The following is a 121,896-nucleotide window of genomic DNA, read 5'->3' as shown; positions in this document are numbered from 1 at the left end:
GAACGGCGTGGAAAGGTTCTCCCACTCACTAAACCCCCATATCTTCCGAAAGCTTGGTTACTGGACTATGGAAATATTGACTCCGCTTTAAATGTACAGATATATATTAAAGGCGGCCGTGATACTACTCCCAGGAGTTTTATAATCAATGATTGATGATGTTGCGGGCAGTCTGCAGTTGGGTTTCATTATTTCATTAGTCCATGACTGTTAACTAACTGTCACCAGTGTCACCACACCATGTCTATGTCTAGTGTCTAGGTCTAGTCCTAAGTCCTATTCTGTCATCTCATCTGTCATCAAATTGATTGTGTCATTGGTTTTAATGTAAAGGGACCGATTTATTTATAAATGGAAGTATTTAATTACATTACTTGTTTATTGCTGATAAAAGCAGATTAGAATTTACGTGTTAAGCCTAGTTCCCGTAAAAGTGTTTTCTTACTGATGACGAATTTATAATTCAACAAACTGAAGTTTCAGCTACAAATTTGTAGGGTTCATTTAGCAGATGTCAGGAATTTAGGTTTTTTTTATTGTTAATATTATATAATTCATTTTAAGGAGAAACTATTAGCCTATGACTCAATAACTCTACAACCGATGTCTTGATCTTATAACTATATACTACAGTTTCCCCCCCAAAAACAATCATCATTGGTGTATCGTTATCAACTAGGCCTAGGCTTAGTACAGCCTCAACAAAAGGCTAATAGTCCCAACAAAAGGTTCAATAGGATAGTAACTAAGCTCAAACGCCTTGACTTACCTTCTTGAAACTCTGATAGTCAGACTGAATTTAAAGTTAAGTCATGGAAAGTCCTGAAAACGAATCGACTCACCCATCGAAAGACAGTGTGGCGGATGATAATGGTAAGTACAATTTTAGGCACCTATATTTTTGAATTTTCAAATAATTACTATCGGTAGGCCTTTAATATTTTAATCTTTACAGCAGGCCTTTGGTCAATGAGCCTAGTGATAACCACCTGTAAACCCAAAGGAACCCAAGGGTACACTTCAATATCTGTTGGCACAAAACTGAACAAAAATATCGATTGATATATCGATTATTCAATATATCGTTTGGTTAGTTAGGTAAGGTTAACCTAACCTAGCTAACCAAACGATACATCGAATTAAACAATCGAATAATCAATATTACTCATTTGGTTGTTTATGCCAACAGATATGGAAGTGTGCCCGAACCCAATAAGTAAGATGCGCATTGAAAATAACAATTTGTGGGCTTAGCCCTAACTCTTTTTAAGTTTCATCAGTTATTATGATTCTCGCAACTTACCTGATCAAACTTAGGCCTGAGATTGAGCCATGCATCTAGTTTGAGTTTAACTTAAGTAATTTCATGAATGTAAGTGCCTAATCATAGGATTTTAAGGCTAAGAACATAGTTTTGTTTGTAACATCAGATAAAAGAAAATGGTAGTAGGTAATTTATTCTATTTGATCGATAATGATGAATGTTGAATTTCCCCTACAAATTAGGCCTAACTTAAGATAAGGTTAACTTACGGTACAGGTTTCTTAACTGGGCTACGCAAATATCGGTTGAAACTATCGAATTGAAAATATTGATTAACTTAATAATCAATATTTTAAAATATATCTATTTTAAAATTAAACTATCACAACCGACACAACTCAACCTAACCAACCAAACTTGCTGATGGTGAAAAAATCGCATGAAGGTTTACTAATCAAATCGATAGTTTCAATAGATATTAGCGTAGCCCAGTTAAGAAACTGTACCCTAAGATAGGCCTAGCCTATTGACGTTGCAATTCTATGAATCTAGGAGTTAACCATCTAACCTGATGTTAAAAATCTTTTATTTTTAGTAAGTTATCTTAACATCTTTGAATCCTTGTTCTGACGTGTAGCTACTTTTAAACTATGATGGAACTTGAGCATTCTAGGTTTACTTGGTTAATGAACAAGCAGATAGTGATGTCCTTCCCCTGACTTAATGGCTTAATACTAAGTATAGCATTTAAAGTATCTGTTTGTTACTTAATTCAGTTAAATAGGCCTTCCTAGAAGGTTAGATTATGAAATAACTTAATCATTCAAGGGATTAAAGAGATTTATTATACCATTAAGTAATAAATACCTACAATAGGTAACGTCAAAACTATGCTAAAAAATAAAACAAACCAATTTATATAGGCTAAATCATACGGACGCCTATTATAAAAAGTTACTTAGTTAAGTTACATTAAATAATACGCAGAGGATACGTCCGGTAACCGAACCTGGATTAGGCATCCGGCAGTGGCGGCCCGGAACACCATTACCACAACGATATGAAGTACAGCCATCGGTGTTCATGGTGTAGTAGATAGAGTACTTGGCTGATGAACAAGAGGTTTCTAGATTGAATCCCATCGGTGACACTAACATTTCAAGGATTTTGCTTAGATTGCTATTTCTTTTTAACTGTACATCTTTTGTTAGAATTTGAGGCATTTATAATTTTATTTTATGATCAGAATTTAACCTTGATTCAATTTTTTTTTTTGTTATCAGTAAGTTTGGTTAGTTAGGTTAGGTTATGACAGTAACTGCCGGACGCCCAATCCCTGTCCAGTTACCGGACGCGTATCCACTGCCTAAATAATACATAGGCTAATTGATACCCTACCGTACCCTCAAAAGTTGACTAAGTATTGACTACTAGTCAATTGACTGGTAAATCTATCTGGTAACCAACTGTTAAAGGGAACATTCATTATTATTCGTTATTATTGTTCGCCGGTCAGGGCAGAACATGATTCATTATAACCAAGACGTACTTGGACTAAAAGATGATTTTCGAATAGCCCAGGAAAGATATACACTGACTGGAAGAGATGAGGACAAGCTTGATGCTACGCAAAAGAAAAAAGTGTACGACCTAGCGCTGAAAACTATCAGGTGTGAGACCAATGCTCTGGCGATTTCCCAATCCAGCAACCGAATTAAGGGGATTTGGAACATTGTCAATTCCGAGAGAAAGGCTTGTGAGGAGAGGAGGGATGTGGTCTGGAAAATAATGAGCGAGGGTGAAACCATAGATAACCCTAAAACCATAGCAGATTGTTTCAACAGATACTTCACCACTGTTGCGGAGGACAAATTAAACGCAAACAGTGATGATGGCCTCTCAAGAACCATCCCTGTGCTTCAGCCCCTTGACCTAGAACATAACATGACCTTTCTTTATCCAGCCACTAATGAAGAAGTGTTAGCAACAGTAACTTCTCTTAAGTCGTCATCCTCGACTGGAGTTGATGACATATCCTCCAGACTCTTAAAGTCCTGTATTGAAGAACTCTGTCTGCCTCTCACATTCATAATTAACAAATCCTTATTTCAGTCCACTGTTCCACCCGAGCTGAAAATAGCAAAAGCCTATATCCCCTTCACAAAAAAGGCTGCAAGGAAGATTTAAGCAATTATAGACCAATATCGCTTGTCTCGACAATCTCTAAGGTTTTAGAAAAAATTGTCCTGGCACGACTTATGCATCATCTTAAGTCCAACGAAATCCTGCCCAAAGGACAACATGGCTTTATACCTGGAAGATCTACCGTAACGGCAATCACCGAGATCGTCGAGTAGGCCTACATCATTGACAATCTGGAAACCGGAAGGACTGTTAGTGGAGCTTTTCTAGACCTGAGTAAGGCGTTTGATTGCCTCGACCACCAGCTTATCCTCAAGAAACTTGAAGCCTATGGGATTAGAGACTCGGCTAAGGACTGGTTTCAGTCCTACCTGAAAGGAAGGCGCCAGGTCGTTGAAATCAGTTCCACGAAAAATGGCAAAACCGTCTCTTTCAGATCAGAGCTGATGAATGTTGCCAGAGGAGTCCCTCAAGGTTCAGTACTGGGTCCCATAATTTTCGCATTGTTCGCTGCAGATCTTCCGAACTACATGGAGGCACACAGTCATACTGTCATGTTTGCAGACGACTCAGTACTGTTAACCAGCAACTCATCTGCCGAAACTTTGGAGATTGAAAATTTCATTTCAATCAATAGAGCCAGGGATTACTGTTTCAACAATGATCTTGTTTTTAACGAGAGCAAAACACAACAACTTTTCTTTGGAAGGCTAAAGAATGAAGTGTCATCTCCTCCAGAAATTGAAACAGTTCTGTTCACCAAATACCTTGGCGTAATCCTAGACGACAACTTGCAATGGGATATGCATGTGGATTTCCTCTGTCACAAACTCAGTTCTTCCCTGTTTGCTCTAAGGCGGATCAACCATGTCGCTACACCTGAAGCTACTCGTTCGGCCTACCACGCTTTGGTCGAGTCCCATACAAGATATGGAATTGTTCTATGGGGGAATTCATCTAAAGAGAATATGAGTCGGGTTCTCACCTGGAGGAAAAAAGCCATTAGAGTTCTCGGAGATCTTCAGTGGAGAGAAAGCTGCAGGAACACCTTCAAGGCACTCAAGATTCCAACTGTTGCCACTATATATATATATGTGAAGTAGTTGTGTATGCAAGCAGTCAAAACCTCCTCAGGAACGCTGATGTACATCCACACTACACAAGAAATGCTGGAAACTACAACTTACCTGCACATGACACTTCAAGATACTCCAGGAAGCCATCATACGCCGGGGCCAAGCTTTTTAATCTCCTTCCTTCGACCATTAAGAATGGAAACTCCATGTCCCTTAAGAAGATGATGCTACACTGGATGATCGAGAACCCTGTCTATACCATCGACGAGTTCATTGCACTCTGTGGAAGAGACTTTGACTTTTGTTAAAAATAAATGTTTATTGTTTTATTGTAATTTTGACACCATTGCTGAGCTTAACGCTCATGTAATAAAGTATCTCTCTCTCTCTCTCTCTCTCTCTCTCTTATCGATAATTTTTTTTCGATAGTCCTAAGTTATCTATCCGATATAGGCCCTACCTATATCGGATATTCAATATTAACGAATTGAAACACATCAGCTGACAACTACGATAAATAAGTAGCCTACATATTGTTCAATATAGGCCTATCAACAAACAATAAAAAAAATAATTTTGAAATGAAACTGATCTAAATTTAACTAACATAACGCAACTAAACTTGCTGTAAGCTTGGGACCATTTAAAAATTCCGCTTGATATTTCCCACATGCCTTTTCTGTTAAGTACGGTAGTTATCAAATGGAATTTTGAAATGGTAGGCTACAACAAGTTTGGTTAGTTATGTTAGGTTAGTGTAGAACAGTTTCATTTCTTAATCCATAGGGCCTAATCTATATAATTAATACGCTACATGAAACTTTGTCGGTTGAACTCCTCTGCCATTTCTTAACCGATTTTATCCATTGACATCTCATTGGAAAAAGCGTGTCGCGTAGATTTGCAAACTGGCCTTACATTTTTGACAAGGTCCCTTGGGTTCTGCCCCAGTGGCTTTGAAAGTTCCTATGTTATCCTTATGAAGAACATAATTGTTTACGTTTTGATCAGCTGTATAATTTAATTGCTGTTATTTTTCGATTCAATGAAACACATTGAGTAAATTTATTTACTATTTGAGTTTGTGTAAACATAACCCCCAAAACGAAAACGGACCGTGTTAGTATGGTTGTATCTTGAATTTTTGTATTTATCGTTGCTTTGTGTCGCTATGACGGATCGTGTTAGCATGATTGTAACTTAAATTTGTGTATTTATCGTTGTTTTGTGTAGCTATAATTTGTTTATTTGTTGTTTTTTTCTTTTAAATGCCTCCGACGCGACGACAACGAAACATAGACAGGAGGCGTACACGTCAGCACCTGACCTTGGACAATCTCAACTATTAGGTTACGAATGCGAACTAACACTACCCCTAAAAGACTTTTCGTTCTCAATTGACCCTCTATCAATGACATGTGTTGCCTGTACAGCGAGGCATTTTGAGAATGAGAAAACCAGCCGGAATGCTTTAGGTTTATCAATAACGAAGATAACCAGGTAATCAGGGTCTGAGTTACACAATGGTAATATTTTTGAGTTGACTCTTTTTAAACTCATTGTAAATATGACTGTTATTGGTTTTGAAATAACCCCTGTAATACTTTGCAATTGCTCGAATTCGAGCAACATGTACACTAGTATATATTATTTTGCCTAAACAAGATCAGTTGTCAATGTGTAATTTAAATGCGTTTGATTTGAAGATATTAAAACAGAAGGAATATGGACCGTAAAGGAGAACAAAATATTGATATATAAAAAAAAAATCATTTATAAAAATGAATGTTCCCTTTAACAGGAAAGTACCTCTATCTTTTATAAATTATGATGATAATCCTAGAGATAGGCCTTAAGTTAATTCAAAATTATAAGTTGTAGCTTATGTATGTAGGCTATTTATATCACCGTGTATAAATAACTTAGCTATTGTATATTAGCCTATTATATGAATATGAATGTTTTAAAATAAATAAGATCTAAGTTAGGTGTATAGGCCTTTAACTAAGTGCAGAATCCATTTGTTGCTTTGTTAAATCTTACACTTCACTTGACACTGAATTGGCGTTTTTTTCTTGCACTTGACGAAGATAGTCAATGGTTATTTCTTCATTGACACTGTATTTTGCCACTTGGTAGAAGTTTCCAACAGAGAGTAAGTTAAGTAGGCTATTGAGGAAAGGCAATAACAAAAATAAAATTTGGGTGTCGTCATTCTAAGTAATTAGGCCTATTTATGAAGATTATTTGTGGGCTTCACTCACATTTATTTTTGTCTGCGATTTCCAGTGCTTATCAAAACACACTCAAACACACATTTACACAAAACACCTATCGCACATGGCATCAACGTGTTTTGTATATGTGTGCTTTGAGGAGTCCTGGACATCGCAGACAAATGTGAAAAGAAGCCCACAAATAATCTTCATAAATGAATAACACCTCGCCTAAAAGCATGTAATTCAGAAACAGCATAGGTAAGCCTAATTATTTGCAATTTCTGAGATCCCTATGAGGTAGCCTAACATTGCTCCCTCCCCTCACTCTCAAAATCTTTAGTTAACCATTTTCTCATCTCTGAAAGTCACGTGCTACTTATATTTCGTTTCTGTTGATTTTAATATCAACAGTAAACACTGTCACCATAAAATGGTTAATTTTTCTGTGAAGTCCCTAAAAGTTTATCTATATTTTCTCTGAGGCAAATTTTACTAAACGTTTTAAGATGTAGGCCAAGTTGAAAATTTCAATTATAGGCTAAAAGTTATAAAGGCATGATTTCTTCAGCTAGCCATGAGAGATAGTTTCAGTTCAGGAGATAGTTGGAGCCAGAGGAAATCAATCATTAATTTTGTGATTCATTGACTGTAAAATACTGTAGGCCTACAACAAACAATTTTTTTTAACAACAATTTCAAATGGATTCTGCACCCGATGCATGCTGGGTGTGCTGTGGCGGGTTGCACGCATTACGCAGTATGCAGTCATTACGCAGCAGCCGCACTGTTTGCTCTTTGCTTCATGCAGATGTTTTCCTCAAACTACAACGGCTGACGGAGCAGGCATCTCAGCATGAGAGTGAGAAACAACAGATGAGAGAGGAGTTTGGATTACAGCGAGCTAAGATGAAGGAGCTTTACCTACAGAAGGAAGGTAGGTAGTGCGCTTTGTCAGGTTTGGTTTCTTGGTTACGTTTTGTTTGCGCTTGGGCAAGCTTAACTAAACGGGTTGGTGTCGGTGTGTCAATTAGACTTGGAATAAGTAGTGTGGCTATATTTTAAATTGATTTTCACTTAGCATTATTTTGCCATAGTCATATAATCTTTATTCAAGAGTACAACATGTTGCACCAGAATGGCGTCAATACAATAAAATTATATTGTTAAAACTAACCATATATAAAAAGGCTAAATAAAAAAACCAAAACTTATAACTTACAAATTTACAACATAGTCAACCAACAAATTCATCTAGGGAATAAACAGGCTTGGATAACATAACAGTTTTTAGTTGTTTTTAAAACTTATTTTTGTCTGTTATTTGTAAAATATCAGATAGAAGGTTATAAAACGTAATCCTACCTGTTTCTGAATGACATGCTTTTAGGTGAGGTGTTATTCATTTATGAAGATTTTAAAGATTTTTTTCAAAGATTTTAAGTTTTGATTAGACAAACTGATTTTACGTCTGTGCCTTGTCCCATAGCTGTGGCATGAACCCAAGGATTCAAATTTTGGTAAATTATTCTTTACAAACAAGATCAAATCAAAGATGTATTGGGCAATAACAGTAAGAATACCAAGTTTTGAAAATTGTTCTTTTTAACTGAAGGTTGCCCCATATAAGATTGTACCAAAGGAGATGTGGGAGAAAATAAAAACAAAGTAAATTATTTTTAATGTTTCCAAACGACATAGTTTAGACATTTTTCTCAGAGCAAAAATCCCTGATGAAATTTTACGCCAAGATGTTCAATTAGAAGGTTCCAATTTAAATTTTTGACCAATACCAGTCCTAGGAATTTAAAATGTTGAAGTTCTAGACATTTTCCTTCCATAAAAATTGTATGTTGAGCTTTACTCTGATATGTTAAGAAAGATATGCACTTTACTTTAAATATTAACTAAAAGGTTTAATTTGTTTAAAAAAGTATTTAAACATATGGACATTGATTATTTGCTATTGACTCTACTTTTTGATGGGTATTAGCATACAAGTAAGCTAATGTCATCAGCATATAGACAGACTTCAGCATTATCTAATTTATCTGGTAAACCCTTTGTTATAACATATGAACAACAGTGGTCCCAGGATTGATCCTTGTGGCACTCCATATTTTAACATTTCCAAAGATGAAGTAAAATTTAGCTTTTTGTTGTTTGTCACATTTCTACATATTGTTGTCTGTTATTTATATATGATTTAAACCAATCTAAAGCTCTCCCCTTCATACCCAGACAAAACAAGATATTTACCAGCTTGGAGTGTGACACACTATCAAAAGCCTTGCTGAGGTCCATAAAGACCTGAGTAACATTATTTCTCTTATCCACCGAATCTATTACTGATTCAATGAACTAAACACTAGCACTAATCAAAGGCTTGCCGGATTAAAACCCATGTTGTTCTTTATCCATCAAGTTGTTGCTTTCCAGAAGTTCTGTTAATTTTATACACATAGCTTATTCATAGATCTTAGAAACAAGCCATTAAACAACATAGTTAGTCCTCACATGAAATACTCTAAGTTATCTAAAATCGGCACATTAGGTTATTATTTATGAAAAATACATGTGTGTCAGTTACTTAGTTACGACAAGGGGAAATATTTAAAATTGCATAAGAGACTGTATTATAGTTGTTAGTTTTAAATTCTATTAACTTATAATAGAATAGTACCAATAACAATTAATTATACAATCCACAACACAAGCTAGTTATTCTGTTAGATAGGCCCTTTACAAATTATAATAGTCCTACATATGTTTAAAGTGTTAATACTAAAAAAAAATATCGTTTGTCATTGTGACATCAAAGAATGAGTGGTCTAATAAAATTTCAGCATTAGAATTTTTCTATTGAGCTTGTTTTGTAGCGGTAGCTTCTACTTAGTTAGAATATTTCATACTGTCACCATAATGGAGAACCTACTATTTATTGGACTTTTATTATCTGGGAGAAAAAGTAATAGTAGCTAATGACCGTGGAAAACTTAAATTGAGCTATTAGAATCAGTGAAGTAAACCTAGATCTTATGAGACATTGAATATATCAACTTTTTCAATTGCTTTGGCTGGATTTCTTCCATTTTAATTACTTTCTACAAACATAAATAACAGTTTGTAAAGCAATAGGTTCTAATGCTGCTGTTCTGTACACAATCATTGGCACTGACCAATACGTCTACTTGAGAGCATGTCACATAGTCCACTTTAATCTTACTTAAACACTGTCCATACTGTCTTAATCGGTCAATATTATAATAAAATATCCTTAGCATTTATGGTCTGGCAAAACTGCCATTAACAAACTCTTTAACCAAGTAAAAATAGCATTGTTTATTATTGTATTTGCTTTTCAAAGAAATCCATTCAAATGATGAATTGAACTAAAAAATAATTTTTGATTAAAACTTGAATTTGGAATGATTGATTGAAAAATTTATTGAAAATGTATTTGGATTCAAAAATAGACTTTAACTAGGCGTTATGCATCAAAATACTTTTTTATTTAACATTTTATATACAAGTTTTAATTTATAATGACAGATTGCTTGGCACTGTGTCTTATTTGTCCTAGCCAGGGATAAACATATAAACTAGTGTAGTTTCCGACTAGCTAATAAAAGAAAAAATACATACCTACAAGTTAGGGACTAGCAATTAAAACAGACATCAGGAAAACAAATTTATCACATCTCGTACATATTAATAAAATGAAACTCAATTAATGAATAATAGATACGGTAGATGAATATCCTAAATTAATAAATACTTAATTAATAAATAGTAGAACCTCTATTAGCCTTCACCCTCAGGACCTGGAGCTGACGGTTAAACGAATAGACGAATAAAAGAAATCTATATATTAAAAAATATCAGTTTTTCTTTTCCGAGTCCGTCCGCCTCTTCTACCCGACCGAGTTTCATGATTTTGGTCTTAAATTAAAGGTATGCACGCGTAGATTTGCCATCAAGCATCGGCATTTATTTATCTGACGTATTACTCGAGTTATGCACAAACGTAATTTGCTCCCTGTACATTTCTTTTGGGAGATAAATTTGGTTTTTCTTTCCCGAGTCCGTTCGGCTCTTCTACCCGACCGATTTTCATAATTTTGGTCTTAAATTAAAGGTATGCACGCGTAGATTTGCCATCAAGCATCAGCATTCATTTATCTACAGTATTACTTGACCAAAAAACATAAATTAGATTTTTTTAAAATTGTTACTTCAATTGAAAAATATATTTCCTCGGTTATAATTATGTAATCCTATATGTTTTGGTCTAAGAACCTTCAGTGAAATACCAGCTTTCATTTGAGACCTTGATTATTAAGATCGGACATACCTGAAGCGAGCTGCTGAATTTTCAATACAATAAAAAATGTAATTATTTTGGAATTTACCGACAACCAGTGATCAATAACCCCATTTTTATTTTAGTTTGTTTATATCCGATTTTCATGATTGAGGTCTCGAATTGAAGGTATGCAAATACAGATTTGCCATCAAGCATCGGCATAAATGTATCTATAATCCCACTCGGTGTATACGTAAACGAAATTTGCTCCCCATGTATTTCTTATAGAACGTAAATTTGGTTTCTCTTTGCCGAGTTCGTTTGGCTCTTCTACCCGACCGATTTTCATGATTGAGATCTCAAATTGAAGGTATGCACACAAAGATTTGCCATCAAGCATATGGGCATATATTTATCTTTAACCCCACTCGGCTTATACATATTTTCTCCCGATGTATTTCTTATGGGAGTTAAATTTGGTTTCTCTTTTCCGAGTGCGTTTGGCTCTTCTATACGACCGATTTTCATGATTCAGGTCTTAAATTGAAGGCATACACGCAATGATTTCACATCAAGCATCGGCCATCGAAGTAAATGCATTGGCATATATTTACCTACTGTATAATTTGACCGAAAAAAAAAAAATTTGATTAATTTTCAAATTCTTACTTCAATTTAAGATGTGTTTCACCACTTATTTTGGTCTAAGGAACATCAGTGAAATACCTGCATTCATTTAAGCTACTGTATTAGTTATTCAAATCGGACGAGTTTCAAGCAAACGCAAGGAGAAAAACTAACATAAACATTTTTTCGTAAGGGTTTTCTATGACTAAAAATCAATGGCTTCAGTATTGTTCATTTATGTTTTAGACTCAAAATAATCAGTACTGTATTTATAGGCTTTAAATTGAGTTATTGATCGTTTGAATCAGTATCAAGATACTGTATTACTCATCAAAACTCATAAATTTGATTAGTTCTTGGATATTATATTTTTAGTTTAACGCTGCGGAGCAGCATGGGTCCTCTAGTCCTATTATAAACATGTACAGTTAACTTTAAAGGTTTTGGAAGGAAGAAATTAAACCCTGTACAAGTGAATAATACATATTTATATTTAAATTACTTAAATAGAAGAGCAATACAGAAATGTTATTTTGTATGATGTACTTGTTTAATGTTCGTTCAGTGAAATAAAATCGCATTTAAAAATAATCTAAGCACTGTAGTGGGGAAATAGATAACAGAGAGTGAGGGTTAAAAGGATGATGGTTAATTGAGGTTCTACTGTACTTTTATCCATGGTTGAAACCTCGGCTCTCGATAAGGAGTTGGTTTTCAATCAGTTGTTGTAAGCAGCATAAGATACATTTGAGCTAAACAAAAACCATGTGATAACTTCTACTTGTTTAATTGTTATACATAAGCAAAAAGAAACGTACAGTACATCAAGTTCCATTTGCAGTCTGCCTATATGCATCATCACACATCAATTAAACAATAGGCTTTCACCACCGAGCTGTTATCACTATTGATAACACAGTAGCTGTCAGTGGGGGAAGCCTGCTTGCATACAATGCTAACTGATAAATGCTGCGTTACTATCAGCTATCACCCATATCAGTCTCCCACCGCTAAATGTTTAAATTTGAATTTCCAATGCCACTACGTGTGTGTTGATGTTATTACTTCTTTTAGTTTAGGCCGGCTGTCTAGGCTGAGTAGGTGTTGTACTAGTTTTTTATGTATTTAACAAAATAAATATGTGTTTAGGTATAAATTTTGATAGGTAAGTGTATAAGTATACAAATTTTTTTAGTCCTTGCATACGACTCAGTTATTTTGGCTGAAAATTTCAAAGATATTACGGCATCTTTTTTGTAATATTTTGCTCATGTAGGCCTACATTCTCATATATCCTGTTTGGAATACTGTAGCATATAATAAAAAAAAAACAAAATTAATATGGATTACGTTTTAAAACAGCAAACTAAAGCTATTAGGATAATGCTCAGATTAAAAAAGGATAATTCAGCCAAAGAGCACTTTTGGCAACTCTTACAGTTTAGCTCAATAATTAATTAAGTTATATTAATTGCCAAAAATAAAAACAAGAATTATTTAATGAAACATCTATTACACTAAGCCATTCCTATAACCTTAGAGAAAAATTAGGGGTTGTTGAGCCTCACAGGCTTAAGTTTTATGAAAAAAACCTTCCAATGCAGATCTAAGATTTTAGTAAATTCATCCCAATCAACATAAAAAATCAAATTTCTATTAAATTAAGAAACTAGGCCTACCCAAAAATTATATTTTCAATTTGAATTTAGCTACTTATTCGATGGAAGTGTTCTCTACCTCCTTGCATAGGTACCGTAGCAGTTTAGTTAATAAGCTGACCGGTACTACTACAACTGTTGGGAGCGAGCTGGCGTAGTGGTTAGAGCGTGGGACATCAGTCCCTGAGGTCCCGGGTTCGATCCCCGTCAAGTCACCAATGGATTTTATCTAAGTGATAATGCCGCAACCCCTAGGTCTAGCCTGAAGTAATGTGAAAAACAATCCCATGCTCGTAGTGCCTAGCGTCCTAGGACAAAAAAAAAAAAAAAAAATACTACTACTGTTACTAGTATTAATTGACACTATTCAATGTATCACCGTTGTACATATATATATATATATGAATAAAGATTATGAATATGAATATTATGAAAATTCTTTTCCCTACAGTTACCTGACAAAGCAGGCTTTTTTGTACTTACTTAATATATCACGGAAAGTAGCTAATTACTGCATTTACTTACTTTTGCTGCACTCATTTTACTGTTGCAGCACTCATTTTTCCCCACACTCCCTTATTCCAACCAAACAACACAAAACTTTGTGCTTTTATTATTCAAGTAATACGCTAATTTACACTTGAAAATAAGTTGGCAACACTTAGAGATACTACGACTACGATCAGCTGGTGCAGTGTTTCGCATTTCGTTCATTGCTTGGATTTAACCGAACCTAAAACAAGTTGTTTAGTGTTTGAAAGACTAATTATTTCTATGCTTTATAGTAACTGTAGGAAAAATATAATCTGTAACACGATCGCAAAGTGCTTTTGCTGCACTCGAGAAACTTTCCACACTCGCCTGTGACATTTTTCTCTTTTGCAGCAAAGTGTCACTGCGCACACTAGTTACACAAATAACTATTGTTTGATCTAGATTAATTGTTTACATGGAATACACACAGTAATTACTTTGTTATTAGAACGTAGACTAAGGGTGTTGGGATATAACATTATATTAGGTTTTTTGTGATTTCGGTCTGTGGTAAATATAAATTGTTCATAAATAACTTGTTTAAATAATGTAGCGACTAGTAGTTTAAAAAGAAGGTACTAATTACCACTTAAATTTATGAGTTTCATTTTATAACCTGGTTGTTTTATATACTTGGTATATATATACTTGGTTGTTTTAAACAACAATTTTATCTATTTACTTTGATTCAAAATAACTTTAACCAAACAGATTTGCAAATTTAAAAATACATTGGAGTTAATGCAATATGTTTAATAAACCCAAAACAGCAAAATTGTCTTAATTTTAGTCACTTGGCTGTTTGGTTGTCTAGACGAGATCAAGCGAGGGACGTCAGAGCAAACTCGCTTGGCTAGTGAACTCAAGAGGCTACAGAGTGAGTTAGAGGAGGCTCGAGTTCAAGTTACTCTCGCCCGACTTGATCTAGATGAAGAGAAACGCAAGTTCCAGGATGAGATTGCCTCTCTGCAGCAGTTAGTCACAGGTAAAAAGGCTATTTGTATTTGTTAGGTAGGAGAGTGGTTATAGGTCGCTTTGTAATCAAAAGACCGCTAAGTCAATCCATAGAAAGGTCAGTAGTATTTAGATATTTTGAAACTAGGCTCAGATCTCCTTGATTATTGGGCTGTTATTAAATGTTCCAGGCAAAAAAGCTGGTCTTGCAAAGCTACATTGTGCCTACACTTTAGCTACACTTTAAATCACTGTTCTATAATACCCACAAACATGCAGAGTCTCGGGAATCGAGAAAATTGAATCAAATAGTTAATATTAAGGTTACCAGACTCCCCAAATCCTTTTGTTACAACTGGCCAGTAGACTAGTGATTGCAATAGGGAAATATTGCAGTAGATTTGCGAAGTACAATACTTCTTATTATGCTCAGTGCAACAGGGTCAATCGACTTCTGAGTAGATTTTGTTTGATTATTTATTATAATGTACCTTTATGATGTTAATAGGAGTCTATCCATGTAACCTGTATAATTTCCTAGCCTTCAGCCGTGGACAATGTTATGTTTCCCCTAATCACATTTACACAACCAAATACTCTCAATGAATTTATATTTTAACTGTTAAGAAAACATTAAAAAATATGAAATAGAAAAAAATACAATAATTTTAGTTAAGGCTGCAGAAATAGACCTTTATATATAAACATAAAATTAATCCTATATCATAGATAATCATTTTTCTTAATTTACTAATTGGCTTTTCAAATCAGTTTAAAAAATAATTTTCAAAACAATCAGAATTTCTACCACAACCCAACTTTTGTTGTGATATGGCAAAATTTAATAAATAATTTCATTTCTGGATTTGAGAACATGTGATTTTAAACTGTCCAACTAGGACATCAAATACATAGACCAAATATGGCAGGATTGTGCAAACTATGAATGAACCAGAAATGTGAGAAACGGCAGATTGGCAAGGGACAGCGACTACGTGTCACCTCGACAACCAGTCACCCCGACCAACCGTCACCTTTTAAGACAGGTTTTGAGGTGACACGTTGTCGCGCATCGTTCCCGACTACCCGTCACCGTTTGAATGAGGTGACAGGTAGTCGGAGTGACAACTAGGCGCAAGCGTGCGAGGTGACAGGTTGTCATGTACGAAGGCGTCTAGTCGTCACCTCCAAAGAGAGGAGGTGACACCTTGTCTGGGTGACACCTAGACGCGAGCGTGAGAGGTGGCGGTTTAGCGTCGATGCAGCCGACAACTTGACACCGCCTCAAACCGTCACTCCGATAGTATCATCACTTTTAACTAAAATTACATATATGAACAAACCTGCAGAGTACCCGTCCTTCGTACGGGGCTGGCGTATACGAATACAATGCATATTGCAGTTATACTCATGCTTTGCGTTTATTATAACAAATCTAAAATAGACATAATGTTCTACCACTGTACCTAAATAATAGAAGAAAGTAAATTTTCAAACATTCGCACAATACCGCAAATTATTAATTAAAAGAAAAATGCATACGTAAATGTAAACAATACTACTTTGCAATTTTCATTGTGTATCACAGCTTTTTGTTGCTGCTTAATTCAAACTAGTGTACATGTTGCTCGAATTCGAGCAATTGCAAAGTATTAGAGGAGTTATTTCAAAATGAATAGCAGTCATATTTACAATGAGTTTAAAAGAGTCAACTCAAAGATTACCGGTGTGTAACTCATGGAGATACTCACGATGTATAAAACAGTAATCAACATTTCCTGTAAATATTGTATCATATTTCATAACCTGATATTACTTTTTAATGATTTCTACAAACATTTCCTGACTTGTCCATGTTTATCTTCGTTATTAATAACCCTAAAGCATTCCGGCCGGTTTTCTCCTTCTCTAAATGCCTCGCTGTACAGGCAACACAGCTAGGTCATTGATAGAGGGCGCACTTGTAACCTTTTTTTAGTAGTTAAAATTGTCCAGGGTCAGGTGCTGACTGTGATGAGTGGCAGTGGTGGCGCCTATTACGCGCTACTGTTCTGTAGCTGCGGTCGTTATCACGATTACGCCTCCTGTCTATGTTTTGTTGTCGTCGCGTCGGAGGCATTTAAAAGAAAAAAAACAACAAATAAACAAATTATAGCCACACAAAACAACGATAAATGCCCAAATTTAAGTTACAATCATGCTAACATGATCCGTCATAGCGACACAAAACAACGATAAATACACAAATTTAAGATACAACCATACTATCACGATCCGTCTTGGGGGTTATGTTTACACAAACTCTAATAGTAAATAAATGTACTCAATGCGTTTCATTGAATTGAAAAATAAATTACAGCGATTAAAGTATACAGCTGATCAAAACGTAAATAATTATGTTCTTCATAAGGATAACATAGGAACTTTCAAAGCCACTGGGGCAGAGACCAAGAGACTTTTGCAAAAATGTAAGGCCAGTTTGCAAATCTACACGACACGCTCTTTCCAATGAGACGTCAATGGATAACATTGGTTAAGAAATGGCGGAGGAGTTCAACCGACAAAGTTTCATGTAGCGTATTAATTATATAGATTAACTGTTGTCATAAAATAAAAAAAATAAATAATAATAGTGCTGCACTCTGTTGGTAAATCTTTGAATTTTTAATGGTATTGAATATAATAGAACCAACCAGTTTAGTTGAAACAGCTAACTAAATTCTGTAATTCCTTTTAAATATGAATACTATTCTTTTCTTTAATCATACTAAATATTATAAATGTGAAAGTTAGTGTGTTTGTTTGTTCGTTTGAAGCTCAATCACGCACTAACTTGTCGGACTAACTGCTAACTAACTACTTGTCGGATCAGGCTGAAATTTGGCAGGATGATAGCTCACATCCTCGATTAACGTATAGAAATATTCTTACCTCAAAAATCCTTTCGGGTTCCGCTCCAACTAACCTGAAATATGTTTTTCATATAAAATATGTTTTATATGTTTTTCAACTTTACATCACTCGTGAAGGAGTTGTATACATCACGCTTGGGATAGGGAAGTTTAACATGGCGGGTTAGATAAAAAATATACCTCGACGTTCAACGCTAGAAATCAGCTGTGTGCTTGAATTTTATTGTGTTGATTTAAGAATTTTCCTAACCTAGCTTTTGTTTGTAAAAGAACCTTACTGTTAGAAGATGAGTGAAATGGATAATACAAAATATTGAACGTAACCCCCTGTATATTTTCGGGTCAGGTAAAATCTTGTACGTTACACGTTACGCAAGAGCGTGTTTACATCACTTAGGTGAATTATGCAACTCGCATTCGCTCGTTGCACAACATTCACCTGCGTGATGTAAAAACGCTCTTACTACACTTGTAATGTAAATAGCTATAAATGGGTTTCATTACATCGCCGAGTGAGTTTTTTTCAACTTTACATCACTCGAGAAGTAACGAAGCTATATACATCACGCTTGGGATAGGGAAGTTTAACATGGCGGGTTAGGTAAAATATATTTCAAGCTTCTATATCAGATTAAGACAGAGACATTCACCTGCGTGATGTAAAAACGCTCTTACTACACTTGTAATGTAAATAGCTATTGTAATATTCAGTAGATTAAGACGAAGTTAAAAGGTTAGTAAAAGGTTAGTCAGTTTTGTTGGAAGAACAGAAATGTCTCAAGTTCAAATAAGAAATATTTATAACGGTAGGAGGAGACAATTAATAATAAAATATCTTATCTGTATGAGGAGAGTAGAATAGGCCTGCTCTAACAGATACTCATCCAGATACACATTTACTTGGTAAGATATATGCCAGTTCTGCTATGCAACTTACTTTAGAAGTGAAAAACATACGAAGCACATAGTGTTGTCTTGGTGGTAAAGTTAACTTGCTTAATGTCAGATCAAATTAATGCATACAAGAAATGTTTTACTTCTGACACTAACAGATCGAGATATTTCAAACATTTACGAAACCATAATAATGACTTGACTGTGATAAATTCAAGTTAGATTATACCAAATCTTGGTGGACCTTATGTCTTTATTGTAAACTTTAGAATTACTCACTCTACCTCAATTGAAAAAAAAAAAACGCAAATGGGTCGTTTAAGCAACTTTCAATGGTGTTGTTACTTTAGCCTATTCAAAGCAAATTATGGCTGTCCAGTTGGTAACCCAGAGTTTGTGGGTAAAAAATTGAGCACATGAAAGGGTTGATATCACCATCACCCCACTTTTCAGGATTCTCTACGGAGAAAATTTGTTTGATCAAGGGGATGCCTCAATTCAAAGAAATAAAATGGCCCAACTTAAATTACTTAACACAGGTTATCAGTGAGGCAACACTTTTTTTAAAATTTTTATTCTCAATGCTGTGATAACTTTGTTGCGACATGTTAACTCGAACTGAAGCAGATCGTTTAGCATTTATTAGAAGTTATCAGTATAAAACTGAGAGCAGAAATAATGTAGGCGAACCTTGACGACGCAAATACAGATATTTATAATTAGTTTCTAACAAGTGTAACTCTAAGAAATAACTAAAATTACTCGAATATGAGCTTAACGCTTTGTTCGGCGCTATGTTTCATACGGCGCGGGTTCTCTAGTATTAAATAAACTAGGTAGCATTCGCAGGGGCATCCACAACATTGAGCGGAGTCATCAGGGTTTATTTTATACTAGGTGAAACCCGTCGAAATCGACGGTTAGGGGCCTCCTTGTTTATATGGTCGTGTAGCTTCATTGGCAACAAATAATGTAAATGAAATAGCAATGTGGCATATCCTAAGCGAAAAACATACTGTAAATTGGCTGTTACGTAAATATTGACATTTACATGCATTGTTAATCAACGTATCTTATAAAGGATTTAAAAGGAATATGACCTTTCTGTCATGACAGTAGCTGCTTAAATAGTATTTACTCTTACAGCCAAAATATCGTGTTACTTTCAATAATGTTACCAACCCAGTGAGCCACGGTCCGTAATATAGACCAAACTGCAAATAATTTGTCAAAATAGGTACCATTTTAGGCAAGGTTTGTGTGTTTGGATGTTATTAGACACGTTAAGAGCACACTGAACTTCTTCTGCAGATGAATAACTGTTGGAGAAATATAAGCCGAATCATAAATGTCACAATGTGAGTTTGAGTTTTAGGCTGCTGCTCAGTGCACTTTAAGAATATATTTTTTAGAGATAAATTAAATTGTTTTTGTTGCTGAGTAGCGCCAGTAAACATGCACAACACTTTTTTCGTTAAGCTAGTAACATTCAAAGGACCTCGAAGAGTTCAAGAAAATAACATTGCAAAAAATACTTCCTTTGGACAATTCAGTAACTCTCAATAAGTGTTTGTTGTTTAAAATACAATTTAAAAATTAACAGTTGTTTCATAAAAAACAAAAATTATTATCCACATGGCCAAAATGTAAACAAATCTGTGGAGGGATCTTTAAAGGCTTCTGGGGCAGAGCCCTAAGGGAATTTACTTCGTGTTTCTTTTGATAACTCATCTACAGACCAAGACCGTTCTTTGGACACCTCTACCAAGTTTCTACGCCCAGTCGTTCTCTTAAATTAGCGGAGGAAAAGTTTCTAATTAAATATTTAGATTCCCCCATGTTAATATTATGGGAGAAAACCCAACTTTGATGGAAAATCCAGTCCAAACTAATAAAGATTTCAAACAAATAAAAACACTTTGCAAAACTACAGATCAGGGCCATTCTTTTGACACTTTAATCATCAAAATCGGTCCAAAAATGAGGGGGGAGTTCTGTTTACAAAAATCGGCTTAGCGTATTATATATATGGATGGATGGATGGATTGTGTTGACCTGGTCCATCGAGCTTTATAATTATTCAACCTACCATTTTAAGTAAAGACTTAATTTTCGTAGAGATAAATATGAAGAGGCAGATGTATGTAATAAGTGGGATTAAAAAGGTGTTGTAATCTAAGAAATATTCAGGTAGACTTGGTCAGACTTAACCCGCTGTTGTCAAAACATAGGTATTGTTGTAAGACGAGAGGGACGAGAGGGTGCGCTACCCTTTCCCGGCGGTCATTGCCACTGTTTCTGAGAATTAAAGGGAGGCAGTAGCAATGACCGCTGAGACGCAACCCCTCGGCTAAGAACAAGAGAAAATCTACACAAACCTTTTAGAAATATATTTTCCTGTATATGTGTGGAATCCCTATATAAATAAAACAGGCTCAAAAATAAGTACAAAAAATCTGTTAAAAAAATAATACCTCCGCTGCAGCAAGCCTGCAGTCGATTAATAAGCGAATTCCCATTTACTTGAACTGATTTTCAATTAGGCCTGAAAATGCATTTATAGCATTCAGTTTAGCGAGTAACTAAGTTTGCTGCTACAGGGAAACTAATAAAGTGTGTATTTTTAGAAAAATAATAATATCTCAGTATATAATAAATAAATTTGCCAAGTTTGATCAAAATATTTCCATAAACAAGCAACTACAACATTTTACAATATTCTTCATAAGAATAACATAGGAAATTTCAGATCATATTTTTATAAATTTTCTCTGTACAATAACTAATAATTGTACAAAAATACTTAGATATACTGAATGTTTTGTGTTTTAAGTTCTCTAAAGAGGTCAATAAGCAATTTGGGAAATTTTGTGTCTTGAGGGACAAAAATGAGAAAACCCAGATTTTTAGCGGAGCGGAGCTCTTATACGTCGACTCGTATAACAGTTAATTGTAAACAGTGATTAACAGTTAAATAACAGTCAAACAGTTAACAGTTATATATATTTTTTTAAGTAACCCGTTTTATTAGCAATATGGATTGGTTTGTTAGTTCGGGGTTTAAAAGAACAGAACGACGTGTTTTAATGCGAACAAATTTGAAGTGTTTACATGGTAAGACATACAGCTTTTTAAATAATAGTATCTTAGTCGGTATTGTGTTTTTTTATGCGATAGGCTTACTTGAGAAATATTGAATTTATAATATTAGCATTCATAAAATAATTAAGTACTATGTACCTGTTGCTCCAAATCTAGCAATTGTCAAGTACCGTTGTTATAAAGGCGTTATTTAAAACTGCAGTAACTACAGTCAAAATTTTCGATTTTGATAAGTTAAAAAAACTCAAAGTTTGTATATTTGTATTAACAAGAATACCTTTTACTTAAGTCAGGTAAATGCATCCTTTAACATTTTAAAGTCTATTCTTGAACTTCCCAAGAGTTATGTGTTCAATATGTAAGATACGTTTTTTTCAGTGCTGTTTGAAAGCTTATATTTTGGAATATCAGGTTTAATTTTTAATTGAATAATATTTTTAATCTGTTGAATTACATGGATTATAAAAATTAAATATATATTTGAATTTAATGATTGTAGTAAGCTAAAGTAAAGGAACTTAATTTTAATTTAGCATGAAACGTATTTTTTTCTGACATATCTTGTAGTTTTTTTTTTTATATTTAACTAGTTCATTTTTGTGTTTGAATGCAAGAAACAAATTTCTCTCGTGGCCATAGAAGGCCTAGTGGATAATAATTATTAATTCATCCAAATACACTACGAGCTATTTCAATGTATGTTCAATTAATTGGTCAAATGTCTAACGGCGTCTTAAAAATTTAGTCTCAAATGTAACATCTGTTATGATCTGGAACTAAGTTTATATTTGGCACTAACATGAAAAATTTTAATCGCAAAAGGTCGTTTTTATTTCCTCAGGCACAATGACTGACTTCTATTTAAGCTGAGAGCATGCAATGTTGGCTTAAACTAAAATTTATGTAACAGTGTCACTGAACTTTTTATAAAATCTCCTACATTGGAAAATGTCCTAACTGCATTTAGATTGCAAATATTTTTTTTCTTCTACTTGTTGCAGTATACAGAACGAACCTAATGTTATTTGGTTCTAACTACCTATATTTTAGTATTATTTTATTAATTTGTTAGATTTTTTAGTTTTATTACCCGGGTGGAGCCTGCGTGTATCATCTAGTTAGTGAAGATTAAACATGCATAATTTATAATGTATTTTATTATTTGCTTATTATTTATTGTAACATATACAATTATTTGTTTTCAAGCATGGTAGCGCCGATAAACCAAGTGGAGAAATCCTATTATGCGTTATAAGAAAACGTAAACAGATGGAGCGGGGTGGCAGGTAGTCGGGGTGACACGTTGTCGCGAGTGTACGAGGTGACTGTTTGTCGTAAACGGCAACGACAGATCGTCACCTGGGCCTAGAGTAGGTGACGGGTAGTCGGGGTGACACGTTGACGCAAGCGTGCGAGGTGACAGGCAGTCGTCTCTACACACGACAAACAATCACCTCCAGAGAAGAGGTGACAACTAGACGAGGTGACACCTAGACGGCATCGTTATATTTTTACGAGGTGACACGTTGTCGTCTGTGCCCAAAATACCGAGGTGATGGGTTGTCGGGGTGACACATAGACGGCGACCCACTAAACTATCTCTAAAACACAGACAATACAAAACATTTACTTACGTACACATGTCGACACATTAACACTCACGCTGACGAAGATTCACACACAGACATTTAAAACTGACTCGGAGCATTGTCTGGCCCAACGAAATTTTCACGACGACGGTTTTTTACGGGGTAGGACTTATAAATTCTTTGTTTTTTGAGCTAGCGTTATTTTGATTCAATTGAAAAGACCGTAACGATAATTTACGAATCAATAAGACATAGACATTCGATGCATGTACAAGTTTCCTCACGAACGCAAAATCAATCCGGCAATTTCAACTGACTCGACTTAAAACTAATAAAACCCTCCCCCAATTAGCAATTCGGCAAAATTTTGACATTTGTTGTCATTTCGACGCACGTACAATTTTCACTCAAACGCGAATTTCCGAGCTACAAATGAGATATTGATAGAATTGTCCTACAGCGGCGTCACGTGACCTTCGATGTTGACGTCACTGCTCCAAGTGAAGTTTTGGAGTGAAGTCGCACGGCCTAGTTTTGGTCTTTTGCTCTCGTATCACTCCGCCTTACGTCATGGTTGGATGGGGTTGTGCGTTGCCTTGGCGCGGATTTTAAACCCTGGGATTTAAAATCGGCACAACACAAAGCATCTCACTCCATTATAGACTCATCCAACATACATATTTGGGTTAAAATGAAGCCTGTTGCGTCCCCATCTTAGTGTGAAAATTGTAGTAATATCCCCACTGCAGACTAAGTTTAAGTTTGTCGTAGAGTTTTTCCAAATAAGTTCATGTAACAAGAAATTTTACACTTGGGATCCCACATCCATCATTATATTAAATTTGTATTAGCCTAAGCAATCTCTACAAATAGATGCATTGCCCATAAGATGTTGGATAATATACTGCTTTGTGCTTTAACCTAGTATCTCAGCATCAGTAGGTGTTAGATAAAAATGTTATTATACATTTTTGCTAAAATTTGATCAGAGTTTAGATAAAAAAAGTTTAGAAAAAAAGAGTCCTTAACCAATGTTGTCCTGAACCCAAGATCCTGTGTCTTCCTTCCCTAATACAAAGTTATAAATCAATATTTAAATTAAGGCTGTTTTATCCAAGGTGAATTCAATTCAGGTCCAGGTTTTAGAGTAAAACAATTAGGGTCTTTAATTCTGGGGACCCTATTAGTCCCCAGATGTTATTGTGGCTACTCCAAAACATTTTAAGGTAAAGGTAAAGGTACCCTAAATGCCAAATTTGATGATTCTAGGTAGTATATTTTGTGAGATTTAGTTATATATGTCAGTCAGTGGTAATTTCCTCTTTTAAGTATAGAAGATATATTTTATAAAAATAGCTAGAAGGCTGAAATTTAATAGGCTACAATAGGCTACTCAGTTTACAAATAGGAACTTTAAACAACTCTCATAATGATTTTATTAATGTGTAGTGCCCTAGGCTGTCATGATATTACTTTTAAGTAGGATCCAAGTTATTCAAAATCACCATTATTTAACGTGACGATTAACTGTTCATTATATGTAAAATTACTGTAACTTATATGTATGTTTGATACCTGACTTATACAGAAACAGTGGAGGAATCAAGTCGTTATGAGTCTGAACTAAAGGATCTGCGGAAGAGCAACGAACGTTTAGAGGCAGAGATTCTAGAGTTGCGGTCGGTTGCTCACGGTTCTCACGAGGCCCCATTGCTAGCAGCACCTGGTGCAATGATCTCTACTCTGGCGCGCAGAGTCGCCTCGCAGCTTGGTGCAGAGACTTCCCCTGCCCCTCCCCCGCCTCCTGACAACTTAGAAGAGAGCATGAGGAAGGTAAACAAATATGTAGGTACGCACTTCCATTCATTCATTTCTCATTTGGCCTTTGTTGCGGTTACTCACACAGCTCACGCATTTGGTTTGGTTTTGATTTATTTCCACTTGGTTCTGTTATAGGCTTACTTGATTAAACTTGCTTACTGTAATTCTAGTTTTGGGTTTTTACACACTGTAGTTAATATTAGTCTAAAATTTGTGGTTTTCAACTATGCTTTATTTTATTTTGTATCCTAGTTTCAGTTTGTATTGCATTGGCTATAGGTGTAGCTGATTTTCCAATTTTCTTAGGTTTCTTGATGAGATTTTGTTAGGCCTATATCACTGAATGCTTTTGATTTGATTTTATCAGCACTATTATTCAGCATTTTCCTGGTCTCTCTCTCTCTCTCTCTCTCTCTCTCTCTCCCCCCCCCCCCCTCTAATAATGGTGTGATGGTTTGTTTATCACACTGAGTGCGGGCCGGTCACCAAAGACTGGCTGCGAGACGGGCACCTAGGCCAGCCCAGCCAGGTCCTGCTGAAATGAATCAGTCAGTGTTGCGTAAATTGTGTGTGCGTTGCTAGCATTACATAACCTATACTGTATGTGTTTCGCCCGTCGTTCCTGCAGACCGGCGGCGGTCCTACAAGACCGGTTAATTCCCACTTGCTCAATTTATTGACTTTGGACATTAATTGACATATTTATTTTGTGTTTTTGCTTTCTATACGACACAACAATGTATTTTATTGTTTATTATTTTAGTTTATATACTGCGGGTTCATAAAGATAAACCCCTCCAACACCAAATTATTGATTGAGGGAGGAAGGGGTTGTATATAATTGTAAATATTAGTTATAGGGTAAAGTAGGGCAAATATGATACAAAAACCCAAACTTTAGTGTATAGCTCCTTTCAGGACAAACTTATAAAACATCTAAAAATATGTTCTTGTTTGGTTTAAAAAGGCTTTAACACTATATTAAGGTCAACTAGTAAACTAAAAACCTGTTCAAGAAAAAAAAAATTAAAACAGGAGTATCACATTCGTCCTTCAATAAGGGCAAATATGATACACCTGGAAGGCAAATCAGGATAGCTCACTAGATCAAACCAAGGAGGGCAATTTTGATACACACATTTGGTAATGTAACAACTGTGCAAAAAGTACATTAAAAATGCTACTTAAATATATTTTTTAAACAACCTAGCTATGTATATATTTATATGGTTTTAAAGGAATGTATCACAATTAATTGCCCTTCATTTTTTAGTGTGGAAACATAATTGCCCTACTTCACCCTAGTGCTATTGAAAATTTGTAGTGTAATAAACAGTTTTTGTGAGACAAAAAATTGAGTATTTTCGTCACGGTGCCCACAAACGTCATTGCGCAGGCCGCCCTGGTCACCAATGACCGGCAATTTTGGATGCCATTTTTATTGGAAAAAATTTATGTATAAAAAGATTTCAGGCCCTGGGAAAGCACCCACTGATATTTTTACCCCACTCAATGAGTTAAACATAATTTCTCCATAATAATGATTAGCCAGTTTAAATCAGTAGGTAGAGTAGTGTAGTTATTGTAAATACCAACCTGAAATAATGATTTAAAAAACTAATACTCTAATAAAAAATAGATTTTTAAAGACTTCAGTAATAACTCATCAATAACTTGAATGATCAAGCCAATAGAAGTATTTCCTCACTTGGGCATAAAGTGACTCTTTTCAATCCGAGCTCATTTGCCAAGGTCGGAAAATGAGCGAGGGTTAAAATGACACTTTTTGCGCATGTGATAAACTATATTTTTCTTTGTATTGTACTATTATTTAAGCAAATAAAGTTACAAAATGCTAATACTTTTCATGTAAAGATAATGTCTCAAAACGACTTCAAACTTGTTTTAATTTTTGCTAGTGCTAACAAGCAGCATTTTAGTAAGTGATTCAATTATTTAATCTATTACCATTATGTTAGTGAACATTATAATACCAATGTGTCAATATCTATTCAATAGCATAGATCAGTTAAAATTTGGTAAGTTTTTCTCATATCAGCCTACACAAGATTTAAAAGTAACCAAAACCATAATGGTGGTTTCAACTACTTACCAGATTTAAAAGCCATAAACGTTTCTATTAAGGCCATAATGGTTGAATTTTGTTTCATATTAGTTCAGTAAAATAAGACATTGTGGTATGCAAAAGGTCGGGTAGTTCTGATTTTTGGATATGTCGTTAGTGTTGGGCCCATAACATAAAATCCAAGTATCTAAGTATGAATAAAGCATATTTGATTTGATTTGATATCCACCTCGAGGTACCACCGGGCGCCGCGGGGCACGCCACTTGTTAACAAAATAGCAAAAATCTGACCATTCCTGTGGGTTTTCAGTTTCACTCTATCTCGCGAACAGTTGATTTTACTAAAAGTATTACTTTATATAATTAAACGAGGATAGATTTGTGACAGTTTAAGCCCAACAGCAACTATGTAGCGTAAATAACGGTCAAAATACAGACCTTCAAAATAAAAAAAATTTCCAAAGATTTATAAAAATTGTGGTTTTTTTCAATATTTCCACAATATAGTTGTTTGAAGCAAACACCGTATTGATTTAGAGAGTATGCCAATTTATTTGCCAATAATAGAAAATAAATGAAAGTATGATTAAAAATACCCCCACCTCAGCAAACCTGAATACTAAGCAAATTTCCATTTGCTTGATTTGATTTTCACAAACCTATTAAAATAACATTATTAACTGGTACCTAGGTTTGCTGCTACAGGGGGGGGGGGTAATATAGTATATCTTTTAAAAAAATAATAATAATGATAAAAAACAAATAAATTTACCCAATTTGTAAAAATGTATCTATAAATAAGGAAAAACAATGATAAAAAATCTTTGCTACCTATTAGAATAACATGGCCATTTTTAATTTGCATTTTTTAAATTTTCTCCGTAACCAATAACTGTAAAAAACATTTTTATGTACTAAATTATTTGTTTTTAAGCTCTACAAAATGTTTTAATGATACAATTGTAAAATTGTATGTTTTGAGGGTTAAAAATGAAAAAAGAAAAAAAACTATTCTTACCGACAAAATACCTATAAAGCAACCGTTCACATGGCCTAATCATGTTTTGCGAACTCGTTTTAATAAATGTAGGTTTACATGCCGAAAAACAGACCTTCAAAATATACCTTTAACAGCAAAACTACTCTTCCCAAAGCTGTCAAAAGTTCATACATAAACATTTAAGCTAAGCTTTGGGTACAATATACTTTCACATGAAAACAAAATAAAACAGTTTAACATAGTTAACAGTAGGGATGGACGGGATTGAAATTTTGGTTCGGGACGGGACGGGACGGGATTTTTTCCTGTGGATAAAAAGAGTCTTGAGTATTGCAGTTACCAAAAAAGACAAACGAAATCAATTTTTACCGTTTGTAGCACTGATCTATAAAAACAAAAAAATGGTTGGGTTACAACAATTTACAAGTACCTATAGACACTTGTGACTCGCGGTCACGGTGCGATCGTCAAAATGACCACGGTCAAAGGGTGATCGTCGGTATGACTCACGGTCACGGCGTGATCGTCGGTATGACTCGCGGTCATGGCGCGATCGTCGGTATGACTCCGCGGTCACAACATGATCGTCGGTATGACTCCGCGGTCACGGGGTGATCGTCGGTATGACTCCGCGGTCACGGCATGATCGTTGGTATGACTCCGCGGTCACGGAACGATTGTCGGTATGACTCCGTGGTCACGGCACGATCGTCGGTATGACTCTGCGGTCACAGGGTGATTGTCGGTATGACTCCGCGGTCACGGGGTGATCGTCGGTATGACTCTTCGGTCACAGCACGATCATCGGTATGACTCCGCGGTCACGGCACGATTGTCGGTATGACTCCGCGGTCACGGGGTGATCGTCGGTATGACTCTGCGGTCACGGGGTGATCATCGGCATTACTCGCGATCACGGCATAATCGTCGGTATGCATCCGCGGTCATGGCATAATCGTCGGTATGCATCCGCGGTCATGGCATAATCGTCGGTATGACTCCGCCGCGGTCACGGCGCGATCGTCGGTATGACTTTTGCGGTCACGGCGCGATCGTCGGTATGACTCCGTGGTCACGGCGGGATCGTCGGTATGACCCCTCAGTCACGGCGCGATCGTCGAAATGACTTCGCCTCCTTCATCGCGGAACATCTCTCGCGATAGCGGCGTTATCGTCACTCGCGAAGCGGCAAAATCGCCGACGATCGGACCAAATCCCGATTCAAAAGTTATCCCGTCCCGAATATCGGGAATATTTTTTTCCCGAAATTTCGGGAAATTTTTTTTTACTGTCTATATATGACTCGTACACAGCCATCGATGTCGGATTTATATTGGTTTTTGCGCCAAATTAGGTTGTTTTGTACGATTTTCTAGTTTCTTGACGTGATCCTTTGAGTAAAGCATATCGAATTTGGTATTTTTGTAAAGCCCTTTTAACGTGCTACAACTTTGTCTTTAAGTTATTTCTGATATATTGCATCAATAAAACGTTATCGACAAAAATAACACAAAAATGTTTAAAAATATAGGTTTTTGCAAAATTACGAAAAATGTACTAAACATACAACAAAAGTGTAAATGTAAGAAAGATAGCATGTAAACTTATCTTTCAAACAAAAAAATGTTCATTCCGATCCGATACATGGTATGTAAAATATAGCTATTTTAAAATAGCCCTTTCCGCCATTTTAATGACGTCATAGCCGGAAACTGCAGTGGGTGCAGACGTGACACCCGAGTTGAAAACACTTATTTAGACACATACATGAACATTGAATGGTAAAACTGTCTTTATAAGACTTGCGAATTGCCCTAGATGCCGGACTAATAGGCGTTTTTGCGCCAAAATTGGTGTTTTTATGAGATTTATCTAGTTTCTTGACGTAATCTTTGAGTAAAACATATCGAATTTGGTATTTTTGTAAAGATTTTTAAACGTTCTACAACTTTTTTCATTGGTGGTTTTTGATAAATTGTATCAATAAAACGTTACAAACAAAAATAACACAAAAATATTTAAAAATACAGGTTTTTGCAAAATTACGAAGAATGTACTAAACATACAACAAATGTGTAAATTTAAAACAGGTAGCATTTAAAATTATCTTTCAAACAAAAAAAAGTTCATTCCGATCCAACAAATAGTTTGCGAAATATACGATTTAAAAAAAATCAATGGCCGCCAGTTGTGACAGTTGTTCAAAGATTCATTTAATTTACATTGTTATTATACGCTTACTCCTCAGGGGGCACAGCCCTAGGATTTGGAAGAAAATTGTTGACGTAAGCATAGGTCGATATGCACATCAAATTAAAGGTCTTTACTAGTAGATTACGATGCCGTAAATTCAAGCTCAAAAGAATGCCTGAGTAAAAAATGGCAGTCGTTCAAAGATTCAAAATGGCGGATTCAAGAAATCTTTGAACAACTGTCATTTTGCGCAGGATCAACCTTTTGAAGTGCGGTTTGCGGCATTGTATTCTACTAAAAAAGACCTTTAATTTGATGTGCATATTGACCTATACTTCCATTTAATATTTTCTTCCGACTCCTTGTGGGCCGTCCCCCTGAAGAGTTATTGGATCACTGAATATGTGTTAAAATAGAGTTTTATGCCCTGTAACGTTGTACCAAGTATTGTAGCTCTATCTGCATTATTTTTTAAAATATTTAACTGTCCAGGGACTTTTTTACCACCCTGTATATACCAGGTGTCCGAAAAAGACTTCCCAGTTTTAAAAATACCTCACGATACTATTTGTTCAAATGGATGAGTAATAATCCTTTCGTGCTGTGTAGAGTATGCTTCAAAGTTTTAGTTTCGTACGTTGGCAATAGGTTGCGTACACCTATTTGACCTTGAGCATAGTTTTGGTAATAAATTATAATACAAATAATAAAATATTAGTGATAAAAATGAGTAAAAATAGCTTGCATGTCTGCATGGCTACAAATGTTTCGCATATTGATGTGTGATAGTGTTAAAAAACACTTTTATTTTATTACCTTTCATTTAATGTATCAGCATAGCCACCTCTATGGTATCAGTCGTTGTAATTTGTATCTAGTACAATAAATAAATGAATTTTCAAACTAGGTGAGTTTTTTGGAGACCCTGTATTTATGTCTGTTAGCACGATAATAACTCAAGCAAAAATCATCCGATTTAATGGAATTTGGTACAAACACGTAAACGTACATTTATTTATTAAAACGAGTTCATGAAGCATGATTGGCATGATAAGGCCATGGGAACGGTTGCTTTATAGGTATTTTGTCGGTAAGAATAGTTTTTTTTAATTTTTAACCCTCAAAACATACCATTTGACAATTGTATCATTAAAACATTTTTTAGAGCTTAAAAACAAGTAATTTAGTACATAAAATTTTTTTACAGTTATTGGTTACGGAGAAAAATAAAGAAAAATGCAAACAAAAAATCCCCCATGATATTCTAATGGAGAATATTTTTAACTATTGTTTTCCCTTATTTATAGATACAATTTTATAAAACTGGGTAAATTTGTTTATTTCTTATCATACTATTATTATTTTATTAAAAGATATACTATATTATCCTCCCTGTATCAGCAAACCTAGGTGCCAGTTAAACCTAATGTTATTTAAATAGGTTTGTGAAAATCAAATCAAGCAAATGGAAATTCGCTTAGTCTGCAGGTTTGCTGAGGTGGGGGTATTTTTATTCATACTTCTATCTATTTTCTATTAATAGCAAATAAACTGACATACTCTTTAAAATAATCAATATGGTGTTTGCTTCAAACAACTATATTGTGGAAATATTGAAAAAAACCACAATTTTTATACATCTTTGGAATTTATTTTTATTTTGAAGGTCTGTATTTTGACCGTTATTTACACTACATACTTGCTGTTGGGCTTAAACTGTCACAAATCTATCCTCGTTTAATTATATAAAGTAATACTTTTAGTAAAATCAGCTGTTCGCGAGATAGAGTGAAAACCCACAGGAATGGTCAGATTTTTGCTATTTCGCTAACAAGTGGCGCGCCCCGCGGCGCGCTTAGGTATCTCGAGGTGGATTACTTGGATATTATGTTATGGACCCAACACTAACAACATATCCAAAAATCAGAACTACATGACCTTTTGCACAGCAACCCCCTATTTTTTTTGACATATTTACTGGACTATAAAGGTTTGGTGGATGTGTAACTATTTTATACAACAGATGTAAAGATAAAAATGTCTCTATTTTGTACCCTCTTCCCGTTACAACAGTTATGTAAAAGAAAACCATCCTCTAAAACATTATTCAATGGTTTTTTTTTTTTTAGAAATAAGACATAAAAAGGTTTTTTTTTTGACTAACTACCTTTTGTGAAATCTAAGTTTATTGTTTTAAATAATGTTTGCTTTGAACATAGAGCATTTCAATTTATTGCCCAGATCCCACACCGTCTGTTTCTGTACCTGTTAAACGTGGCCTTTATTTTAGTCTTAGTTACATGCATAGTGTCATCATTTTAAAAATTCTAATCTTAATCAAGTTACTACAACTAAATTTTTGGGCTTAGTAGTTGATGAAAATCTTTCATGGAACTCCCATGTTGACCATGTTGTCAGCAAAATTACATCTGGAATTTATGCAATTTATAGAATGTCTAAATTTTGTTCAACAGATATTTTGAAAAAGCTTTATTTTGCTTTCATTGAATCCGCAATATCATTTGGCATAAGTGTTTATGGTGGAACATCAAAGAAAAATTTGGACAGAATTTTAATTTTGCAGAAAAGAGCATTAAGACTAATGTTGAATTTAAACTGGGATGTTTCCGTACGTGATCATTTCTTAGCCATGGGTATAATGACTGTGTACGGCATTTATGTTTTCCATACCGTTCTTTTGACTAAAAATCTTTTGTCTGAAAGTATGTTACCTAAACTAGGGGATAATCACGAATATGGCACCCGGCATAGAAACAAAATTGCTGTTGATGCCCATAGATTGGAATTTTATAACAAAAAACCGTCATGTGCTGGAAGAAAATTTTTGGAAGGGCTTCCAGAGGGGTTGAGGAAAATTGATGATAGTAAAAAATTTAAATCACAGCTTAAAATATACTTAACAGAAAAAGTACTGTATAATTTTGATGAACTGTACAGCTGATATTATGTTGTAAGTTTAAGTAGTTTTAAGAATTTTGACGCCATTCAATGTACATACTTGTATGATTTATGAATAAAGTTATTTTCAATTCAATTCAATAAGATAGTTGGTTCATATATGGTTATATATAGGCCTATGATTTATGTATAGGGATTATATGAGATAGTTGATTTATTTCTTGTTATTTTTAATACTTTGCTTCTTCAGGCCAAAGAAGATGCTGAAGTGCTGAGATCACTTGTGATTCCATTAGAAGAAGAAATTAACGCCCTGAAAGAGAAGCTGCGCGCCAATGATCAACTCCTCCGCAAATATCAAGCGGTAAGTTAAGTTTTATCTACATAATGTTAGTAGTTTGAATTAAACATGTATCAACTAAGTGTTTAGACCTGAAAAAAATTTTGCAGCTGAGTGAGACATGGCCATATACGCAGGAACTAGAGGTGTGTGAGCGGCTCAATTTTCGAGTTGAGTGGAGCCTGGCCTACAAGCTATAGAGATTGAGCACTAAGTCAGGAAATCGTAAATGGGTCCGCAAATTTCACGTGAATCTTTACCACATTCGTGGCAAAAATTCATGCTTTTGCCACGATTGTGGAGGTCAATGATACTGTTTCTGTGAGCGCAGAAGGCGATGATGATAACCAAACAGGGGCGGGAGATATTCAAGATTTCAAATCAAATCAAATATATTTATTTCCATTTGGCACAATACAGTACTAAAGGATAGGTCAGATTGAATTTTACAATTTGTACAAATTGGATTGAGTGAGATAGGAGGTCAGGAAGGAAAAATACTGTGCCATAACTAAGTATTTTGACATGTGCGGAGGGGAAGTGGTTTGTGTTTGGCTGATATTGTATTATTTGGGGAACATCCTGGTGCATCTCATGAATCTTGCCTGAATCTCATTTTAGTTTCATAATCATGCATTTTTCCATTACAGTATGTTATGCTATGATGTATCCTGTTGTAAAGCTGTTTGGAGAATAAAATACAAGTGTAATTCATTCATTTAATTAACATCCCAAATGATCATGAGGTAATCAAGAATATTTTCCTATCCGGCATATTTCAAGACCAAGAAATGCCGGATTAGTAGATATAGATGACTTGTAGATTAGTAGATTAGTTTACTGTTGCGTACAACGGTTCTGCAGGACTAACACTAGGTGCTATTGTTGCAATAACCTCTCTGTATGAAAGCTCACCTTACACTGAGCTACTCAAGTTAGCGTGACTGTAAGGATCACCGCAGCCAAAGTGATAACTACTTGTGAACAAGAGAATTGTTTTGGCAGTGAATATTGGATATATATTGTAGTGTATTGAGATGTCTCTATTCATTTTAAGTATCACAATTTTTAAATTAATTAAAAACAACACTTGCTTACACCACATTTATATTCATCCAAACAGATAACAAGTATGAGAAGGGAGTAGGGAATAGTTTATACCCTACATGGGAAATTCACTAACAGCATGAATAGTAATAACAATTCTTTACTTTAACAAATTACAATCTAGTTGTTGGTTTTGAGAAGATAATTGTTGTACTCCTCAGGAATTTGTAAAACTGTGATGATGTAGGTGACCACCACAACGAATACCTGTAACAGCAATTGGAAATATTGTATTGTAAGTTACCAAGAATTACACAACAATAAAAATGTGGCATGTCCTTGTTTTAACAATACAACTCAGTTTTTTAGGATTTCTTATCTTCCAACTGTGCATAGCAGTAATGGAAAAGAGTTTTTATGTTTTCAGTAACACAGCAACTGAATGTTAGATTCTCAAAAATGTCTGTGCATATTGCCGCAGTTTGTATACAGATAGTTAGTTTTAAAAAATAAATAAAAAATATTATGTAGCCTGTAAGAAAGTTATTCTATATTGTGTATCATTTTCACAATTAAACCTAACCATAATCTATGACCTTTTTATTTATAGGCTACAACAAATTTAATAGGCCTATTATTTTTATATTTGTTAATGGGTCCAACTACAAAGGTCCAACAATCACTAACACGTTCACTGCACTATGAGATCCCGAGATCTCGTATTGTACTTAGCCCGTAGTGCTGGACCCATAATTTGGCTTCTTTCCTAAAGTTATGACATCGATATTTCAACATACAGTTATCGTAAAGAAATGAAACTTGTACATATATAAATGCATTTTTCTTGATGTATCAACTAGTATATATGAAATGAACGAGATAAATAGATCAAATTCAAATTTTTAAGTTTCGGTTTTGGTTTTGGTTTTTAAATTCGAAATTTTTATTTATAGTTTTGACCATCATTAGTTAGTAATAAACAATATCAAATAAAGAAAGCTCAGTATAGCGACTGCAAGTGTTAAAATAAAATGTTGGTGTCATGCAGTTTGATTTAAGTGAAATTCTACCAATCTCTAACCACTGAAAGAATGTTAATAGTTCAGAATTGAACGGATAGTTTCAATCAATAAAATAAAATTCAACCTATGGAAGTTGTTTTTATTTCTTACTTCATAATACAGATCGCTCCACTCAACTGGCTTGCACTGCTGTGAAATCAATCCTAGTTAATGTAGTCATTAAATGGAAGTATCCATTGATTCAGATTGTAAATTGTACAATAGTTTTATCCTTTGGAGATCAGATACTCACAGTTGCATACATTTCACGGTCAACTTTAAACAACCCCCAAGCTGTGATGGTGAATGATGATGACTCTGCCTCACATGTCAGAACTTCCATCTGAAACATATAAATCAGTCAGTGTATGCTAAAGATGTGAACCTATTAATTGTATAATGTTGCTCTGAAGGGTGTTCCTTGTTCCTTGTTTTAATATGTGGAATGTAGTGTATTTGCAGGTTTAGACTAGTTTTCAGTTGTTGCAGTGACTATAATGCTGAAATGTCAGTGGTTTCTGATCTCCAATACTGTTTTGATTTTTTTGGAATTTTCAAGCGTCATTGAATTATTTGAAACCTATAATAATAATGTATGACTCTGTAATGTATGATACTGTATGTACTTATTGAGCAAAAGACCAGCACAAACCTTTGGGTCTAACAATAGATCAGAATTTGAACTGGAGTGAGCATATAAATAAAATAGTTTCAAAAATCAAATCTGGAATTTTTGCCCTTTCAAAAATGTCTCTGTACTGTGATGTCAAAACATTAAAAAACATTTACTTTGCATATATTCATTCACATATATTTTTCCTTTGGTATCTGTCTATTTGGAGCAACAACTAAAATCAATCTAGGTAAAATATTAAAACATAAAAAAGAGCAGTGAGAGTAATGCTCAGACTGAATCTGACTTCTCGGCGAAAGAGCACTTTTTATAACTAAACATACCAAACTAACATACTAAACATACTATCTGTTTAAGGGCAATATATTTTTGATTCAATTTTAATTTTTTTAAATAAAATCTCATCAGATGTCTCTAATCTACCAGTTTACCGATATGAAACGAGGAAAAGAATTTGTTTTGCAAAATAGGCTCAGATTGTCTTATGAAAAAAATCATAATTTGCTGGTAGTTTAAAAAATATATATCCCTAGAGGAAATAAAAATGCAGGGTGTCCACATTCTGGAAAGTCAGGGATAGTCATGGAAAGTCATGGAAAAAAATTCTGGTCATTGAAAGTCATGGAAATAGGCAAAAGGTCATGGAAAGTCATGGAAATTCCCAATGATGGATGGATTTCAGAGGTCCTTTCAATGATCTAGTGGGCCGTAACCCCGACTATTGTAGCATTTTTCCGAATTTTTCACAATGTACGACAATTCAATTTATACAGTTGTCTTAGTTTATGGGTTTTGAGTTTGTATTTAGTTCATTGTTGTACCTGTTGTACGCCATTGTTATCTGTTAATACATACTAGTGGTCGTCCTGTGGTCGAAACTCGACCAAAAATAATTAATGTACAGACTTCTCTATTTTCTCCCCACACTGTAAATAAAACATGTGATGGAATTTCTTCCATTTGTTTTGATTTTCTGTTTACATTTTGTTGTTATTTCGTCACCATCATGGCAACCCATATGGTCCATGTTAATTTTTTGAAGTGTTCAAATTAATTTTTTGTTCTTATTTGTTAGCCTATTTTAATTTTTAAAAGCATTCTGCACATCTACAGGAAAATATCTTTCCGACAGTATGCGTAGATTTTCCCTGCGATGCACACGAGCTGAGAAAAAAGGTTTTAAAGAAACATGCTTGCCTATTAATATATAGATAGATTTTAGTATTTTCTATCTAGGCAATATTATAATTTGTGTGTTTACGGTATATTATAATTTTTTAGTAAAGTTCGTGAGTCATGGAAATCAATGGTTAATGGTCATGGATAGTCATGGAAAGTCAGGGAAATTAATGACAAAATTTCTGTTGACACCCTGAAATGAAAAAGATCAAAAAAGTTACAAAAAAATCTAAAAACTTTGTTAATAACTATGGCCATTTATTCTCTAGAAGAATTTTTCCACCTCCATCAAAAATACTAGACATTAAGAAAACATATCTAAATAGGGAGTTGTATTTTTTAATTTGTATTTTAATTTGTAATAATTGTAATCTTTGACACTATTCAAATGCTGTATCATGTAAGTCTATACTTCTTAGTGAGTAAAGAAATTGAAATGGAAAAAAATTGAAATATATAAGAATGGTAATATTATTAGGTAGGTTGTAATGAATATAGGCTTTGAACAAACGTATTCACAAAAAAATTATATATACAGGGTGATCAACTCAAGGAGGCCACCATTGGGATATCGGAAACGGTAAGAATTAGAGAAAACTTTAAATGGGGGACATTCCTTTATTTTTTGTGGAAGTTAAAAATATGATTTTAGTTCTTCAAAATTCAGCCGCCATTTTCCAAAATGGCGGCCAACTTTGAAATTTCTTATGGAACACCATGTATTTTATCATGTTTTTGGATAGAACATGCAATTTAAAAACTTTTTTATTCTTGACATTTTTTTCGATAAACCCACTCGTTTAGGAGTTACAGCCTATGGAAAAATGACTTCCGGTATACATTTTACATCATGTAGCTCCAAAAAAAGTAGGTTTATATCGAAAATGCAAAAAGAAAATAAGCCAAATAAGTCTTAAGATTGGATCCACATTCCAAAAAGTCCATAAAATTTGTTAAAAATATTAATTCTATTATTTAAAAATGGCGGCTATTTTCCAAAATGGCGGCAAACTTGAAAAGTGGAAAACTGTGTATTTTATGGTCTTAATGGAATGTGGATGCAATTTAAGACTTATTTGACTTATTTTCTCTTCGCATTTTCGCTATAAATCTACTTTTTTTGGAGCTACATGATGTAAAATGTACACCGGAAGTCATTTTTCCATAGGCTGTAACTCCTAAACGAGTGGGTTTATCGAAAAAATGTCAAGAATTAAAAGGTTTTTAAATTGCATGTTCTATCCGAAAACATGATAAAATACAGGGTTCCATAAGAAATTTCAAAGTTGGCCACCATTTTGGAAAATGGCGGCTGAATTTTGAAAAACTAAAATCATATTTTTAACTTCCACAAAAAATAAAGGAATGTCCCCCATTTAAAGTTTTCTCTAATTCTTACCGTTTCCGATATCCCAATGGTGGCCTCCTTGAGTTGATCACCCTGTATATATATATATATATATATCTTACTAATATTATAAATGTGAAAGTTTGTGTGTTTGTTTGTTTGTTTGTTTGTTTGAAGTTCAATCACGCATAAACCACTGGACGGATTGGGCTGAAATTTGGCATGATGATAGCTTACATTCCCGATTAACATATAGGCATATTCTTATCTCAAAAATCCTTTCGGGCTCCGCCCCAGTGGCTCTGTAATTCCCCATGTTAACCTTATGAGTATTCATATTTAAAGGGAATTAAAGAATTTAGTCAGCTGTTTCAACTAAAAAAGTTGGTTCTATGATATGGAAAAGCATTAAAAAGTTATAAGATTTACCAACAGGGTGCAGCACTATATTTTTTTTGCATTTATGAAGCAGCTAATTTGAACTAAGCAGCAACAAAAAACTGTGATTCGCAATGGGAACTGTCAAAGTATGATTGTTTACAGTTATGTATATGTTTTTCATTTCATGAATAATTTGTGATATTTTGCGAATTGATAATTTATTTTTCTCTATTGTTTAGGTAAAATGGTAGAACATTATGGCTATGGTAGATGTGTAATACTATAGAATACTGTAAATTTAAAAAAGCAAATTTTATCAAACTGTGTCCTCCACCCATTGCAATCGCAAAGCTTGAGTATAACTGCAATTTAAGCATTTTATACTTATATTCCAACCCCGTACGAAGAACGGGTACTCTGCTAGTATATATATGAATTTGAACGGATGGTATTTTTGGGCTCTAGGAACCTCAAAACGAAAAAATAAATCGGTCCCGGGTCCAGGTCTTACCATGAGTACTACGGTAATAGCTTATTCCCTATATGGGAAATTCGCTAAAACCCATTTTTACCCCATAAAATCCCCCATAAACCCCTTTTGCCATGGTCCTCCATCCTCCCTCCATCCTCCTACCACCCTGTATATATATATATTTAAATTTTTTATATTGTGAATACAATTTAGTTGGTTGTTACTGTCATATTAAAAGTGGTTTGTTCCTTTGAAAGGCATGATTATCTTACCTGAATCAGAATGATAAGAATCTCAACTCGTAATTTTAACCTTGTTAGTTTACCTATAGTTGATCTATGATTAGTACATTTATTTATTCTAACTTACCTGGAACTTACAGGCCGGAGTCATTTTATTCTTTGGCAGAGCTTGTAGTTCCCGTATCAATCTTTTGTTCTGTAAATTAGATCCTTACTTAGATCCTTAGCTAGGAACGTACATAGAATATGAACCAATTGTTTAATTTAACCATAGTGAGTGATTCTTGTTTTTACAGTGGCAAACCTTTTGTAATGACAGAGTTTTAACTGTACTCAAGTATATCTTTAGCCTATATTAATATTAATGATGTGATGATACCTTAACACGTTGACTGCGCGCGCCGACTTTACAGGCACTCCCCAGTGGCGGGCGAAGCCCCGGCGCGCAACCGAATCAGCGAACGCAATTGGCATTCAAATATTTCAGTCTGACGAATCACAAAAGAGCAGTGGTGACTGTGCTGCGTTACCCCGAGGGTGGTTGTAGTTCACTGAAACACCCAAAGGTAGCAGCACTGCATGGATCTGTATCCAGTGTCTTTGTAATGTGGGTTGAAGAGAAAAAATCCCCGAAACCGGGACAAAAGCATTGCCAGACAGGATTTTACGGGAAATTTTAGTACCAACCTACACCAAAGTAAAGCTCGCATTCTAAGCTGGCAGGCTGGCAACGATTATAACGTCTCCGTCTGAGGCTAAGCTCACACTGACTCAATACATTTATGTTGGTCTTTGCGCTGGCGACGCCGACTAAAGTCGGCACGCGCAGTCAACGTGTTAAGTAAATTCTTAGTAACGTACTGACCAACTCTTGAGAAAAGTACTTGATACTAAGAAAGAACCTATGTTAAAATGGCCGTACTGGTACTTGAGTACCGACAGACACAGGCCTATTGGCAGCTAGGACTGACAATGATAATAACATGCTGCGATATCGGGCATTGACTGAGAATGTGGCTGTTAGAGTAGTGGCAGATACATTGTTCCATTCTTGGGTACCTAACCTACCAAGTTACTTTTATTGTTATTTTACTTACATGAAGAATGCATCCATACCAACAGTCTGTGAACGAACTGGTAAAGTGGTAGATCACCAATGGATTTGTTCTATGTGCGGTGTAATTAAATAAAAGACAGAAAAAATTGAGGGGTTTATTATGAAAGAGGTTTATTTTACGAGAGAAAATACCCCTGCCGCAGCAATCCTGCCGACTAAGCGAATTTCCATCTGCCCTAATTGATTTTCGATTAAATCTATTTAAATAACATTAGGTTTAACTAGTACCTAGGTTTTTTGCCACAGGGAAACTAATAAAGTGTGTTTTTTTAGTAAACTATTACATAATAGCTTAGTATAAAATAAATAAATTTACCAAGTTGTATCAAAATATATCCATAAACAAGCAAACTACAACATTTTACAATATTATCTGTAAGAATAACAAGGGAATTTAAAATTAAAATTTTTTTAAATTTTTCCGTTACTAATAACCGAACAAAACACTTTGATATACTAAATTATTTGTATAAAAAAAGTAAATCGTGGCTGGGCCTAGGTTTTACTGTGCCACCTACGGTGATAGCTAATTCCCTATAGGGAAATTCGCTAAAATGGGTACATGTTTGTTTTAGAGGTGATTCGCGATGAATGAATGCAACTATGGAGATTTACAAATGGTCATGTGATGAGAATTACAGATGACTGTTAGAAACAGAGACATTTAAAATTATACAAAAAACACAAAGGCAACGTGACTGAACAATCTAAGTGGTAATGCCACAACGCTCTAGTCCTAGCCTGAAGTAATGTGTAAAACAGTTCTGGGCTAGAGTCTAAGTCTTAGGGTGTGAAGGTCATTAAATAGGCCTACACATCTCTTCTATATGGACCAGCCGTCGGCAATTACAGGGTGTGGCAAAAAACCCGATCCATTTTCTGCAGCGCACTGTTCAGCGACAGGTCGTTTGAGGGTGGTGGGAGTAGGCTCGTTGGAAAGTCTATACAATGCCATTTTTTTTAGTCATAGAGCAGTGGTTGTATGAGCTACGTGCGGTTGTTATCCAGTCGTTTTTAAAAAGTAATGATTTAGTCATTGCAACTCAGCAGCAGTTCCGTGCTTTTATTTAATTAGGTCGACATACAGAGGTTCCGTTGTGTTTATCTGTATGAATGATTACCAAATTATACAGTTTATTATTCTAATCCATAGGGATGAAAATTAACCTCAAAATTGGTATAGCTGAGCGGTCAGACATGTTCAAGGCAGCCGCTTGTTTTCGGGCAGGCCTACGAGGACTGTTTTCCACAGCAGCACTAACTCTATCGAATGTTTGTTGTCTGGCGTCCGATCTGACTTTAAACGGCCTGTCAGCTTCCTTTTCAACGCAGAAGCCGTTATCCAAAAGTAAGTAACCCATCGTATTATTGTACTACGCAACGGAACTTCTCCATGTCGCCTTAGTTGAAAGAATGCATGAAACTGCCGCTGAGTAACAATGAATGAATTCACTATCTTATAAAAACGACTTCATAACAACCGCACTAGCTCAGGCAACCGCTGCGTTATAACTACAAAAAATGGCATCGTGTAGGCTTTCCAACGAGCCTACTCCCACCATTCTTGGACGACCTGTTGCTGAACAGTGCTCTGTAGAAAATAGATCGGTTTTTTGGCCGCACCCTGTATTTATTGAAAAAGAAAATAGTTGAGTGTGCCAGTCAAAGAATGTCTTAGTGTCTAAAATCCAATTTTCTATCCTATTTTTTGTTGCTGGCATAGTTCATACCAGTTGCTATAGCTCACAATAAGTCATCAGTTTGACTTGTTGAGAAGTTTGCTGTATTGGACATAAATTTGTAATTTACATCCGCACAATCTGTCAGCAGCTCACATCAACTACGACAATTTTGATTAAAACAGTAGCGACAGCTTTAACATGTAATGGAATGTCTAGTTCTAATATTGTTCAAAGGTTTATTGCGGACATTTTCCATCACGAATGTAAAATGTCCGCAATAAACCTTTGAACAACATTAACTCACCATCACCAACAATGAACTTCAAACAAAGAGTAGTTCTAATAAATTGTCAAAGACCATATTGGCAGCATATAAAAATTTACAACCCTGTACAGAGTTCCCATACATTTCACAGATTTTATCCTGCTCATAACAGTTCATATCCAATTCTTGGTTTTCCCAGTTTCTGGGTTGGCTAGACACTCTAGCTAGTATAAAGTTAATTTAATCTTCAGTTATACTGAAATACTTGCAAACAATAAAATATACTGTTATCACCAAAACTCGCAAATTTTAAAATCATCCCCCCCCCAATCCTTACATTGAAAAAAAATACACCTTTAAATCACAAGTATGTAATTCACTCATTTGTACAAGATGAATATTATTTAGTCACACAATGGCAATATTTGCCACTTAAAAAAGTATTATTTAGTTAGCTACGGATAGTATTGGGAACTGAGCAAGTGACAAGTGACACATCACTAATTAGTAATTGATGTTTAAAAGCAGTAAAGCTATCCCCCTGTATAGTGACTGAATTGTCATAGTGTAGAGTTAAAGAGGTGGCTGTGGTTAAAACCATACTTACCTGAATAACAGCAAATTCCGAGCTGTAGCAAGTCACATAGAGAGTGATAAACTTCTTTGCTTCTGCAATGAAGGTCGATGGAGTTATGTTCTTTGTACCAACAACCATTTTGTAGAACAAGTGTATGAAGGAGTATAAGAAATACAAACAAAAGAGACTGATTCGGAAGCCGAAACAACTGTTGATAGTTTGGTTAATGTCTTTAAGTTTTCCATGCATCAGTCTCACTTCTTCCACTCTTTTAATAGACATATCAGATGTAATGGATAGTTGCAGCTCCTCAAAACGGATAGAGAGCTCGCAGCAAAGTAGAGCGTAAAACCCACTCAACATTGTCAACCACACTGTGTTCTGAGCCAAGTATATCCAGACAAATTCTAACATCTTGCTGAACAGATTATCACCTGGGTATTCCTTTATGTAGTCGACTGCAGTCTCTTTTACCATAGTAATAAATAGTATCATAAGAAAACAAACAAATCCTCTATATTTAAACCTTTTAGACGTTACCGCATAATTAGATTTAATGAATAGCTTGTCATAGTTTTCAAACTTATGGATGATTTGTAGAAGTAAATGGTTGGTAGTAAAGCAGTTAATGATTAGAATAATGATGAAGGTAGTTATAATGATTTCACTCAACATCATGAAGTTGCTATCCGCATTCACCGCTATGTATATCGACGGGACAGTATAAATGAGAGTGGTCAGTAGAAGATGAATGTAAGTGCTGAAGCTGTCATGAGCAAGACGTAATCCGTCGTTGCAACTTGAGTTTTGAAATGGGAAAAATCCTAGTAACTTTAGAAACAGTGCTAATGGACGAATAATTTTATAGAATTGTTCATTTTTGTTGGTAGAATGAAACCATTTAAAAAACATATTGTAAAGTGTTAAAGATAGTCAACACCACTGAAGGAATTGGTGGAATCAATTAATTAGTGATGTCCAGACAATACTTGGCAAAACAAACAAGATTGTTATCTTGCTACTTAACTAAGATAGGTAAATTAATTACTGTATTTAAAAATTAATGTTGTACTTTTCCTTGCCATTACACAATTAATTATGCAAAGGCCTACGACTATTTTTAGTATTTTTTTTCATGATAAAAATTAAGAAATTTAATTGCACTATTACAAATTTTACTGGATATAACAATCAAATATGTTAAAGGTAAATAATTAGTAATTTATTCCTGTGAAACTTATTTCAATTTGTTGAGCTGCATTTTTAAATGCAAAATCCAATTGATCTATTATTTAATTTGTTTACTACCATAATCAATTCATACACTTTGTATTTTGAACCAAACAATATCGGAAAAACACAGCTGACAGTCAAACTGTTTGAGATGTAGATCATCTGTTTTCTTTGATTATTCAGCTGTTACTGTCATCAATGGAATTACGCGTCGATTGAATGTGGTGTTGTATTTGAATGTTATTGTTGGGTTAAGCAATGAAGTTAAAGAGTTTTACGATTATAAATGCTGAAGTAGTATTATTTTTACAGAGAACTTAAAAGTGTGTTACTGTTAAATAAAGTAAAAACTGTAATTGTGCCTGTGGATTAAGCTATGAGAAGATTCAGTATCAAACAGTTTGCCAACAATCCAAGTAAAAGCCTGAGCAGTGTTTCGTTTATTGTTTGCTACAACAAAACATCTGACCAGTGTGTTTGCATTGTTTGTTCACAGGAAGAAGGATCTCATGCGGAGTCTGTTGACACAACCAGCAGTCTTGTGAGTAATAAATATACATTGTTATCTTAGAGAATTTAAATAATGAACTTATAGGGTGGAGTGTGGTAAATTTCTCCTAAGAATTCACACTGTAGTGGTGTTTACTTACAAGGCCTACTTACTCTTACTCCTGTGGCAATGTAAACCCAAAATGGTTTTTAGTTTTTAGTTTTGAGTGGATATATCCTTTTTCAGTCCCCCCTGAACCCAAAAAAGTGGTTTTTGTAGTGATGTCTGTCCATGCTTGTGTGTGTCTGTCTGTATGTATGGATGTGTACTGTGCTACAACCACCGGTGGGGCACACGGAAGGGACTATGGCTAACATATCTTGTAGTGTCAGCGTTTGCCGCTAAAACCACTAAGTTGAAAAAATTTTAATTAATTTTATAATTTTTAGTTATAAAATTAACTTTTTATATATAAAATAAATTTTTAATTATAAAATTAAACTGTCATAACCTAACCTAACCACCAAACTTGCTGATAATATAAAAAAAGATATAAGATAAAAATCGAATAAAAGTTTACTATTAAAAAAAAAGTTCTGTTCATAAATAAAATTATAAATGCATCAAATTCTAATAAAAGATCTACAGTTAAGAAGTAGTCGCATTCAAACCAAAATCTTTGACAAAAAGTTAGTGTCCGCGGCTGATTTCGAACTGGAGACCTCCTGAACACCAATCCGAAACGCTATCAACTATGCCACGAACGCCGCTGGAATCACATCATCTTGTTACGGTAATCGTGTTGCCTCAAGAGAAGACATTAGCCACTAGAGATATGACGTCACCACACCTTTAGCCATAGTCCCTCTCGTATGCCCATCCGCTACAACCACACCTGTAGTCCGATTTTGATTAAATTTGTTTTGTAAGTACTAATACATTGTATTTCCGGGCGTTATTTTCATTTTTTGAAAGTTAGATTTTTCTATTATAACTCATAAAATATAGGTAAAATAATTTTTTTTTTCAAAAATGGCCTGAACAGTTTTGATAAAAATTTAGTGTGTTATAGTCCTTAAAATTCTGAACAAAATGGTATAACCCCATTTCTGTAAAAATTACGGTTCAGAAGTTATTGTAACTTTTGTTATTTTCCCATAAAATAACGGAAAATCTGATTTTTATAAAAAAGGGGGTTCTGATCAAAATTAGTATTTTCCAATTTAGTGTTCCTTGTAATTCCAATAAAAATAGTGCAACCCCCTATTGCTGTAAAAATTACGATTAAAAACTTAATATATTACAAGATAATTATATTTTTGTACCTTCATGATGACAATAACATTCATGTTCATGTGTATAACATGTATTTGCAAGAGAACAGAATTGGATAATTTTGTGATTTTCCCTTTTAAATATCATAGTTACTCTCTCTGTTTACATGTTAAAAAGGTTGATGACATGCAAATGGGAGAAAGTATGAGTCAGATTGCTGATACAGTTTATTTATCTAAATTTCAGTTGGAGTCTCCAGCTGCTGATACACCACCTGGATCAGGTCAAGAAAATTTTAGTAAGTTGCCCAAATATTGTTCGATAATATTTTACAGATTTAGATTAGCACAGTGTTACTATACGCGATAAACATACTAAACACCTAAACGGCTGATTGATCTTCTTTAGAAGTGCATAAATCATTCAGCACAGTACAGTAGTTCAATTGAAAATTATTTTTTTTATTTGATTTTTGTAATCAATCTTAGATTTTGTTTGTTATTCTTATCTAAATTATTAAAATAATTTGATGGATTTTTGTGTGCAGCAAATCAACCCCTAAATATCTATTTTTATAGGCATATTGGGTATCAATTTAAAGCTCTTATCCTCAAGATGTGCCTTTTGCAGGTTTGGATGATATCCCCAGGTAAAATAATACAAAAACACTCCATATAAACAACAAAATTTGTACATTCATGAAATTTCACCTGTGAGTTACTAATAATATGAGAAATGAAGATCCGATGAGTCCCCAAAATTTTGGGCGTCCTAAGGCCCTTTTTAGGACCCTTTTTGTTCCGAAGGGCCCTTGTTCCTGAATAATTTTGTTTTTACGTTTAAGGTCGAGTGAGGTGTGGTTTTCGATGGTTTTGTTTTAGTTATTTTAAATCGATTGGGACTAGTTTTAAGTGTATTAAACCACTCCATACAGGGTGTTTCGAAATATTATTACTTTTTACGATATTTAAACATTTGTTCATAAATTGATAAAATTAGTTACCTCCATGCTCTATATAAAAGGGGATTATTGAAAATAACTGTAATTCTTTACTATATAAGGGGAAAGGATCACAAGGAATAAGAGAAAATATTAGATACCCCCGACACAGCAAACCTGCAGACCTAGCGAATTTTCATTTGCCCGATTTTCAATTAAATCTAAAATAGCATTGAGTTTAATGAATACTTAGGTTTGCTGCTACAAGGAGGCTAATAAAGTGTGTTTATAGTAAAATATTAATAGCCTAGTGTAAAACAAATAAATTTGACAAGTTTGATCAAAATAAATCTATTAACGAACAAACAAAATCATTTTACATCGAAATGAAAACGTAAATCGGTTTCGGGTCTATGTTTTACCATAAGACCTTCGGTAATAGCGTATCTCCTTCATGGGATGTTCGCTAAAAGGGGATGAATTAGGTTTTACACTATAACATAATAACATAGATTACTAAGCAAAAATTTCAACTTTTAAGGTGGTGTGAATAATCTTTCAACGTGTTTTTTATGCAAACCTATTAAGACCAATTTCAAATTGATATGTATTTTTCTTAGGTAGTTATTTAAATTATTTATTTTACATTTATTAACAATTAAAACAATTGTATTTGTATAAAACCTTACATTAGATATTAAAATGAAGTACTTAAACTAAAGCTATTTTTCTACAATTTCCGTAGTATCTCTCTTTACAATTTCATCATCACAATAATTATTCTCAGATGACTCATTAACATTTTTATTATTCTTAGCAACTTGTCCATCTTTACTGATTTTGTCAAAGTTGGTGTTCAAGCAGGATTCCCCTTCACAAACCTTGCATATTGCAGAACAGGCAACACCAATCTTAAAGCACGAGCAATGTGGTGCAAAAACACCTTTCATACATACTGACGTTTGCAACTTGTATCTTAAGTTCCTCAAACTTATTTTCAATCAATACAAGTACGGTTATCTTTCGTGGTTATGACGACCAGAACAGCACTAAGACATCAGAGCAGCATTGTCGGTACAAGCATTTTTGTCCTGAACAATGGGAACGAGGTTTATGGGGTAAAAATTGGGTTTTCTTATCTACTTTAAATCACAAAGTTTTCCAATTTTTCTCTAGAACATTTTAAATAGCTTAAAAACTAATAATTTAGTATATTAAGGTGTTTTTGTATGGTTATTAGTTACAGATAAAATGCTAAAATTGTAAATTTAAAATTTCCATATTATTCTTAAGTAGAACAGTGTAAAATGATTTTGTTTGTTTGTTAATAGATTTATTTTGATCAAACTTGTCAAATTTATTTGTTTTATACTAGGCTATTAATATTTTACCATAAACACACTTTATTAGCCTCCTTGTAGTAGCAAACCTAAGTATTCATTAAACTCAATGCTATTTTAGATTTAATTGAAAATCGAGCAAATGAAAATTTGCTAGGTCTGTAGGCTTACTGTGACGGGGGTATTTAATATTTTCTCTTACTCCTTGTGATCCTTTCCTCTTACGTAGTAAAGAGTTACAATTATTTTCAATAATCCCCTTTTATATAGAGCATGGAGGTAACTAATTTTATCAGTTTATGAACATATGTTTAAATATCTTAAAAAGTAATAATATTTCGAAACACCCTGTATGGAGTGGTTTAATACACTTAAAACTAGTCTTAATCGATTTACAATAACTAAAACCATCGGAAACCACACCTCACTCGACCTTAAACGTAAAAACAAAATTATTCAGGAACAAGGGCCCTTCGGAACAAAAAGGGCCCCAAAAAGGGCCTTAGGACGCCCAAAATTTTGGGGACTCATCGGATCTTCATTTCTCATATTATTAGTAACTCACAGGTGAAATTTCATGAATGTACAAATTTTGTTGTTTATAAAACCCTATTTTACCTGTACTATAAAGCCCTTTGTCCTATAGGCTTATACAATTTCATAGTTTGTGCTGAATTCTGTCGTCAATAATTTGAACTTTATCAAGTTTACATTTGTTTACATCAAAACAGATGGCCATGATTCAATTTTTTTTTATATCCATAGAAAAATGGGGTTACCTGTAGTTGGTATATCAAATATATCACATAATTTGAAGTCACAAAGTGACGCAGGTTGCTAGTTAAAGTATAAAAGACCAAAGAATAGTACTTGTACGCTCATTACTTGTTTATTCAGTACTTGTTACACTAAGCACTCGTTATTTTGTTACAGGAGGAAGTGTATCATCTAGTCAGTCTAAAGTTCCTAGCTCTCCTTTGAGAAATTCATTAGAGAGCAAACTTGTTGGTAAGTTCCATGTTTTTTATCCAGTCATTTATTTAATATTTTACTATTTATGCATACATAAATACATACACAAAATAAATATACAGACACTGCCTCGCCACAATTTCTAGTACAATGTTTATTTCTCATCTTACAATTGTTATTTCCCATATCAATAGTAAAAATTATGAATTATTGAGCGCCTATATCAATAGTCAAATGTATTACCTATTGAGTTGCCATATCAATAGTCAAGGTATTACTTATTGAAAGGCAAAGATTCAATAGTCAAAGATCTTATCAATAGTCAAAGATTATTACTTAGTGCTTATCCAACATTAATAAACCCACTGCTTAACCCAATTAAAAAACTACATTGATGATATGCGTTATTTAGAAGAGATAAAACTCTATGCACTTATAATATTGGCAGGCCCTTTCCTCCAAAAAAACTACAATGTGGCCCTTGGGTAATAAAGGTTGGAAACCTCTGGTCAAAGGTATTGATATTATTTAGCGGCTATATGAATAGGTATTATTGATTGATCGGCCAGTTTGTAAATGTTGGTCGTTTGTCTCAGACTCGTCACCGGAAGCCAAGTGTCCCATGTGTCAGAACTACGAGGCCCAGCTGGTGACAGAGCAGACCAAAGTAACGGAGCTGCAGCGGCAACTACAGCTGATGGAGAGAACCAAAGACGACCTGACTAGGTCAGTACACTGACACTGTAGTACACTGTGACAGGGAAGTAGTCATTACCGTTGAGTCTAACAAACTCTGTGTAATATGGACTAGCAAGGCACCAAGTTAAAAAAATATTAGATTTTGGGATAAAAAGATTCAATTTAAAAAAATTAAACTGAGATTTAATATATATATATTTTTAGTTACTACATCACCATAAAGTACTGCCATTACCGGCGTCAGCAGATGTTGCTAACGTAGCTCAATGATATTTAAATGAGAGTGTTCACACCGGCGCATTAATACGCGAGCTACATAGCAGCCGCTACACCAGCTAGCTACGTGTCGCTTGCATCACCCGATATGCACTATTAGTTTAAATGTTTATATATGTTGCGTGTCCCATGCCTCACTTTAAATTAAAGTTTCCTAAAGGTTTCACTCGCTTAGCTTAGTCAAGAGGTGTTAGGTTAATGAGACATAAGACTGCTTAAGGGTGTTACTCAACGTGTAATGAACAAAATTAAATTTAGAATAACAACAAAATTACAAAGTGTTACAACAGCAAAAGAAAACTATGAAAAGGCAAAGAACAACAATTAATTGTAAAATAAATTAATTTACAAAGTTAAATTTACGAGAAAAGAAAATCAATTGAAAATGTAAAAGAATGAGTTACTGACAAATTATATGACATGTTTGTTTTACAAAACTTTAGTTACATATTTTATTCTTTTACATACTGTTTATTGTCCCAGAAGCACACACACCGATACACACACTCCGAAACTCTTGATCTTCTTGGTCCAGTGGCCCGTGGTGATCTCCCCGATTTTTTCCTTCAGGTCCTCCAGCTTCGAGACTCCTCACCCCTCCATCTTCTTCAATAGCCCTTCTCATTGGCTGATTACCGATAGGGTGTGTGGCTTATAGGTTAACGATGTTTCTTGGAAGTCAGCCCTACCGGTCATCACCTAACTCACGTCAGCTGGGAAAGGAATTTGTAAATCAATGCTCATGCTACTGTTCAACTCTGTTCACACCAACTGGACGACTAAGTGTAATGTGAACAGAGTGTCTGCTTAGATGAGCACTGTGGGTACGGGGTTAATCCCCTTTCTTACACCCCCCTGGTTAAAACGTCAACCTACCACCAGTTGACAATAAAAAAGAAAAAACAACTTAAGGAGATAGGCTACACGGAACCATCAATCGCGATGGAGGGAATCAAACGGATATCTTGATGTGCATTCCGACTCTTCTTCCCCCCTTCCTGTGACGCGATGCGATCTTGAGGATCGTCTCATTTGCTTGTTTCGCGACCCTTCCAGTGACGCGGTAGAATGAGCTGGTGGTGTATAGCTCATAGTCGCTCACGTCTTCTTTCGCCCCTTCGAGTCTCCTTAAGTTAATTGATTGTTTCATTAGTTTTGAATTATTTAAATATTAGCTGTTTGTTTGTTATTTATTTTATTATTATTATTATTATAAATTATGTTCATATGTTCAGATTATAAATGATTTATTCTGGGTAATACTTTGTTATGTTAATAGTCTTTTTGAGGGGTTTGAGGTTCAGTGATTAGATTTATTTTAATATTGAGTATGTGGATGAAATATGCTGAAATAATGAGTAAGATTGTTAATATTATTATCCAGACTAATAAAATGTACATAATTACTCTTCTATCATCTAAAATGTCGGTCCAATCATTCTTTAATGTTATATGATTAAACAATTGAACAGGTTCTAGATTCTTTACAACAAAGGTAGGAGTAGTGATATTCCGATCGTCTATTATGAAGTTTGTGATGTTGTTGAATTCCGATCTATCGATTCTGTCTAGTGGGTCGACTACCCACTAGCAATTATATATGTTATATATATATAATATATATGTATATACGTTACAAGACTATTCAAGAAGTGTTGAGCATGTTAGCATATTATATATAGGTATTATATAATATATATATATACAAGACTATTCAAGAAGTGTTGATCATGTTAGCATATATTATAGTGTCCGTGAAGACAATAACTTGAGTAATTTTTTAAATTTTTTTCCGATTTTGATAAAATTTAGTTTGAAGGTGTAAGGCGGGATAAACTTGAATGAGTTCGCGAACCAGCATGATCGGACCATGGAAACGTGGTGTAATGGGCGGTTTTATGAGGTAAAAATGGGTTTTCTCATTTTTTACCTTTAAAACACAAAATTTATAAATTTTTTCCAGACCTTATAGAGATTAAAATAAAAACACACATGATTTAGTATATCAAAGTGTTTTTGTACGGTTAGGCTATTGGCTAGGGAGAAAATTCAAAAAAATTTTCATTTAAAATTCCCATGTTATTCTTATGGAGAATATTGTAAAATGTAATTTTCATTTAAAATTCCCATGTTATTCTTAGGGAGAATATTGTAAAATGTAGTTGGATTGTTTATGGATATATTTTGATCAAATTTATTTATTTATTTTATACTAAGCTATTAATATTTTAATAAAAACACACTTTATTAGTTTTTTTTAGCAGCAAACCTAGGTACTCGTTAAGCATAAATGTTAATTTAATAGATTAATTGAAAATCAATCCAGGCAAATGGAAATTCGCTTAGTCGGCAGGTTTGCTGTAGCGGGGGTGTTTTGGATTGAATTTGTTTAAAAAATTTAAAGGGACATGTATTTGTAGGAGTTTACAGACCAGCCTGTAGGAAGAAAAATGCTTTAAAATGAGTGGCGTTAACTAGTATAATAAACCTCATTTAAAAATCCAAGTTGTTTTCCAATGGTCAATTTATTTTTTAAAGACAAACTAGGGGTGTGCGAGTATTCGAGCATCGAGCTTTTTCGAGCCGAATAGCGTCCTATTCGGCTCGGCTCGTGATTTTCAAAAAGTTCGAAATGTTCGAGCCGAATACTTATTGAACAAGCAAATAAAAATTAAATTAATAAATAAGGAACTAACTTTCATTTAAATTTACTCTCCTCCGTTTCATAATTGTGTCTTGATAAGCCTAAGCACGAACCTCAGCTCAGTCAAGACGCAATGATTATCGATCGTAATTTTGAGGAAACTACCACCTATCACGTTGTCTTTCTAACACAACTATTCGTATCGTAATCAGTGTTTCCACATGACCAAAAAAATAATCCCGCTTACTGGGTCCAGAAATCCCGTTTCATCCCGCTTTTAAACTATGAAAAAATCCCGCTTTATCCCGCATGATTTTTTTGTACAATACTTAGTATTATACTTGACGTATCATGTTTAAAAAGTTGTTTAAACATCACTATTATATTTTGCTACAGTATTTTAACAATTTGAGTTAGTTTTTCTCTAAAATTAAGTAGGAAAAATTAAAAATAGTCGTCACAGCCAAAAATCCTGTTTTATCCCGCTCAAGGTCCAAATATCCCGTTTTCGGGATAATAATCCCGCGAATGGAAACACTGACGTAATATACAACGCAGTGCGAGTGCGTGATTGGCTAAGTCGCTATGACGACACACGGTTGCCGTGGCAACCACAGTGCGCACTGAGCACTGCGCCTTGTGTGGGAGGGGAGATTATACCATAGACTAGTATGTTTTATCTATGATTATACCAACAAACTATTTCAGGAATTCTATTTTGGGACGGATGAAAGATAAGGAAGAAACAAAAAGTGGTCACGTGTGCAAATGTAGTGGGCGAGACAATAAGACTGTAAACGAGTATCGTCGTGTCGTTGTTCCTTGTTTGTTTACTTTTTCAGATTCCTTATCAAACGCCCCTATCTGCTATCTCTCTTTCTCTCTCTCTCTCTCTCTCACTCTCCCTCTCTAACAATGTACTGATTAAACAGATTGTGGTTGACGACTTTTCTACTTATAAGTTTCCCTGCGGTTATTTTTTTAGTTCAATCAATCCCATAACCTTTCTGATGTGATAATGTTTATTAAAATAATTAATTAATATGTTTTGTATTTTATTTCCTTTAAACCAACCCCTATTTACCATCTGTATTTTATAGAATAAAATGTCTGTTTATAAAGTTTGACTGGCCACACAATTTTGTACCTATTTTATTTTGTATAAAGTAACAGTTACTTTGAGGATTATATATATATATATATATCAATAAGTGGCGCGTGCTGTAATGAGTGCTTTTTATTATCAAAATAAGTAATGAGTTATTAATTTTTGATAGTACATGGGTCATTGAATACCATAATGTGATGTAGTTTCCTATTTGTATCTTGCAAATAATAATAATTGATAGTTAATTCTGGAAATGAAAAATAGTGATCACATTCATAAACCTGTTGTCAAAACAGCAACGAGGGTGTAAGGGTTTATTGTTTCAGACGCAAGGGTGTTTCAAGGACAAAGTGTTGGGCCACCCGGATTGGGGGGGAGGGGGGCGGTGAGACTGTGTGAAGGGGAGGAAACTGGTTTTGGCTATTTATTGATTAGTTCGCCGACCCTTCTAGATAACAAAATTGAGTGACAGTGTTAAATCATCGTGTTCTGCATTTCATTTCTTGTTTACTTTGTGTGTTATTCTATTAATTCTAGTGCTTTGGTCTATTTCCTCTATATGTCAATTATATATTTTTTAATATAGGCCTATAAGTAAAACTAGTCTCTCCACCTTTTTGGATCCAAACCAACCATGTTCTTTTTTGATTAATAAGATTCATAAAACAAAAATATTTTGTGCATGGAAAACAACAAGAATAATCACGTGTTTTTAAATTTATTTTGTATTTATTTATACAAAATAGAATTAAATATTCATAGTAGTTACAATATACATATGTAATCAGCTTGCTAGTTGTTTTGTCATTCAAGGTCGCGTTGCTGTTCAGTTATGAAAGACAATCTGATTGTCTCAGTCTGCACTGCATATCTCTTCAGGCCTTCAATCGATATCCTTTTATTTCTTGCATCTTCATTTAGTTCAGTTCAGTTCTTATCGTGATTATCTACTATTTGATGTCTTAACAATTCTCAATGTTTTTAAACATATTAAAATAACATTGTGTTTATTTAAAAATTGACTGAACATTATTATTATTATGCACTTTTTTAAGAAAAAAAAGTTTAATATTTAAGATAAGGTTACGCTAGGAAAAGCTCGGCTCGAAAAAGCTCGAGCTCGAACATTTTTTAAAAAGCTCGGCTCGGCTCGGTTCGAGGTTGAAAATCACTATTCGCACACCCCTAACACAAACTATGTTGTTGTATTGATAGTCAAAGATAATATGCAAGTTATTATTCTACGCCTTACCTAGGGAATTTGTTTTTTTTTCTAGGCAGAATAGTTGATGTTTCACTTTACAAATTAATAAAACCAATTGTATTGTTTCAGGGAAGTGGCAGCCAGACAGGATATGGAGCAGAGATGGAATGAAAATAAAGAAGAACACAAGGCTCAGGTAATTAAACATAAGAAACTTAACTAATAATAAGTAATATTTAGGCCTGAATAATTTTAAAGAAGTGTTAATGATTGTTGCTTTCTGCAGCTCTAAGCTCTAGATAAATTTTAAAACTTCTTGCACCTCCGACTATTGTATGGTCTCAATTCTTTATAATGTAATTGACATGTATACATGTCAAATTCCTAAATAATCATCATGACTATGCTATAAATGTTTAAGTTTCTTGTATGGTTGCCAACAGAAAAGCAGGACAGTACACTCTTCTCAGGTTATCTGAGTTAGTTTTAGTTTAGGACTATATATATATTTATTTTTGGTCAGAAAACAATAATTTTTTTATTAATGTATATTCCTGTTTAAAGTAAAGTTAAACATGTATCTATAAATTTAATACCATAAGGGGTTTCTCTGTAACATCCCTTTTCCAGGCTTCCTACTTAACCAATTTTACGATTGAGGTGTCATTTTAATGCTTATCTAGCGGAGTGAGGAATCGTAACTAAAAATGTAATCTTAAGGCTTCACAACCCCCAAAGCGTTAATTTTTTTTTCTATGGTTCATTTTCAGAGAATCCATGATGCTGACCATCTTTCTTTAAAACAGTTTGAATTTGAATTTGAATTTAGAGTGTTGGTTCAGCATAATGTAATAATACAGTAGGCCTATTTTGAGTTTTTAAAGACTATTCAAGAAGTGTTGAGCATGTTTGTTTGCTGATTTCTTTACTAACACAACCTATTGCAAAACATTTTTGAAAACCATTTATTTGATCTTTCTTTGGATGTATTATAATTTAATTGTCCTAATGTGGTCCTGTAACCATTAATCAAACCCCAAAATGTAAGCAACCTCATTGTTATCCGAGATTCTCTTTAATCGAAGTAGTCTCAGTCCCAACAGCCTTGACCTTGGTTGATAGGGAGTGTACTGTATTAGGTTATTGTATTCATAAATTTGGTGTAATGTGAATTTATTATGTTGTCATAATGAAAATAATCTGTGATCCAAAAAAATCTTAAACATCTCTGGTGCTCGTGAAGTCTTCATCATTGGCATCATTTTTTCCACTCTTCAGTGATCACAGCTAAATCTTGATTTTATTTTATGATCACAAAGGCACCATCATTGTCTTTGGTGATCGTGGCAAAATCTTAAACTTCTTCCGGGATTGTGAAGACATCAACATCGTATCACGGCCAAAATGTTTAACAACCTCTGATATCAGGAAGATATCATTATCGTATCAAGAAATCACAGTGAAATAGTTGAGAGTATCTTCCACCATTGAAAAGACATTACCATTGTCGCCCACAAAATCCTGAATTTGTACCACGGTCTTGTCAACATCAACGTTGTTCTTCCATGATCAGGGCCCTGTTTCATAAAGATACTAGTCTAGTAATTACTAGTCTAGTAAATACTAGTCCCGTATTTACCTGTCCTACTAATCTGTGTTTCATAAACGTTTTTATACCGCTAGTAAATACTAGGGAATTTTACTAGTCACGTGACCGAAACTACTAGTCACGTGACCAACTTTACAAGTGAACTCTCAAAACAAATTTCTAACCTCAATCACAGGTTTTCTGACGCTTCATAAAGCGTTTTAATTTTTTCTTTCATTTGATACTAAAAGTAAATAGTTGTAAAAACGCAGTGTTTTCTTTTAATTAATGATTATATAGACACATAGGTAAAAGAATCACACATTATTTATCAAACCGCTATTATTTATGTTCATCGATGAGCCCGCCGGCGCGGTGCGGCGTCGCATCGTGTCGCTGCAATCAACACGGTGATTGTAGTAGCCGGTTGTAGGCCTAGTTGCGACGCTCAACACTTGGGTGGAAGTTGATCTGTTGCTGCTGCATTCGCTGTAATTTGTAAAGTTTTTGTTTTATTCTGACATATAAAATTAAGCTTGCTATGAGTAAAGAAAAGAATGCTCAAATTTTGAATGTAATTAAATCGTCTAAGGACATTTTGTTTGGAACGTTTTCAAGTACCCTAACCTATGTTCTCAAATATTCGAATGCATAAGAATATTTGGGTTGAAAACCATTTGGTGATATTCTAATTTTGAGTCTACAAACCATGAATAATAAGCCTAAACGTTTATTGATGTAACAAATAATTGCAACGCCGTTACAAGCAATGGAGAAGTAGGTTTTCAAGTATAGTAAAACATGGCATATGCGCTATTGCAGGGCATAGCTCAGAGGTAGAGTTTTCGCTTCTCATGTGGTGGGTCCATGGTTCAAATCCGCACCACTCACTATAGTACTCTACTTTTTGTTCCATTAATTAAACTTTTACATGTTTTACATTAAAATAACAGCTCTAATCAACATCTAATTTTTTTATTACTTTGAATAACAAATTCAGAATACCAAAATGGATTAAAAGTAATGTTTTTATGATAAGCAGTTCAGTCCAACGCCCAAAAATCAAATATAGGCCTACAAAATTGTTAGTACGTCACAGGGTTTTAGCTATTTAGGGAAGCAAATAATACGCACCTCAAAAAATACAATGAAACTCCTCTTTAAAATTGTCTTACTATTATTTCATATTAAAATGTCTTTAAATAAAACCGAGAGCCTTGGGTGTAAAATAATCTGATTAATGTTGTAATGTTGGATACATTTTTTTATATCTTTGTATGCAATACGGTATGCGGTTTTAATTTGGTTTCTCTCAAAGATTAAAAATCTTTTATCTGTGATAACTACATAGTTGATATGACCATGAAATTTAACTCAAGTAAATTTAGACTAAAATTTCACAGAAATTGATAACTTAGAATAAATTTAGAATAATTGCGATTGTACACACATTATAAAATTCAATTTCACTCATTTTGTACTACGCCACATTTATTTATTGTAATTTACATCTATAATTATCATTTTAGCAATCACAGATCTAGTTTTATCTTAAATTTCAAACTTGACCCAATTCGCACTTGAAAAAAGAATTCAATAATTCATTTTTTTAAATTATGTGAGTAATGAAATAACTCTCTTTCCAAAAATACGAGTCTACTTCAAATAATACGGGTGTAGAGGGGTTGTTAGAAAATGGCAAGTATTTACCAGTGTAATTTACAAGAATAAAACTTTATGAAACAAATTGCTGTCTACACTAGTAAAAACCACTAGTAATACTAGTCCCTACACTAGTAACTAGTATTTTACACTAGTAGGTTTTTGAAACGTAGACTTGTAAAATACACTAGTATTACTAGTCCATGGACTAGTAAATACTGGACTAGTATTTTTATGAAACAGGGCCCAGGGCAAAATCCTGAATATTTCCTGAGGTCTTGTTGACACCATGCTTGTCTTCTGTGATCGATCAAGAACACATTATCATTGTCCCCTCCGACCATGGCAAAATATTGTACATTCCCCACGATCGCAAATCATTGCAATTGTTTCATACAATTGCAAACTTTTTGTGTGGCAACTGAAAACCGATACCGTGAATTGATAGGAAATGTCAGTTTTGGTTTTTTGCTAAAAACCATTTAATCCATCAACCGACTTAAAAAACTGACCTATCCCTAAAACTGACCCATCCCTAAATGTCTTATTAGATATGTTTCACTTTTTTTTGTAATCATACGATTGTAACCAATAATAAAGGTTCTTTTATTACTTTGGGACTTATTTTGTTGAGAAGCTGTTTACCCCATTTTGAACATTGTCAGGTTTAATTTTCTTTGATCACTTGACTTGCCTCCTCAGGTGGCAGAGCTGCAGCAGAGGATGGTGACAAGTGAGACAGCCCTGAAGGAGACTCGAGATGCCTTCAGACAGATGGCGGCCAGTGTCAGCAAGGAGCTGGACAGACTGAAGGCTCAGAGGGAGCAGACACAGAGGGATCTGGACAGGTAGACAAGGGAAAGCCATGTGATTGATTGGGGAATTTGCAATATTAGAATCTGCTCATTAAGGCCTGATCAACTTATTATTTGTAATTATGTAAATCCTTGATAGAAAAAAGCTTGGCTCGCACACATCCATATATAAACCCCAAAGTACCCATAAACTTTTGAGAAAACTAAAAGTCATCACCCCCATAAACCATATACTTAAATTGTTCGTCATGATGAGAAACCTTGCACAAAACTATCCATTACTCCTAAAATGCCGTAATTCCTTTCTAAAGGGAACTTTTCATATACCTAATGTTAAAAATACCTAGTACCTCAGCTGTACTTATTTGTTTGTTATTCATTCAATTTATTACCTTATTAAAATCAGGTTTGATTATTTGTATTTCTGTATTCTGTTTTGTTTATTTCAGCTTAACTTAACCAAACAATAGTTATTTGTGTAACTAGTGAGCAAAGTGGCACTTTACTGCACACGAGAGCAATAGGCTCGTGCGGAATGATCTCGAGTGCAGCAAAGGCCTTTTGCACTCGTGTTACACATTATATTTTTCCTACAGTCACTATAAAGCATATAAATAATTAATCTTTCAAACACTATACAACATGTTTTTAGGTTCAGTTGGCAACACAAATAGGCGCCCTAGAGAAAGTAGCCACCGGTCCGTATCACTCCGCTATTTTTTCCTTGGCAAGCAATGTGCTCCGCGACTTGAGAAAATAGTTCCGTATATTTTTGTAATTTGAAGTGGTTTCCCTGCCAAAAAAAATGCTTTAAAGATATTTTCTTGTTTATTAGGATCGTAGGAATGTTTTAAAAACGTTTAAAAGAAAAGTTCAGAAATACCAAAACCATAAACACGAAATGACAGGTTAAATCGTAGTTATAATAGTCAATCAGCTGCTCATAGTATTTTTATCTTTAAGTGTTGCCAACCTATTCCCAAGCGTACACGGATTACGTGCATAATAGAACCACGCTGTTTTGTGTTGTTTCGTTGGAATCCTGATGTGCGCCAAAGTATAAACCGTACGACAAAGTATAAATATGCAACAATTAGCAGCTTTCTGTACTATAAACAGTACAAGGAAGCCAACTTTGTCGGGTGACTGTAGGAAAAAGTTTTATTAATACTTATGAAGTCAAACGGGGTGAAGCCCGTGGTTAACAGCTAGTACATTTTAATTACTGTTTAATTACTTTTTCCTAATGAAACAGAGTTTTACCTGCTTTGAACTTTGTCTCTTTAAGTTTTTCAATATATTTTCTATCTATAAATAAATTTGTTGAATATAATCATATGTTATTTCAGTGTTCAACTAGAAAATGATAAGCTAGTAGGAAGATACAACGCTCACTCCCAGGAACTGCAAGATGCTTTCATAGATTTGCCAGATAAAGTTGAGGTTAGTTGTTGACTAAAAACAGATCATTGATGGATAAAATAATTTAATTTCTACATTATTAGGTAATTGTGTCATGGTAATACTTAAGAGTACCGGTAATCACTCAATCCAGTGATTATTTTGATTCATCAGGTTTATAGAATGTTACAGTAATTTTTAAATTGTACAAGATTTTCAGGGTTGGTTTTAAAAACTGTTAATAGTTTACATACTTTAACATCAACAATCCATAAGGTACAGGTATTGGTTCTAAGTTGTTTTGTTGACAGATGATGATGATTTTTAATAATTTATATTTATTTTATACTGGCAGAGTACCCGTCCTTCGTACGTGGTTAGCGTATAGTATAAGTATAAAATGCTTAAACAATAGAAAAAAGTAAAGTTTTCATAGCTTTTTGTTGCTGCTTGGTTCAAGTTAGCTGTTGTAATATATGAAAAAACAAAAAAATAGTGCTGCACCCAGTTGGTGTAATCCAAAACCTTATAACTTTTTAATGCTATTGAATATCATAGAACCAACTTGTGTAGCTGAAACAGCTGACAAAAGTTCCTTTTAAATATGAATACTCATAAGGTTAACATAGGAAACTCTAGAGCCACTGGGGCAGAGCCCGAAAGGATTTTTGAGATAAGAATACGTCTATATGTTAATAAGGAATGTAAGCTATCATCATACCAAATTTCAACCCAATCCAACCAGTAGTTAGTTAATGTGTAAATGAACTTCAAACAAACAAACTTTCATATTTATAATGTTAGTACCTACAATATCTTTTTTGCCAATGCACTTTTAATCGGCTAGTTTTTATTCAACCATTTAATTGTAATAATAATAATAGATGAATGATTGTAATAAACATTGCTAGCCTATGTTCATTTTAAAATACATGAAAAATAAGTATTGTTAGAGTTGGGACAAATCAACTGTTGTGTGATGTTATGTCACATCCATTTTAATTTTAAATAAAAGCTCATCTTATAAAAAAGCTTAAAAATTGCTATTTTCAAACCTATTCATCATAATAATTATTTTTTAGGAGCTCCAGGAGATGGTGTTGAAATGTAGAGAAGATCTCATAGCTGCACGGTAAGTCAACATTTTGATCACAAGTTGTTATGTAGTTGAGTCCTTCCAGGGTACTTAAAACATAAAAGACGATGACTTGTCCCTACTTTTTCCTTACATTTGGCAATAGAATATAAGCCTACTACCGTTGGCTTTATTGTGCTGATAACTGGTGATATGTAAAAATTGAATCTCAAACCTCACAACTACCAAATCTTAGGAAAATATTCAGTTTGATTCAAGAAGTATTGATTAACTCAAATTAAAATCCATGTTTTAGTCCTTGAGCTGTGATAATAATTAAAAATAGGTATTTACCTTTGTCTTTACACACAGTACCGCACACACTCAAACGTCAACACATTCAAATGTCAACCGGTACCATGTTTGCAACAGGCCTGTTTAATTTATTTGTATTTTTGTTAAATGTAAAATGTTGTTTGTGTTGTGTGTGACTATGAGAACGCTACTTCAGCGGAATGTTCTACGTCGCACAATGGCATTATAATGCCGAAACGGGCGTAACTCAAGTTACAACAGTTTGAGCTGTAGACAAAGGTAAATACATATATTTAATTAAAATAAATGTTAAATTCAAGACTGTTTGATGACTGCATGCAGAGCATAGCTGCAGCGTTGCTAGTGCCGTTTGCTTATGTTTGATACTGTCTCTAAAATGTAATGTGATGTGGTTCCACCGCTCTGCACCTGTTGCTTGGTTAGGTATCGAGTGTTAGTTTTATTCACACCATGATACAAAAGTTCTGTTTGAAGCTCTATATATTATTTATGTTTTGTGCAGGGTGGGCCAGGAGAGAGCGGAGGCTATAGCAGCTACACAGAGAGAGGAGGCTCAACTGTACTTGAGTCATAGTCAGGCAGAACAACAACAGAGGCAAGAGCTGGAGAACCAGCTGGCCACAGAGATCAACATCCTCAAGTGAGCACAAACTGTTGATTCTTGAACTGATCTTGGGCTCCAGCAATAGACATTTATATCATTGTTGAATGGACATTTGCCTGTTGAAAAATAGTTTTTCCTGTTGGAAGATCAATTATAATAATAAGTCAAACATTCTCTTAGAAAAACAAGGACATTTATTTTTATTTTTAAATATGCGTTGAAGGGATATTTTGGGGTCAAGTCAAGTCAAGACATTCTTTATTCGTTTAAGTGTCACATTACATGAACTTTAATAGAGTCATGTAATAAATTCAAGATTGATTACAGCTAAGTAAATACATAAAAAGATTACTAAGATTACTTTATTTTTACTTTTAACAAAATCATGATTATTTGGAATTCAAATTAAGTTAAGTGTTTTTGTTTTTACTAATACTTAAGAAGTCTTTTGAGTAACAGGGAGTTCTTATAAAAGTCTTTTAAGAGCTGCTTGAATTTATTAAATTGTGTTTCTTTTTGGATGTGAGCTGGTAAAAACTGGAGAAATTTTAGCCCTATGTAAGATGTCTTTTTGGTGTAGAATTCAAGATTATGCCGAGGTAGATTAATTTTTAATCTGGTGTTATATACTACGAGGGCTATCCAGAAAGTAAAGAACGTTTAGTTTTGACGCCGCTAAGCGCGCGCAGATCTCGTACATATTGGTGCATGCGCACTGTGCATCTCAGTCGGCGTTCGGCCATGACAACGGTAGCATTCTTGCGCTGCCTGTTTTTTCACAATTTTGAATTTCACTAAGATGAGCGCTGGGATTAAAAATCCTACCAGTTAAGAGGACCGGTCAGTAATATGGTTTTTGTTGGAAAAAAAATTTAAAACCAAAACGGAAACTTCTGCTCAAGTTTCATGGACATTGTTGTTTAAAATTGTCACACAACAAAGCGAAAGCTCCGTTATCGGGAATCGGTGCTTTTCTCAAACCTTTTCATCAACTTAAGCGACTAGTTCCATAATTCCGGCGTTTCGAGCGTCCACCCTTCGCTTCGTCATGACTCATGAGCGTCAGATCGGCCATTTTTAATCTGAATGCACCACTTTCTCAGAACTTTCATTCTTTTTTTTTTTTTAAGAGGTTGGCGGCCTCTTTAACCTTGCATTTGCCCGTCCACATAGACTACAGATCTGTGCGTGGAACGTATCCAGCAAAGCAAGCGGTGAGCCGGTACAGTACATAGGTGAACTGTACTGATAAAAGTTTGTGGCAGTGACCAGGATCCGAACCCACGACACTGCTGCCTTGGGCCCGAAGTCCGCGACGCTACCAACTGAGCCACCGACTCACCCTCATTCATTATGTTGTTTCCTTAAACTTCACAAACTTGGCTATAAATGTCTATCGGTTTTAAGTTTTTTGCCAACAAAAACCGTATCACTGACCGCACCTTTTAACTGGCAGGATTTTTAATCGCAGCACTCATCTTAAGTTGAAAATGTAAAAAAACGGGCAGCGCAAGAATGCTCCCCTTGTCATGGCTGGACACCAACTGAGTTGCCGAACGTGCGCACGCACCAAAATGTACGAGATTGGCACGTGCCTAGCAATGTCAGAAGGAAATGTTCTTTACTTTCTGGATAGCCTTAGTAATTGTTCTGTTGAGGTGGATGATAGTTGGATCTGTTTTGCATAAATTATTGCTTCATAAATGTAAAGACTATAAACTTTTTTCATTACCCTGATAGCTTTTTTCTGCTTAATGATTTTATCTAAATTAGTTTTTGTTGTTGCTCCATATAGAACAATTCCATATGAAATATGTGAATGTAGTAATGAGAAATACAGTTGTCTCCCTCTTATCCGGACATCGGTTTAACCGGACTACACTCGACGGGAATGACATCTCTTTAATCGGAAACATTTTATCAGCACATTGGTTTAACCGGATTAGATCGGCAGGAAGTGGGCGGTACTGAAATGACTGTTCTCGTGGGAAAGATTTTATACCAGTGATCACATGTCTAAATAAAATGCTCTTCTAAATTTAAGTCGAATATCACAGTAAACGATCCGTTTTAACCACGACATTTTAATTGAAAAGCTAGGCAAAATTGGAGTTATAGGAAAAGAGCAACTGTGGTTTTCTTCCTATTTAACTAATAGATACCAGAGAACTAAAATCAGCAAAAATGGTCAACAAGTAAATTCATCTCGGGATAAAGTGCAATGTGGTTTGCCACAGGGGTCAATATTGGGTCCCTCTTTGTTTTTAATCTATGTAAATGATCTGCCAAATGTAACAAAGATGAAACTTTTTCAATATGCAGATGACACAATGCTTTTGTGTAGAGGACCCACTATTGACGTCCTGCAGACAAGCATAGACAAAGAATTCTCTGCTCTGGGTAACTGGTTCCGGGCAAATGGTCTGGCCCTAAATGTGGAAAAACCCCAAATTATAAACTTTTCAGCTAACTACAGGGAAGATGATTCAAATCACATTATCCTTTCAAATCATCAATTATCTCCACAACAAAATGTAAAATTCCTTGGATTAATTTTGAATAAAAATCTTAACTGGGCATCTCAAATTGAAAATTTAAGTAAAAAATTAGACCCTTGCATTTTCTCAATAAGAATAATCTCACAAGTAACGAATCTAGAAACCCAGCTAATAATATATCATGCATATTTCTCATCATTAATGACATATGGTATCTTGATCTGGGGTAACTCTCCTCATTCAAAAAAAAATTTTAAATTACAAAAAAAAGTAATACGAGTTATTGGCAAAGTTCCCTCTAGAACCCCTAGTAAAAAACTGTTTCAAAACTTTAAAGTTCTTACTTTTTACGATCACTATATTTTGGAAATAGCATGCTGGGTCGATAGAAACCTCTCTACTTTTATGGAGACCCAAACTCAACATAATTACAATACAAGAAAAAAGAATATTATCAAACCTGTAGCTCATAATTTACAAATATTCGAGTCATCACCACAATACATTGGTCCAAAAATCTTAAATAACTTACCAACAAGTTTAATTACTCTAGAAAATCCCTATAAGTTTAGACTTTATTTAAAAGAATGGCTCAAGACTAAATCTTTTTTTTCATTGGCAGATTATTTTAAGGACTGCTGGAATTAGGTATAAGTAAACCTTCATACTCCTGCTGGCTCAATTTTTTGTCATGTAACAATGTTGTATTTTGGGAAGATTCAGTTGTTTTATGTAAATACAGATGTATTAGTTTTATCTATTAGTTTTAAGTCTTTATTTAACCATTGACAATATGTCCTGTTATTATGATGTAATGACATGTAACTCAATAAATAAATAAATAACGAGTTTTTAGTTACGTCGGTTTAACCGGAAAAACCGTTATCCGGACTGGCCTCGGTCCCGAGGAGTCCGGATAAGAGCGAGTCTCCTGTAAACAACTCTTAGAGTGTCTAAACTGCATATTCTGGACATCTGTCGCAGAGCATGGATACCGGAAGATACCTTTTTAACCACCTAATTTACATGGCCCTCCCAGGATAGATGTTTATCGATAATTAGTATTTAGGCTATAACACCTAACCTAAGTAGTGTTCTTGTAAATGCAAATCCAGAAAACATGTTTGGTGGTTTATTTAGTTACCGTAAACCAATTAAGTTTTTATTCCTAACTTGTAACAGAACTTCAGTATTCTTACCCTAAATAAAGTAAATTAATGTTTTTTACACTTTCTATTAAGTTACTTCAGATAATTATGTTACCACGGTTTATGTACCGTTTGCACACAAAAACTATTGTTGGTGTAAGTACAACAAATACCAGATTAATGTCAATACCCATATTTCTTTTATGATTTTCAATAATTTGTTTATAAAAAAACATGTTTTATCCCTCTGAAACTTTGTTATTATTTTAATGTTATATCAGTTTTATCAGCAAGGATTGTTTTAGGACACAACTGAATAAAGAAGAAATGTTGCGTAAAGAGAAACAAAAAAGAATTCAGATATTGGAACATGCAGAAGTCAACATTCGATCGGAAATGGAAGATCTGAAGTCACAGCTTGACAATGTTAAACATGCAAAAGTATGTTCAATACAGTAATAAAAATTTATTTTTAAGTTTTAGGCCTTCTTTTTTATTAGATTATTTTTTTTCTTTTTAATAAAAATACATTTATTCATTGTATAATTTGAATCATTATTTAATGTTTGTTTTATAATTCTAGCAGTTCAATTTCAGTGTATTAGATATTTTTAGGCCTAGATTCTTAAGATTAAAGACTTTATATTTCTGTCACTATTATAATTTGTGATGTGTTGATACTAAAATGTGTCAATTCTCAATACCGTTACCTGAAAAATTAATTCTCAATAGGCTACCAATACTGTACGATTTTTTAAAGTTGTACAAACTTTTCTGCCTGGATTGGTTATACTACACCAACCCCTGTCCTAATGTCATAATAAATAAATTTTGGGTACCGGTAATTGGGTGTTTTTCAAGTAATAAAATATTAATGCAGCAAAAAAGGAAAAATTATTTTGCTTCTCAAATTCAAAGTTTAGACCATTCTCAACACATTTAAATACCCTATTAACGGTAAAAGAAGATACAAAAAATATATCAAAAAGAAAATTTGATCTTATCTAGAGGTAAGCCAGCCTGAGATTTTGGATCAAGCCAAACTCAAGGTAATATCGTGATCTTTCCCCTAAGTTGTGGAGGCGTAATAATCGTCTTCTGTGATCACTGCAAAATCCTGAATACATTTTCTCAGTCACAAAACCATCATTAGGGCCTACTGTCTTTCTCGGTCACGGCAAAATCCTGAATATCCTATGATAGCCTCAAAATTCTGATCATCTCCCGCGGCTTTGTACACATGATCATCTCCCGCGCCTTTGTACACATCATGATCATCTCCCCCAGTCACAAAAACGTCATTGTTGTCATGCCAGGTCCTCATGCGCAATCATGGAAAAAGTGGTAATTTCACGTTCATGCAATCTTTGCAGATTTGACAGGTATCGGTTTGGAATTTACTTTTGATCCTGTGTCCAAGTATCAGTGGTATCAAAAATTGGTATTGAGAATAGGCACGTCCCTAATTATAATTATCATCATGTAAAACTTGAAGAAAATGTTATCAGTAGCAAACCGAGGATTAAAAATATTTTACAATTTTAAATTAAAAGCTTTCCTAAATATAGTTAATTCTTGGAATATTTTTAAAGATTAGTTCAATGAGTTTATCACTGTCACTTTTCTCATATCAGTGATAAGAAATTCCAATGTAGACTAAGACTAGACATAATCCAGAAGAAAGTATATCCATTTTCTTTGGTTATGGTCCAGCCTTAAATCATAAGTTCGATGTAAAGCTGAATTTCTTGTTAACAAAGTGTCACAAGATGATCTGCTGTGTTTCCAGAGGCTCTTAGAGGATGATGTTAACGAGCTTCGCAGTAGAGTAACATCCCTACAGACAGAGCTAGACAATGGGGAGACTGTACAGAAGGACTTTGTGTTGTTGTCCCAGTCCCTGCAACAGGAGTTAGAGAGGATACGTAGTGCTGACACACAGGTAGGAACAACAACAGCTATCTGTTTAAGGAGGTTTTTACTTTTGCTTTTGTAGATCTTACCTTATTTATGTGACTTTTGCACACTCAAACATATAACTAGTCTTTGGCAGTTGCAGCAAAATTCTGATCACCACCCACAGTTATGTAGACACCATCATCGTCTCCTGCGATCACAGCAAAATTCCTATTCACCTCCAGCGGCCGTGTAGACGTCATCTTCTTGTAGATATCATCACCGTCTCTCACGATAACAGTAAATTTCTAACCATCTCCCGTGGTATTGTAGACATCATCATTGTATCCAGTGGTAATGGCAAAATCCTGAATATACCCACAGTCGTGCAGAAATCATCATCGTCTCCTGGGATGCTCGCAAAAGTCTAGTGATCTGCAGCGGACGTACAGACATCATTATTGTCTTGCAAATTTGCGGCGAAACTCTGATAATCTCTCGCATACATAATACACGGAAAGTAAATAAAAGAAACATCTTATGACCCTTAAAAAATATATTTATGCTTATAATGTTACTCACAAGACGGTAAATTTACGTAAAAGATGGTAAGTGTTTTTATAAGATGTTACCACTTACCATATATATATGTTTGGTACGGACCTATATTTATATTTTTTAAATGTTATAAGACGTTTCTTTTATTTACTTTCCGTAAATTTAATAACATGTACAATGCTGATCAAGAAGTTATTTTGTGTAGACATCATCACCATCTCCCGTGATGACAGCAAAATTCTAAACATCACCCGCAATCGTGGCAAAATTCTTATCCTCTCCCGTGGTGTTATGGAAAAATCCTGAATACCAAAATATCCAAACACTCCAAATCAGTAGTAAATATTTGTGTTATGAGAACAGCTTGAACCAGCTGATATATTATATTACAGGAATGATATAAAGCATTATCGTGTGACACACTTACCAGTGTTTAGATGGTTTTGTGATGTTTAATCGTGATCCATCGCCAGATATAGTTTTTGCATGAGAGATCGTGAAGCGTACGTTTGGTGGCTGAATGACTCAGAGAGCTTCTCCTGCAGCTCTCTCGTACCGCCCCTGGCGTCGGGGTTGAGGACTAAGGCCATCCCTTCCACGGTATTGAGTGTTCCAGCCCAGTGTTCTATATGTCCAGCATTAGGTGCGCCCTTTGTGTAAGCCAAATCACCAACATATTTGGGATGACCGCATAAACTAAAATTTTATTTCTATGCTTTTTTGGAGACACCTTCTGCCATTTCCATAACTGACTCTTGACGATCGGTTCTTGATACCGATATCAACATCCAAGATTCAGTGGTGTGGAGAATCGGGTTTGAAAATGGACTCATTCCTAATAACAACATTAAAAAAACCTTTTTTTTTCTCAACCCACATTTTAATTTCAAGATTTCCAAGTAGGCTTTATTGAATGTTTCTAACTTGTTCTCTATGTGTATAGGTGAGATGGGAACACTTGGAAGATGTAGACGAATGCCACGGATGTCACACACAGTTTGCAAACAACAGGCAAAAGGTTTGTCCTCCTAACTTTCGTCAGTCCAGGCAAAATCAAAATGTTCCCTGAGTGCATGGGGCATTTTAATCAACCTCTGAGACAGCATATCATTGCTAACGTTTCAACTGAACTGAGTTTGGATGATACTATCAATAGTACTTGATGTTGATTATGGTGCCTCATGACTCCTCGGCATATACTTGTTAAAGTTTAAAATAAACTGAGTTGATTGAGTAGACACACAATCATAGTTGTGAGCAATCACCAGTTGCCTGACCTTGAATAGTTTTCTATTGTGCAATATATCTGCACTTTGTTACGCTGGAATGATCCAACAGTGTTTTGTGTGTGCTTGTTCATGCAAGAAAATACGTCGCTGACCTTTCTTTGCTTATTAGATGCAGCATCTGTTTATAGACAATTTTATGTAGAGTTTTGTCCATCAAATATCAAATTCAAATATTTCCTATTCACTGTCAGTTGGTATCTTGATGATTGATTCTCGATATGCATACCAATATCGAAGAATTGGTAGCGTTGAGAATCGACACATCCCTAAACATAAAATTTGGCAATCTAAAAGAAATACAACCTTTTTTGCTGTTTCATTTACTCAAAATATATTCAATTTTACAAGTTTACTGAATGTTGTCGTTGTCAATTACCTTTCAACTGTATGTAATGCACTGTGTATATTTGCATACAATCAGTAGGTAGATAATACTGATTGAAACTTGTTATTGCAGAACCACTGCCGCCACTGTATCAGGGTGTTCTGCGCCAACTGTCTATCCCACACTGTGATGAGTGGCCCCAACAATCGGCCGTCCAAGGTGTGCAACGTCTGCCACACAGTCCTAGACAAGGATACGGCTCCTTACTTCAGCACTGACCCTCCCCAGTCCAACGACTAAACCTTCCACCAACTTTGATCATTTATAGGGAAAGTTGTTATAACACGTACCATTGAGGAAACCTTTGGCATTCCTGCCCGCCTTTGAGAGTTTCCATTACAATCAACATTCCTGGAAATGTTGAAGCTAAAATATTCATTTACAACCTAAGTCTAGGAAATTACATTAAATACAAGACCTTACTGATGTACTATGCAAGAGTAACAGAAAAATAATCTACCTACAGTTAAGCATAAACATTCTCATCAATAGTAACATGAATTACTTTAACTCAACTTTGCTTACAAAATCTTATAATCATATACAAGTTTTTTCTTGTGGTGGAACATTATTATTATTGGAATTAGTAAAAGAAAACAGCTAAATATTATTGGACAACATTAGATAGAGTAAGACTTTTTAATTAAGATCTTTGCTGTCAAAATTAAAATAACTTTTTCTTGGAAGGATACCAATGAGTCTAGATTGTGATTGTGGTATAGGAAATGTGATTTTCAAATTTCAGTATCAGTATGGCCTTGTAAATGTTGAGTAATTTTGCTTACACAATATTAAAAAGCTTTAACTTGTTATGTAATGATATATTTTGAAAGATGTATTAAATATTTTCTATTTGATCACAAAACTAGACAGAACTATTACAACTCCCACATCCAACCTTAAAAAATCTGCCTCTGACTATCCAACTGCAACCATGTACTTAGACTTGGCATTAGGCTCCCCAAGTTTTGGACACCATAAGAGTATACTGCGTGAAAATAATCTGATTGGAATTGTTAAGGCAGTTTTTACTCATTTTATACAATATGAAAACTGAGCAAAAATTGCATTAACTCTCACTCTCACTGAATAGTTTAGTTCAGCGTGAATGTAATTGTCAGAAGCATACATTCAATTTTTTTTTTTTTTTTTTTTTTTTTTTTTTTTTTAACAGAATATAATGTTTATTTTTACAATATTATGAATTGATTAACATTGATCAGCTGTAATTAATCTTGTTTTTGTGTGTCACAGTTAATATTAACTTGCAGAAAAACCCGCCTTGCCCGGGTTAAAATTAAATTCTCTATAATGGTATTAATAAAATATTTTTTTATTGAGTAATACAGTATCTTGAACTTAACTGATCCAAGATTCAAACAATCATTATCTCAAATGAAAGCCTTCATTTTTATTCTAGGAGCATTTTAAGACCAAGATATATAAAGTAACGTAAAAGTTTACGTATTATTGATTGCAGATAAGTCCTAAAATAAATATAATTATTGTTGATTTGTGATTCAGCAGTGTGCTTCATGTACCCACATCTCAATAATCAATAGCTCAAATGAAAGCTGGTATTTCATTGAAGGTTCTTTAACCAAATATATATAGGATAATGTAATTATAACTGGTGATATAGATCTTCAATTAAAGTAAGAATTTAAAAAAAATTAATTTACGTTATTTTAGTAATACAGTAGATATGAATTATGACGCTAGATGGCAAATCTGTGCAAGCACACTTTTAATTTAAGACTTAAATTATGAAAATTGATCGGGTAGAAGAGCCAAAAGAACTCGGAAAAGAAAAACCAAATTTAACTCTCATAAGAAATGCACAGGGAGGAAGTTGCTTTTGTGAGTAACTCGAAATACATGTCAGATAAATAAATGCCAATGCTTGATGGCAAATCTGTGTGTGCATACCTTTAAACCAAAATTATGAAAATCGGTCGAGTAGAAGAGCCCAACCGACTCGGAAAAGCAAAACCAATATTTTCCTAATCCAGTATTAAAACCAGTTTTCTTATCATTCACCATTTAAAATCCTTTCCTTACATGTTCCAACTCAGATTTTTTCAAACAATGTTTTATCGTATACATTATGTCCATATATCTAAAGTCAAGATCTTAACTCATGATAACAATTCAAATGCTCAAACGCTTGACCAAAGCTCATTAAATAAAATAAAACATTATATATAGCATAACCTTTCAAGTGTCACTTGTAAATACTATCACAATCAAAATAAAACTTATCAGGAAACACATTATGTCTTATTTCATAAAAAAAATCACTGCTTTTGTTGTTGAAAATTCAATCAAATTATATTTATATATTTATATTTGTAAATAAAAAAAAACACATTTAAATCATGTCCAATTTAAATCAATTTGTGTCCAATAGCAATTATTCTTCCTAGTGTTTTCTCATGTTTGTAAATGTATTGGGAAGGCAAATTAAGCATACAAAGTACGTAAATGAATTCCCTTGTATGAAAAAAGAAGATAAAATAATGACAGTTTGAGGTGCTCTATGTGGGTTTATGTGGTTCTTATAAAGAATACACGTTTACTGAAGTTCCAGTCGGGTTTTCGGGCCCCATTTAATTGATTTGATACAATACTGTAAAAAATATTCTTTCAACTTTAACATTGTATTGTGTACTTTAGACTATGAATTAATTGATATTAATATACTTCAGGCTATTTACAATTTACACAAAAAATCCACCCCTTCTTTTAGTTTAACACATTTCAGCAACATGTATATTTCCACAAATTTCACTCTTTCTCAGGTGTTTCTTCTTCACTTCCTTTGGTTTTACAGTAGTAGCTTTCTTAATTAATCATAGATCTGAAGGAACTTTTTAAATGTTATTTATTAAACAACAGTGTATATTTTTTAAACTATTAATTCATTCAGACAAATAGGTTCCATAGGCTCAGTACCTCTTAAATAATAAATAGGCTTCCTGGAGTTATTTTTTTAGATGAGGTACACTTAATCGTAAGTTAACTCCTACAAAAAATTATTTCCTAACATTATGTAATAAGCCCTGATTCTTTGTTGAAAAAATTGTTTTACAACATCTCACATTTTTTAGCTTGACAATAGGGATGGACGGGATTGAATTTTTAGTTCGGGACGGGACGGGACGGGATTTTTATTTCCTTCCCGATTTTCGGGACGGGACGGGATGGGATTTTTTTCTGTGCATAAAAAGAAATTACTGTATTGCAGTTACCAAAAAAGACATACGAAATCAATTTTTACCATTTGTGGCACTGATCTATAAAAACCAAAAAATGGGTAACAATTTACAGGTACCTATAGAAACTTGTGACTCGCGGGTCACGGGGTGATCGTCTGTATGACTCACGGTCACGGCGCGATCGTCGTCATGACTCGCGGTCACGGCGCGATCGTCGGTATGACTCGCGGTCGAAGCGCGATCGTCGTCATGACTCGCGGTCACGGGGTTATCGTCGGCATGACTCCACGGTCACGGCGCGCTCGTCGTCATGACTCGCGGTCACGGCGCGATCGTCGTCATGAATCGCGGTCACGGCGCGATCGTCGGTATGACTCACGGTCACGTCGCGATCGTCGGTATGACTCGCGGTCACGTCGCGATCGTCGGTATGACTCGCGGCCAAGGCGCGATCGTCGGTATGACTCCGCGGTCACGGGGTTATCGACGGTATGACTCGAGTCACGGCTCGATTGTCAGCATGACTTCGCGGTCACGGCGCGATCGTCGGTAGGACTCCAAAGTCACGTCGTGATCGTCGGTATGATTCGCCATCACGGCATGATCGTCAGTATGACTCCGCGGTAACGGCGCGATCGTCGGTAGGACTCCGCGGTCACGGCACGATCGTCGGTAGGACTCCACGGTCACGGCGCGATCGTCAGTAGGACTTCGCGGTCACGGCGCGATCGTCGGTATGACTCGCGGTCACGGCGCGATCATCGGTAGGACTCCACGGTCACGGCGCGATCGTCGGTATGACTCCGCGGTCACGGCGCGATCGTTGGTATGACTCGCGGTCACGGCGTGATCGTCGGTATGATTCGTGGTCACAGCGCGATCGTCGGTAGGACTTCGCGGTCACGGCGCGATCGTCGTTATGACTCGCGGTCACGGCGCGATCGTCGTTATGACTCCGCGGTCACGGCGTAATCGTCGAAATGACTTCGTCTCCTGCGTTCGCGGACCTATCGCTCGCAATAACGGCGTTATCGGCACTCGCGAAGCGGAAAAATCGCCGACGATCGGACCAAATCCCGTCCCGAAAAATTCCCGAGTCAAATGTAATCCCGTCCCGACAATCGGGAATATTTTTTTCCCGAAAAATTCCCGAAATTTCGGGACCCGTCCATCCCTACTTGACAATAGTGTAATTGTCTTTTTAAATGCTAGTAGGCAAGATCACTCTTCGTTACTCTAGCGTTTTAGTGTTTTGTGATATTAAACTTATAATCTTGCTATGTGCTATGTGATATGAATAAATGGTACAAAATTTGGAGTCAGACGATTTGAAAAGAATGGCATAATGATAATATGTATATAAAGTTTTATTTAGTTTGTCCATACCTTTTTATTTAATTTATTGTAATAGCAATTATAATAAAATTAGCCTACATCTTACAAGTATGTATATGAATTTAAATTCTCTTACTGTAGAAGTATGTACCTATTATAAAACTTTGCAATTTTTGTGCTACCATCCTCTATTTAATCAAGTTTTACCTATTTATTAGACATTCAAACAGTTTTGTGTAAATGAACAACACAATTATTTTACATCGATTTACCATATGATATTTTTCTCACAGTTATATGTTGTAAAAATTAAAAATCATCTGTATCACGCATACAGTAGTCTCTGCTACATAAAGGTTGCTGTAAATGAAGCTCGTACATAATTTATGTGTTTAAATTTCTAGACTGTATGTTTTGTTTTGTTTGAATTGTTTTAAGTGTTAAACAATGCTTTTATTTGTTATACAAATTATAAATATATTTTAGAAACCAAATATTAAAGTTTATTTATAATATTTTTTGAATAATTTATTTACCTTTCTATCAATCTAGTAAATCTGTAATGATGAATTTATAACTCTTTACTTTTTGGTTTTTTCACCAGGCGATAAGCTATTGTATATGATTAGATTCTTTTATCTGATCAAACAAGTTTTTAAATAACTAAAATAACAATAAAACATGCCCCTAGAGGAACTAGACTACTACAGAGAGGTACTAACATTGAAATTGTCTTCAGCCCATGCTTACAAGTGTACCTAAATAGAAATATACACCTTCTATTTATATCGAGAATTTTTATTTTTTATTAGTAGCATGTGGAGTTGCAATGGTTGTGCTGGAGTGACATATCGGGGGACTAGGCCTGAGATCATGTGGCTGTGCTCGGCGTTTTACACTGCAACACTTACACAGTGTCCCAGGTATGGTTATGCATACAACATCTTCTTCATATTTTGTCTTACTATATCCATACAAGAAAATTATGATGAAGGAAGACAGATACTACTGCTACCAAAGGAGTATGTTTAGGCCTAATCCATGATTTAAGTGTCCAATTTAAATCCTGTACACTGTAATGACATGTAATATGGCTTAGAACTTTTGAATTCCTTGATCAAAATAAAATTATAGTTATCCATTTTTACAATATTTAATGTACCGTGTTGATTCAGCCCTTCGCAACCTGGAGAAGTGATCACAAATTGTAAGTGTGATCTTCATAAAACAATGTTTCAAGGCTTGGTTCTTGTAATAAAACAGTTTTCAACATTTGGTTAATCAAAGATGGATTAATTCTAGTTATTACCTGTTTCTTCCAAAAAGCTTATAATAGCACATTCTTATTAAATCTGTAGTCATTCATTTTAAAAGTCTAAAATTGTTTTAGGTAAGTAATAATTATATTATTATTATTTTGTACCTATTTTTGTATTTTTGAACTCTAATAGTTTTATTCATTGTCATAACCTTTATACCATATTTATCAAAAGCATACCAAATATCCCTGATTTGGTTCTTACTAGTGAAAGTGAATTGTATTTCTACGCACAAAAAATACTAATAAGTTTTTCTCCCACACTTTTTAAATCTGTGGATGTAATGAATCGTAACGCAAGTTTGACCGTGGCAAATGAGGCCAGTGACAATGGATCACCGATCTTACATCCTGTCAGCCGTACTTCCTGGACTCAGATCACCTGTGTACAACAGACCATGCCAACATATGGTGCAAATTACGCTACAACATAATACCAACAGCTATCTCTTCTTACAGGTATACTTTATGTGATGTTGGCATGTTCTAGGTGCTTAGTAGCATAGGTATGTTTAATTTAGTATTTAATGTTTGATAAAATCATAGAATAGAAATATAAAAGACAACATTTAAAAGAATTTTTCAAACTTCTTAACAAGAGACAAAAATATTATAGTTGTAATGCTCAAAACACAAATGAAATTCGGTGTTGTACATTCTCGACCATATTTAAAAAGATAACTTTCAACTATTGTCTTATCTTACTAATATTATAAATGTGAAAATTTGTGTGTTTGTTTGTTTGTGTGTTTGAAGTTCAATCACTCATAAACCACTGGACGGATTGGGCTGAAATTTGGCATGATGATAGCTTACATTCCCGATTAACATATAGGCATATTCTTATCTCAAAAATCCTTTCGGGCTCCGCCCTAGTGGCTCTGTAATTCCCCATGTTAACCTTATGAGTATTCATATTTAAAGGGAATTAAAGAATTTAGTCAGGTGTTTCAACTAAAAAAGTTGGTTCTATGATTTACAATAGCTTTAAAAAGTTATAAGGTTTACCTACAGAGTGCAGCACGTAGATGTACTGACAACACAGAACAGTCATAAGAAAGCAGTTTTAGAGCCTTATTATGCGCGGCTACTCGAGTCCCGTGCGACCGCGACTGGCAGTCGCTTCGGGTAGCCACAGGTGTGGCTAGGGGTAGCGACAGGTGTGGTGAGGTGATGCGTCTAACCGAATTTTATACAGACTTGCATTTTATTTTAATTTTACTTAAGCGTCGTAAACGTATACGAAAGAAAGGTATTGGGAGGCAATCCATTACTAAAAGTAATTAAGAACTTCAGGAGTGTTTTTCAGTTTTTATATGATGATCTCAGAGAGGATGACAAGATGTATTTTTGTTGTTTTCGGGAGACGAGACGTTCTTTTGATAACATTGTAGGAAGAATGACTTATATCCATATCGCATAAGAAAATAAATAATTTTAGCTAAGGAGAGGCTAGCACTTACCTTAAATTAAATATTATAATGGTTTTGATTTGATATAATCATAATATATATACAATGTTAGCAGCAAAATTTGGCGTTGCGTTGCCCGAGTCAACATAAAATTCACAATAATGGTAATAATTGAGTAATGCAGACTGTATCTATCTTGAACTTAACTTATTCAAATGGTCAACATCTCAAATTAAAGCCTTCGTTTTGAGGGGTAGTTTTAAGACTGTTTTAAGACCAACACATGTAGAATAACTTAAATAAAAATGGAGTTACGTATCATTGATTGCGGATAGGTGTTAAAATAATAATAACTGTTGTTGATTCGTGATTCAGTAGCGTGCTTCACGTACGTCCGATCTTACAGCTCAAAATTAAAGCTGGCATTTCACTGAAGGTTCTTAGACGAAAACTGTATAGGATAATGTAATCGGAACGGGCAAAATACCGCTTTAATCGAAGTAAAAATTTGAAACAAATCTGATTTTTTTTGTCAAGTAATACATTTGGCAAATATGTTCGTGAATACCTTTAATTTAAGACCAAAATTATGAAAATCGGTCAGGTAGAAAATCTGAACCGACTCAGAAAAGAAAACCAATATTTTTTAATATATAGATTATAATTAATGTAATAAAATTTTGAAACAAATATCAGGATTGAGGCGAGGGTAGAGAGTGGAGTCCGCTGTAGCCCGCGATTGTGGCCGCGCGTAATAAACAACATATGATAACATGGCCCGCTGGTGACGCGACAGTCGCGTGGGCTCGCGACTAGTAGCGAGGGTGCGCGACTGGAGTGGCCAGTCGTGGTGACTGTCGCGTGCCTCGCCACCGCAGTCGCGTCGCTTAATAAGCTCCATATTATAACATGGCCCCTAAAAGTGGCCTTTGAGCAGTCGCGGTCGCGCGCCACTCGAGTGGCCGCGCATAATAAGGCTCTTGGGTGTACATCTGGAATGGTAACATAATAAAAAATAAACCCCCTCCCCACAGCAAATCTGCAGACCTAGCAAACAGTGACTTAGGTTTGCTGACTTTCATTGCCAATAAACAAAAATAAAATATTGATGACAGGTGTTTTGAACTAAACAATAACAAAAAGATTTGATAAAATGAGAATTGTCATAGTATAATGGTTTACAATTATGTTTAAGTTTTTATTTTCATAAGGTGGTGTGTTTGTTTTCTTTCAAACTACTATACATTTTTCAATTGTGATATATTTTCAAACTATGCTTTAGGCAATAAATAATAATATTATCTTACTGTGGTCACTGCCAAGCATCCATATTACAGCTCTATTGGTTTATACTATAATACTCTGTTTATTTCTTTTTCTGCTTCATATTGGTTATACCATTGCAGGCGAAGCCGCGGGTACAAGCTAGTTATGAAATATATTATTTGAGACACTATGGACTGGTTCATGCAACTATTTTCTTTTTAGCGAATTTCCCTATAGGGAAGTAGCTATTACCGTAGGTGGTACGGTAAGACCTAGACCCGGGACCGATTTACTTTTTCATTTTGATGTCCCCAGAGGCCAAAACACCATTCGTTCAAATTTTTATATATGTATATATATATATATATATATAGACTTATATATATATATATATATACGTCCGTGAACGCGATAACTTGAGTAATTTTTGTCCGATTTTGATGAAATTTAATTTAAAGGTGTAAAGCGGGATAAACTTGAATGAGTTCGCGAACCAGCATGATCGGACCATGGGAACGGGGCTTTACGGGGGGTTTTATGGGGTAAAAATTGGTTTTTCTCACTTTTGACCCTCAAAACACAAAATTTCCCGATTTCTCTTTAGACCTTTTTAAAGAGCTTAAAAAAACAAATAATTTAGTATGTAAAAGTATTTTTGTTCGATTATTAGTAACGGAGAAAATTAAAAAAATTGTAAATTTAAAATTCCCATGTTATTTTTATGGAGAATATTGTTAAATGTTGTAGTTTGCTTGTTTATGGATATATTTTGATCAAACTTGGCAAATTTATTTATTTTGTACTAAGCTATCAATATTTTACTAAAAAACACACTTTATTAGTTTCCTTGTAGCAGCAAACCTAGGTACTCGTTAAACCTAATGTTATTAAAATATATTTAACTGAAAATCAATTCAGACAAATGGAAATTCGCTTAGTCGGCAGGTTTGCTGCGGCAGGGGTATTTAGTAAAAAACTGGCGACAGCTGGTCCATGTAGATGGTATAAGGTAAATGCACCAGTAGCTGACAGTGCTCCAGAAGCTGACAGTTTGAGTTTCTTTACATTATAATGTGGTCTCTTAAAAATATTTACACATGATTGCATTGTTAGAAGAACATATGTTTATTCCTGATTTGCTTACAAAAAAATCAGTGAAATTTAGCACATACTCAACGAATGGTGGTGGTTTGAAAGCGACCCTGTCTGTACACATCACATTTAGTCGATTCCCTTAATGAAACTGTTAAGAAGGTAAGTTTGGTTTTTTGTAATTTCGCTAAATTTCTTACATAGTATTAATGGTTAGGCTCATTATTTTTATCAATTATACCTTTGTTGACAATTTCATGATAAAATTGGGGTGTTAGGGGTTTTGGATTTAAAATTATATCAATGTCAGGCTTTGGTACACAGAAGCCATACAAGTTCCACTAGCTGACAGGGGATATTTTGCTACTTGCACAATATGAAATTGGTTTTACCCATTGAAATTTGCATGCTATTTATGAAATGAAATGAAATTAAATAATATTTTATTTCCCATAAATTATATACATACATTGTTTTTTTTTTTTTTTTTTTACTTAAATATAATACAGCAAACATTACTAACTAGATAACAAAAGAAAAATTATATTCTGTAGAAATAAAACAAAAAATGTGCAAAAAAAAAAACCTTCTATAACAAAGGAAAAAGTCTACATAGGCAGGGCCTGTGCGTAGACTCGAGTTGCGAAAAAGGTTAATTTAGATGGGAGGTAAAAAAATGTATAGGAAAACAAAAAATAATTCGTATAATTCTAAATTTAAAAAAATGTTCTTGCTTGAAACTGAATGTTTAGTGTTCTTCTGTGAATTAAATTGACGATAAAAAACTCTTTGTACAAAACTGAGGAAATTTATAAAAATCTGGTGAAGATTGAAGAGGAGAGGTGGAGTGTGGTGTGTTGGTCAGTCAGTGAAGGTGGTGTATCAGTGATTGTGTAGTGTCAACGGTCAGGTCCGCCCAGCGTGATAACGGCCTCGGTGTCCTCTGCACTCAATCCTACAAGCCACGCTACTACATGCTTCTTAAATAGTGAGAGAGAGGGTGAATTTAAAATGTTGACATTTTGATATCTGTTACACATGTTACGATAAATGATAAATGATTTGGGTTAAGTGAAAGCAATTCGTATGTGAAAATGATTTTAAAGTTTGTGGAACATTTATACCAACATTTTGAGAAAAGCGCGTATTGTGGGGATGAGTAATTTTTATAAAAATATTATCAAAGTTTTTGTACATGTGAACTAAAATAAATTTTAAAAATAACTGTCTGACTGTCAAAACTCCCGTTTCTACAAAAGGTCGTCAGTTGAATATCTAAAGTGTTTTTTAAAAGCAACTTTAAGTATTGTTTTCTGTACAACAAAAACAGGTTGCAAGATAGTTTTGTAAGCACCACCAAAAGCAATAATTCCAAAAGATAACAATGATTGAACATATGCATAGTATGCTATTTTAATTTCTTGCTAGTCGAGTATATCACTAAGTTGCCTAAATGCATAAATATATTTACGTAATTTATTTTTTAGATATTCAACATGTTCCGACCATTTCATCTTTGAATCATTATAATTTATGACATCTCACATTTTTATAAAATAATTTTAATTTTTTTATTAATAAGCCAAATATATTTAAAAAATTTATATTTTTCTTAAATAGGTATATATAAAATATATATATATTTTTTTAATGTAAATATTTTTTATTTTAAAATATGTAAAATAAATTTTCTTAATAATGTTTTACATGGTTTTATTTATAACTTAATTATCAAGTTAGATTTTATTCGTCTTATAAATTATAAAACCCTTAGGTTTAGCAGCTAGTACATTTATAGTTCCAGTGTCAGCTACTGGGACAACTGACAGTCAGCTACTGGTACAAGCACTTTTTTCACTGTCAGCCACTGGAACACGTACAAAGGTTGAATTAAGTTAAAAAATGTTATAAAATATATTTTTAAAACCCTTTTTGTATGACAAATTTGAAAACTACACTAAATTTAGAATCAAATAAAATCCGTAATATCTCTTTAGTTCCTATTTATTCAAAACCACGGATTATTAAGTGCGTATAGTTTCTTATACTGTCAGCTACTGGTGCGTTTACCTTATCTACTTCAATATACAAAAGTCAATGTCAATAATGCTCTATTGATCTTCCATCTACTTCTTAAAATCACATACCTTAATTTGAAGTACCAGTACTTGACGATTCCTGGGTTTTGACTTTTATTGGGTTGAATATAATATAGGTATCAAAAGATATGTTTACTAGGCTATATTATTTTTTAATGAAATTTTCAATGGAATGAAAGAAAATATTGCAGTTTACTATTTTTGTCAGTAAAATGGTAAATTAATTTTCTGTATAACATTTTTATTCAGGTTGCCAAATCCCCTTTGGTGCTTTAGTGTAGAGTTATCTACCTCTGCTTGTCCATAGTTTTACAAACACAAGATGAGCTCTAAGATATCTCTGCGCAGTGTCGCTAACACGTCTGCTCCAGTCGTGCCACTAGGCCTGAGATCATGTGGCTGTGCTCGACGTTTTATACCGCAACACTCACAAAGTGCCCCAGGTACTGTATTGTTATGCATACAACCTCATCTTCATATATCGATACAAGAAGATTACCTATAATTTATTATTCTAGGTCGGAATGCATATATGCTTTTTAAAACAGGTAGGTATTGATATTCAAATTTTGATCACAAAATAATGCCACCCAGATTCTGATACAAGAAAATTAAGTAGACTCCTATTTTGTTACTGTCTTTAATACATACTCACATTTTAAAATTGTAAGTTGAAATAAACACAATACATCTTAAATCTTAAATTTGGATTAAAATTCAATGCAATGGCATGACATTACTTGTTTCTGAATTTGAGCCATTTTGATATATAGATTTATTTATCTTTTGTTAGCTTGTTTCACATTTTTATTATTTATCATCTGGCCTTGTTAGTCTTATTTCTTGTACCCGTTCTATTTTAAATTGTATTTTACCTATAATTTTACCTAGTATTTCATTACGCACCTGCCATTAGCAGATTTAAACTAGGCCAGCTTGTTTTAATTTATTTAGTTGGATTATCTTTGTTGTTCTTTTCTGTGATATATTTAATTACATTGTAATAGTCAATAGTCTATTATATACTAAAATGACAAACCCTTTTGCATTGTAAAATGTTAAGCTATGATACCCAGCGGATTAGGAACCTTCTCGGAACTCAACTCACCCTCTCGACCCTCTCGACCCTCTCGTCGGGCTGGCCTGAGACAAACAATGACTCACCCACTAGCACAGTCCTGTGACCTGTAACTTTTTTTGTTTTTAATTCCAATAAATTGTTCTTTACGAATTTGAGTTCTACATGAAATTCTAAAAATAATGTGCCCAAACACGATGTGGATACTTAATATCTACGATCTGAAAGTATAGTACAATTACTCTGTATCGTCACCAATTTTGTCCGACTTTCAGATCGTAGATATTAAGTATCCACATCGTGTTTGGACTCATTATTTTGGGAATTTCATGGAGAAGTCAAATATACAAAGAAAAAAATTATTTTAACTTAAAATAAAAAAAGTTACATATCTGTGGGACTGTGGGAGTAGGTAGGTAAACTTTTTATTAATGACCAGCCTGGCGAGCGGGTCTGAAGGGTGAGTTGAGTTCCGAGAAGGTCTCTAATCCGCTGGGTATTATAGCCAAACGGACAGACTATATAGTATGGATTTTTCATCAGTGGCATGTGGATTGTGGAGTCACAATTAATGGTTTTGCTGGTCAAGAGTTTTTTTTACCTATGATTATGGAAGGGTACTCCTTTTCTTAGCCTTTTACTGTTTGATAGTTCTGGCTCGTCGGAGAAGCAGATCTAGTACTGGTAGCAGCTCTAAATCCGTAGGAAGTGGTCGAAACACACCTTCTCCTTCTCCAATGACAAGGTGATTTATTTGTTCTCATGTAAAAATATAAGTGATGTGATAACATAGAAAAAATCTGTTGTTTTACCTTCCCGCAGATGATTTTGGGTGATATCTGTTTTCATAAAAAACTTCATAAATCTTAAAAACTGTTTCTAGATAAAATATGTAGGACTACAATAGATACTCTTTGATCTCATGCTGGGTCTTATCTAAAAATTAATTCCTTGTGTAGGCAACAATGTGTAACAATGCATATCAGCTGATCAGCAATAAAGTAAAGAATACAGGGCTACTAAATAATGAGGTTGTTTTATCCTTAGTCTCTTGGTACTTGTAATTTGTATTGCTATAAAAAATAACCACCCAATAGTTTGTGATATTGGTTTTCTTTTACACAAGAAAAATAACCAAGATGTCATCGATCCTTTTTATCACTAAAGAGTTCTCTGAGAGTAGCTGTAAAATAAAGAGTGGAAGATTTGTTTTATACAAAATATTCTATGTTGAATTGAATGTTATGTAATTATCTGATCCAGATTATATTTATCCCTAGGTTGTGTTCTGACTTTGCAATAATTGTAATGATTTCAGATCGAACACCAGACTGAAGCAGAAGTCTCGTTCTGAGAGTCACTTAGCTGGGCTGGCCTCACCTCCTCCTCCACCTGATCATACCAGGTAGAGAGTTCTAGAGCACAAGAACATAGGTTTTTTAGGATTTTTGTGAAGCCACCAGATTTACCTGAATAGGCAAGCACAAAACATTAGTTATTCTAGGGTGGTTAATGTTTTGTGTTTCCTGTGAAAGATTGCACTCTTTCCCATTCGGGTAAGTCTGTAAATCGAATCTGTGAACAGTAATTTATATTTGTTTTGTAGTAGTGGCGACATACTGAGGCCTTGTCTTCAGCCAGTTCATTTCTCCACTACTCTTCTCATCCGCCTTGGACCGAACAGACAACATTATTTGGAACAAGTCAAATATGAGGTAAGGTTGATCAAAGACATCTCCTTATAGATTTGCCAGCATTATAGATCAACTGAGGACAAAGTAAAATAAGTTGTAGTTTCGTTTTCGTCTGACATGTGTAGAGTATATATATAATTTGTTTCTTTGTTTTTCAAAAAAATTTTAAACAAATAAAACTACCGTTATAGTTTTATAAAATATTCTTTGTTTTCTGGCAACTAAATCATGTATGCCTTTGCCTACAGACTTAAAAATGTTGCATTAAACATTAAACTAGTAGTAAAACATTCAGTTGACTGACATAGGAGAAGTGGACGAGACATGAAACACACCAAAACTAGTTTTCATATTTTAAATAGGAAGAGAAGACCATGAGTGTCCACAATCAAGGATTTATTTAGTTATACTTCAATAGTTGCATAGGATAAACCAATCTGTCGGTGGATTAAAAAAAAATGGTGATATGTATCATCCTACTCCATTCTACACTCATCTTTCGCTCATATACGGGTTAAAATATGCACACAGGTGGCGTCCCCATCTGAATTGATAATGATTATGATAATAATAATAATAATGTAATAACAACCATGTAATTCTTGTACATTAAACATATTCAAGGGAAATGTATGTGATATACATTACTGTAAATTTAATGTATTTATTTATCAGAACAAAGCTATGTTGTTTTTGTCACAACTGTGAGTAATTGTGACAAAAGATGATTTATAAAAATAGACAATAGACAATAGACAAAAATAATCATATCTTTCTTTAATTAATGTATGTTATAATATGATTGAAAGTAATACCAAATTACCATTCCGTTTGCAGATGAAATATGGACCTGGACCCTATCAAGATGAGCCCATACTTAACAACCAACAGTTTAAAACTGAACTAGAGGTACAACTAGAAAATCACCTTCCAGCAGATAATACAAACCAAACATGAAGATTGTTAAGTATTATATGAGTTTTATTTTTTGTATGGATAAAATTAGCTTAAAAAAGGGAGTAATGAATTGGTGTCTTTATTAGATTTTAACTCCTGAAAATCTAGGGTTATAATTGAACTTCAAAAAACTTCTTAGACTTTTTTTGGGTTTTTTATAAACGATTAAAAGACGGTGTTCAATAATAAATATCTGTAGTGTAGTATAAGCAGAAGTGCTATGCTCATGAACAAAAGTGCATATTTCCAACCCAACAACCTTTGATTAACACCTTTAGGGAATACATTTTTTACCACAACAGATAAAGGATGGATGAGAAAAAGGTTGCAGACATTAGTGAAAACCAGCTAATTTGCTCTCTATTAAAGTTCAATTAGAAGTATTACTAACATATGTTTATTTTCTTTTAAAAATGTTAAGCAAGTTATTTTACATACCTGTGCTGCATTTATAATATCATTAATATCTTTAGGTCGGCCGCCTAGAAAAAGACCTGCGGGCTAATGCTAATAGCATTAGCTTGCAAGTCTTTTTCTAAGCAGCCATCCTATAGGGTGAGTCACAACTCCTAAAAGTAATTTAAACTTTATCAAGAAGATCACCTTTTGGAGACAATCTAAGAGATTAAACTGGCTGATGAACTGAATTGAATTGAATTGAAATAATTAAAAAATTGAAATGGCTAGGCTTAAAAAACAATGAGCTTTAATGGTGTTTCTCATATTTAGCTAACCGAAAACAAAGAACTATCTCACAAAAATGTAATCATAACTACAGATTAGACTGGATAAGTGCTTCATACGGAGTGCATCAGGGATCCATTCTTGGCACTTGTCTTTTTATTATATAAGTGAATGACCCAATGACCTTTGCTACTCCACAAACTTACCTATCTTTCAATATACAGATGATACGGCTTTAATTTTTAAAGGAAACAAGGAAAATTTAGATTCTTCTGTTTCCAAAGAGCTAAAAAGCCTGGTCTGGACTGTAAATGGTCTGATCATGAATGTGTCGAAAACTAAATTAACAGAATTTTCAGCTTCCAAATTAAATAAACATCTTACTATAAACTCTAATACTGACTCTTTAACTTCTCAAAATTCTGTTGAATATCTTGGTGTAAAAATGGATCCAAATCTAAATATTGGAAACTACAAATTCAAATCTTATCTAAACGTCTACAATCAGCAACCTTTGTACTCAGAGTAATTTGAGACACTACTAATATTAAGACTCAACTCCTGATTTTCCATGCATACCTTTCTTCCAAAATGAACTATTGGATAACTGTAAGGGGATCAGCTAGCCAAGCAAAATCAATATTTCCCTTTAAAAAAAAGAGCTATATTCGGCTAATGGCTAAAGTCCCTAGAAGAACATTTTCATCTATTCTAAAGGGAGTAGTCTATTAAGAATTCTATTAATCTCTATTTAAAATAAGAAAAACTTTATTCATCAAACACATTATAAACTTCGTATCACAATAACAATACTGAAAAAATACAATTTACTCCAAGACCTGGTACTGGTCTCGTTTGCGACAACAACAGTCGTACAACAGAAATGTGAGGCTGGAGACTGACAATACACAGACAGCCGTCACTATCATGATGGCGATGGACCACGAGGCCTCGGCAATGTCCTGCTCTGCTATCAAGTACACCTCGTCCCACATAGCCACACGGGCCGAGTACAGCGGGGTCTGGTCCATGGTCAGGGAACTGTTGATGACCAGGTGCTGGGTGAGAGAGCCATTGACTGGGAGCCAAGTAGCTCCAAGCACAGGGTCATCCACTGGTGTTGGACTCCTGTAGTTTACAGTGCGGATAGTATGTACAACTTTCTTGACAAATAAAAATCCAAATAATATAAAAACATTTTAAAACAGGACATTCACACAACAGGAACAATCAAAAGTTAGTATATATGCCTGATTTAAGATGCAGCTCACAAAGAGTTTACCCAAGCCTTCTACATCAGACCTGTTTGAGACTGGATTCAAACCCTCAATATGGTGTTGTCTATATAGTGGCTGAAGAGACAATGCCTTAGAGCTTAGACTGAGACCACTCAGACTCAACTGTCCATCTCCCTAGCACCACTGGTCAACCCAAAGCCCTAACCCCCCGAGTTGCAAGTACATGCCAGTTAACCTATAGCTTTCAGCTGCATTTTTTAGTCACCCTAAATTTGTGTAGGTAGTCGGTAGAAGTTTGGTCTGATATATCAAGTGTTGGTATTAAAAAGGTTTAATACCTTTTTTCCCCATTCAGTGTGCAAAACTGAAGTTTTATGAACTAGGTTAAAACTATAGTCAATGCTGTTACATCTTTATTTGTCTTTAGACTTAAGTACGGTAATATAAGAACAAAACACTTTGATTTTGAGTAAAATTACCAATTCATATTTGAATAATCTTTAACAGTTTCCCTTAAATGTTAATTTAATCACATTATAAATGAATGTATGATTTGAAGTGTATAATTAATGAGTATAAAGTATTTGAATAAACCAATGTACATGTATGAAGTATGTGAAATATAGTAAAAGCTTTATCCATATTGTGCATGATTAAAGAATTTTTATGGATTCTTGATTAATGTCGTGCATGTTGACCTTAAAAATAATTTCAGCAGTCAAAGTCCCTGATGAGGCATACCCATATCTGGCAAAGTTTGTCCATAAGGTGACCATCTTGGTTACCATCTCACACTCCTGTGGGTAGTCAGACATGTGAGATTGAGTTTCTATCACTGTGGGCCGGTAGAACATGTAGCCTAGCTCTCTGCCATGCACCACTCCTGTACAGGTAATACTGTTAAGCAGAAACAAATACCTAAGAAACATATTTAATCCCTACTGTGTATTTCAATGAATTTGTTAAAAGTAACTTAGTATACTGATTTGGATTTTACAAACTTATTTAATTTCTCACTTGTAGGCCTTTTGCATTAGTTAAGAACTGGATGGTATGTAACAGTATTCAACTATTTCTATTATGGAATTATATATTAGAATTCACCCATTATGCACCCTTTGTTTGAACAGCAATATAGGACCATGGTAACGTAAGTTGTGATACTCACTATCATCACCAACGCCAATTCAAGTAGCTTGTGTATGTCCCTTTTTTAATAAAATCAAAGTAGTTTTTGGGTTGATTAATTTTGTTAAGCTAAAATGCTATTCAAAGCTTACATTTTGAGAAAAGCCTGTTTAGAATATCAATCTAAGTATAATTATAACCATTGACGTTGGATACCAAAGCACTGTAGACCCATCTATCTGTGTTCCCATCTATGAAAACATATAGTTGAATGGTGCTTTTGATAGTGTACCACTATAATTCAACCTGTACAGTATTAGCTTTTGTAGATTTTCATCCTATGGCATGTAGATCAGATACATACCAAAATACTGTAAAAGTCACCCTTTCAGTTTACCTTCACCAAAGAATTGGTCTTAAAATAACTTCTTAAACAGAATTATGAACTTGTATTTGTTGTTGTACTTTGATAAAAAAGTCTGCAGACAATATTTGATAAACAATGTGATAAAAGATCATGCACTGACTATGGATTTCGACCAGTCACTCGTCATAGTCATGCACAATCAGATACTTCATTGGTGGTTAGGAAAGAATGAAAGAAAAACACTTGGTTATAAAATAAAAGGAGACAGTAAGAATAAATTCATTATGCAACAGCCAAATCTGACAATGTCAAAATTGAACTAACTTCTTATTATGGAATTGGCTACAACTTTTACATGATGGGAATACAATGTCTACCCACAGTGGTGTAGTCAAAGATCTAACTAATTGTTGAATATGTTGTTATTCAACAACTTTTGTAGCATCTTCTGTTCCTTTGATATTAATTACACATTTTTCCATTGAACATAATTCAAAATATTAAAAAATCCCTAAAACTGTCTTTGATTGTTTCAAACTATTTGCAATTGAACAAGATATTTTCATAGCTAAAATACCAACTTAAAGGAATATATATATGAATTAAATACACTGGATTATCTTAGTTTAAAAATGTTTAAGTTCAGTTAGTTCTTTTACCTGTTAAATTTAAGTCTTTGGTAATTTTGAGAGGCTCCTCAAACGCTCCGTTGTATGCAAACAGATACAAAAAGACGTTTGTGTGGTTACTCAGATATTTTGCGTGTGTCACGATGCTGTACATGAACATTTTGTCTGTCATGAACTGGAACAAGTTATAAGGATATTTCAATGTTAAGCCAGGAGTTGTTTAAGTTGAAATAAATATGTTTGTCATAAAATTGTTCCTACCCTTGTAGCACAAATATGTATTTTATAAATATTTTATATATTTAAAGTTGTATTTGATAGAACCTCGAATAAAATATATATATAATATATCTTTAATAACAGTATGATATATTCAAATATATATTTAAAATATTACCAAAAAGCAATGCAAAATATAAATTAAATATAAGTTTTGAATATATAAAATAGATTCATAATATATATCGATCAAATAAGTATAGAATCTATAATATACATATTTTATATGTATTTTTTTCCTATTAAATATTAAAAAAAAATATCTGTTGAGAATATTTTAAATATATATATAAAATATTTTTGAAACTATATTATATATTTAAAGTATTTATAAATATATTTTGAAAAACGTCATTTATTTTTATTAATAAAATAATAATATATTTGTAGAATATAGGCTATAGCCTCTAATCTTTTATAATTAGTAAATAAATAATTTGCATCTTTTTGTTTTTTATAGTGTCTATCAATTTATACATGCATTTTTTGTATGATAATTGCTATTGTGAAAGCGTTAAAATTAAGTTATTAACAATACGTACTCTGAATGGTGTCACTCTATCATGCACGTAAAGAAAAAAATTATGCATATGGTTAAGAGGCAGTATACATGTTCGGCAACTACATTTGGGTCAAACGAAAAAAAAGTGTTTATGGGTTTTATTTTTTGAATTGCAATATGTGATCATAGAAATCTCTAATTATTGGCTAGAAAAGGGTGCTAGCGACTGGCGACCGTTTAAGAAACGAATTACGGAAAAACAAATTAACAGAATCATATACTGTAGTATCAAAAAATTTTCAAGTATTGCAACCATTGCAACTGACGGTCACCCTTTCACCATTTGAAAACAGATGCTAGCAACAGTCACAAGTAGCTCAGAGGTAAGGTAAGAGGCTCATAAGTAGGAGGACCCAGGTTCGAGACCCACCCGGGCTAAAAAATTTTATCCAGTAATTTTTTCAAAATTAGTTTTTATGAACTATTTAATCAATTTACTCAACTGATAATTGTGTTTTTCATACTAAATCTTCATTTTTTTATGTTTAGGCCTCATGGTATGTTTGGAAGATATATTAAATACATTTTTTATTTAAATATTATTCACTAAAATATATTATTGGAACCTATTTTTTAAATATTTAATATATTCAAAAACATATTTTATATATATATAATATATTTTAAATATTATATAAAATTGACATTAATACACACTTGAGATATATTAAATAGATTTTAAATATATTTATTCATATGTATTTAATATATATTTGTGCTACTAGGGTAAGAATTGTAGTTTTCTTGTGAAAGAGAAAGTTAGGAGCCAATAATACTATCAAAAACCCTGTAATCAGTTAATATTAATATTTCAATCCAAATAATAGGCCTATATACTTCATTAATAAAAGTATCCCTACATTTTTTTTAATAAAAAAAATTTATACAAAAATTATATAAATATCTTCCATGGCATTTTTATACATAAACTATACCGCTACACATTAGTTCAAAACATTTTGAAATTAAATTTTGCTTAAATCCACAGAACAATTAAGTAAAATGATCATCTAAAAACTCTCAATAAAAGTCTAAAATCTACTATCTGTTATCTGATACATCTCCTATTGTAGGCCTACTGATATACAAATACAACTATTCTGGTTTATAAATGAGTAAAGAACTGTACATTGCTAACATTCTTTTACTATTGTACGAGGTTTTATATTTGCTGATACTTTTTGCAGCACCCACACCAAAATATGGTACATGTCTTTTGAGTCATTTTAAATCTGAAATGACTGGCATATTTTGTAAAACTCCAAAAACAGCCATAACATTTAAACTATTAATATTACCATGCAGTTCCTCTTCTGTTCCATAAATACTTACATCAATAAACCCATCAATGGTGTCAACGGTTACATTTTTGTTATGGAAGTAAAATTTCTTCAATTTCTTTATAATATACTGTAGTGCTTTTTTAGAACTTTTTTCCTTTATGTTGTATGGAAGATACTTCTCAAAGTCTCGCTCAAAATCACTGAACTGATTTGGGTATTCTGGAAAAAATACTTGTGTGAACAGCATTATTAATAATTATTTTTGCCCTTAGAATATAGCGGTTGGTCTAGTAATTTAAGTATCCTCCTCTTTTCACTTTGAACCTAGCGTTAATGGATGGTTTGTAGATTAGTTGAAGAAAGTATCAAGACTTTAAATTCTTCCCTCATCAAATGAAACACACATTCGTTCTTGTATTTAGTGTCAATTAGTATTTCATCTAACTCCACAGTATATTGGTAGGACCCAACATTTATGATACCTATATTGCTTTCAGCACTAACAGAGATCAATATTGTATTTACAGATTTGAAACACTCTAAAGATATGGCTCTACTCTGGAAGGCTTTTAATTCAGTTGGAGATTTCCTGGAAATTGAACTAGTAGAATTAAATAACAAGCAGTGGAATTTTTTTGTATGTTTTTACTTTCTCCTCCTATACATAGTATATATGGAGAAAGTATTGTTTTTGTAAAAATTTTCGAGTTTGACTTTTGAGTGGATATATCCGTTTTGGGTCCCCCTGAACCCAAAAAAGTGGTTTCCAAAGTGATGTCTTTGTGTGTGTGTGTGTGTGTGTGTGTGTGTGTGTGTGTGTGTGTGTGTGTGTGTGTGTGTGTGTGTGTGTGGATATGTACTGACCTACAGACTACACCTGTGGTCCGATTTTGATTAAATTTGGTACTAATCCAGGCGTTTTTTTTTTCATTTTTCCAACAACTTTTCTCAAAAACGGCCCGATCGTACAAATTTAGTATTGTTGTAGGCCTTTAACTTCTGAACAAAATGGTCAAATTTTTATTTCTGTAAAAACTACTATTTAAAAGTTATTGTAAATTATGTTATTTCCCCATAAAAAAAACATTAAATAAAGAGAAAACCGTATTTTTTAAAAAGCAGGTTTTGATTGAAATTTGTATGTGATACTTATAATTCTTAACAACATAGTGCAACCCCCATTGCTGTAAAAATTAGAGTTCAAAAGTTATTGTAACTTTGTTATTTTCCCATAAAACCCATGAAAAACGGAAAAATGAATTTTAAAAAACAGATTCTGATTGAAATCTGTTTTTATCGTCCTTATAATTCTAAGCAAACTAGTGCGACCCCCATTCCTGTAAAAATTATAGTTCAAAAGTAAATTAAGATTTTGTGATTTTTGCCAATTAATATCATAGTTGGTTACTCTCATCGCTTACCCATAGTAAAGGATGTTGACAAGCTAATGGGAGAAAGTATGTGTCAGATTGCTGATACCGTTTATTTACAATAGATTTTATTTTTAAGACTGAGGAATCCGGGACCTGTCAAAATATGAATGTAATGTGATTATAATGAGTAAATAAATAAAAAAAGTGTCATAACAAAGGCTAAATAGGACAATGATTTTTACGGTGGTCTAACCTTGAAGATCCTTTATTTCCATGATACCCTCCCCAGTATTGAGACCCATGAGGTACGGGACTTTGGAGGTTGATGACTGTAGTAACTCTGAGGGGTCAACTGGGATCATCACCTCCTCACCATGGTCTTCCTCTACACTCTGCAGGAATGGGTTCTCTAGATCTCCTGGCTGGAACCATTGAAGACATACATTGCAAAAATTATAAAAGTTATTATAGGTAATAGAATCTATGGTAAACTTAAAAAAAGGCTTTGATGAAAATTAGTTTAGACTTGAGATGATAAAAGAGATAATAGATATTGTTTTTGAGTACACTAACTGATGGAACTCTTTTTCAAAACTAATCATGAAGCAGTTAAAACCTAGTCATTTATTTTTTTTTTATTTATTAACGGCAAAATCGCCATTTGTACAATCAATTACATGCATAACAATTTGTGGATCAATAAATAATACTAATCTATATAATTAATACGCTACATGAAACTTTGTCGGTTGAACTCCTCTGCCATTTCTTAACCGATTTTATCCATTGACGTCTCATTGGAAAGAGCGTGTCGCGTAGATTTGCAAACTGGCCTTACATTTTTGAAAAAATCCCTTGGGCTCTGCCCCAGTGGCTTTGAAAGTTCCCATGTTATCCTTATGAAGAACATAATTGTTTACATTTTGATCAGCTGTATAATTTAATTGCTGTTATTTATTATTGAATTCAATGAAATGTGTTGAGTACATTTATTTACTATTTGAGTTTGTGTAAACATAACCCCCAAGACGGATCGTGTTAGTATGGTTGTATCTTAAATTTGTGTATTTATCGTTGTTTTGTGTCGCTATGACGGATCGTGTTAGCATGATTGTAATTTAAATTTGTGCATTCATCGTTGTTTTGTGTAGCTATAATTTGTTTATTTGTTGTTTTTTTATGCCTCCGACGCGACGACAACGAAACATAAACAGGAGGCGTAATCGTGATAACGACCGCAGCTACAGAAACAGAACAGTGTGGTGCGTAATAGGCTTAACTCATCACAGTCAGCACCTGACCCTGGACAAACTCAACTATTAGGTTACAAAAATGCGCCCTTTAACACTACCCTAAAACGACTTTTCGTTCTCAATTAGTTCTCTATCATGACCTGTGTTGCCTGTACAGCGAGGGATTTTAAGAAGGAGAAAACCGGCCGGAATGCTTTAGGTTTGTCAATAACGAAGATAAACATGGTCTGAGTTACAGTACACACCGGTAATCTTATTGAGTTGAGTCTTTTAAACACATTGTAAATATGACTGTTATTCGTTTTGAAATAATTCCTGTAATACTTTGCAATTGCTCGAATTCGAGCAACATGTACACTAGTTATAATTAACATGCTATAAGTTTTACATCTTGCTATTTGGTTGTGCTTTATGAGTACATGCTAACACCACTAACACTAATGATTCGCAACTGAGTAATGAAAAATGAAAAACAAATATATATTCTATGAACATACAACATCGGCAAACAAGAGAGAGAGAGAGAGAAAAAAACATGCAATGGTCTTAAAATTGAACTAACATTAACAGCCTGCTTCACTAAATACAGGATCGAAAAGGAAAATATAAAAAAAATTGAATATTTGACAATGCAATAAAATATAAAAACTTAACAATAACAAGTATGAACAATGAGAGTGTGACAATGATTGATTGTGACTTAAGTGCTAATGGTGAATGTAACAACATTGGGAGGAACATGAACCGAGATGAAAGGTTATCAAAAATGAATTGAAAATTTAACAGTGCAAATATAAATTATTAAAGAAAACTTAACAATAACAAGAAGGCAAAAAAAGGTGATCGTTTGACAATGATTGGACTAGAATAAAAGATGACTTATATAATGAAACTAGGAGAAAATGCGGTGATGGAGGAAAACAAGTGGTTAAAGAGCACGACACTAACCCCAATACTCTGCTTTCACCCCCCTCACACACAACACAGCGCAGAAACAAGATGGGGAAAAGGGAGCTATCTTCAATTGGAGAAGATCCTCTTCAGTGCAGAATCACTGTCATTAAAGAAGTCATAATCGTGATGCTGAGTTAGAGTATTCCCCTGAAGTCTTGGAACAGGACTGTGAAATCCGTAGCTGGTTGAACACTGATGTCGGTGGAACAACTCCTGGGTCCGAGTAGCCGTGGGGATTCGAAACGTGATAAGATCAAGTAACTCAGGACAGTCGATCATATTGGTGAGAAGTCTTTTCAGAAAGAGGGCATCGATCATCTTTCTTCTTTCTTCTAGAGGTGTCAGCTTCAGGTAGTTTGCTACATCATCGATAGGGACGGTAGAATAGTTGAATCCCAATTTAACACCAATTATTTTAATGAACCTTCTTTGAATTTTTTCGAGTCTATCTTTGTGTCCAGTTTGATATGGGGACCATACTACGCTAGCATATTCCAACACAGGTAGTACAAGTGAGGTGTACAAAATCCTTAGAGCTTCGGTGTTGATACCATCTCTGGACGCACGGATGATGAAACCCAAAAGCTTTGATGATCTAGTGCAAACTGACTCTATGTGCAGATCTGGACTGAGGTTGGATGTCAAAATCACTCCAAGATCCTTTATTGTTACTTTTCTCTCTAGTATAGTGTCGTGTAGCATGTAATTCCAGAGGATTGGTTTTATGCCCCTTGAGAAAGTAATAGTAGCACATTTTCTTTCATTCATAGTCATTGCATTATGTTTGCACCACATCTCAATATTGTGTAAACTGCGTTGAAGGTTTTCACAATCGTGTTCATCTCGTATCACAGAATAGACCTTAATGTCGTCAGCAAATAGTAGGCATTCAACATCTATTAATTTAACAAGGTCATTGATAAAGATGTTGAATAAAAAAGGTCCCAGATGGGATCCTTGCGGTACACCTGAACTTGCTAAAAAGGGTCTAGAGAGTGATCCTCTGAATTTCACTACGAGAGTACGATCGGAGATGATGAAACCAGTTGAGAAGATTGCCATGTATACCACAATTGTTGAGTTTATGCAATAGGAGCTCGTGATTAACACTGTCGAAGGCTTTTTTGAAGTCAATATAAATGCTGTAAACCTGATATTTTTGGGCAAAAGACTTCGTGATAAAGTTTTCGTATAACACAAGATTGGTGACCGTGGATTTTCCGGCGAGAAAGCCATGCTGTTCCTTTGTGAATACATTTTTGAAGGGAAATGCGAGCTGATCAAGAACAAGACTCTCAAACACTTTACTCAAAGTTGGTTGAATCACAATTGGCCTGTAGTTCTGAACATTGGACTTGCTGTCAGATTTATAAACAGGTATGACATAGCTAGTCTTAAGAACGTCAGGGAAAATTCTTTTTTCTAAAAGTTTGTTAAAGAGAACCGTGAACTGAGGAGCGAGAATAGAGTGACAATATTTTAGTACATTTGGAGGGATTCCGTCGGGTCCTGCTCCCTCATGTTCTCCCTCATGTCATGTTAGACAGTTAATCGTTCTCTATTACCCTAGTAGCACAAATATGTTTTTTATAAATATTTTATATATTCCAAAGTTGTATTTGATAGAACCTCGAATAAAATATATAAATAATATATCGTTAATAATAGTTGGGTATATTCAAATATATATTTAAAATATTACCAAAAAGCAATGCAAAATATCAATTAAATATAAGTTTTGAATATATAAAATAGATTCATAATAAAATAAATTAATAAAATAAGTATAGAATCTATAATATACATATTTTATATGTATATTTTTCCTATCTATATATATAAAAGGCAAAGCCCTCACTGACTGACTGACTGACTGACTGACTCACTCACTCATCACTAATTCTCCCACTTCCCACTTACCTAGGGGGCTGAAATTTGGTACACTGATTCTTTAGGCATTAAATAGGAAAACTGAGTGGTTTTTATTCTGATCGGACTCTCGGGCTCCGCCCCAGTGGCTCTGGAGTTTCCCATGTTAACCTAATGAGTACTCATATTTAAATGGAATTAATTAATCATAACAGCTGTTTCAATTAAACAAGTTGGTTCTGTTCTGTGATGTTCAAGAGCATTAAAGTTACAAGGATTACCAACAGAGTGCAGCACTATTATTTTTTTTAATTTATGACAACAGCTAATTTGCAACCAAAAGGTGAGTGAGCATAGCGAACGAACTTCAACCCGAAGGCGAGTTAGTGTAGCGAACGAGCTAACCTGAAGGCAAGTGAGCGCAGCGAACGAGCTCCAACCTAAAGGTGAGTGAGCGTAGCGAACGAACTTCAACCAGGACGTGTGAGCACAGCGAACGAGCTCCAACCTAAAGGTGAGTGAGCGTAGCGAACAAACTTCAACCAGGACGTGATTGAGCCATGCGAACGAGCTCACATAAGAAGTTAAACGGGGCAAAGCCCGAGGGTACAGCTAGTTAAATATAAAAACAAAATATGTGTTGAGAATATTTTAAATATGTAGGCCTATATAAAATATTTTTGAAACTATATTATATATTTAAAGTATTTATAAATATATTTTGAAACACGTCAGATATTGTTATTAATAGAATAATAATATATTTGTAGAATATATATAATCTATTATAATTGGCAAATAAATAATTTGCTTCTTTTTGTTTTTCATGTTTATCAATTTATACATGCATTTTTTGTATGATAATTGCTATTATGAAAGTGTTAACATTAAGTAAATAATAATATATACTCTGGAACACTATACTCTGAATGGTGTCACTCTATCATGCACCTAAAGAAAAAATCACGCATATAGTTAAGAGGCAGTATACATGTTCGAAATGGCAGACGCGCTTGCCACTAGGGTGCTGGCACTCCAGCATCTGAGAGTCGGCTGGGTCAACTGCAGGCTCAGACGGAGAGTGGAAGTGAAGAGGTGTTTTAAATGCCTCTGTTTCGGCCATTCCTCCCGAAACTGCAAGGGACCCGACTGAAGCAAGAACTGCCTTCGGTGCGGAGAAGTTGGTCACATCCGTAAGGACTGCAAAGTCGAGTCCTGTTTCCTTTGCAAAGAAAATGGGCTCGCTGACAAACACGTAAAGCATATAGCTGGGTCTGGGCAGTGTAGTGTATTTAAAACTGCTCTGCAGCAAGCGAAATCTCTCCCACGAAGATAAGAATCCTTCAGTGGAATCCGGAGCGATCCAGGACGGCTGACGCACTTCTTTGTCAGTTTGCCCTCGAACACGATGTCGACGCTCTCTTAATCAGCGAACAGTATCAGTATCAAGATAGGGACCCATCTTTATGGTTCCCTGATAGTCTTGGTACTGCTGCATTCTGGGCTCGTAATGCAGCTAAAGTACAAGTGCGGGGTCACGTGAATGGCCGAGGTTTCGTTTGGGTTCGGTGCAGGGATGTCACTTACTTCAGTGTCTACCTTACTCCCAACGAGGCCATCCGTGACTTTCGTGAGAAGATAGACCGCCTAGAAGAGAGCGTGCGCGATACCACCGGACACGTCGTCGTGGGTGGGGACTTTAATGCTAGGGCTGTCGAGTGGGGAATGACCCTCACCAACTCCCGGGGCAAGTATATTCTGGACTTTGCTGCCAGAGCCGGACTCGTTGTCCTGAATGAGGGCAACACGCCAACTTTCGGCCGCCCTGGGATGCGGGGGACGATCCCAGACATTACCCTTGCATCTGAGTCCCTTTTGCCAAGGATCAGATCCTGGAGAGTCCTGGAGGATTACACGGGCAGTGACCACCAGTACATAATTTTTGACGTCCTGGATGGTCATCAGAGACAAGTGGCAGCGTTTCGTCAAGTGCCCGTTCGATGGAACATTAAAAAACTGGACATGGCAAAATTCAATGGAGCCATCCTACGAAGAACGCCGGATATTCATCCCGCAACTGGCGTGCCTCACGCAGAGGCGTTAGTTGCATCCACGATGGAACTGATTGTCTCGGCCTGCGATGAATCTATGCCTCGCAGGAGATACCGGTGCAATAAGCGTCCTGTGTACTGGTGGACTGCCGAGATTGCGGAATTGCGACGAGCAGCATTGAGAGCCAGAAGACTTGCTACCAGGGCTAGAGAACCCCTAGACAGACGGCGTAAGTCGGATGCTTATAGGGTGGCTAGGAGGTATCTTCGTCGAGCCATCAATCGGAGTAAACGCAGTTGCTGGGATAAATTAAGGGACGATGTTGATTCCAACCCGTGGGGCCTGGGTTACAAACTTGTAACCAAGAAACTTGGAACCCGCTCTCCACCTTCCGTTATGGACAGGGTCACTATGGAGAGGATAGTCGAGTCCCTTTTCCCGGCTCACGCGTTGCGACCACTGCAGGATTTCGGAAGGGTGGACGACGTCCCACTTTTCAGCCCTGAAGAGCTGGTGGCGGCCGTCATATCCCTGAAGAACAACAAGGCTCCTGGTCCTGATGGGGTACCCGGTGAAGTCCTCAAGAAGGTTTTGACTACCAACCCCTTGATCCTTTTGAGCATGTACAACGCCTGCCTGGTCGAAGGGGTTTTCCCCTTGTGCTGGAAGACAGCTAGGCTTGTGCTTGTTGGGAAGGGCAAGGGAGACCCAGATCTGCCATCCTCTTACAGACCTCTGTGTATGTTGGATACGGCTGGCAAAGTCCTCGAGAAATTGATCCGTTCCCGGCTGAATTCAGCCGTTGTTGCTGCGGGGGACCTCTCCCCTCGTCAGTATGGATTTAGGATGGGGCGATCAACGATTGATGCGATTGAGGAGGTGAAGCAAGCCGTGATGAGAGCTGAGGATTTTAACCACTACTCTCGCAGGGTCGTGCTGTTTGTAACGCTCGATGTGCGAAATGCATTTAATTCGGCGAGGTGGTGCGATATGCTGGACGCTCTGGAGAACACCTTCCACGTGCCGGCATACCTCATGCGCATCATAGAGGATTATCTCTGGTTTCGCCTCCTCACGTATGAGACTGCCGAAGGCCCGCGGACGATGCTGCCCAAGGTTCTATACTCGGCCCAGACCTCTGGAACGTCGCTTATGACAACCTTCTGAGGTCTGAAATGCCTGAGGAAACTGTTTTGGTTGGGTACGCAGACGACGTTGCAGCTTTGATAGCTGCACGCAGCGTTGAGCTGGCTCAGCTAAAGCTTAACCGAGTTATGCGTACCATAAACGCATGGATGGCAGACCACGGTCCAGTCGTAGAAGGCTGTTAATGTCTTCGGTCCAGTCCGTACTCTTGTACGGTGCGGAGGTGTGGGCAGACGCACTAAATAAGGAGGCATACAGGATGCGGCTCGCCCGAGTGCAACGTCAGGCAGCACTGAGGGTAGCATCTGCCTACCGAACAGTGTCCGAGCCCGCCGTCCTGGTGGTTGCTGGAGTCATCCCCGTCAAACTTTTGGCGGCAGAGAGAAAGGCAATTTACCGGCGCCGTGGGGAGGACGAGGCACGAATAGAGGAACGCACCCGCACCTACCATATGTGGCAGGAGGGCTGGGAACAGGAGACACGGGGACGCTGGACCAGGCGACTGATACAGCAAGTCCAACCGTGGGTTAATCGGCGGTACGGAGAGGTGGACTTCTACCTCACCCAATTTCTGACGGGACACGGCTTTTTCCGGTCGTACCTGTTTAGGATGGGCAAAGCCGTGTCACCCAATTGCATATACTGCCCAGGCATTCTCGATGACGTGGAACATACATTTTTCCACTGCCAGCGCTGGGAAAGGCCCCGCCTGGAGGCTCAACAGTTAGTAGGACTGCTGTCGGTGGACACGGTCATACCGATGATGACGGAGGGTGAGGACTATTGGACCTGTGTGTCACATTACATCCAGGGTATTCTCCGCGCCAAGAAGTTCGACCTCGACCGGGATGCGGTGTAGGTCATAAAGAATCAAAATGCCAGAAACGGTGCGAGCCCTGAGGGCTTAGGTCACATGTTGGCCTGACTTGAAGTAATGTGACAAACAATTCCAGGTCTGTGTCCAACAGAGTAGAGGGGGTTTTTTTGTGAGTAGTCTGATAATTTCAGGAGTCTCACACTACAGGCTGGCTACCTGTGTGCGTAAAAGCATTTTCCCTCCTCTCCCTAAAAAAAAAAAAAAGTATACATGTTCGACAGCTACATGTGGGTCAAACTAAAAAAGTGTTGATGGGTTTTATTTTTTTATTGCAATATGTGACAATGAATGTGATCATAGAAATCTCGAATGATTGGCTAGAAAAGGGTGCTAGTGACTGGCGACCTTTTAAGAAACTTAATTACGGTTGTATATGATGTTCTAAAAGTAATTATATGATTTACTTATGACATAAATTACATAATATTATTTACATGATATTGCATTTAAATTAATTTTTGTAGTTTACTGTATTTGTATTCGTGGGACTACTCACTATTCACTACAACACTATTCAAGTCAACTACTTTATGCCAAACAGAATCATATTATACTGTAGTATCAAAAATATTTTTTAAGTATTTCAACCATTGCAACTGTCGGCTACTCTTCGAGCATTTGAAAACTAAAACTTACAACAGTTGCAGATAGCTCAGAGGTAAGATATGAGGCTTATAAGTCGAAGGACCCAAGTTCGAGACCTGTTCGGGCCATTAAAATTTTATCTTGTTTTTTTTTTTCAAAATTAGTTTTTATGAACTATTTAATCAATTTACTCAACTGATAATTGTGCTTTTCATACTAAATCTTTATTATTTTCTGTTTTTATGTTTAGGCCCCATAAGATGTTTGGAAGTTATGTTAAATACATTTTTTTTTAAATGTTAATCACTAAAATATATTATTAGAATATATTTTTTTAATATTTAATAGATTCAAAAACATATTTTTTATATATTTAATATATTTTAAATATTATATAAAATTGACATTAATACAAACTTGAGATATATAAAATAGATTTTAAATATATTTATTCATATGTATTTAATATATATTTGTGCTACTAGGGATATTGTGTAACGTATGGTACTTTACTAGTCTCACCTCTTGAGTGGCAACTTCCATCTGTCTCTCGGCCAGCACCTGAGCAGTGATGCCCCTCAGGCAGGCAACAACAGCCTCAGGTTTCCTGTAGTCACAACCCAGCAGACGTGCCAGAGTGCGGCTAGAGAGTACAGTGTTGATGTTATTGCTGGTGGTACCACAGTACTGGCCACTCTGAGAGATGGCTCGGTGAAAAAGTCCTGTAACATGAAATACACCTCAAATGATTTTCATGGGTTCTCTAAAGGTTTGTATTGAAATAGACACAAACAGACCTCGATTTGAAGGTGGAAATAATTGGAAGGTGTTCAAGGACCTCTCTCTCTCTAGTGTTTTTTTATTATTTAATTTTAAACTATTTTAAGGCAATATCTCTCTACTCAAACTGGCACTGTGTGTTTTTTTCTGTTTTCTGTTGTGTGGAACACAATATATATTGTCTGTGTGGACGAGGGAGAAGGATTGGTAATAATACTTTTTTTTAGGGAGAGGAGAGAAAATGCTTTTACGCACACATGTAGCCAGCAGCCTGTAGTGTGAGACTCCTGAAATTATCAGACTACTCACTAAAAAACCCCCTCTACTCTGTTGGACACGGACCTGGAATTGTTTGTCACATTACTTCAAGTCAGGCCAACATGTGACCTAAGCCCTCAGGGCTCGCACCGTTTCTGGCATTTAGATTCTTTATGACCTACACCGCATCCCGGTCAAGGTCGAGCTTCTTGGCGCGGAGAATACCCTGGATGTAATGTGACACACAGGTCCAATTGTCCTCACCCTCCGTCCACCGAAAGCAGTCCTACTAACTGTTGAGCCTTCAGGCGGGGCCTTTCCCAGCACTGGCAGTGGAAAAATGTATGTTCCACGTCATCGAGAATGCCTGGGCAGTATACTGATAATAATACTACTTATCAATTATCAATTATTTAAGATGGGGACGCCACTATGTGCATATTTTAACCCAAATATGAGTGAAGGATGAGTGTAAGATGAGTATAGGATAACTAATAATAGCTAATCTTATAGCTATCACAACTGGCAACCCTTTAGAAACTAAGCACTCTAAACCAGCCTACCTGGTTGGCTAACCCTTGGTTGGAAATCTTTTTAATTTGTATATTTTGTCCTAAATGTTGTTTTATAGATTTTTAATGTAAACAGTCCCCATGGTTTTGTTAACATCAGATGTCTGCATGTTCTAAGCTAATCATAATCTCAACTAATAGGTCAATTGCCAATGCCATAGTAGCATACTAGGGTTCCAGAATCAAGCAACATTCTGTGCTTTATCTATTGTATCATATTACGAACACCTAAAAAACTCTTCAAATTCAATTTTTTTTTTATTGATGCAGTTATTGTTAAGCTATTGCAACACAAGTAACATAGTCCCGTGTATTGAATATGAGGTACTTACAGGATAAACAGAGAATTGTTGACCATCAATAAACATTTTCTTCACATAACTGTATTTTGTGTCTTTAGAAAAGTGGGTTTGTTTGGTAGTTTAATTTTGACAAACTTATCACAGTTATAAAACCTACTACGTTTAAATCTACTGGTCTAACACAGGACATGTTACCTTGAGATAATGGAGAGAGGTATAAGCAGCTGACATCCTGCGCTCCTGAATTCCCTCCAAATATAGTGACTTTGTTGGGGTTGCCACCAAAATGTCTGATCTCCTTTTGTACCCATTTCAGAGCTGCCACCATATCTTTCAAACCCGCGTTACCCTGAGCACTTTTTGTATTCATGTTAAGAAAACCTGTTAAAGTGAAAAAGAAACTTAAATGGAATTCAGGTTGTTTAAAATGAATATTGTTGCAGTAATGCTTTATATATGAAGTTAGACAGTCAGCAAGCAGGTTTAATGAATCCATTAAATTAAATTTTGGTTTGATTTGTTTTGTTTTTTGACTCTTCATTTACAAAGTGACCATCATCCTCAGCTCGCTAACACGCTTTGGCAGAAGACAAATTATGTGATGTTCTCTTAACCTTTGGTAGGCCCTGCCACTACTGATGGCTTTAATAGACACTCTACATTGCCAGGCTATATTAATCCTTGGTCCCTGGGTGAAACTGCTCAATGTGAAGCTTGGCGGCTTCTCTTACTTTGCACTTGCCCCCTCCACAGAGGCATGTATTTAACTTATCCAAGCATGTAGCAAGGGGTGAGCTGGTACAGTACAGGGTGAACTGAAGTAGTGGAGGTACCAGAGGATGCCAAACCCACGACAATGCTGCCCTGGGTCTGAAGTCCAAGGCTCTACCGACTGAGCCACCAATTCACCAATCTGCTAGAATCAATGAGCAAGTAGCCTAACTTTTCAGATAAAAAAAATCTGAAACCTATTTTTTTCAGTGTTTTATATGGTGCATAGATATAGACAAAATTTTTCTCATTTAAGGTAAATAAATTTTACTAGTGTGTGAGCTCTTATTAAATATATTTCCAGAGGGCATTTAGTTTATTTTATTACAGGATCACTCACCAAATACACCAAGTCTGTAGTCGAAGGTGACCACAATTACTTCCCCAGTCATCAGAAAGTCTGCTCCATACTTGTGCTTGGTGGCTGACCCTTGGTAATGCTTTCCTCCATGAATCCACACCATGACTGGTAAAAGCTTATCTCCTGGTGGCTGAACACTTAGGAGTCAAGCGAGAGCAAATCAAACTAAACTAATGTATTGTTGCAAAAATATAGGTAGTCAAATTATTAAAAAAATTCTACAATAATGGATCATTTTGTGTGGTCTCGTCTAGAATTATGATATCATTGACGTCACAGACATTAGGTGCCCGGTTCTATGAAGTTAAGTACAAAACACTGTACTAGGAGGGATGTGAAAGTTCATATGTAAATTTGTTTTTAAATATACTTGACACTAAAATACAACCACCAACCAACCAGAAAAAAATATGAGTTCAAGTGCCTAATGTCTTGTACCTTTGTACCTCCTTATATCTTTATCCAATTATTGTTATATTTTAATAGATTATTGTTATGCTATTATTGTTATATTGGGAGTTTAAAAATTTGAAGTAATTTTTTCCGGAAGATTTACTTGAATACATTATTATCATGTATGTGAACACATTTTTTGTAACATATTAATACTACTGTACTTTGTAATTTGGTATTCAACCTGTCTTCTAGTATTGTAAATAAAATAAAATATTAAAATCAACACTATTATTTACGGTAAGGAAGGAGCAAACTACTGACTATACCTGTAGGTAGGGAGTGAAGACACTAATGTACAGACAGTCTTCGCTGTATTTCTCTGGAAACTGTACTCTTTGCCATGGCTGAGAGCAGGCTGGAGGAGCTTCGTAGGCTTTCAATGTGCCATTCCACCTGTGGGGTGGTCTGGGAGGCTGGAAAATATATTATATTTTCCATTAAATTAAAAATATTTGTTTGTTGTGATATTCTCAAAATACCGGTATAAATTGCAAACTTAAATGTGGAGTCATTGTTGTAGTATTATAGGTTGAGGTTAAGTAAAAATTGCATATACATAATATAGGTACAAAATTTTATCACTGATCAAGTAAATAAAATTATAATAAAATCGATCTCACAAGAGTAAGCAAATGGCAAATGTTGACCTAATACAATACATGATAACTCAAGATTCAATATCAACATCTGGAAAATCTCTGGGCACATATAAAGGGTCCAAATTTTACCTTAATTATTCTTGTGGCTCCTTTTTTTATTCCACTCATAGCTGCCTGTCTTTGATTAACCTAATTGTTGTAAGATGAGTGAGAGCAAATATATGACATTTGCAGTTTTGTTAAAGGCTAAGATCAGCAGTTTTTTTGACAACTAAAGAGAATATTTAAAAGACTCCATTATCAAGGCTATAGCGGTTTTTAATTTTCTTGCTACTGCCTTTTTTTTCTGAATAAAACTGACGACCTTCAAAATATTTGATGACTTACCTCTAGGATATATTGAGTGAGTCATATACTGCAGAGTCATTACAAATATCTTACTTTTGTTATATTGTACAAAAAAAAGAATAAAAGTTACCTTAAATCGGAGGTAGCCAATTGGAGGGGCGGCATATGGGATACCTTGAAAGCTATAATAGACCTTGTTGACTGCAGAGACTAGTTTCAATCCAGAAACTTTTCCTGTGCTCAATGTTACGATAACTTCAGAGTTTGTATCTGCTCTGCAGCTAAATATAAATAAATATTAATTAAAAACATAACAAACATGCCATTCTCTATTTTAGGTTAAAATAATCATGTTTGTGAATTTTTACAGTTCAGTGTATCTTTTCTTTGTTGATTCTAAAATGTAACTTGTCCATTTGTTTGTTTTTCATTAGCATTCTATTCATAAAGCATTCAAACCGCAAAAATATCATAAAACAGCTTAATTTAGGAATTTGTAATATTTTGCAAAAACTTCATACCGTAGCCTACCTTTTTATTTCAATTTTACATGTCTTGCTTTTTTTCTAGGACAATATGGATCAAAAAGCTACGTATATCAATTTGTTTTTATAGTATTAAGTCAGTATTTTGTATAACTAAACACCAATTAACCACCAATTGATTAATATTTGATTTGTATTGCTATGCTGTTTTGAGATAGATGTATGCTCTTGATAAGGAAGATGGATAAAAGCTCTCTCTTCATATAGTTAAATTACCGTCTTGACAATAAATATACTAAACAAAGTGTGGCAGGATAACTAGTTTAGAAAGTATACATTTTTACAATTTATGAAACTGATTAAAAATTATCTATAAAACAAAATGAAAAACTACTGTATAAAACGATAGCTACCATAAAAGTGTAAATCGATTATCACAATAAAGTAAGTCAGCTTTATTTACAAAATACTTTTTAATTTCCTGAAATTGAAAGGTAAATTCACTGTATTTATATATTTGAACTATCTATTGCCTAAATAATTATGGAATATTTGTATTCTTCCTTATTAGGTACTTTTAGATGAACATTTTCTTAATAAATATAAACTTCCTTAATTAATCCATCAGTAAGTTTGCCAACTGTGTGGTAACAAGACGTAAAACTTACCTTACGACCAGAACAAATAAACATAACCTATAAATAATGGTAACTATAGTTCCTTTCCTATCCATTGCTATAAAAATACTAGGGGCGTTGGCCTAGGCTTCTGTACATGCTCTACCTTATCTCCTGCACTTTGACCTGCAGAGTTCGATAAGTCATAAATATTTAATGAGAAGAAATTGTCTAATCTGTGGAAGATTTTTTTTAACGTGATATCATTAATACTGCTAAACTTGTTTTGATAATTTGATTTTAAAACATGGTTTTTTATTTTTTATTATTTGTGTCACTTATTAAAAATCATAATTACAGAAAACACTTTTTATTTAGTAATATAATTTTTAGGTTTATTAGCTATATATTTTACTTGGGGAATCAGTTCCCCCTTTTATCACCTCAGTTAATCCAATTTTATTTGGGGTGCTAACTAAGAATTATCCAATGTGTATGATATCTCATAAAGTGATGAGTAAAGGGATAAAAAAATAAAATAAAAAGTGATTGAAGTTTAGAAGCTTAGTGCTCAATGCATACATGAATGCAGAGTTAGTTTTGGAGGGAGAAAATTGTCTTTTGTCCATCACTGACTCTGAAAGAAAGCTACTGTATCTAGGGAGTTATAATATTGCAAAGCAATGGTTTTTATAGCTCACAGACAGTAGCTGAAGTATACCTCGTCTTCACAAGTAGATGTGTAATGACACAATACTGCACTTATTTTTATTTAATCTCACACAGTAAAGCCTTTGATACTGTGGTTAACTGGACAGATGTTGTAGTGTATTGTGTTTGTTTGGTACAGGACATTGATCCAATTCCTCATCCAGCCTTCAGCAGATCCTTTCTCCTCAGTTGGTCAAGGTACCTCACAGATCCAGTTTACTTGCTCGCTTCCTCAAAAATTCAATGTCTGGATACAGACTGTGCTGCTCTGAATTGAAACATTTTCTAAACATGTACTGAATAATAAAACTTCTTATTTTGTGCAAGAATGTAATAATCTTTGGTATTTGTAAGGTGGCACTTAGTTATAATAGAGCAGTTAGTCATGATAGTCACGATTGCTTCAATATCCGTAAATGATAGTCCACAATAAAATTAAATACTTAGTGTTGTTCTCATTTTCCTTCACTCTGCCTATAACTTGATTAAGTTTATTCACATACCATAAACAAATATTTACTGGTAAGGTAATCAGTCATGAAAAACATTTGATCAAATGATCATGTAAAAAACCGTTCAGAAGAAAAAATGAAATGTTCATTCCAATGATATTATCAACAGTTAGCTGTGTCACACAACTGAATGGTTGCAGTATTCACCTATTAATATATTAATCCCATCACCTGTTTTATTCTTACTAACCTATAAGCTATTTCAATGGTTCAATACTGGACTCAACTGTTTTTTTTCATTGGTAATGGAATAATTGATGATATTGACTTAAGTAGCATCTGGTATTAGAATCAGTAAAAAAATTTAATAACTAACACAGCCCACTCTATAGATAAGTAATATTTATTGTTAACATGATAGGAATTAGATGCATCTTACTTTAGTAGCAATAAGAGATAGTTAGTAATTCTTTACGGGACAGATCCTATATCAAATGATATTTTCTCAGGGCAAAAAGTATTCACATATTTCACAGTAGAGAAAGTCATTCTAGATAGTTTTGACAAAAACTATTTTGTAATTTAGAAATATAAAATTTTTATTTGTTTATAAAAAGAAATAAAACATTACAAGTAAGTCGAGAGTGAAATAGGTTTACAAAGAAATTATTATACAAGATTAGTAATAATGTTAATTACCTCCAAATAAAATTACTCAACATTTCTAACCACAATCTGTAATCATCTGGAGTAATTGGGAATAACACAGATTGCCATGATTGGCAATCATCAGGTAATAACAACCTGCTAAATATTAATGAAAACAGAAATGGGTTTCCACAATTCGACTAGATTGATACAAATATCTTGAATGAATTTCCATGGTATCTTTGGTTTTATTTATGAGTGAATAGGCTACACTGGAGCATTTGTTATAATGTCAAATATCTTGCTATTATTCTGTTTTAATTTGTTAGTTTGTTGTATCAATTGTTATTGCAAATTATTTAGGTGGAATAAACAGAAATGAATTTCAAATGTGTTTAAGAGCAATGACTGAAAATATTATTATTAAAACTAGTGTACATGTTGCTCGAATTCGAGCAATAACAAAGTATTACAGGAGTTATTTCAGATGGAATAACAGTCATATTTACAATGAGTTTAAAAGATCAACTCAAATATTACCGTTGTGTAACTCAGACCCTGTTTATCTTCGTTATTGATAAACCTAAAGCATTCCGGACGGTTCCCTCCTTCTCAAAATGCCTCACTGTCCAGGCAACACAGGTCATTAATAGAGGGCAAATTGAGAACGAAAAGTCGTTTTGGGGTAGTGTTAGGGCGCATTTGTAACCTAATAGTGTCCAGGTCCAGGTTCAGACTGTGATGAGTTAAGCCTTTTACGCGCCACTGTTCTGCTGCGGTCGTTATAACGATTGCGCTTCCTGTCTATGTTTCGTTGTCGTTGCGTCAGAGACATAAGGAATAAACAACAAATAATAAACAAATTATAGCTACACAAAACAACGATAAATGCACAAATTTAAGTTACAATCATGCTAACACAATCCATCATAGCGGCACAAAACAACGATAAATACACAAATTTAAGATACAACCATACTAACACGATCCGTCTTGGGGGTTATGTTTACACAAACTCAAATAGTAAATAAATGTACTCAATGTGTTTCATTGAATTAAAAATTAAATAACAGCAATAAAATTATACAGCTGATCAAAATGTAAACAATTATGTTCTTCATAAGGATAACATGGGAACTTTCAAAGCCACTGGGGCAGAGCCCAAGGGACTTTTTAAAAAATGTAAGGTCAGTTTGCAAATCTACGCGACACGCTCTTTCCAATGAGACGTCAATGGATAAAATCGGTTAAGAAATGGCGGAGGAGTTCAACCGACAAACTTTCGTGTAGCGTATTAATTATATAGACTAGTGTCCCTGTTGCTCGAATTCGAGCAATTGCTAAGTAAATATTTGTAGCGAACTGTTATAATACTATATTAGCAAACTTATTGACTGTTTAGGATTAACCTATGCTCTTCTTCTCACTTTTGATTTCTGACAACAGCTGAAGTTTCATAACAATTTTCGTTTCCAATGTTAATCTTATGGAGAAATACGAAACTTCAAAGGGCTCCAGGGCCTCAATCTCTCATTATTTCCCTAAAGAGAAAGTTTCCTGCACAACTTCACGCTACGCTCTTTCTAATGACACCAAAAACATGACAATCGGTTCAGTAGTTTCGGAGGAGTAATTGTCACAAAAATCCTGCTTGCGTATTAAATAAGTATATAGAAGATTATTATTAAAATCGAAAACAAAAGGTCATTAATTGCATTAATAAAGGCAAGAGCTGTTTTTGCATTTCAAAGATCAACAAGCATGTGTCTGAGGAGATAGAGCAAATCATGGCGGTCTGTGACTTGTGATAGAATTCAAAGGTGGAGCTGAGATTGTAATTTTTTTGTAAAAATTGTTAAATTATAATTTTACTCCACTTATTTCTATCAAGATAAAATTTAAACCTTCTTAAAAGAAAAAATGACGATTATAAAAAATTTTAAAAACGCCTGGAAATACAATGGTTATCAAAAAACCAAATTGATCAAAATCGAACCATAGGTTTGGCGTGTAGCTCTGTACACATCCAAACATACACCACTATACAGACACAAACAGACATCACCTCAAAAACCACTTTTTCGGGTTTAGGAGGACCCGAAACGATATATCCACTAAAAACTCAAACTCAAACATTTTTACAAAACCAATACCTTCTCCATATATGTACTATGTAGGCAGACTATAGCGGAGGAAACTAAAATCATTGTACAATATGGATTATTTAACTGAAGTACCTACTTACCAATGTTGGCTTCTACTCCTGACCAGCCTCATCTTCTAGTAGTTAATTACTAATTACCGGTCAGGATAGAAGGAACTGGAGGAACCTGTAATTATCTTAAGGACACAATTTATCCTTTTGTTGGCTGAGTTGTCCTTGAGGACTTAATTGTTGTATAATAACAAGCCCCCCCCCGACTAGATGGGCAGTAGCTGCTTTGCAATTCTAACGATTTTACAGTCTTGATCATCTTTTAATAGTACAGTGTGAAAACAACTGTTAAAAATAGCTTACTGTTTTGGTTTACAAGTTTTGGCTCTAAGAAAGGTGATTGTATAGATGATATATGTTTTAAGAGTATTTTATTTTTAAAATTAAAAATAAAATAAAACTACAATAGAGGAAGGTATTATTCAATTTATTTGCCGAATAAACGACTTATGGTCTGCAGAAAGGTTCATTTTAAGGTTTATTAAACAAAATATTATCTACAGTATCTCATCAATATTTAATTTAAATTGTAATTTAATCATGGGTTGAAACTATAAAGGCTCCAAATAAAACAGGCTTACAACTTTGACTTAAACTAAACATTACTAGCGCCCCTACCACAGCAAACCCGTTTACATTGTGATTCTCCATTTGCCTGTTTATTTTCATTAAAATATCTCCTTACAAGTTTAGCACATATTAACACATCATTAGGTGTAACTTAATGAGTATAGTAAGGGCAATACAATGTTTTTCAAAGTGAAATGACATACGGCAAGTATGAATAAATATATAGGTACCTATCCCAAATTTTACCAAAATATTTAAATATGTACATAAACTAAACAACTACAAAAGCTAAACTCCATAAAAATGACATGGGAATTTTAAAAGTACAGTTTTAAAAATGTAATCTGTAATCACTAAGCGCACAACAACACTTCAATATACCACACTAAATTATTATTTTTTTATCTTTACAAGTGGTTAAGAAAGAAAATCTATAATTGAATTTTTGAGTGATTAAAAATTGGTAAACTCAATTTTAACTCAGCAAAACCCCGTCCCCATAGTCCTGACGAGATGGTTCGTGAACTCGTGTGCATAGACGCAATCTTACATGGTAAGAATTTCATCAAAAGCCAGTCCATTTTGGCTTGAGTTATCTGCTAACAAACACATACACACACTGGAGGGATGTTGTTTTTTTACCTCTGGGGATACCAAAACGGAAAAGTAAATCGGACTTGGATCCAGGCATTAGTATTCTCACGAGACCAACGGTAATAGCTAACTTATTTCCCTATATCGAAATTCGGTGAAAACCAGTAAGATATTTTCATTATGATTTCCTAAGCTCATAAATCAAACACACTTTGATGTAAAGATCAACACTGTAACGTACGGTCTTTTGTGGTATTATTGTGATTTAAATACAACTATCTATAACGAAAGAAAAAAAAACTTAAATATGTATAAATGAAACATCTACCCCTAATCGTTCGGCACCCGACTTATCCTCCACCACTGCCCAATATCCCGTCTTCAGCAGCTGGTGGATCAGCTGTTTGGGGGGGAGGGGAGAGGGAAGGTAGGTCAGTTATAAGAGCTGTCAAGGTGAATCCTGGCCAGAATCACTTGCACTTTCATCAGGATGTGGTTCTGTTTGTATGTCCTAGCGTTAGCGGCCGTCGCGGTCGCTGAGATACCATCAGGTAAACACAGTGTTAATTATTGTAATTTGTTGTGGAACAATGTAACGGAAGCATTGAAAAATAAAATTTGATACACATGACATTGATTTAACGAAATCAGCTTTTACCTACTTGAATTTGCTTGCTACCAACCTTTAATGAATTTTAAAATGTTTAGTTTATAATAATGTAAACCTAACAGTAATTAATTGTATTCCAAAACCAATGAAAATGTAAAGTGAAAAATTTGATCCTTTGTTTGGGATAATTTTGGTGTTGGTGAGTTAAAGATATTTAAGAGATCGTTTTTTACTAATCGTAATCCCAGATAACTGATGTCCGCAATGAGCCATAAAACTTTCGAAAATGATTGGCTTGGATGTTTTTGTAAACATATTAAAATTACATGAAATTAGGTAATTCTACTAAACTGAAACCAACACAATTATTCAACTCATATTATTGTTATTATAATGTGCCTCAAATACATAAACTGTACTCCAATTGGTTTAAATTAAAAAATTTTAAGTCATTTATGAGTTTAATATTGAATAATAAAAATAAAAATTCATCTATTAAAAAACCACGCATAAGATTTTCCCCTTACATTAATAGTAATTAAAAACAGTTGTTAATATTTAATAATTTTATCGTGATTAAAACAACTTGGGTTATTTTACGTAACAATGAAATAACGTAAACGGAATGAAACGATAGAATATACGAGAGTAAACCTAGGTGTGACAGTAGAAAAACTACACTGGCAAGATGTATACAGTAATATTGTTAAAGAAAATAATATTATTGTGACCTATGAAAATATCTGTGGAAAGAATGTCACTAGAATAACCAAACATATTGCTTACTGATAATTTGTTTGTTGTTCCAGCACCATGCAAAATCAAGGCTGAGGATTTCGACCAATGTCTACTAAACGCCTTCAGGCAAAACATCCCCAAGTTGAGCAAATGTGAGTTAAAAATAGCCCAAGCCTTGTTTGTATTCTTTCAAATGTTGCACAGTTTGTTCATATTCGGTGAAATAACTTTGGTCTCTCAACGGTTCTTAGATTATATTAGGGATAGTCTTGCATATCCTTACATTGAAGAAAACCTTAGCTTACTGTAAATAAATACCATAGATCACAAACCTTTTATTTGAGAAATAAAAAAAAAAAACATAGTAGAATATAAGACGAAAGGAAATCTATAATACTATAAATTTGTCCTGAGAATACTCGTGTTATATTGTTATGAGCTATACGATCAAGGATTTGAGGAAATTGCAAAAAACTTGTTTAACTTAACGTGTAAAACTAAGTACCGAAGAAAGAAAGATTCATAAGTATGTAAATACACAAAGAATATATTTATACCAAATGCAACCTACACCTTTTTTCCTGCAAACTAAAACCTTTTTTATTGCATATGATCATGGACGTGTTTGTATGATTAATGTTGACTAAAAGAAAACTATATTAAACGACCCACTTAAACTTCAGAAAACTATTTTAAATTTATGTATATTAAGTATTTAAAAATCCTTATGTATAATACGTGAAGGTGATTTCTACGAAACACTACTCCTCCGATAATAATGGACGGATTTTTACAAACGTTGTGTCAAAAGTAAGAGATTTTTGTGTAGACACCCCCTTTCACCAATTCCTGTAATAAAAGTCCTCGGGCTTTGCCTCTCAAGCCATCAAAACCCTAATGTATTTCTTATGATGAAAAGATTTTGTTTACTTAAACAGACGAATAATTTGTATTAGTTACAGATGTTCATAGTAAACACATGATACACACAAGATTGTTCGTTTTCAAAGTGAGTTTGTTTTTATTAATTTCTATAACTGAACTGGAGTGATTGATACATTATCTCTAGTTGACTCTTTTAAGTCATCAGAAATTATGACTCTTATTCGTTTTGAAATAACGCTTTTAATAAGTTGCAATTGCTCGAATTCGAGCAACAGTTGCACTAGTATGTCCAGAATATTTGAAAATATATTATAGGAAATCTATTCTTATTCCTCATTCTTGTTAGATGAAAATTAAGCTGTAAAAGAGACCCTACATTTTGCAAAACTGTTTACCTCGGCTTATCAAAACTGATTGGCATTGAGGCGCTTTTAAGATTATGCAGATTAGCTCAGTTTACAGCCTGACAGCCGAGTTTGCATAAATCTTGTAGCATTATCAAGCTGGAAACAGAAGCTATAACTACTTTGTGGCCTCTGTACTATCTATACAACATGGAACAGTGTAGAATATCTATTGTCCAAACATTGTAGAACGGTAGTTAATTTAATGGAAATTACCATATAGGCCTACTAATAGATGTGTATCGCCTTACAAGAGGGTTTAAAATTATAACTACGAGCTTAGAAGTAAACATGTCGTATGTTATAAATGTTAAAATTAATGAGAGTAACTTTAATTAATAGACGACTTAGTTTGTAATTAAATATAAATGTTTGACATATTGTAAGGGTAGTCATCCTCTCTATAACAACTATTATTTGCACCTTTGTGAAAATTTACATCTTGGAGATATTTACTAGTATGATATTTTAGTAACAAACAACACTTTACCCTCCTTTACAAATGAAAATGAAAATACACTGTTTGTTTTGCAAAAATACGTTTTTTTTATTGTTTTATTATAAGATAGTAAATTAATGTATCTTTAGATATCGTACAGACTTTTTACTTTCAATGGGTTTCCGACTTAAATTTATATAACCATACTATTATAAAGTTTTGTTTTATCGAGGCGATATAATAATCTTAGTAACAAAGTATTTATCCAAACAGAGGATTTTCCTATATTTTAATTAAGTTTAAACTAGGTGAAACATTTCGACCACTAACTAAATAAGTTAATCAAAATATATAATCAACGATACTAAAATTATTCATTTCACTTCAAAGACTTCCTAATATTTAGGATATGTGAATAAAATTATTATGTTCCCATCTTTCCCAATTTTTTTTTAGCATCAGTGCATTTGACTAAACCATTTTCAATGTTTCGATGGTTATTTAAATTTTATATTAAATTGTCATCTAAATTGTTTTTCAACACTGCACTCAACATACTGTTATCATTATGCAAACTTTCCAAGCCCTTATACGAATCTGACCCTATTATCATGAATTTAGCCGTTCCAATTTACCATCTGACCTATAAAAGCCCATTACGGTTTTGCTGCCAATTTTAAGGAAAATCATTCTACTTTGAAACCACAGTGATTTAATTGAATCGTTTGGCAGATTTGGCAACGAAAATGGAGTCAATGTGACTTTTGATAAGTTAACAGACACCGGTTCCCTAGCAAGGATAACTAGTTGATTATGCTTTTGGTTCGACCAGATGTTAGGCAAGATGATAGTGTTTTGGTTGCGACATTTCTGGATGCCTCAGACAGTGTTGCCAGAGTTTAGGAAGAAGATTAATGGAACATTTGAAATTGAAAACATTGACCTTGATTCATCTGGATGGACTTCAGATTTTAATGTAAATCTCAAGCCTAAATTGATGCGATTATCCAGTAACGTTTGAGTGCACTGCTATCTTCTAAATGTGTGTATTTTATTTGAGGAAAAGAGTACGCTTTACTTCTCATTAAGCTTACGAGTAGATTATTATTTTATTGACCATGTTTATTTGAAAGTTTGTAAAATAACAATAAACGAGTAATAAACATCAACGCTCACTCTACATATAACTCGCAAAATAATAGCTTGAAATTAGCCGATCTATTAGGATGATCAGTCTAAAGGACGTGTTTGATAGATTGTAAAGGCCATATCACTGTTATCGTAATTGTTTAACTAAGTTATATATATGTTACAGCGGAATGAATTAAGCTACTCATATAATGATCAAAATATTTGAATGTACTATCTTTATCTAAATATTGTTATCAACATGTATATGTTTGAACAAGCAAAATAGTTACTAGATCAGTTTCTGACCACAAATATTAACCGTGGAAATTATAGTCTTATCGTATAAATTGAATCATAGGAGGCCTACACGAAAATCATATTTGTAACAAAGTACAGTTTAATATGGAAAATGAGATATTATCTCACATCTGGCAACACTGTAGAGGGGTACATTTCCCGCCATATAACAATGTGCTCTGGTTGCCGCCAAGTTGCTAATGGTTTATGTTAAAGTGTTCATGGTTAACACACATTGTTATCTGATCTCGGTACGCTTACATAGATATGATGATGTAAGCGTAGACGTAACAATGTAGTTTACGAAACTGACTAACCATCAAATTTATAGAACTCCCAGTTAGGGTGAATATTTTACTATAATGGTATTCATATCAATGGTTTAAAAAGTATACTTTGGTCTTAGTTCATTTGAGAAAACAAAGTTCTAAATGTCTCTAGTTTTATGTCTAGACAATACAAGTTCCACTTACAACTCGCTCAAGAATGTTAATATCTGGGCTTGGTGATCCCAAGTTTTGAGCGTTGTCAGCAACTCGACCATAACAGAATGTCTCTTTTGCCACTTTTGCTGTATGTCAACCGCTATTATCCAGGCTAAGAAATAATTAAGATAAATGTAAATGCAATTAATAAAAACATCTTTCATACAAGACAAAAGTTAACATTGAATATAATAATTTGATAAGCTTCCTAATTTATTCTATTAATTTCCCAGCTACAAAAATGTTCACGAATAAACGACGAAAGATTATCCACATAGCCTACATGATGAAGATAAAATAATCATTTACATGCCTGTCACCACACACAAGTTATGTGGAATGTTATGTTCCAGCTGGCATCAAGGAGTTGAACATGCCTCCTCTTGACCCCTTCTACGTCCCTCAGGTCCTCATCACCTACAATGGCAGTGAGATTACAGCCAAGTCTCTGGTCAGGAACAGCTTTACACACGGCCTCAGGAATGTCCAGATCCTTGATATCAGGTGATTATTCGTCAGCCTAAGAGGGAGACGGTGGATACTTGATCCAAAGCAAAGTCAATATACGTCTTGAGGAAATGGGTTTACAGCACACGTTCTTAATATAAAACTGAATGCACTTTTGCAGGGAAAATCCATTTGCACGTAAGATATAAGTGAATCTGGCCATCAATTTTACTAAACTCTTTTTTACCTTCTACTGAAATGCTGTTTAAACTTTGGATGCATTCTTAAACGTATTTGTCAAACTGTAGTTTTCGAGACCATAATCTTTTTTTTAAATCAGCCTGCAAGATCTTACTTCATTAAGTTCCATCGTTGAATAATTTGTTTTACCAAATTAAAAGCTAAATTTCAGTTCTTAAGTTAAAAGTGGTTAATGCCGGTCCAAATCTGCAAAACACTACTAGGCTGCGATACGGCGTGACGTTTAGATAACTGGTACCATCTTCTACTGAGGTAAAAACATATTTCGATTTATGTATTTATCTATGTCCCGTAATATTTTTGTTTGGGGTTTTATCTGAAATCGGTCCTTTTCTACCATTGATGACTATTTTTTATTATAAATTTGAAACTAAATGATTTTTATGTAATAGCATATTTAACAATTCCCTTATTTCATTGTTTTACATGGATAGAGCTTATGAAGGAAACCTTGGCATCACTGTTCACAAAATTGAGCGCCTTGGGTTCATTAAAGACCTAGGCGATTCCTGAAATCGTTGATATTCTTGATGATTTCAAACAACAGTTTTTAGACATTAACTCGAAACATAAGAGAACAATACTATTTGGTCCTTCTGGTAAACAATATATCAATGGCGTGATAATGTTTACCTCTTAAGTATAAACAGGTGAACATTAGCCTGACAATCTAGTGGTTTAAAACAGCCATCAATGTGTTTATGTTTTGTTTATTCATCTTAAATGCTTGAAGACTTGCCCACCGTGACGGCACGTTTTCCTAATTCGCCGGTTACCACCACGTTACCACTTATCTTGATCGTGATAGGTAATTGACGTGCGTTGTTTATCTCCAGATAACCTTGAACACTCAACACGTTATCGTGATTACTAACAACGACTAACAAGCAATAAGTGACAAGGGTTTGCTTCCTCCTTTTTATACACAATAAAACTGTCAAAAGATTAAATAATTCTTTGAAAATAAAACAAACCTAAAATTTAAAAAGTCAAGGTAAGAATATGTCCTTCAAGAGGAAAATAAAATAGTAACTTCGTTTAATAAAGAATAACTAACTACATTCCAAAACCGGCGTCGTGATTACCAAACCCAATTGGCAATGAGTTGCATAAACAAGTGACGAAGACAAGTAAGTCATCATAAACTGGTGATAGATAGCTGGTGAACTCTTGCTTGAGTGTCCTGTCGCATAGCAAAACATCGGTGGATAAATGACACTTAAAACTGACAACTTTTGGTAATTAATTAGATTTAAAAATTATAATTGTTAACAATGTAAAGAGTATTTCAAGGAAATACTTCAATTTAGAATCTATATAATATTCCGTTCAAACCACTACAGTGACAACAATTGAGTTTGTTTGGACAAAACTTAGACAAAAGTTTGTTAAATGCATCCTTAGACTTAAAATGGAATGCGTTTGCTTGAATAAGTTGAAACAATTTCAAGATAAACTAAATATTATCTCCTTTATAAAGTATGTATTGAGTTCTTTATTACAATAATCCAACATGACATACTTGGCATCGCAAATATTAATAAATACACCAACTATACCCACAGAACTACAACCAACACCTCATAGACTACCTCGAACACATTACTTGTGTTTAAATAGCATTTTGGGTTTGTGGTAAAACATTAGTTTTTTTTCTTTACATTGATTTCAAAACATTTTTCCGTTCTTGGATACAATGAGTTAAAACATAAACATTGGTTTGAGTTGAGTTAAAACATAAACGAGTAGATTTTGTTCACCTTTCATCAAACAAACATGTACGAGTTGCATTTCAATTAATACGAAATATAACAGAAATAATTTCTTTTACAAGATATAAAAGTTGATTACTTAAAATATTACTTTACTTCATGAATGGACTGAAATATAAATACAAAACACAAAAATAGTGAACCACACATTGTTAGACGTGCTGCTCTTCCTCAAGGACTCTTACACAATTCCCCCTCTCACTCTCACTCACTCTCTCTCTCTCTATCCCTCTCATCACTGCATCATCCCCTCTCACTCCCACACTTCCATATGCTAATGTATTTCTGTCCGTGCGATCTTGTTGGGAAATTCTCGCCGGCTATCCTTTGTGTTCCAGGTTATCAACTTATTTTACGGTCTAATTAAAATTTATCTGATTTTACGTAACAGTGGAAATAAACAGCGCTTCATTAAAAAATGTTTACAATTATAAATTATTTGGGTGCTATATTTAGTTTATATTCAACAAATAAAGTTAAACTTATCCATAACATATTTAAATTATTGAAATATACTATAGACCACTTGGTCTATGGAAATATTTTGTTGCGAAATATGTAATAAATATTATTGGATTAATGTCACAGAAAGAAATAAGTCAAAAAAAAAATGTTATATTGAGTAAAAATACGAATATTACTATGTTAATTTTTGCATGCATTCTATTATTTGACTTTTAAAAACCACCTTAAAGACGTCCTAAGGAGTTAAGAATGTGCTCAGCTAGTGTTACAGTGCGTGACGAAGATAATAATATGAAGACAAATATGAATTCACAACTTAAAACCTTACATTATTATGAGTCAGTAACATTATCATGAGTTATTTGGTACAGATTATATCAGGAAACTATTAGTTTCCATTA

The 121,896-nt window shown here is 34.4% G+C and overlaps 4 protein-coding genes across 7 annotated transcripts in view; 3 read left to right on the top strand and 1 right to left on the bottom strand.

Moving 5' to 3' along the window:
• The first annotated feature begins 294 nt into the window (after window positions 1-294).
• LOC129004952 (rab GTPase-binding effector protein 1-like) lies at window positions 295-72,202 on the top strand. 4 transcript variants are annotated; one of them, XM_054433676.1, is made up of 18 exons: window positions 295-873; window positions 7,510-7,635; window positions 14,638-14,808; window positions 24,863-25,107; window positions 33,544-33,657; window positions 45,368-45,412; window positions 46,883-46,934; window positions 49,850-49,924; window positions 50,485-50,614; window positions 55,949-56,015; window positions 59,772-59,917; window positions 61,234-61,327; window positions 62,368-62,417; window positions 63,199-63,336; window positions 67,252-67,387; window positions 68,736-68,888; window positions 70,344-70,418; window positions 71,147-72,202. In XM_054433676.1, exons 1-18 carry the CDS (start codon window positions 813-815, stop codon window positions 71,312-71,314), a joined length of 2,046 nt encoding a protein of 681 aa, XP_054289651.1. In that variant the 5' UTR covers window positions 295-812; the 3' UTR covers window positions 71,315-72,202. The 4 variants fall into 4 exon arrangements, with proteins under 4 accessions (XP_054289651.1, XP_054289650.1, XP_054289653.1 ...); XM_054433675.1 differs by having other exon boundaries at window positions 24,863-25,119; XM_054433677.1 differs by lacking the exon at window positions 295-873 and adding an exon at window positions 1,280-1,372 and having other exon boundaries at window positions 24,863-25,119.
• A 5,073-nt stretch (window positions 72,203-77,275) lies between these two features.
• On the top strand, window positions 77,276-86,543 carry LOC129004961 (uncharacterized). Its single transcript, XM_054433689.1, has 6 exons — window positions 77,276-77,404; window positions 83,122-83,257; window positions 84,544-84,637; window positions 85,211-85,297; window positions 85,499-85,607; window positions 86,424-86,543. Exons 1-6 carry the CDS (start codon window positions 77,276-77,278, stop codon window positions 86,541-86,543), a joined length of 675 nt encoding a protein of 224 aa, XP_054289664.1.
• Window positions 86,544-87,977: 1,434 nt separating this feature from the next.
• On the bottom strand, window positions 87,978-108,500 carry LOC129004940 (carboxylesterase 4A-like). Its single transcript, XM_054433658.1, has 11 exons — window positions 108,423-108,500; window positions 107,400-107,550; window positions 106,589-106,735; window positions 105,846-105,996; window positions 104,930-105,115; window positions 103,345-103,544; window positions 94,340-94,508; window positions 92,763-92,932; window positions 90,620-90,764; window positions 89,207-89,348; window positions 87,978-88,355 (listed from the first exon to the last, which is right to left on the bottom strand). The coding sequence occupies exons 1-11, from the start codon at window positions 108,485-108,487 to the stop codon at window positions 88,055-88,057; spliced, it is 1,827 nt and encodes a 608-aa protein (XP_054289633.1). The 5' UTR covers window positions 108,488-108,500; the 3' UTR covers window positions 87,978-88,054.
• A 5,526-nt stretch (window positions 108,501-114,026) lies between these two features.
• Window positions 114,027-121,896, top strand: part of LOC129004950 (circadian clock-controlled protein daywake-like) — a 17,168-nt gene continuing 9,298 nt past the window's right edge. Inside the window, exons 1-3 of the mRNA XM_054433670.1 lie at window positions 114,027-114,112; window positions 114,981-115,061; window positions 118,904-119,054. Of these exons, the coding sequence (XP_054289645.1) occupies window positions 114,052-114,112; window positions 114,981-115,061; window positions 118,904-119,054 (293 nt within the window). The 5' untranslated portion in view covers window positions 114,027-114,051. The remainder of the gene's footprint in view (window positions 114,113-114,980; window positions 115,062-118,903; window positions 119,055-121,896) is intronic.

The sequence above is a fragment of the Macrosteles quadrilineatus genome, unplaced genomic scaffold (genome assembly GCF_028750875.1).
Source record: "Macrosteles quadrilineatus isolate MER2022 unplaced genomic scaffold, UCM_ALF_1.0 Scaffold_13__1_contigs__length_4303367, whole genome shotgun sequence".
NCBI lineage: Eukaryota > Metazoa > Arthropoda > Insecta > Hemiptera > Cicadellidae > Macrosteles > Macrosteles quadrilineatus.
This window is presented reverse-complemented; position numbering and strand designations above follow the sequence as displayed.

Excerpts from the sequence above, each read along its gene's own strand:
- LOC129004952 (XM_054433675.1), top strand. The coding sequence starts at position 813 with ATGGAAAGTCCTGAAAACGAATCGACTCACCCATCGAAAGACAGTGTG. Across the intron at positions 62,418-63,198 it reads GAAGATCTCATAGCTGCACG|GGTGGGCCAGGAGAGAGCGG; the intron begins GTAAGTCAACAT and ends TGTTTTGTGCAG. Across the intron at positions 63,337-67,251 it reads ACAGAGATCAACATCCTCAA|GACACAACTGAATAAAGAAG; the intron begins GTGAGCACAAAC and ends GGATTGTTTTAG.
- LOC129004961 (XM_054433689.1), top strand. The coding sequence starts at position 77,276 with ATGGATCACCGATCTTACATCCTGTCAGCCGTACTTCCTGGACTCAGA. Across the intron at positions 84,638-85,210 it reads TCTCCTTCTCCAATGACAAG|ATCGAACACCAGACTGAAGC; the intron begins GTGATTTATTTG and ends TAATGATTTCAG. Across the intron at positions 85,608-86,423 it reads TGGAACAAGTCAAATATGAG|ATGAAATATGGACCTGGACC; the intron begins GTAAGGTTGATC and ends TTCCGTTTGCAG.
- LOC129004940 (XM_054433658.1), bottom strand. The coding sequence starts at position 108,487 with ATGGATAGGAAAGGAACTATAGTTACCATTATTTATAGGTTATGTTTA. Across the intron at positions 92,933-94,339 it reads GGAAATAAAGGATCTTCAAG|AATACCCAAATCAGTTCAGT; the intron begins GTTAGACCACCG and ends TATTTTTTCCAG. Across the intron at positions 89,349-90,619 it reads CAAAGACTTAAATTTAACAG|GAGTGGTGCATGGCAGAGAG; the intron begins GTAAAAGAACTA and ends TTACCTGTACAG.